General features: G+C 38.4%; 2 protein-coding genes and 1 pseudogene across 2 annotated transcripts; all 3 read left to right on the top strand.

Annotated features, from left to right (window-relative positions):
• Nucleotides 1–39428: 39428 nt before the first annotated feature.
• Nucleotides 39429–128953, top strand: PSMD14 (proteasome 26S subunit, non-ATPase 14). Its single transcript, XM_070422872.1, has 12 exons — nucleotides 39429–39600; nucleotides 50439–50565; nucleotides 53979–54030; nucleotides 86457–86528; nucleotides 86736–86855; nucleotides 89936–90006; nucleotides 91018–91168; nucleotides 106029–106136; nucleotides 111276–111350; nucleotides 117469–117594; nucleotides 125721–125783; nucleotides 128538–128953. The coding sequence occupies exons 3-12, from the start codon at nucleotides 53983–53985 to the stop codon at nucleotides 128634–128636; spliced, it is 933 nt and encodes a 310-aa protein (XP_070278973.1). The 5' UTR covers nucleotides 39429–39600; nucleotides 50439–50565; nucleotides 53979–53982; the 3' UTR covers nucleotides 128637–128953.
• On the top strand, nucleotides 56623–56766 carry LOC139015902 (small nucleolar RNA SNORA48; annotated as a pseudogene).
• Nucleotides 128954–133652: 4699 nt separating the features above from the next.
• On the top strand, nucleotides 133653–142988 carry TBR1 (T-box brain transcription factor 1). The gene is made up of 6 exons (XM_070423440.1): nucleotides 133653–134499; nucleotides 135095–135249; nucleotides 135620–135741; nucleotides 136300–136458; nucleotides 137445–137506; nucleotides 140488–142988. Exons 1-6 carry the CDS (start codon nucleotides 133808–133810, stop codon nucleotides 141344–141346), a joined length of 2049 nt encoding a protein of 682 aa, XP_070279541.1. The 5' UTR covers nucleotides 133653–133807; the 3' UTR covers nucleotides 141347–142988.
• The last annotated feature ends 1191 nt before the right edge of the window (nucleotides 142989–144179 follow it).

Raw genomic sequence — 144179 nt, 5'->3', positions numbered from 1 at the left:
ACAGCCAGTCGGCCTGGTGGTCAAATCCCTCTAGTGTTAACTACAACAATTAAGGCTTGGCTAGAACAAGACTGCGCACAGAGACCACAAGGGGGGGCACCAAGAAAGCATATAAGATGCGGAGACAAAAAAACATGACAGAAATGGAAGATATGGAGCTAAGAATCGCAATTTTGAGGGCTTGCCATAAATTTGTGCAGAGCCTCACGAAAACTAATGAGACCCTCGATGCTACGATAAAGAAATTAGAAAGTAAGCATACACGGACTGAAATAAAGAATATTATACCCAATAGCAGACCAGAGGAGCACAAGAATCAAACCAAAGATTCGACAAAAAACACCCAATTGGAAAGCAAAATGAAAAAAGAATCCGAAAGTGTGAAGATAGTGTAAGGAGCCTCTGGGACAGCTTTAAGCGGTCTAATATCAGAATTATCGGAGTGCCAGAAGATGAGAGACAGCAAGATACTGAAAACCTATTTCAAGAAATAATGGCAGAAAACTTCCCCCACCTAGTGAAAGAAATGGACTTACAGGTCCAAGAAGCGCAGAGAACCCCAAACAAAAGGAATCCAAAGAGGACCACACCAAGACACATCATCATTAAAATGCCAAGAGCAAAAGACAAAGAGAAAATCTTAAAAGCAGCAAGAGAAAGAGGCTCAATTACCTACAAGGGAATACCCATACGACTGTCAGCTGATTTCTCAACAGAAACTTTGCAGGCCAGAAGGGAATGGCAAGGAATTTTCAAAGTGCTGAATACCAAGAACCTACAACCAAGATTACTTTATCCAGCAAAGCTATAATTCAGAATTGAAGGTCAGATAAAGAGCTTCACAGATAAGGAAAAACTAAAGGAGTTCATCACCGCCAAACCAGTATTATATGAAATGCTGAAAGGTATCCTTTAAGAAGAGGAAGAAGAAGAAAAAGGTAAAGATACAAATTAGGAACAACAAATATGCATCTATCAACAAATGAATCTAAGAATCAAGTGAATAAATAACCTGATGTACAGAATGAACTGGTGATTATAATGAATCAGGGACATAGAAAGGGAATGGACTGACTATTCTTAGGGGAAAAGGGGTGTGGGAGATGCGGGAAGTGACTGGACAAAAATCATGCACCTATGGATGAACCCAGCGGGTGGGGAGTGAGGGTGGAGGGTGGGGTGGGAGCTGGAAGGAGGGGAGTTATGGGGGAAAAAAAGAGGAACAAATGTAATAATCTGAACAATAAAGATTTAAAAAAAAAAAAAAAAGAAAGAAAACGACAACCGCGCCCTCAGCCACCAGCCCGCTTTGAGCGCGCACCTCCGCACCTTTAAATTTTCCACACTGCGCCTCCTCTGAACCACGGTATGCTGTTGTCTTTCCTTCTAGTTGAAGAGTCTCTCCTCAGCCAGCCTTCCTGTGGTTCTGGGTGATATCCGTTCCATCTTTTAGTTGTATTTTTGAAGTGGTTGTTTGCAGCAGCAGTCTCCGGTGTTTACCTATGCCGCCATCTTGGTCTCTCCTTCTTCCTCTTCTTAAAGGATACCTTTCAGCATTTCATATAATACTGGTTTGGTGGTGATGAACTCCTTTAGCTTTTCCTTATCTGTGAAGCTCTTTATCTGACCTTCAATTCTGAATGATAGCTTTGCTGGATAAAGTAATCTTGGTTGTAGGTTCTTGGTATTCATCACTTTGAATATTTCTTGCCACTCCCTTCTGGCCTGCAAAGTTTCTGTTGAGAAATCAGCTGACAGTCGTATGGGTATTCCCTTGTAGGTAATTGAGTCTCTTTCTCTTGCTGCTTTTAAGATTCTCTCTTTGTCTTTTGCTCTTGGCATTTTAATTATGATGTGTCTTGGTGTGGTCCTCTTTGGATTCCTTTTGTTTGGGGTTCTCTGCGCTTCCTGGACTTGTAAGTCTAGTTCTTTCACCAGGTAGGGGAAGTTTTCTGTCATTATTTCTTGAAATAGGTTTTCAATATCTTGCTGTCTCTCATCTTCTGGCACCCCTATAATTCTGATGTTGGTACAGATTACTCTCTTTTTTAAGGCTTTTTAAAAAGTTTATTGGACTGACATTGATTAATAAAATTATGTAGGTTTCAGGTGTATAATTCTACTAGAGGCCTGGTGCATGAAATTTGTGCATGGGGGGGGTCCCCTCAGCCCAGCTGCACCCTCTCCAATCCAGGACCCCTTGGGGGATGTCCGACTGCCGATGTCTAAACCGGCAGTCAGACATCCCTCTCATAATCCTGGATTGCAGGATCCTAATCACTCACCTGCCTGCCTGCCTGGTTGCCCCTAACTGCCCCCCTGCCGGCCTGATCGCCCCTCACTGCCTTTGCATGCCAGTTTGATTGCCCCCTAACTGCCCCCCTACCAGCCTGGTCACTCCTTACTTTCCCCCGCTGCTAGCCAGGTCACCCCCAACTGCCCCCTCCTGCCATCCTGGTCTCCCCCAACTGTCCCCCTGCTGGCCTGGTTGCCCCAACTGCCCCCTCCACCAGCCTGATCACCCCACGCAGCCTGCTGTTCAGTCGTTTGGTTGTCCCTCACTAACCCCCCTGCCAGTCTGGTCATAGGCAGCCATCTTGTGAGGGCATGAGGATTAGTTTGCGTATTACCTCTTTATTATATAGGATAATATATCATCTATATGTTGTATTGTATGTTCACCACCCTAACTCAAGTCTCCTTCCATCACCGTTTATGCCCCCTTTCCCTCTTCTACCATCCCTCTGGTAATCAACAGCATGGTGATTACTGTGGAAAGCAGTATGGAGTTACCTCTAAAAATTAAAAATGGAACTGCCCTATGACCCAATGAATTCACTTTTGGGAATATATCTGAAGTAACCTGTAACACTAATTTGAAAAAATATATGCACTCCTTTGTTCATTGCAGCATTATTTACAACTAAAGGCCCAGCGCACGAAATTCTTGAATGGGTACAGTCAGTCCCTAGGCCTAGCCTGTGATCGGGGTCATCTTCCCCGTCTTCTGGCAAGGCCCTGCCCCTTGCTGCCACCCACCCAGGTTCCCAATCTGCCATTGGGCGATTGGAGCCTGACGGCCAGGGGGAAGGGACCAAGAGGTCAGCCATTCGGCCTGCTTGCCTGTCCCCTCTCCCACTGCCATCCACCCCAGTTCCCCATTGGCCATCGGGCGATCGGAGCCTGAGAACCATGGGAGGAACGGAGAGGTCGGCCGTTCCCACACGCTCACTGGCTCCACCCCCACCACAGGTCGCCCTCTGTGTGTGGGGTGACCAGCGGGGCAAGGGCCTTGGCCTGGTTCCACCTGCATCCCCCACCACCCACCCCTGGGTCCCTATTCGCCATGGGGCAATGGGAACCTGCCGGCTGGGAAAAGGGATCAAGAGGTGGTCAGTGCACCTCATAGTGACTGGTCAAGTGGTCATTCTGGTCATTCTGCCATTATGGTTGCTGGGCTTTTATTATATAGGATAGTCAAGATTTGGACTCAGCCCAGTGTACATCAGTAGAAGAGTAGATAAAAAAGCTGTGGTACATTTACGCAATGGGCTACTACTCAGCTATAAAAAAGAAAGAAATCGTACCCTTTGCAACAGTATGGATGGATCTGGAGAGCATTATGTTAAGTGAAATAATCCAGCCAGAGAAAGACAAGTACCATAAGATTTCACTCATATGTGGAATCTAATGAACAAAATAAGGGATTACTCTTGGGACCCATAATAATCAACATATTTTCTATTTATTCAAAAAAGTCAAAACTAGAAGTGAAATTTCTCTTTCCATTGAAAATTGAATCTCTCTGGCTCAGCTGAAGCACTGAAGATGTCTGGCTAGAGCAGAGCGAGCAGACCATCGAGGAGTGGAGCAGAGCTGTCTAGCCAGAGAGGGGCCTAGTCCAGGGCTGCCTCACAGCTGTGCCATGCTGATGTCACAATTGACCTGTTTTGCATTGAATAAAGTTTCCTTCTTCACCACACACAAAATTGGAGATTCCAAATTGGGGATTCCTGTTGGCATTGAATTGGCACCAACACCATTGGTTGATAGGTTTCCTCTCATTTGCTGGTAGCAAAAGGGGCTCCAAGAATATTTGAAGAATATTTGGGGTGACCATATCATTCATTGTCCAAATTGGCATAGTTTTGGAAGTAAAAGAGAACATTATTAATAGTTATACTAGGGCAACAGGCATAAACGAAGTCACCTGGTATTAGGTCAAGTGATTTTCATGCATAAACTATCTCTCAACACGGGTAAGGACATGGGTCTTTCTCCAGTCTGTTCCTGTCTGGGCAAATCATCACCATACCTATAGATATCCTATATGATCACTGGCATCCTTCTCAATTTTTTTACTCAAAAAATCTTTTGTATTGTGTCCAATTTTTTTAAAAACTTCTGTTCTCTAAGAATTGCTCAAATGTTTGGTTAGTGGTGCATTTAGAAGACAGGAAAGGGGACTAAAATTAGGTATAAATTGAAGTAATGTCTAGGGAAGGATTTCAGGATGGAGCAGGTTGGGTCCAGTTTGATCAGTAGAACTTGAGTGTGTCTTAGTTGCAACAGGGAATTTTGGCCCCTCAGTAATTCAGAACATTTAGAGGCAAGTGGAGAGCACAGTAAGGGAAGAGCAATGTCCAGCGAATTTCACACACACACAAAAACAGAAAGAAAAGGTCAAAACTGTACTGCACAAATTGTTTCTCCTTGTACCATGTATTAATTATACTTTTGTTTGAAAATTACTTCCTGTTGGATCACACTTTTTAAAGATTTGTAGATATTGATGAAAGTTCAAAGGACAGAAAAATAATCAAAGAGATCTCATTTAGATTTTAGAGGAAAGCTAAAGGAATTGGCATTATTTAATCTTAAAGTCTGGGTGTGACTTAAGTAGTATTTAATTGTAAGATGTATTTTAAGAGAAAAGCTGCTGAACAGGGATTCTCTGTGTCTAAATAAGAACAAAAAATGTATTAAAATAGATGTGACTTTTATAAGGATGCATTGATTGTTAGGTCAAGGAAATAAATAATTTATATGTTCTATTTATAACATAGAAATTCCGGGCTTAAATGTATTTTTAAGCATTACTTTGAGGCTTAATTTTAGAGCCATGTATTTTGTCCTTCAAAGACCCAAGTTTTGGAACTGAAGTGCCCTGTATTTTGTTAGTCCTAAAAACCTGATTTAAAATCAATGCATTTTAAAAGGGGTCTTTAATACAAAAACACCCAAGAAATTCTCAGTGCAAAGGCGGCTGGGAGGAGCTGAGACCTCCTTTGCTTTCAGTGTTATGAGGCACTGGCTGTTTCTTGTGAATATATATACAACGAGAAGTTTTAAGAAAGAATAAATGTCAGCTTTCAAAAATATAACACAAACCTGTTCATTAATTTAGATTCAATCGCAAGAAATGTGTTTTGGACAATTGTTAAGAAATTCTGTACCTATCCATTTTATAATGTATATGTATATCAAATCATCACGCTGTACACTTTATTTTTTTTAATATATTTTTATTGATTTCAGAGAGGAAGGGAGAGAGAGAGATAGAAACATCAATGATGAGAGGGAATCATTGATTGGCTGCCTCCTGCATGCCCCACACTGGGGACTGAGTCCGCAACCCAGGCATGTGCCCTTGAATGGAATCGAACCTGGAACCCTTCAGTTCGCAGGCCGATGCTCTATCCACTGAGCCAAACCAAATATATTTGTCAATTATTCTTCAATAACATTTTTAAAAAGACGTGTTTTTGGTAAAAAGCAAGAATGAAGTAACGATGGTTTTGTTTTTATTTAGTCATCTGCCACTGGTGCCGAGAAATGTGTGCATGGATGTAGAAAGCACATTGTTTATTCCCAGCTCTTGGCTCAGTAGTGTAACCTTATACAAGAAAGCAGTGCATTTGCATATTATAAATGGGTAGATTAATCCTGCCCAATTTTTTTTTTATGATGATGAAAAATACATTTATATTTTAATGTATACATGCACACTGATAGTCCGACAGAAAACTTTATGACTCTGTTTGATATTATCAGTGGAACTTTTGCTGCTGCATCACTGATGACAGAGATTTTACATCAGGTTTATATTTCGTGACCTTCAGAGATATGCACGAGCTACTACTTTCATCCGTCAGGCTACTCCTATTACGAGACTTAACAAAATTCATCACTGAGAACAAAGATTCACAAGCGTATGTGGATGAAACCAAAACACTGGTCGGATCTAGGAAGGCAGGGAGAGTTAAGGCAGAGGCATAGAAATTGCTCTTCTCCTCTCCCATCAATCCATGTCTATGGTCTTTAAGATAACTTGTTATGTAAAATTATTTATTTATCTAAGATGCACCTACACTGAATTTATCTGAAAAATAAAAAAGTCGATATTAAGAAAAAAATTGTAAATGGAAGATTATAAGAGAGGGTTTCACGTGCCAGCAAAAGTTACTGGCGTGCCATGTTTGGCACGTGTGCCAGGGGTTGCCCACCCCTGGTCTAAGGGGACCAGGCACATTTAGGGGCCAACAAAACTGTTATGGCCAGATTCCAAGATCCCCAAAATACCACACTGGGAGCCAGTTCGATGCAAAAGCAGAAGGTCCTTTTATTTTGGGCTAGCTAGACCGACTCCGTTCCCGGCCGGCCCGACCCTGCTCCCTGCCGGCCCTGGCGACAAGAACAGAATCCCCTCCCATGGGAAAAACCGGCTTTAATAGGGCGGTGGCGCAAGGGGATTGTGGGCCCTGCCGATTGGCCAGGCGTGAGCCGGGTCTTGTTACACAGGATGTGGTCATATCTATGGCACGCACTTCCCTTGATTGTCATTGGTTAGTTTAAAATCCCGGGCGTGGCCAGCAGAGGCCTGAGCTTCCGGGAAGAAGGCTACACATGGCCCCAACATGGAGGATACAGGCAAGATGGAGGGGAGGGCATAGCCCTCACCCTTTCAAAAACCACTTAATTTCTTTTGAAATAAGAACAAAAATTGGTTATAATCATAATAAATCTATAATAACAAATCCATTCTGGATCATATTAATCTTTATACCCATACTGCCATAAGGTTTAATTTTTAATATTATTTAAAGGCAGCCCCACAGGCAAAAGTGCCCATGCCCACAGAAGTCATAATGCAGCCCTGAGCAACTTTACTGACTTTATAACCTAGTCTTGCCTCTGACATTCATTTGTGGTGAATTAGGTCACCCCCCTTTCTTCTCTCAGCCTCTGGCTCTCCTACACTTCCTGGGTTGACCTGATGGGAGACAACCATAGCCTCTGATATTGAGGGGACTGTGGTCCAGAAAGTCTTATCAGAGGCTCCTGACAAGGCCAAAGGTAAAATTATTTTTCAACAAATATTTATTTATTTACAAGGTATCCCCAAAAAATGCATACACAGTGTCTGTAGATTCTATCACATTTTGAAAATGAAATGTATTTTAATGAACACTGCCTTTATAATTACTTAAATTGCATATACATTTTTTGGGGACACCCTGCATACTGGTTCAGCATTTGAGCATATCTGTTTGGACCCAATCAAACTGCCAACACAGCACAGTATCTGGAAATAAGAAGTGCTGGCTGTGTAGTGAAGCAATTAGCAACTACCGTAAATGACTGGGTGGATGAAGTAGCCGGGAAAATAAAAGGGGGCTCTGAGTAAGGATTCTTTCCCTCCGAAGGCCACTAAGAGGAGCAAAGGAAGCTTATCAGAAAACATTTGGACTTGCAGAATCCTTTCCCAACAACGTAGCCTTTGTTCTAAGTAGAGGTCTAATTTGCTCTAGATAATGCAGAGCATCAAACTGGAGAATTTATCAACTTCACAAGAATCTCAGCATTTTAAAGGAGGTGAAGTTTCTCTGAAGCCCTTGATATACAAGGGGTGGCAATGGGGGTTGCAGGCAGAGGTGAAAACAAGGACTTTGTATCCCCAGGGTTTCCTTTTGGAAACCATTTGCAACCAACACACAACAAGGCCCCAGTTTGCAGGAGGTAGAACTGAAAGCATGCATGTCGCCACCCCACTCTATTAGAACAAATGTTCTATTTAATCAGAATCTGCAGATAGAGTTTATCATATTAAGTCATTAGTCCATTCATAGAGTCCTCTCAAGTTCTTTGGAAGCTCCAGATGCTGTGATGTAAATGTGAATGAAACCCCATCGCTGCCTGCTTTGCTGACACCTTTCTTCATTGCTATTTTTTATTATTATTATTTTTTTTATTTTAATAATTTTTATTTCTTAAAGTATTACAAAGAGTATTACATATGTCTCCTTTTTTCCCCCCTTGACATTCCCCCGGCCCTTACCCCCCGCCCCCCCGCCCCGTGTCTTGTGTCCATTGGTTAATCTTATATGCATGCATATAAGTCCTTCAGTTGGTCTCTTAATGCCCCCCCCCAACCCTCCCCAGGCTTCCCACTGTAGTTTAACATTCTGTTCGATGTTGCTCTGCTTCTGTATCTACCCCTGTTCATCAGTCCATACTGGTCCCCTTTATTTGTCCCAACCTCACTGGAGTAGTCTCAACCTCACCAGGGCCGTCTGAGCCTCACCAGGGCCGTTTCAACCTCACCGGGGCCGTCCCTACCTCACGGGGGCCGTTTCAACCTCACCGGGGTCGTCCCTACCTCACGGGGGCCGTTTCAACCTCACCGGGGCCGTCCCGACCTCACCAGGGCCGTTTCAACCTCACCGGGGTTGTCCCTACCACACCGGGGCCGTTTCAACCTGACCGGGGTTGTCCCTACCACACCGGGGCCGTTTCGACCTGACCGGGGTTGTCCCTACCTCACGGGGGCCGTTTCAACCTCACCGGGGTCGTCCCTACCACACCGGGGCCGTTTCAACCTGACTGGGGTTGTCCCTACCACACCGGGGCTGTTTCGACCTGGCCGGGGAATCCTGCCCAATTTTTAAAAAGCATTTTTCCCAAACCACTGATATTACCAGCACTGATTTCATTTCGGCCCAAGTGAAGGCCTGTTCTCACTTTGCTTTACTTATCTTTACCTGGTTAAATGGCCTTCATTGCTTGAAAGCCTTCCAATGGGTTCCACATTCTTGTTGTTTTAATGGAATTATTCCAATTATTGGTAACTTCACATTTGCATGACTAGTAGGCTGTCAAAGTGTGTTGATGTCTGTGTTAGTTTTAAATTAGTTAATTTGAATATCCCTTAAAGTTTTCTTTGCCTTGGAGCTAACGAGATCAATCTATTTGGAAGATAGTGTGATCAAAGGTGATAGCCTTGCTATCTTGGTCATAGAATCACCAATGCATGCACATAGGTGCACAGCTAGGAAATAATGTAAGCTGTTTATTTCAGTTTTAAAAATCAATCTAGTTTTATATTCTTTTGCATTTTATTCAAACATTTTTTCCTTTCCTCCCCTCCCCCCATAAAACAAAGGAGAAATTGCATCCTAGGATTCTGCTGTCAGAACTACAATCTTAAGAGTAAAAAAGTATTTACTTTGCCTTGTAACTTACTGTCCCACCACTAAACAGCACATGAGGCATGGCAGCAGTCAAAACTTATTTGTTGGTTGGATGAACTAGTAATGTAATATAATAGTATCAGAACTGGCCCTTTGGTTCTTTGAACTTCTACATAGTTTTGCTGTTTTTATAGCTGCATTTTAAAAGTTCTTAACAGACATTTCATTCATTGTGGTTGGCAATTTGGCAATGTTCATTGAAATTTAATACACAGGCGTTTGACCTAGCAATTCCAATTCTTTGACCATATCCTATAAAATACTCAAACACAACCACAAAGATAGGTGTAAAAGGCAGCTCGTTGCATCATTGTTTTCAATGGAAACTATTTGAAAGAAACTAAATGTTCTCCATTGGCAGCAAGTTAAATAAATTGAGGTACATCTGTACTTGGACCACTATGCAGAAATCTTATAAGGAAGTGGATCTATATATATGTACATAGAAAGAGCTCCAAGATGGATTGTTTAGAGTTTAAAAAAACAAAACAAAACTCTCCAAACAACATATGTGATGTAAATGCATAAGAATATGTTTTGAAATGATAGACACCATGTTTTTTATTTTGTTTACCTCTGGGATAGAAAGATATATTGATGATAAAATTCAGTGTTTTAAGGTGCTGATAAGGGCTTTCACTTTTTACTAATAATGAGCATGCATTTATATATTAAATAATTACGTAAACTCTGATTTAAAAAAGCAATACTTGCCCAGCTGGTGTGGGCTCAGTGGTTGAGTGTTGACCCAGGAACCAGCAGGTCTTCGGTTCAATTCCCAGTCAGGACACATGCCCCGGTTGTGGTTGCGGGCTCAATCCCCAGTGGGGGGCATGCAGGAGGCAGTGATCAATGATTCTCTCATCATTGATGTTTATATTTCTCTCACTCCTTCTCCCTTTCTCTCTCTCTAAAAATCAATAAGAAATATATAAAAAAACAATACTTATTTACACAGAGAAAAATTTACCTGGGAAACAATTATCTATATATATAAAAGGCTAATATGCAAAGTGTCCCCTCAGGAATTGGACCAAGAGAACTGGGGTTCGATCACTCACTATGATGTGTGCTTACCACCAGGGGATGACGTGGAACATGGTGGGTGACCAGTGGTGGCAGTGGCAGAGTGCTGAGGGAGTGAGGGAAGGAGGAGGCGGGGAGGCAGAGAGGCAAAGAACTTGATCAGCCCTGATCGCCGGTCAGGCCTAGGGACCCTACCTGTGCACAAATTTTGTGCACCGGGCCTCTAGTTAAAATATAACATGAAATGTTTATTCTCTACATCTCTGTCTTTCTGCCATTCCTCTCTTCACACATCCCACACATTAAAAAGCTACAAAAAGCAAAGAAAAGTCTCTTTAAAAACAGAAAAAGGTAAATAGAGATATGCCTAGAAAATGCCTCATTCAGATTATGTCCCTCTCTTTGTTCAATGGCAAATAATAAATTTCTATTTAACCCAAATGACACTATTCAGACACATAGTACTGACACCACTGGAGAACCTGAAGTGTTAGTCCCTCTTAGTAAATATCCAGGAAGATGCAGCTGATCATTTCTACCGAGGGTTAAAGATGAGTTCTTAATTGCTTGCGAATGAGAATACTAGTATACATCCCATGTTAGCATTTTATCTGATTGTGTGACAGTGACTAATATCCTACTGGGTTAATATTTTTCTTAAGTACATATCACATTCCTTTAATTTCACTAGGCATTAATATTTATTAATGCTTGTTCTGTTATAATATATTATTTTCATTAATCTACCTACATTACACATGACACTATTTATTGCTGAGACCAAAATTTGTCCATGTCTTTTAATTCAAATATAAGAACTACAAAAGCATTACTTATCTCTCTTACATATACTTGTATACAATCTAATAGCTAATAAAATTATTTCCTGTTTTTATGTTATATGAGAAATATTTTAAATGGTAAATAAGAAAGAGAAATATTGATATGTAATGGAAAATTGCCCTCCAAAAAAAGTAAATTTTTTACATGTTACAAATGCTTAAACTTACTTACTCTATGTAAAATCTCACTTAGATTTCAGCTACAGGTTTTGCTCTCCACTTTTCAAAACTCTGAATATCTAAACCAAGCCCTTCGTTATTTTCTCTGAAGCCTAATTTAACCTGAGCATATTTCTTTCTTGAAAAAAAAATTATGATTGAGGCCCAAGGAGATCTCATTCAATGCCAAGAAAATATAGGCATCACCTTTCCCATTGGTCTCCACAGAATCTGATCTGGTCAGTAGAATTACAAACCAAATAATCATTTCATAAAACTTATCACGATTCTAAGTGAAAAGGCATTATGCTAATAAGATTAAACAAAAATTTATAATTGTTACCCTTTTCTGCTCTAACTACTAAAATTCAGAAATAGTCATCCATTTTTCCCAAAGGAAATTTTTTACTAAGTAAGTAGACAATAAATTTTCTTTCACACATTTATCTATTAGAGCATTCCAAGGAAGAAAGAGGCAGGTAAAAACCGTAAAACAGGAAAATACAGCAAAAAAAAAAATGATGTGGCTTTTTGTATTTAATCATTCATATTATTTTCTTTATTCTTTAAATATACTTCCCTTTTCTTTCTAAAAAAGTTGTACTTCTAAAGTCAATGGAAAATAAATGCATTTTGTAGACTAAGTAATAAATAAAAGATATGTTAATGATGCATAAAAATGTGGAAAATCCCACTGAGGTGAACAGTAATCAGGCCATTGGCCTCTCCTTACGTTCTATTATTTTCTCACTTCCCTACACCTCCATTTTTAATCAGTACTGCCATCATTACTGAGATGAGCAGAATAAATGATGCTGTGAGAGCTACAACTTTCATATCAATATGGTTCAAATTTTTAAATAGTTGAAGGAGAGAAAAAATAAGCCCAAAATGAATTCACTTAAAATAGGCTAATAAGGATTATTTATTCTAGTTATTTATGTGTAGCTTTACTTATTGTGTAGATATTTGTATGCACCCATTACATATGATTACATATGAACACATGCAAATGAAAGGGAAATAGTGGTCAATTGCTCTGTATTAATCAGAGATGGCTTCTAAGGGGAGACTCCAAATACCCCAACCTGTGGATGGCTTATTATTCCATGCTTATTGAAAGCTTTAAGATTATAATAGTCCAAAAGACTACCTGAACTTTTTACTTCTAGAAATTGCAGTGCTGTCACAGGTATGATGGCTCTCTGTGGGACAGCTGCATATATATAATTATTATTGACCTGTTTGCTTAAGATGAAAAACTTTGTTTCTTTGTTTCAAATTAAGTTCTGATGGATAGAAAATAACTTCATATACGAAGAAGAAAATTTTCTTTCTATTTTTAAAAATATATTTTTATTTATTTCAGAGAGGAAGGGAGAGAGAGAGAAAAAAAACATCAATGTTGAGAAACATTGATCGCTGCCTCCTGCACGCTCCCCTTTTGGGAATCCAGCTCATAACCCCAGCATGTGCCATGACTGGAATCAAACCGTGACCTCCTGGTTCATAGGTTGACGTTCAACCACTGAACCACACCGGCTGGGTTTCTTTCTATTTTTTATTTCTGTACATAGAACAATAAGCACAACAAACAAAAAACATTTTTGATAACTGCACTCTACTTTAGGACTATTTTTCACACAGATCTAAAGAGTACACATTAGAAGAAAAGCCTAGAAATATAAGCAGTCCTCATGTAACTGTCACTCAAAAAGGGCCAAGCGCAAGGTAAATGCATCTCATTTACTGAAACCACCATTTATCTTTCTAACGTTGATGATCTTATTAAGATTATACTTTTTAAAAGTTAACAGACTAAAAGGATTCTATTTACCTGAGCCTGTGTGAAGGAATGAATGAGACTCTAAGACTAATTTTATCTATTTATTGGCTAGCCTATGTTCCGATAGGAATCAAGCTCCAACAAACCTGCTTCTAATGACCTTTGTCTTGTCCTTGTTGGTGAGCTGGGCACCATCTTAGATATTTTGGTGCTGAGAATACTTCCATAATACTTCCAAATCCAAATAATCTTGAGGATCCCAACTAGCACAAGTTTGGTTAAAGACATATTACCAACCTGGAATTAAACAGCAAGTGTCAACTTTGATTCAACAACAAAGTAGAAAAAGTATTCTGTGGTAACGTCTCAAGTGTGTGGCGCTGCTCTTTAGGGCACAATGAACCATTCATCACTTTTCCTTCCCAATTTTCTAGGTCGAACGGACTTTTCATAGTAAAACAGGTCACCTGAAGGCTTTTCCTTTGAGGTTAGAGGTTGGGACGTTGGGTTGTCTCACCCAACCCCGTGGCTGTGGCTAACACATGGTTATGTCTGAACTAGATGGTGACCGTGCCTCTTGAGATCTAATGTTATAAGACCTGAGGGGTGCAGCTTCCACTACTTTGCCTGGAGGACAATGCTCCCGAGTGTCAGATTTTCAGGTAGGTCTTCCTTCCGTTAAACCAGCTGGGTTATTCGCGTTTGAAAAGCAGCGCCTGCGAAAGCAGCCTGACTTAAGCTGACAAAAGCAAGGCAATTCACCTTCCCGCCCTGGACCCCACAACCCGCTATATTAGCGTGATCGCACCCAAATACCAGCTGTGTTTACAGTCTCAGGCCTCCCGACGCGGCCGGCAGGCGCGGGTAGCGGGCACCCGCTCTGTGTGCACTGAGCGGGATCGCGACCCGCAGAGCTGGCAATGTAAACACAAGCTGGCATGATGGTGTGCATGGCGGCTCGTGGTTCTTTGTTTGGTTACTTTAAAAATGGGCACCCTCGCCAGAACGAGAGAGGCAGGAAGCAGAACTGCTCTTACGTGACTTCTCCCGTCTCTGTCCCTGCTCAGGTGGGCCCCAAAGAGCTTACCCGCTGGACCAGGTTTCTCACAATCGTTTGTGTTTTCCTACTTGGCTACAGTTCCACGCAACAGTTTTGTTTTCAAATGCAGGCCGTTCATACTTTGCCTTTGGTAATTTAAAATTATTTTCCGAGTACTTGCAAGCACTGGACTTGTCTAGTTGATATTTGTATCAAAATCTCCCACGTGGCAAATTCGTTGCCATGGTTGGTGTGTTTAAGCAAGAACAGAAAGGCCTTATGGGGTCTTGTTTTAACATTTGCACACTAGCAATGGTTCTTTTACGTCGAAGGGGGATTGGCATCAACATAAGCCTACTAGACAACATATCTACCTACTGTTCCTCCTTATGCTATTTTAATCGTTGATTTTGAAGTGCAGAAGTTGACCTGAAGAGAAATATAAAGGGTAAAAACCCTAAAATTACAAGCTTTAGTTTAGCATAACATCTATTGGCATATTTGCTCCTTTAGTTTTCTCGGTAGTCTTTGTCACTTCTCCATCTCACCTCCAAATAAGTTCAATCATTGGTTCTCCACGGTGAACTTTAATTCTGAAATAGATTTGTTTGTAGGCTGAAGAGAGGATCATATATTTCAGGGAGAAAATTAAGACATACTAGTATAAAGGAGAGAGGTTGGGAAAAAAAAACTCATTGCTTGAAAAGTGTTGACATACCTCATGATATGCTTGACTCCGTGATAAAGTACATCATCTTGCTTCTTAAAAACAAAATTTTCTTTTTTTTAAACTATGTTTTTATTGATTTTAGAGAGAGAAGAAGGGAGAGGGCTAGAGAGACAGAAATATCAAGATGAGAGAGAAACATCAGTCAGCTGCCTCTTACTGGGGAATCGAGCCTTAAACCCAGGCATGTGCCCTGACCGGGAATTGAACTGTGACCTCCTGGTTCATGGGCTGACGCTCAACCACTGAACTACACCAGCCGAGCCAAAATTTTCTCTTTGGAATTAGGTATGCCATCACTACCAAGAATCAGTAACTAAAGGAACAGTGGGTAGTTTGGCAGGTCCCTTTTCTTAAATAAAAGTTACAAATTGATTTTACACCTACTGAGGCAGCCATTCGCCACTGTAAGCTTATTTCTGACAACTGTTTCTTTTAGAATCCAATAAGTAATTGAAAAACAAAAGTTATTTTCTCAATACAATAGAAAAGCAGTTAATGTAAAGACAACTCCTGGTTGTAGACAGTTTTGATGTAGATTGCAGTGCTTCCTAGAGAAATAACAGGGGTTTCAGCGTGGGGGTTTTTAATGACATGCCACTCAAATGGAAGCAAGTGAATTCAGGAGTTGTCAGTCACTTTAGACTGAAAAGAAAAAATTTTTAAGATATCAAATAATTTGCACTAAAATGCTGTAGGCCAACAATTTGCCTGGTTCACTTAAAACCTACTGTACTTGATCACTTCACGAAACTGCACAGCTTGACTGAACTTTGACATCTTGGATCTTGATTTTCTCTCTCCATGTGAAATGCCTCCCAAGACAGCTCGCAAGCATTTCACAAATTATAATAAAGGATCCACCTACGTATACATCAATACTGACACATCTGGACCATCTTATTTTCACCTGATATATTTTCAGGCTCAATTGAAAACTAAATTATGGAATGAATAGATTTCCTGGAAGAGTGAGTATGGCCTTATCTTACACACACATTTTGAGAGCAACTGTAGGAAGCTATTTTGGAGATTCAATACCCATGGTAATATGTTCAGATATACAAATAATTACTGAACAAAGAATTGATATTTTCACAAGTTTTATCCCTAACACCATATAAATTCATATCTTGTGTGCTTGAGTTCATATTCTAAAGAAAAAAATCCCATGCTACAGGATTTCATAGCTTTTAACTTTAGTTTTCAGTTGTTGAGATTTTTAAAAAAATTCTTTACTTCAGCCCAGCCAATGTGGCATAGTGGTTGAGTGTCAACCCATGCACCAAGAGATCTCTGGTTTAGTTCCTGGTTAGGGCACATGCTCAGGTGTGGGCTCAGTTCCCAGTAGGAGGCATACAGGAGGCAGCCAAGCAATGTTCCTGGTCTTTATTGCATCGATGTTTCTATCTCTCTCTAACTCTCCCTTCTTCTCTCTCTAAAAACCAATAAAAACATAATAAAATTCTTTACTTCAAATATATGATTATAACTTTACAGAAAATTTAAAATATCTTTGAGCCTACAGACCTCCTTATCACTTCTCATAATTTGCTCTGGCTCGTCCATTTTCTAATGTCATCACTTTTTTTAGTTACCTTATGCTATTAGTATTTGTGGTTAGCAAAATACAGATAAACATTAGATTAGAAGGCCTTTGGCAAATTTATCTTGTGGAGCCCAGCTAGAAAGGTAAGTGGGGGTTAGAAAAGCTGCAGCTATGGCCCAATTCTACATCTCTATCAATAAGGCTTAAAAAAAAAAAAGATGGATGGAGCTGGATGGTGGTGGTGATTGTAATACAATGTGAATGCACTTAATGTTACTGAACTGTGCACTTAAAAGTGACTTAAAGTGGTAAATTTTATATTATGTATATTTTAAGCAATTTTTTAAAAAGAGAGGTTAAGATTAACTTGAATGAAATTAGGGACAGACTCTAAGAACTTACATGCCCCACAAAAAAAGCAATTGCACTGCAGCAAGGATGCAAACAATATCTGAGAAATTAAGCAGAAAAAAAACAAACTTTCTCCCCAGTTTATTGCAGCAAACATTTAAGAATTTTTTGTCAGTAGAGCTCATTCAAACACAAATACCATGTGAAGTAGCCAAAAGATAATGTTAGAGTAAGACAAAGTTTGTTAAATATTCTTTAGTCCCTCTTCTATATTTTTTCTAACTGGCCATCTCTTCCCCCTACCCCCCCCCCCCCCCCAGTTATTTTTTTTAAAGCTAATACACAGGAGCATGTAACTTTTCTGTGTAACTATGTATGTACATGAAAAAGATTAAAGTAAAAAGAAGTGAAAAATAGTACTGCCTTAAATACTGGTGAACTTAAGTAGTTGAATTTTTGAAAGTAAACTCTGTCATACTGTAGGGCCTACTTTCCCACTTTTTAATAGCTTTCTAAAAAAAACTCAAACCTTGAAGTGCATGCAATTAAAAACATGCAACAGTGAGGCTAGGCTTAGTCACAGTACTATTTCAATGCAAGCTGATTCTATTTTTGGTGTCCTACAGAGAAATAGAATTAGAATGTTCTAACCTCTGCTCATTTTGTAGGTGCGAGCATAAAGCTTACTGCTAAAAAAAAAAAAAAAAAAAAAATGGGGCAGGGACAATCCTTTCTAGCCAATTCTTTCTCATGTATTATGTATTAGGTAATTATTTTACTATGCTGTAGACAATTAAGAACAATTAATTTTGTATACATAATCAGTTCCAAACTCTCCTGGACAGATTGCCATGAATGTAACCTATCTACCTATGAGCATCAGAACATGGTTTCTGCCTCATATTCATAATATCCTAATGGTTTTGTGCCCCAGTTGTATGGTTTTTAAGACTTCTCCATGATCTAAAATAGAGCAGTGTCACATAAATGTATAGAATCTTAGGGTTGGATGAATCTCTTCAAGTACGTACATGGCCTTAGCATTAATATTTTTTTGTGGCAAAGTGATGGTAATGCTTACTTCTGCTGGGGCATATATAATTGACAACAAGAAAATGAATAAGCCAGGAGAAAATTATTATTTCTTCATTGGCAAAATGAAGATTGAGATTACCCCTGTGTTTATAGAGTACATTCATTAGTGTAGGAAAACTGGAATAGGATTAATTGGTGTTGGGCTACCCACTTCAAATTAGAAAATAGCAACAGAAAAAAAAATAAGCACTGAATGTAAAAGATTGAGAATTAAAGGAAATAACCTATATAATTATGCCTAACACAGTGCTAGAAATATAATACATACTAAAAATAGTTACATTTAAATCCAGTTATATCACACTCACTACTCCTTATGTTTCAAGTGTCTAATGCTAGTTAATGTCACATAGATTTTGGGGTACCTGGTTGATCATGATTATGCTAAAGTTAGGCTTACTGAAGTATCATTTTGTCTAATATTATGATATAGAATCAGTTCACAATTTTCCAACATGAAAATAAATAAAGATATTTCTACTACATATTTGATGCTTGTGGTGTTAGGGTTATGGCTGTACCAAGATATATTTGCACAAATATTTACCTGTTCATTAAATTCACTTTCCTGTTTACTCACTAATGCTAACATCTCAGTTACAAACTATAAAAATCACCTCATATTTTGGAATTTTATGATAGCCTCAATAAGTGCTTGTCTTTACAGTGCAAAATTGCTCTTCTACTTCATTAATACTCTTTATTGACTACTTATTGAGTACAAAAACCTACTAACTTCTTCATCTAAAGCAGCAGTTCTCAACCTGTGGGTCGCAACCCCTTCGGTGGTCGAACGACCCTTTCACAGGGGTCGCCTAAGATCATCCTGCATATCAGATATTTACATTAAGATTCATAACAGTAGCAACATTACAGTTATGAAGTAGCAACGAAAATAATTTTATGGTTGGATCACATGAGGAACTGTATTTAAAGGGCCAGGAGGTTGAGAACCACTGAAAGTATCCCATATGTCTATTTCTTTTTAAAAAAATCTTTATTGTTGAAAGTATTACATATGTCCCCCTTTTCCTTCATTAACCCCTTCTAGCCCACCCAGCACCACGCTCCTCCTCCCCCCGCCCCCACCCCAGGCCTTCACCACCCTATTGTCTGTGTTCATGGGTTATGCATATATGCATACAAGTTCTTAGGTTGATCTCTTCCCACTCACCCACCTACCCCTACCTTACCTCTGAGATTTGATAGTCTGTTCCATGCTTCTATACCTCTGGATCTATTAATTTCATATTCAGATATTAAAAACTCCACAAATCTCCCCTCTCATAAAATCACATTGGACTAGGTATTACAGTCTTTGAGCTATGTTTTTAAATGTTCTTAAAGATTTCTAGTTCTGAGGTTATGGTTATTATTAAAGCCACCTGAATATAAGTAGTTTTGTTGAAGATAAACTAAGTAGCATTGTGAGTGTGTGACCTAAAACTTTCTAAAGTAATTAGCAGCTCTGGTTTACCTGAAAGGTGCAGTTATCAGGAGCATGTGGTTTAATATCAGCACATCTCTAATATCAATGCTATTTAAAGCCATACATTAAGAGTCACAAGCATCTGTAGTGACAGAAGAAGCAGGCAGCAAAGCACTGGAAAGCTGGAATAGAATTAATTGGTGTTGGTCTACCCACTTCAAATTAGAAAATAGCAACAGAAAAAAAAATTAAACACTGAATGTATTCGTTAGGCAGGATCAGCAATCATGCTGCCCACACATGATCTGCAATTAATTTGTAAATAAGAAGATCCATTACCTGGTGGGTAATAAACTCTAGTTTTGTGACCCAAAAGACTAGACAAGTAAAAAAACACTAATAATGTACTGTATAAACACAGGAGTAAGGACGTGCATTGGTTGAGTAAGTGAGGATAACAAGGAGACTGTTTTGTTATTAAAGTAAACCAAAGGATACCTGACACATACCTGGAAATTTTCCCTAAGTGTTAACACTTCTCAAAACAGGGTCACTTAAAAGTCACGGAAAAGTGTTACTAACAGGTAAGACGGGCAAAAGTTCATTTTTAGAAAGAGCATTTTTTAAAAATTCATTCTTCAGTTTTTAAAAAATATAAATTCTTTATTGTTGAACGTATTACATATGTCTCCTTTTTCCCCCCATTGACTTCTCCCTAGCCGCTCCCGCCCTCCAGCACATGCCCTCACCCCCCTACTGTCTGTGTCCATTGGTTATGCTTTTATGCATGCATACAAGTCCTTTGGTTGATCTCTTACCTCCTCTCCATCCTCCCTGCGTTCCCTCTGAGGTTTGATGGTCTATTCGGTCTGTTCAATGTTTCTATGTCTCTGGATCGCATAACAAAAAAAGATCCAGATCTAGAAAGAGCATTTTAAAAATAAGCAAGGATCAGTATTTTTTAAAAACCTGTGATAGTTACCTTAATTTTAATTAAATTGTCATAATTGCATATTAGAAATTCCAACTAGTAAATAGTAATCAGATGTGACTTTCGCTTGTCATCTTCAGATATGACTTGGACTATGAAGAGATGTCCTCAAATATTATTTATGAGAAAATAAGTATTAAATTGAATTATCAGTATTGTCTTACTTTGGAAAAGGCTTTGATGCGAAAATTAATTTCCTTCCTGTAAGTTACAATTGTATAACACACCTTAATTTTGAATCCAAAATGAAACACCCAACTTTACATCTGTTCAACTGAGAATTTCTTTTTTAGATTCAGTTAAGAATTCTGACAAACACAGAGAGGTAAAAGAATCAATGAAGGTGCTTATAGAGTCCTGGTCTCTACCTAATAGGAGTCAAAACACAGTCTCTGGAAGTGGGGGCCCTGGCATCTGTATACACGTGTAACAAAATCTCTACTTGATTCTGATGAATACTAAAGTTAAAGAATATTTTTTTGGTTAATATTCATGTTTTCATAAATTTCTACAAATATTTTCTTTGTATAAACAAAATTATTTTTCAATAGAAATGAAAATACATTTGCAAAGGGTAAAAAATAGACCTGAAATTACTTACATGAAACGAGTTCTTAGACCTAGAGTCACCTTAATGAGATGAATAATACTATTTTTGCAGAAATGAAAAGGAGGAAGACGTCAAAGAGAAGTCAATATACTAAATAGCATTCAAATTTGTGAATGCTCTGCATATAATATTTAATTATAAATATAATAACATATTCAAATATGTCACTTATTAAGCAACTTCAGCTATCAAAACATCTCTACTTAAACAGATCATAGAGTGCTCAAATCAGATGCCATAAAAATTATATGTAGTGCATTAATAGGACTTACATTTAACCCAATTTTAATATGTAACTTCATATTTGGGGTTTTTTTAATCAAAATACATACATTGGAAGTAGCAATGATTCAAAACAAAGTTTGGGCAAAGAAGATATTTGCTTCTAAAAGTTGCTTTTAAAAAGTAATATCTGGATGGGTTTTTTTGCTGTGCAAAAGCTTTTTATTTTGATGTAGTCCCATTTATTTTCTCCTTAGTTTCCTTTACCCTAGGAGATGTATTGGTAAACATATTGCTAAGAGAGACATCTGAGACTTTGATGCCTATGGTTTCTTCTAAAATGTTTATGGTTTCATGACTTACATGATTGTCCTTTATCCATTTTGAGTTTATTCTTGTGTATGGTGTAAGTTGGTGGTCTAATTTCACTTTTTGAACATACCTGTCCAATTTTCCCAACACCGTTCATTAAAGACACTGTCTTTACCCCATTGTATGCATTTTTTCCCACTGCATGGGAGAGCATGTTAGCCAATGGTACATCTGATAAGGGGTTAATTTCCAAAATATATAAGGAACTGATAAAACTTAATTAAAGGAAGACAAACAACCCAATTAAAAAATGGGCAGAGGACCTAAATAGACACTTCTCCTAATTAGATATACAGAAGGCCAAGAGTCATATGAAAAATGCTCAGTTACATATCCTCCAAGAGATGGAAAAGAAAACTGACCATGAGGTATCACCTCACCCCTGTCAGAATGGCTATCATCAGCAAATCAACAAATGACAAGTGTTGGTGAGGATGTGGAGAAAAGGGAACCCTAGTACACTGCTGGTGGGGATGCATACTGATGTAGCCACTGTGGAAAACTGTATGGAGTTTCCTCAAAAATTAAAAATGGAACTTCCATTTGACCCAGTGATTCCACTTCTAGGAATATATCCTAAGTAACCCAAAGTACCAATCAGAAAGGATATATGCACCCCTATTTCACAGCAGCACAATTCACCATAGCTAAGATTTGGAAACAGCCCAAGTGCCCATCATCAGATGAGTGGATAAAAAAGCTGTGGTACATTTACACAATGGAATACTGTACAGCAGTAAAAACCAAGGAACTCTTACCATTTGCAACAGCATGGATGGACCTGGAGACTATCATGCTAAGTGAAATAAGCCAGGTGGAGAAAAATAAATATCACATGATCTCACTCATATGTGGAATCTAATGAACAAAATAAACTGATGAACAAAATAGATCCAGAGACATAGAACCATGAAACAGACTGATGAATTTCAGAGGGAAAGTGGGAGGAGGGAGTGGAGGGGGGAAGAGATTAACAGGGGAATTTATATGAACATATGCATAGCCCATGGACACAGACAATAGTGTGATGAAGGCTTGGGAGGGGCAGGTGGGGGTGGAGGTGATCAATGGGAAAAAACAACAACAACAGAAAAAGGGGACAGCTTTAATACTTTCAACAATAAAGATAAATTTAAAAAATAAAAAGTATTATTTGGAAAGAAAAAATGCTTATTAAATATACAAGTCTCAAAATATTAGATTAGACTAAAATACTGTAAAAAGTAAGCTTAAAAAGCATACTTATCTGGGACTGTTTACTGTAGGATCAAACACTAGAATAATCTTGTGTAGTATTATAAGTTGATGTTTATAATGATTACTGAAAATCAGCAGGAGACAGGTTTATTATGCTCTAGTTTAAGGGAGAGAAATGTATAACTAAATTTAGAAAGATTTTAATTCAAATTGTCTAAAATTAACAAATCTTTAAGTCTTAAAGAGATAAATTTTACCCATTATTAAAATTCACTAGCAGGATTTACCTCAAGGGAAGACAAGGTTATTTCCAAATAGTTTAACTTAAAGAGTAAAGATTGTGTTATTTATTTATTTTGTTAATCCTCACTTGAGGATATTTTTTCCATTGATTTTTAGGGAGAGTGGAAGAGAGAGGGAAAAACAGAGAGAAACACATAGGTGGGTTGCCTCCTTCACATGCCCCAACCAGGCCTGGGCCAGAGAGGAGTCTGCAACCAAGGTATGTGTCCTTGACTGGAATCGAACCCGGGACCCATTGGTCCGTAGGCCGATGCTCTATCCATTGAGCCAAACTGGCTAAGGCAAGATTGTGTTATTTAGACATAGGTGCCATCTAGTGGCAAAAGGTGACAGTTTCAGGGCAATTGTTTTGTCATTGGATTAGGACAATATGGAACTGGCTATATCCAAAGGTTTTGTTTAAGGTTTAAAACAAAATTTTAAATTGTACAGATTAAACTGAAAATTATTTATTTAATTCCAAAATAATTGAGACTAATAAATATTACAAAGTGAGGAAGAAGTTGAAGATGGTGAAGGCAGGTCAACATAAAAAAATAGGAGGAATAAAATGAAAAAATAAACACAAATAGAGTTTAAGAAAAACTATATTGAATATTGATTATGGATACCATGTGGATAAGCCTAACATTGAATTGAAAAAATAAGTATAATGATTATGAGAATATTGAATGCAAGATAGAACTGGACAATAATAATATGGAAGATGAAAGAGGAGTTTATTGGAGTTCAAGCGTCTTAAGATACTTGGTGTGGGAGAAATGAGAAAAATATTGACTAACTTTATACATTGGTAAGTTAAAAAGTCATGTTAAGATATAAGGGTAGTAGTGACTTTAAGAAAGGTTAAATGTATAATGTACTAGCTAAATGAATTGATCTGTAGATTATATGCATAATTATAATAATAACTATTTTACAAATATGAAGACAGTTAATCCTCACAACAGCTCCATTGAATAAGTAGCATAATTATCCCCATTCTGGCTTCAGAATTCATGCTCTTAACCACTATGCTGGTGATTTTTATATGTCTTATTTGGTTATCATTGCAATGCATGTCAGTATTTTTTACACAGTTGACAATAAAGGATAGTAAGTGTGGCATGAAAAGATATACAAAATGCTAACAATCAGTATACAGAACTTAAAGTCTTTATAGTTTAAAAAAATAAGGACTATAATATAATATTTGTTCTTGGCAATAGGTAAAGGATATGGAGAGATAGAAGCATCCCTAAAACTAAAGTATCAAAAACTAGAAATCAGTTTGATGATATGTGAGAATTTATTATAGGAGAAGGGTGACATTTCAAATCAATAGGATAAAGAGAAAATAATAAATGGAAGAACAATTGGGTAGTAATCTTGGAAAATGTGAATTTGGAGATCTAAGTTACTCCTTCCATGAAAGTAAAATCCAGATAGATCAAGTTTTACATGTAATAGTCTTTGAAGAAGGAAGCTATGATTGTTTAAAAGAATTTTTCTGCTGTAAAATCCTTTTCCTGAGTATATACAACCCAGAAACAAAAGCAACGTCGTCAGACTTTTTAAAAAAAACTTTTATACAGTGAAAAACAGCAGACACAGATCTGCAGAGACCTCCAGGGTGGCCCGTCCACCACCTCAACAAGCCGTTCTGCATTTATCCGCTTTGTATATTGATGCTCCACGTCAGACACCATTAGACAAAGTGTTCTAACACTAGAATAAGAAAAAGAAGAGGAGGAGGAAGTAGTTGAGAACCACTCTCCAGTTGTGCACCCAGAGCAGTTAAACAATTTAAAGTCACAAAGTTAGTCCCTTTTCTTTCTTTTTGCTACCCTTTGTTAACATTAAATGAAACACTACACTAGCCATTGAACTAAATCCTCTTTTGCCGTAATTAAATAAATAGCCTAATGACTTTTTCAGTTTGTTTAGTTCTTAGTAGTTTTGACTGGTTTTAAATCTTTTGCATGTGTTCCATTATTAGGTATTTAATTACTTATGATAGCACTATAGAGTCTAAAAGTGTGCAAGTTAGAAAAAATTGACTAGACTATGCAAAGAAATATACAGTGTATGTGTTGCTTTTAGTTATTTTTAAATTCCTCTAAACAATGAAAAATTCATTAGAAACATTTTACAAACTAATGAAAATTGGTATAATGCCAAATTTCCAAAGTATTTTATTTTGAGAAGATGTCATCTTTGAGGCAATTCTGTGCCATAGATACCATGGTTAGTACTACAACCCTAGGGAGCCTTTTTGTATACTGGTGTCATAAAGTTACATATATGCTATCATCAATAAAAGATTTGATGTGTTATATGTGAATATTATTTTCAGCTGTTTTTGGTCAGAACAATTAATAGTTCAATTGCTCTGTTAAGCATCATTGGCCCAATTTTGTTTTGAAACATAAAGTAAAAAATTAGTGAAGAAAAATAATCTGCCCTTCATTTAATTCTTATGTTATCTGTTGTCTCAGAATTACCATTTTTGAACCTTTAACTCAGTGGCTGAGATCTATTTAAAATGTGACCATCTCTCTTGTCAAATTGTCAATGAATATTAAATCCTCTCCATGAATGAGCTCATTTTCACCCAAATTGTTAGGAAATTAATTTATTACACTAACATTTGAAAGCATTAAACTTATTGCTTAACGTATTAAATATACAATAATTATAGAAAAAAATCACAAAATGCTAAGAAAACTAATATAAAGATGAAAAGGGTTTTTAGTGAACTAATCTACAAATCAAGTAAGTTCATTATAAAAGTAGTTATACTCTAATAATAATAGGGTTCTTTATAGACCCAATTAATATCACCCAACAAAGATGATCTTGTTTAAGCTACCTCATTAGAGGCCAAGAAAGCTTTTGAAGTTTAACAGGAGCAACATTTTCTGATAGTTGACACATTTTGATCTAATTTTCATATTTGTAAATGGATCAAGTTTTCTTATAAAAGGTTCAGAACTTTGTGTAAGTCCGAACCCATGAGTCACTAATATTTTTACACTTCAAGTAGGAGCTAATTGTCAATTTGATAATATCTAAAGCTTTTTAACTAGCTAGTTAACTGGTTTCTTGTTAACTCTTTGCTTGAGATAGTTGAATCTCAGTTTCCTTCTAAGGCTCCAAGATACAGTGATAAGCAGATACAGTCTCTGTCCTATGGAGCCTGAGGTTGAGTGGATCATAAAAGCTGACATTCTTTTTACAGGTCCAGTACTGTGTTAAATGCATTATATACTATTTCATTTAGTCACCTCATCCTACAAGGGGTTAATATTGTTATTTTACAGATAAAGAAAACTGAAGCTTATAGACTTTAGGTAACTTGCCCAAAATAAGTAAGAAATGGAAATGGGATTTCTTTCTGGAACTGTCAAATACCACAATCTGGATTATTACAGCTGTATAAGTCTTGAAGTCTGCTAGTGTAAGTCCTCCAATTTTGTTCTTCTTTTTCAGAGTTGTTTTGGCTATTTTAAGTCTTTTGCATTTCTGTTTGAATTTTAGAATCAGCTTGGGGAAAATCATAATATTGAATCTGGTTCAGTTATGTAGAAACACTTTGATCTTTTGGAGTCTTGCTTTGATTTTTTAAATCAGGACCAGACTTGCATTTAGTCTAGGGCAGTGGTCGGCAAACTCATTAGTCAACAGAGCCAAATATCAACAGTACAACGATTGAAACTTCTTTTGAGAGCCAAATTTTTTAAACTTAAACTATATAGGTAGGTACATTGTTATTAACTTAATTAGGGTACCCCTAAGGCTTAGGAAGAGCCACACTCAAGGGACCAAAGAGCCGCATGTGGCTCACGAGCCGCAGTTTGCCGACCATGGGTCTAGGGATAATTATTCCCCACTACTGAAGCATACCCTAATGGTACTGGAAACAAATATTATTTCTGATCCCTACCAGCCAGTCACCATTCCCTCTCCTTTCACATGGTTCTTTCTCCAGTCACATTCATTGCACTGATCGCCACTGAACTCAAGGGGTCTCTCTGAAGATCTCTGGCATTCTCCCTCTGCATCTCTCTCCTCTCTAGTTCTCTGTCCTGTGAATTCTAGCAGCACGGCTTCCCCAGACTCCCACCCCTGTCTCCTCAATTCGGATAGACCTCTGGGTTCTCCCTTCCTGTGCTGAGGCTTGGAAACTCTCCAGGCATAAGCCAGGACAACTGGGGGAACTAGAGGACTCTCCTTATTTGTTTTCGATCGCTCCAGATGCTTTTTCCTTTGCTGTTTGATGCACAATGTCTTAAGTTCCATTGTTTTCTTCTTTTCTATTAGATATGACAGTACCTTTTGCAGTTAAGTTAGATTGTAAATAAAAGTGATATGTGTAAGTTCTAGCTCATGCTCTTAGTAGAAAGCTACTTGCCCATACTTCCTCTTTTCCCCTTCCGACGTGCTGTTGTGAGAGAGGATGATGGAGCAGCTAGGTAGGAGGACCCCAGGCTCCTGGACAACTTCATGGAACAGTGCCACCCTGACCCTCTCACCACCTTGAAATTTCATGTGAGATAGAGAAATGTTATAACTTTTTAAAGCAATTATTATTTGGGTCTTTGCTAAAGCAACTAATATACTAACCAATTCAGCCAAGAGAGGTAAATAACTTTCATTGAGTCAATTTATAAATCCAGATTTACCTATGATCAAAATCACAGTCCAGTATTTCCCAAAGTTGGGTCATTTCTGCATTATTTTCACAATTTTCCCTGCCCACATACTATTTGTGTTATTATTTACTTTATATATATTTTTAAATAGATGATTTTTAAAAATTAAGTGTTGTTTTAAGAAATAATATACATTAAATCACCGGTATTTGATATGCTCTTTATGTATTTTACTTTTTAAAAAAAATTTTTTTTTATTGCTTAAAGTATTACAGAGAGTATTACATATGTCTCCTTTCCCCCCACCCTTGACCTTTCCCCGGCCTTCCCTACCCCTCAGTGTCTTGTGTCCATTGGTTATGCTTATATGCATGCATACAAGTCCTTCAGTTGATCTCTTACCCCACTCCCAACCCTCCCCGGCCTTCCCACTGTAGTTTGACAGTCTGTTCGATGCTGCTCTGCCTCTGTATCTATTTTTTTCATCAGTTTATAATGGTCTTAATTATCTATAAATGAGTGAGATCATGTGGTATTTTTCTTTCATTGACTGGCTTATTTCACTTAGCATAATGCTCTCCAGTTCCATCCATGCTGTTGCAAATGGTAAGAATTCCTTCTTTTTTACAGCAGCATAGTATTCCATTGTGTAGATGTACCACAGTTTTCTACTCCATTCATCTGCTGATGGGCACTTAGGTTGTTTCCAAATCTTAGCTATGGTGAATTGTGCTGCTATGAACATAGGGGTGCATATATCCATTCTGATTGGTATTTCTGATTTCTTGGCATATATTCCTAGAAGTGGGATCATTGGGTCAAATGGGAGTTCCATTTTTGACTTTTTGAGGAAACTCCATACTGTCTTCCATAGTGGCTGCACCAGTCTGCATTCCCACAAGCAGTGCACGAGGGTTCCTTTTTCTCCGCATTCTCTCCAGCACTTGTCGTTTGTTGATTTGTTGATGATAGCCAGTCTGACAGGTGTGAGATGGTACCTCATTGTTGTTTTGATTTGCATCTCTCGGATGATCTTGATGTATTTTTCTAGTACACATCGAATAACTATATATCTATTAATGCAAAAAATGTTCATGGACATTTTGCACCACCTGGTTCTCATGATAAACAATGAGAAATACATTGTATGTTGATTTTGCCTCTCAATCATTTTACACAATGACTACATAGTTCGCAATGAGTAGAAAGATGAGTCTCAACTGGGGGACTTCATTATATTATACACTTTCCACACTTCGTCCCCCCAGTTGGAGTTTTCAGGATAGTTGTTAACAGATTTCCTCTGTTATTTGCAAATATAATGAACAGGCCTATGACTTCCCAAGGTTCACCTTGAGGAGTAGCCTCCGTGGAGCAGCATTCCAATCAGCAAGCCACATATCTGCCTGGCTCAGAAAGAAGGTGACCACATGCAATCCAAACTCATAGAAATCTAATATTATACTTGTTTCCATTTTAGAAAAATAAAATTGTAACATAGAAAGAAATGACATTAGATGCACATAAGTTGCTTTTCCACACACAAAATCACTGGCTACTACAAGTTTTGACTTAGCTACTAACCTGCTATATGACCTATCCTATGCTATGTATCCTCTTTGGTTTTCATTTTACTGAAGTACAAAATGAAGAGTTTGAAAGCATGCAAAAAAGGATAAATAACTTCATTGTAAAGAATGTGCCAAAGTCATGAATTGGCATTTCAGAAAAAATAAAAAGTTTAAATGACAGCAAACATAGGAAAGATGTTCAACTTTTTTAGTAGTAAGAAACATTCAAATTAAAGCAAAAATAATGTTATTTTATTCCCACTAGATTGGAAAAAAATTAAGTCTAACAAAATTTAAGGTTAGAGATGATGCAGAGCAATGAGAAAGTTTGAAGAATATATTGGAATATTATTTGATATTATCTAGTAAAATTAACAATATGCATGCCTTAGCAGCAATGTGACTTCTAGGTATACATTCTAGAAACTGTCTTAGTAAGATAGACCAGGGGACACAGAGAATATTTATGGAAGCATTCAAAACAGCAAAAAACTGGGAACAATTCAAGTGTCTATCATCAACTAGAGAATAGATAGTGATATAACCATACAACAATGAAAAACATAGATAATAGGCACAGACAATAGAAATTTGCAAGTCTTGTACATGATATAAACTTTAAGCCTGGATGAAATCATACGTAGAACCCTGTAGTGTGAAGAGAGAAACTGGTTGAGAATGGCAGCGGATAAGGGACCATCAGACTCCCTCTTCAAAAAGGCAGTGGAAACAAAGGCATATATAGTAGTTCCCCCTTAACCATGGGGATACATTCAAGACCCCTCAGTGGATGCCTGAAACTGTAGATAGGATCTAACCCTATATATACTTTACTTTTCCCTAAACATACACAGCTAACTTATAAATTAGGCACATTAAGAGGTTAACAATAATAATTCATAATAAAATAGAGTAATTATAGCAATAAACTGTAATTTTGTGAGTGTGATATCTCTCTCTCTCTCTCTCACTTTCTCTCTTCCTCCCCCCCCTCAAAATATCTTATTGTTTCGTATTTACCTTTCTTCTTCTTGTGATGATGTGAGGTGATACAATGCCACATGATGAGATGAAGTGAGGTGAATGATGTAGGCACTGATGAAGTCCACTAGGCAGGTAGCCTATATAGCACAGATACGCCAGACAAAGGGATGATTCACATCCTGAGCAGGACAGAACAGGATGACAAGAGATTTCATCATGCTACTCAGAATGGCATGCAATTCAAAACTTATGAATTGTTTATTTATGGGATTTTTCATTTAATATTTCACACTGTGGTTGACCATGGGTAACTGAAACAGGGGAGAACAAAACAAATAAGGGAGAACTATTGTAAAATCTTTGTTTTAAGAATCATCTAATATGAATTTCCTTTTTCCTTTTTAGACTAAATGATATTTTCTATCAGGTGTTTTTTTTAGTATACATTTTATTGATTTCAGAGAGGAAGGGAAAGGGGGAGAGAGAGAGATAGAAATGTCAATGATGAGAGAGAATCATTGATCGACTGCCTCCTGCACGCCCCCTACTGGGGATCAAGCCTGCAACCCTGGCATGTGCCCTGACTGGGAATGGAACCATGACCTCCTGGTTCATAGGTTGATGCTCAACCACTGAGCCACATGGGCCGGACTCCATAAGGTTTTTTAAAGTTAGTCCTTATTTGTAGTTGCACATATCTAACATTTTATAATGTGCAAAATTATTTTATAATATAATCATTCACTTTTCAAACCTTAATAATAATATACTGGGTTTCTGAACTTAAGCCACATCAATTTGGAATCATTTGAGTTACTCTGTATATTGTATTTACTTTGCTAGAATACAGTAAATTACATTTTAGAGGCTTCTGGAAAACAGAGGTTATGCTTTTTACCTAGTAGCTAGTGGAATGTATCCTCTAGATTCTGATTTAGCCTCTTTATACTATTGCTTCTTTATAGATGCTAAGAAAACTCTTCGTTAAATTATTTTCTCAAAAGTCAAAGAGAAATAAGAAAATTATTTGAGAAGATTAAATTTTATCGACACCAAGGATACTCAGGCCACATCATCAAACATTTTATGGCAATATCAGTAGTGCCTTTTAAATTAAATGACAAATTGGAAGAATTTAACAACATATGGTCGCTTTTTCTTGACATATATCATTAAGAATATATCTTTTTATCAAAATGTAAAATACCATCTGGCAGAAGTAACAATTATTCTATTGGTCTTATACATTAAATTAATTCACTGTACTTTAAAAAGTAAATATTTTCTTATTTTTCCTTTTTCTTGTGTTAGATCTGTATTTATTTATAATACTCAGAAACTGCATAATTCAAAAACTATAATTAGGTATAACAATTAAAACTGATTTTGAATTTTGAACAGAAAACAATGTGTTTCTTAAATTCTTTCCAAGCATTTCCTAAAAATTCAAATGGCAACAGCCCTCTTCTGAGATTCATAATTGTAAAGCTGGGCTATCTGAAAAATTTACTGTTGCAATATCGTATTAGACACATAGTCAGACTTTGTATATAAAAGAAATTATATGTATATGCATATAATGCCCTTTAAAACTGGGAGGAAATTTTTATAAGGTTGATGCAATTTGAGCGGGTATGTTAGTAATGCTACAAGCTAGAGATAGTCATTCATTGAACAAACCTGTCAGGTTCAGAAGATACCAAATGAACAGAAAAGTTTCTCTGACACAATGTATATATTACATATTCAATAATGTGAACTTTTGGCAATTTATGATTCTAGGAAACATATCAAACATTTCATAATTGCATACAAAGCCACAATGGAGTTACCCAATGAATGCTTTAAGCATTAGCATGTAATATTCATATCAGATAAGTGGTCATTCAAATTCCATAAATTTGCCTATTTGTTTATTTTTAAAGAATTGATTATTGATAAGTAGGAAGATCGCGGCGTAGGTAAACACCGGAGACTGCCGCCGTGGACAACCACTTCAAAAATACAACTAAAAGTCGGAGCGGACATCAACCAGAACCACGGGAAGGCTGGCTGAGGAGAGTCTCTTCAACTAGAAGCAAAAACAACAGAATTCCGACGCTCAGCGGAGACGCAGTGTGGAAAATTTAAAGGCACGGCGGTGCGGTGGTGAGGGTGCACGCGCAAAGCGGGCTGGCGGCTGAGGGCGCGGTTGTCGTTTTCAATCAGGAGCGAGTCTCAGACTCTGGGCTACAGATCCGGGCGAGTCTCTAGGGACCCAGACTCAAACGGGAGAAGCGGGACTGTCTGGCTACGGCCCCTCCGAGGTTTGCAGCGGTTGTTGGGACCGAGAGGCAGAGCCCCTGGGGACGGACTGAGAGCGGCCATAGCAGCTCCCTCCCCCCGCCCTGTTGAGCCCGCCCCGCCCAGGCCCTGCGCACAACCATTTGCCAACCGCCTCAGGCAAAGGCTGGAATAACGCCTCCCCAGAAGACAGACGTTTCCCACAGCTGATTCCTACAGCCAGTCGGCCTGGTGGTCAAATCCCTCTAGTGTTAACTACAACAATTAAGGCTTGGCTAGAACAAGACTGCGCACAGAGACCACAAGGGGGGGCACCAAGAAAGCATATAAGATGCGGAGACAAAAAAACATGACAGAAATGGAAGATATGGAGCTAAGAATCGCAATTTTGAGGGCTTGCCATAAATTTGTGCAGAGCCTCACGAAAACTAATGAGACCCTCGATGCTACGATAAAGAAATTAGAAAGTAAGCATACACGGACTGAAATAAAGAATATTATACCCAATAGCAGACCAGAGGAGCACAAGAATCAAAACAAAGATTCGACAAAAAACACCCAATTGGAAAAGCAAAATGAAAAAAGAATCCGAAAGTGTGAAGATAGTGTAAGGAGCCTCTGGGACAGCTTTAAGCGGTCTAATATCAGAATTATCGGAGTGCCAGAAGATGAGAGACAGCAAGATACTGAAAACCTATTTCAAGAAATAATGGCAGAAAACTTCCTCCACCTGGAGAAAGAAATGGACTTACAGGTCCAAGAAGCGCAGAGAACCCCAAACAAAAGGAATCCAAAGAGGACCACACCAAGACACATCATCATTAAAATGCCAAGAGCAAAAGACAAAGAGAAAATCTTAAAAGCAGCAAGAGAAAGAGGCTCAATTACCTACAAGGGAATACCCATACGACTGTCAGCTGATTTCTCAACAGAAACTTTGCAGGCCAGAAGGGAATGGCAAGAAATTTTCAAAGTGCTGAATACCAAGAACCTACAACCAAGATTACTTTATCCAGCAAAGCTATAATTCAGAATTGAAGGTCAGATAAAGAGCTTCACAGATAAGGAAAAACTAAAGGAGTTCATCACCGCCAAACCAGTATTATATGAAATGCTGAAAGGTATCCTTTAAGAAGAGGAAGAAGAAGAAAAAGGTAAAGATACAAATTAGGAACAACAAATATGCATCTATCAACAAATGAATCTAAGAATCAAGTGAATAAATAACCTGATGTACAGAATGAACTGGTGATTATAATGAATCAGGGACATAGAAAGGGAATGGACTGACTATTCTTAGGGGAAAAGGGGTGTGGGAGATGCGGGAAGTGACTGGACAAAAATCATGCACCTATGGATGAACCCAGCGGGTGGGGAGTGAGGGTGGAGGGTGGGGTGGGAGCTGGAAGGAGGGGAGTTATGGGGGGAAAAAAGAGGAACAAATGTAATAATCTGAACAATAAAGATAAAAAAAAATAAAAAAAAAAAGAGAGAAAAAAAAAAAAAAAGAATTGATTATTTCAAGAGGGGCTCCCGAATGTGCCCCAACTGGGGTGGGAATGAACCCTGCAACCAAGGTACTTGCCCTTGATTGGAAATCAAACCTGCAACCCTTTGGTGAGCAGGTTGATGCTTTATCCACTGAGCAACACCACTCTCTCTAAAAATCAATGAAAAAAAATCCATTCATGAGGTTTAAAAAAATAATAATTAAAACATATTTAAAAAATAAAACAACATTAATTAAAAAAATATTTTATTGATTTTTTTACAGAGAGGAAGGGAGAGGGATAGAGAGTTAGAAACATCGATGAGAGAGAAACATCCATCAGCTGCCTCCTGCACACCCCCTACTGGGGGTGTGCCCGCAACCAAGATACATGCCCTTGATCGGAATCGAACCTGGGACCCTTCAGTCCACAGGCTGATGCTCTATCCACTGAGCCAAACCGGTCAGGGCACAACATTAATTTTTTTTAATGTTGAGATGGGAAGGCAGATAAGTAAAACAGGGATGATAGAGTTTGATTGTAGGGTAATACACATGGCTGGTATTAACTGACCACATTCCAAAAGGGTGAGTGAAATGTAGGCATAGGAGATGGGAGAGGGACATTCATTTATTTTTTGTAAATATATAAAGTGGAGTTGCTAGGTGAAATAATTGTGTTTTTAACTTTATAAAAAATACCAGAACAATTTTCAAAGTTGTTATACCATTATTGTTACTGTTTGTATGGTATATATTTTTGTCATCCTCTTAGTTTCAATATATTTGTGTCATTGAATTTAAATTGTGTCTCTTGTGGACCGCACATAGTTCAATCTTTTCTTTCTTTTTAATATATTTTATTGATTTTTTACAGAGAGGAAGGGAGAGAGATAGTTAGAAACATCGATCAGCTGCCTCCTGCACATCTCCTACTGGGGATGTGCCTGCAACCCAGGTACATGACCTTGACCGGAATCGAACCTGGGACCTTTCAGTCTGCAAGCCGACGCTCTATTCACTGAGCCAAACCGGTTTTGGCAGTTCAATCTTTTCTTTTCTTCTCTCTCTCTCTCTCTCTCTCTCTCTTTTTTTTTTTACCTATTCTGCCAATTGCTGCCTTTTAATTGGAATGTTTAATCTTTACATTTAATGTAATTACTAATAAAATAGTATTTACATTTGCTATTTTGTAATTTATTTTTTAAACTTGTATATTTTTTTCTATTCCTCCATTACTGCTGCCATTTGTGTTGAATACATACTTTGTAGTGTACCATTTTAATTCCCTGTTATTTATTTTATTATATATAATATAAATATTTTCTTAGTGGTTGCTCTGGGGATTAAAAGTACCAAATTATAACAACAGTAGAAGCCCAGTGTACAAAATTCGTGCACTTGAAAGCGGGGGTTCCCTCAGCCCGGCCTGTGCCCTCTTGCAGTCTGGGAGCCCTCGGGGATGTCCGACTGATGGCTTAGGCCCGCTCCCTGGCAGTCAGACATCCTTAGCGCTGCTGCGGAGGCTGGAGAGGCTCCCACCACCACAACTGCGCTTGCCGGCCGTGAGCCTGGCTCCTGCATCAAGCATCTGCCCCCTGGTGGTCAGTGTGTGTCATAGCGATCGGTTGTTCTGCCATTTGGTCTATTTACATATTAACCTTTTATTATATAGGATAGTTCAGATTAATACTTATTTAACTTTAGTAATACAGAAAAATTTTGCTACTATATAGCTTCATTCTCTTTCCCCTCCTGTATGCTGTTATTATAATACAAATGATATCTTTATACATTATATGCCCATCAACATAGATTTATAAATATGCTTTATGCAGTTGTCTTTTAAATCATATAGGAGAAAAAAATGAATTACAAACAAAAACATATTTGTACTGTCTTTTTAAAAAAATATATTTTATTGATTTTTTACAGAGAGGAAGGGAGAGGGATAGAGAGTAAGAAACATTGATGAGAGAGAAACATCAATCAGCTGCCTCCTGCACTCCTCCTACTGGGGATGTGCTTGCAACCAAAGTACATGCCCTTGACCGGAATCAAACCTGGGACCTTTACAGTCCGCAGGCCGACGCTCTATCCACTGAGCCAAACCGGTTAGGGCTGTACTGTCTTTTATATTTACTTATGTAGTACCCTATACAAGTGTCCTTTATTCCTTCATGTGGGTTAGAGTTATTGTCTAGTGTCCTTTCATTTCAGCATGAAGTACTCCCTTTAGTATTTTTTGGAGGGCAAATTTCCTAGTGACAAATTCTAATTTTGTTTATACATACATTTTGGGAATGTGTTAATTTCTTCATTTTTGAAGGATAGTGTTTGGATATAGAATTCTTCATTGAAAGTCTTTTCCTTCAGTATTTGAATGTCATCCCACTGCTTTCTGCCTCCATAGCTTTGGCTGTAAATCTTACTGACAAATATGTGATAAGTGGATTCTCTCTTGACACTTTCAAGATTCTCTCCTTGTCTTTGGCTTTCAGCAGGCTGATTATAATGGATCTAAGTGTGGGTTTCTTTGAGTTTATCCCACTTGGAGTTTTAAGCTTCTTGGATGTGTAGATTATTTTTCATTAAATATGGGAATTTTCTGACCATTATTTTTCAAATATTATTTCTGCCTTATCTCTCTCTCCTCTCCTTCTAAGACTCCCATCATACATATGTTGGTATGCTTGTGTCCCACAGGCTTCTGAGGCTCTGCTTATATTTCTTTATTCTCTTTTCTACAGGCATACCTTGGAGTTTTGTGGGTTCAGTTCCAGATCAGCAAAATAAAGTGAATATCATAATAAGTGAGTCATGTGAATTCTTTGATTTGTCACCAAACCAAAACTTACGTTTACACTGTTCTGTTATTAAAAATAATTTCTATATCTTTATTATCTATTTGGTGAAACACACTTCTCATATTTTCCTCTAGTTTTTTTAGACGTGGTTTCCTTTAGCATTGTGAACATAGTTACAATATCTTATTTAAAGTCTTGTTTTGTTTATTTTTTTTCTTATTTAAAGTCTTTATCTGATAAGTCCAATGTATGAGCTTTCTCAAGGATAGTTCCTACTGATTGCTTTTACTCCTAAGTATGGGCATTATATTCTTGTTTTGTTTTTTATAAGTATCATACTTTTTCAATACTTTTATTTTGAAAACTGGACATTTAAAATAATAAAATATGGCAACTCAGGAAATCAAATTCTACACTCTCCCCAGGATTTTTGTTATTTCTATTTGTTCTAATAGTTGTTGGTTTAGTGACTTTTCTGAATTCATTCCTTAAAGTCTGTGTTCTTTGTTGTGAGCACTGAAGTCTTTGCTTAGTTAGCTTAATGGTCATCTGATGACTGGCCAGAGATCTCCTTAAATATCTTCAACTACTAAGTCTCCCAGTCTCTGCCAGGGATCTTATATGTGTGTTGGGGCATGCCTTCCACACTCAGCCAAGGACTTTACAACTCTACCTTAGTCTTTACTTCTTACTTATATGGAGCCTAAAGGGCAGGCAGAAGTGAAAGCTTAAGGCCTTCTCAGGTCTTTTCCTGAGCAATCAGATGGCCCTAAGCATGTATATTTCCTTCTAAATTCCCAGGAATATGTCAGAGTTTTAAAAAAGTCCCTACGGACATCTCATCCCAGCTAAATACCTTAGAATGGGTGGAGCAATGGTGCTCCAAAAAAAGTTGGAAGATTTTTAATCTTTTATTGAATGTTATGGGTTAGGGTTGCAGCGGTTCTCAACCTATGGGTCGCGATCCCTTTGGCGATCGAACGACCCTTTCACAGGGGTCGCCTAAGACCATCCTGCATATCAGATATCTACATTACGATTCATAACAGTAGTAACATTACAGTTATGAAGTAGCAACAAAAATAATTTTATGGTTGGGTCACAACATGAGGAACTGTATTTAAAGGGCCAGAAGGTTGAGAACCACTGGTTAAGGTTTTAGCCAAGAAGGGGCATGACTGCATTTGCACAGCCAGAAAAAAATCTTTGCCAACCAAGTGGAGAATGAATTGAAGGGGGACAGACTGGAGACAGGGAGACCAATGAGATTATTGCAGCATGATAGGAAAAGAGTGATGAAGGCCTGAGTTAAGGATGAAGTAAAGAGAATGAACAGAGGGGAGTGGTGGGTTGGAAAAGCTATTTTACAGGTTAAACTCTTCATGACTTCCAGGGTGATAAATTGGAAAGCCAGTGGGAACAGGTAAGTAAGAGGGAAGTGTCTGCTCTCAGGTTGGATTAGGAAACGGGTTAAGGATGGGTTCATTCACCAAAAATGTAAACAGAGGAGGAATAGGTTTGGGGGAAAACATAAGGATGAGGATCCAAATATAATTAATATTACCTACGCTTAAATCATCTATGTATTTTTTTAGACAGAGACGGAGCATCTTTGAGAGGGAAATTCTATGTAATTTTACCACTCAAACAGCTTTGAATTCAGATGCCATAACCCCTTCTTCCCCTCCACCCAGTAAATTCATCACCATTCTTGGCTTAGGAATGTTTCAAAGATGCTTATTATTTGCAAGACATTTGACCAAGTGAGTGGGGCTTGGTGAACATTTCTTGGGCGTTTTTGCTCTCTAAAACCTAGCACAGATCAGATAAATGGATAAAACATTCTTGTTCATGCAAATTACACGGAGAAACACGAGTAAATGATTCCTTAAGCCCTGCCAATTCAACTGAGCCTAAAATAAGTGGCTTTAACACTTGGTAAAACGTTGGTCTTCCTTGAAACCCAATCCTTGCAACGCGGTGAAGACAAGGGGGGTAGATGGCACAACGGAAAGGGGCCTCTGACCGATGCCTCTTCTTTTCACACCCTCCTCCTTCTCTCTTGCTTCTCAGCTGACCCAGTGAAGCGTTTAGTTTTCGAGGAGGACCGCGGTGGACGCCGAGCGACGGGGTTCCGATCTCCGCCATCCTGCACTTCCATTCCCCCGCCCGCCCCCTCCGGGCTGGGACCCGGCACCCCAGATCCGGGAGGCTCGGAGGTGGGGGAGAGAGAGGCTGTCGGAGCCGCGGGGGCGGACCCCGCATCGTCCGCCCCCGCACCGTCCGCCCCGCCCTCCCAGCGCGGACCCGGGAAGCTCCGCCGCCCAGGCAGTCCGTCCGGGGCGGTCCTCCGGGGACGCCGCCGGCTCCCGACTCGTCTCCCATTGGCCTTCGGGGGAACGGAAGCCGAAGCGGAGCCGTGAACCCGGAAGTACTTCGCGGCGGAGGCCTGGGCGACTCTTTTGAATGGAATCGGGCTGATTCATCGCCGGTTCGCGGAGCCAGATCCGGGCCGAGTCTGACCCCCCGCCGCCGCCCCGCCGCCGCCGCGTCACCGCCGCGGGAAGACCAGGGTCCAGGCCGCGGACCCCCGCCCGACCCCAGGTAAGACGGGGAGGGCCGGGCCCGGGGGCCGCGGAGACAGCGCGCTAGGCCGCGGCCGCCCCGCGCTTTCCTGAGTCACGTTGCCCGGCCGAGGCGCCGCGGGAGGCCCGGGCCCCGGCGAAGGGCTGCTCGGGCCTGGGGCAGGGTTAGGTCTGGGTGTTCCCTCCTCTCCCGGTGCTGCGGCCCCCGGAGCCGCATCCTGGGACCTTCTTACTGGACAGGGAGGACCGGAGCTCAGGGCCTCATGGGGGCTCCATGGGTAGGTACTCCTGTTGGAAAAGCAGACAGAGCAGACAAAGGAGAGAAGAAAATTGTCTCATAATTACTAATTGAATGCATGCTGGCTTGATCACTTACTTGTCCTTCCCGTAGCCCCGGACTCAGTGTTAGGTTTTTAGCTCCCTTCAAAGAAACAAACAAAAACCCCAGAGATTCACTGGTTTTTCATCTTGAAAATCTGCAAAACAATGTGTGGTTATCCCGGCTTTTTAAAGTACTTTTAACTTAACCTCCAATGAGTAGTTGTTGGGGAATTGGCTACATTTCCCGTTTCTCAGTAAAGTAGAAATCAGCTTCTGTGTGTTACCTCTTAGTTCTGCTGGGGACGTTCACTTCATTTCAGTCAAAAGAAGAAAAATGTAAGCTTTTTGTGAGAATCAGAATCTGAACCTGGTGACCGGATGTAGAAGTTTTGAAATTAAGATGATACCAAAAGTTGAGAAAGGTTTCTTGGGAGAGGCAGGAAAGAAAGAGGCTTTGGAAATTAGCATAGAAATATAATTCTGGGGTGAAAAGAATTTTTTTTTTTCATTGCTCACAAAAGTGTGTTTTTAGGGCTGCTGATTTAAAATGTTTATGAGGACAGCAACAAGACAGCCATTGGTAATGTTGAAATAACAAAAAGGAACTGAATACAATTCTAGTGGAGATGATTGACACAATGGTGACCTTCTGTCAGCCTGCCAACCTTCAAAGTTTACATTACGTGGTTCAAACAAATTGTATGGTGTTTTGTGCATTGGAAGAGATTAAGGCATAGTCGCTCAGAATTAACTAGTTACAACATGTTTAGTGAAGTGGTATTTAATGGAAAGCCTGGATATTGTCTTAAACTTGTCCCAGAACAAAATTACATCTGGCCAATGGGAGAAAGATTTCATGATCGTTCAGTGAAGCCTGACCTGTTGAATTTAGGAGACTTTTTTTTTTTTTTTTTTGCTCTGGGTGTTTAGAAAATACTGTATTGCTGTTCTCATGGAAAAGCTGTATTTTAACTTCGCTGACATGGGTTCATTCTCTTTTTATACTTGTCCTGTAAACTGTGCGTTTAGTTTCCAAGTTCAGAACTCCTGTTTGCAAATCAGTACCAAGAAGCAATGGTGCTTTTATTTTTTCCCCAATTTCAGTAGAAAGCAATGTTCATTTCATAAATCAGTGTCCACCTGTGGAAGCCTTACTTGGATACTCCTGTGGTTTCTTACTCATAAACTTGTCAAATACCTGTTTCTTGTACTTATTTGACATTCATATTCCATTTTGTGACACTTTCATGTCCCCACTTGTAAAATGAGAATTGGATTCAATAATCTTTTTCAGCTCAAAGATAATAATATAGTAAAAACAACAAAAGTTATTGAGTACCTATAATGTTCCAGGTACTATATTAGGTGCTCTGTATTTATTCTTTTTTTAAAATATATTTTATTGATATTTTACAGAGAGGACAGGAGAGGTATAGAGCAGGGGTCCTCAAACTACAGCCCGCGCGCGGGCCACATGCAAATACAAATATTGTATTTGTTCCCGTTTTGTTTTTTTACTTCAAAATAAGATATGTGCAGCATGCATAGGAATTTGTTCATAGTTTTTTTTTAAACTATAGTCCGGCCCTCCAACGGTCTGAGGGACAGTGAACTGGCCCTCTGTTTAAAAAGTTTGAGGACCCCTGGTATAGAGAGCTAGAAACATCGATGAGAGAGAAACATCGATCAGCTGCCTCCTACACACCCCGCACTGGGGATGTGCCCACAACCAAGGTACATGCCCTTGACCGGATTCGAACCCAGAACCCTTCAGACCGCAGGCAGACGCTCTATCCACTGAGCCAGACCGGTCAGGGCTGTATTTATTCTTGCAACAGATTTGCAAGGTAAGTGGTCCCATTTGAATTATAGTCTAGAACAGGGGTGGAGAACCTTTATTCTGCCAAGGGCCATTTGGATATTTATAACATCATTCTCAGGCCATACAAAATTATCAACTTAAAAATTAGCCTGCTATATTTGGTCAAACATTTAATTAACTTAGCCCTAATGCCTTGGCAGGACCAGACCAAATTATTTCGAGAGCCTTATATGGCCCGGGGATTGGACATTCCCTACCTCTGGTCTAGAAGAAGGCACTGTATCTTGTTCCAGATCCTGTAATAAGTAGGTGTTGAAACCGGGATTCAAATCTAGGTTTGATTGGCTGCAGAGCCTTTCAGGCTCTCTCTACTCTGCTGTCCTTTCACTTTAGGTATTTTTCATGTGTTTATATCATGCCTCCCCAGGTAGATTGTAAATTGTTTTCAGTGCAAGTCACTAAGTTTCTTAGTGGCTCTATTTTTGTATTACCTTATAAACATGGTAGTACTTAACTGTTTCACTTGAATGCCGTAATTAGGAGACACCCCAAGAGTTACTTATAATTCTATCCACACTCTGTTCTGAAGGGGGAGAATCTTGCTTTCGAAATCCTGTTTATATAATTAAGTTTAATGTTGACTCTTTGTATTTCTTCCACCGAAGAAAGCCCTTAAGAATGTGAAAGAAGTTCCTAATTACTTTCCACAAATCAGAGTGGAGGAATTAGAAATACAGTGAGATCACAAATGTGGAGTAGTTTTAAAAGCATTTAGCATCAGTCTGAGAAATAATAGTATTTAACTGCACGGGTTGGGAAGTAAAAAAGGAAAATGAGAAACTTAATAGTAAACCCAAACAGCTAAGGGCTTCATGATTTTGTTTGAATTTTATGAATTATTGGGATACCAGAGGCTCTTGTGAAAAGGTTGAAAAGTAAAAAATAAAAAATCACATTCTGCCTGGCTGGCTTGGTTGAGCATCGACTTATGAACCAGGAGGTCATGTTTTGATTCCGGTCAAGGCACATGGCTGGATTGTGGGAATTGATCCCCAGTAAGGGTCAGCCAATCAATGATTCTCTCATATCATTGATGTTTCTATCTCTCTCTTCCTCTCCTTCTCTGAAACCAATCAAAATGTATTTTTCAAAAATTATCACATGCTTAATCAAGATTAAGATAGTTTTGGAGGATCTGTTTTTTTGAAGTCCATTCATGATTCCATAAACTTCCTATAAATATTTGGGAATGATGTATTTTAATTACATACATCATGGACATTATCTAACTATATCAAGTTCTAATCAGATATTAACTCAGAAGATGAAAAAATGGAAAATTAATAACCTTTTGAAAATAATGATACTTTGTACTATTTTTACTAGTTAGTATACATTACTGTATGTGTGGCATAATACATGTAACTAAACACTTCATTCATATTATCTGACCATATTTTAAGTTAATCATATGAATGAGCTCTTGAGTCCACCTTTTGATAGGTGTAAACACTTGGTTTAGAACCATAGACCTTTTATGTTGCTTTTATTTCTAAGAATTGGAAGAATTCTCTTTTATAGTGTAACACTTGAATTTTATGTTTTTATTGTGTAGCACTTGAATTTTATGAATCCCTTTGCTAAATTCTTCAAAATGCAGATCCCTTCTCTCCATTGTGATTCATTTAGTGCCGTGAAATATGTCCAGTAATTTTGTTTGTTTGTTTTTTAAGTATATTTTAAATGATTTCAGAGAGGAAGGGAGAGAGATAGAAATATCAATGATGAGAGAGAACCATTGATTGGCTGCCTCTTGCACACCCCCTACTAAGGATACAGCCTGCAACCCGGGCATGTGCCATGACCAGGAATCAAAACCGTAACCTCTTGGTTCATAGGTTGATGCTCAACCACTGAGCCATGATGGCCAGGCTACCCAGTATCTTAAAACTCCCTATGTGGCACACTATGTGGGAAGTAGAATCTGTGTTGGATAAACGTAGCATGCTCATAGGATAGTAGTGCTGATGATAGCAGTTAGCATTCATGGTTTACTTACTATGTGGCAAACATTATATTAAATGTTATGTCCATTGTCTTCTTTAATCTTCAAAACAACTCTATGAGATGGATGCTATCATTATCTCCATTTTGCAGAGTAGGAAACTGAGACTGAGAGAGGTTACTGACCCAAGGACACAGAGCTAATAAGTGTCAGACCTGGCACTTGGACTACAGAGTCATAGCCTTTAACCTTCATAAACCAATTTTCCATCTGGGTCCAGTGGACCTTCTAAGATTTTTTACACCTTTAAGTCATGAATAAGGTACAGAAGAGAGAGTAAAAAATAAAGAGAGAGTAAAAAAACAACTATTTTAGTAATGTTAAGTTTAAACATAGAAAATACAAATTTTTATTCCATATTTTCCTGGTTTTGAAGGCACATGTATCTGAAATGGACATCGTTTGAATGTAATTAACTGCTCATCATCCACCTGGTCCATATCCATCTTGTAAAGATCAGCTTCACATTTTAAATACCTCTCTAAATGGGCCCTAGCTTATGATTTCTTCAGTTCTTGTACTTGCAGTACTTGGTATGTGTGTTAAATATACATAACATAAAGTTTACCATTTTAACTGTGTTTAGGTGTACAGTTCACATGGTTGTGCAACCATCACTACCATCTATCTCCAAAAATTTTCATCTTCCCAGTTGCAATACTTTTGAAAACAGACATTGAAAGTTCTTAATTTTGTGAAAGAGAGGATGATCATCATCTTTGCTTGCAAAACATTTTTATTTTTAGATATATAAACACCAATTAGAGTTAGTCCAATCATTTATTTCCATTACTACATTATCTGTTTCCTTTTGTGTTACACTTCAGCATTTGTTCACATATGAACTGTATCAACATCATAAAAGGTAAAAGAGCTCAGGAGGTCATAGTTCAATTCCTGATCAGGTCACATGCCCAGATTGCAGGCTCAATCCCCAATAAGGGGGGTGCAGGAGGAGCTGATCAGTGATTATCTCCATCATTGATGTTTCTAACTTCTTTCCTTTCTCTCTGAAATCAATACAAAAATATATTTTTTAAAAAGGTAAAAGGCCGAAACCGGTTTGGCTCAGTGGATAGAGCGTCGGCCTGCAGACTGAAAGGTCCCAGGTTCGATTCCGGTCAAGAGCATGTACCTGGGTTGCGGGCACATCCCCAGTAGGAGATGTGCAGGAGGCAGCTGATCGGTGTTTCTCTCTCATCGATGTTTCTAACTTTATCTCTCTCCCTTCCTCTTTGAAAAAAATCAATAAAATATATTTTTAAAAAAAGAACTGTTAATAAAAAAAAAGGTAAAAGAATATATTATACATTTTGTTAGCAAAACAGGTTCTTGTAAAATAGTATGTGATAAAGTCCTTGTTGAGTACCTAACTGGATGAAAATGTCATATTTCTATTTTTTTCTTAGAAATATTGTTGTTTGTTCATTTATCCTTTTAAGAAATTATTGAGGTGAAATTTACATAATGTAAAATTAACCATTTTAAAGTGAACAGCTAGTTAATTCAGTGTCATCTAGTACGTTCACAATGCTGTGCAACTACCACCTACCTAGTTCCAAAACATTTCCATCATTTTAAAGTAAAATCTGTTACTTTAAACCTGTGCAGTAGTTTCTCCATTTTACTCCTTTCACCAAGCTCCTGGCAATCTCCAATCTCCAATCTCCATATGTCTCTCTGGATTTGTATATTTTGAATATTTCATATAAATGGAATCATATAACATGTGACCTTTTGTACATGGCTTCTTTCGCATAGCATAATGTTTTGAGCTTCATCAACATTGTAACATGTATCAGTATTTCATTTCTTTTTATAGCTGAATAATATTCCATACCATTGCTTGTATATACAGTGCTAGAATTTGTTTATTTTTTTCTTTGATTGACACTTGAGCTGTTTCCACTGTTTGGCTATTGTGAATAGAAATGCTATACATATGCATGTACATGTACTTTTGAATACCTGTCTTCACGCCTTTGGATGTGGAATTGCTGGGTCATATGGTAATTCTATATTGAATTTTTTGAAGAGCTCCCAAACAGTTTCCAACACTCATTGGTTCTTAAGTATGAGAAAATGAATCTAGGGTATTGTCATCTGAAGATGCATGAGCTGAGATTTGGTTTATATCAATGGTTCTTTTGCTTCCTTGTCTTCTAATTCACTAATTCGGTCCTCCGCTTCTCCTAGTCTACTGTTGATACGTTCAATGGTGTTTTTTATTGCAGCTATATCGCTCTTCATTTCTTCTTGGGTCTTACTTAAGTTGTTGATTTTTTTCATCTGTTTCTTCTAGCTTCTTGCATATGGTATTGATTTTTTCCTCCATCCGGTGCATGTACTCTAGGACCCTTATTCTGAATTCTTTTTCCGTCATGTTGCATGCCTCTGTCTCACTTAGCTGCTTTTCTGGCGAGTCCTCCTTTTCTTTCCTTTGGGGGTTTCTTTGTCTACCCATGTTTGATCTCACTGACATATCTAGTTGTTGAGTCGTTCAGTGGCTGCTCCCTGGGTGGCAGTGGCTCCTCGGGCTGTGGTTGCTCCTTGGGCGGTTGTGGTAGCAGCTGCTCCTCCGTTGGTAGCAGGGCCTCTGATGGGTGCTGTTCACAGCTGTGGTGGCTCTTCTGGCTGGTGGAGGGAGGCTTCACACACAGTAACTGTTCCCCAGACAGAGCGTGTGGTGATCAGGAGGCCGCTGTTGTTTGAATCTGCTGCGTTGATTTAAAGGCACAAAATACAACACAACAAGGCACAACGTACTAGGCACTGAACACGAATGTATTTACGATATTAATAACCCCAAATAAAGGTGGCCACCCGAGCTAAGAGAGTTAGGAGATAAGGAAGAAAGAAGAGAAAAAGATAGAAGAGAAAAAAGAAAGAAAAAAAAGGAGTGCAAAAATGAAATTGGAAAAAGGGAGGGGAAAAAAGAAGAAAAGAAAAAGTAAGAGAGAAAAGAGAATGAAGTAGAAGAGGGGAAGAGACTATTTATATGAGGAGAAAACTCCTATAGAACCACCACTAATCCCAACAAATTACAGCAACAGATTCCTGGAGATGAATACAAACTACAAACATCCAATAATATCAAGTGACTCAAGGGAAAACAGAAGCACAGAAATAACCGGGGGGAGGGGGGGGGGGCAGAAAAATAAAAAGAATAAGCAGAATAACCTCACAAACAATCCTAAAAAAAACCCCCAATATACTCGACAGTCAAGCAAACAACAATAAAATAATAGAGAGAGTAAAGAAGAAAAAAAAATTTGGATAGTGAAGAAAGATAAGGGAAAGGTGTATAAGGATTTAGAGCAGGGGATTGGAAATAGGATATATAAGTAGGGTGAAATTTTGACAGGGGGTAAAAAGAATAGGGAAACTCTAAAGCTGGAGTAGGGTAAGAGAAACAGGACAACAAAAGGGAAAAAGTGGGGAAGAGGGTTTTAGCACAGAGGCAAAATTGAGGTAGAGAAAAATGTTGCTAAAGGAACGATGAAAATAGAATGGAGAACATTAGTCCCAAAATAAAATAAAGACAAAATAAAATGACACTTTAAAAAATGGTAAAATGGTAGCAGTAATAATACTAGTTAAAAATAAAAATGTAGTAATTGAAAGGGTAAAATCAGGTGATGGAAAAAAAAAAAAGAAAAGAAATGGTTTCTTAGTTAAAAGGTGAAAAAATAATTTAAAAAAATAAAAATGTGCAGTAATGAAGGTGCTTCAGATCTTCTCTTCTTTTTGGCACGCCCGGAATTCAGGAGAATGTTGAATTTCCCTCTGATACACTGTTCCTCTGTGTTGTAAGCCACAGTCCTGATTTTAAGGCAGGCCGTATTGGTTCCCCATACTGCCTTTATCAGTAGTTACAGAAGAGTCAGTTCGTGGCTCTGCCTCTGGGTGGCAGTGTGTCTGGATTGACCTCCGAGGCTATAAGTCCTCTCTGACCAGGAGTTCTCTATTGTACCTGAACCAGCTCCGCCCAGAGCTGGTTCCCTAGTCGCCACTCCTAGCTCTGTATCCCAGGCTCCCCAAAAACAATCTTCCCCTACAGGCTCTGCTGGTGACCCCAACTGGGTAATCCCATGCACTGGGTTCAACAATCAAACTCACAGATTTAAGAGGAAGTGTGTAAACAAGAGCCTGGGAAGCTGTGCGAACTCGCAGGGCTCCACCTTCCAGATCTGCGCAGAGTCTCTGCGCGCTGTGGCCCCTGGCATCAAGTAGCCGGCCGGCTGGCAAAATCTGAGGCTGCCCCTTTGCATCCAGTCCAACTATGGGCTTATTTATAGTGTTCCCTTCTGCCAGCAGCCCTGCGGGAGCCCTTCCCCACTTGCGGGTCACGCTGGTCCCAACGGCTGCAGACTTTGTGGGCCACAGATCCCCCCCCCCCCCCCCCCCCCCCGCGTGTTCGTTGCTCCAACCTGAATTGCAAACCGCACCTTTGGGGGAAGTCTAACCTTTCCGTGGGGAGAAGCAGGTCTCGTCTGAGTTCATTTAGTCGTGCTGCTTGAGAGCCGTTGCCTCCGGGTTAGTAGCCAATCTCTGGATGCTGGTAACAGCTACTCAAGATGGCTCGGACTGGTGGCTGAGCCCGCGCCCCGGGGGAGGTTTCAGTCTCAATCTCTAACTGTCCCCATTTTCTAGGAGTTCTCTGTCTTTCCTGGCTGCAGACTGTCTCTCAGCTGAATCTCCGCTGCTTATTCGGGCTGTATGTTACCCGTTTCAGCTGCTCACCCTTATCTGCTCCGGGACAAAGCACCAACACGGCCGTCTAAACCTCCGCCATTTTTTCTATATCAGTGGTTCTTAACTGGGAGTGATTTTGCCTTTTCAGAGTGCATTTGGCAATGTCTGGAGTCATTTTTTATTATCACCACCGGATAGGTGCTATTATATCTAGTGGGTTGAGGTCAGGGGTACTGCTAAACATCCTATAATACACAAGACAGCCCCCTACAACAAAATTTTTTGGTTCTGATTATCAAAAGGGCACCCCCCCCCACCAACTCATGGCTTATACCAGTGATGGCGAACCTATGACACGCGTGTCAGAGGTGACACGCGAACTCATTTTTTGGGGTGATTTTTCTTTGTTAAATGGCATTTAAACATATAAAATAAATACCAAAAATATAAGTCTTTGTTTTACTATGGTTGCAAATATCAAAAAATTTCTATATGTGACATGGCACCAGAGTTAAGAGGGTTTTTCAAAATGCTGACACGCCGAGCTCAAAAGGTTCGCCATCACTGGCTTATACCATCAGTTTTATTGTCTTATTACAAAAGAATGCTGTTACTTCTTTCTTTACATTCATCTTGTGATTCCCTAAAAATTGTGAAGCTTTGTTTCTTTGTCAGTTCTCCTTTTGCCATTATGGGTGGGATATGGAAAATTCTAATTGTGTTCAATGAAAACTAAAAAAAGACTACAAAGATAATGTCTCTAGTCTTTTTTTGAAAGATGAAGCAAAGCTTTGTACAGCACAATAAAAACTAAAGGATGATGCAGTAACTGTAACGTGTTTCATGATTGCTTCATTTTGGATGGTGGTTGTCATTCTTACATTTTCATGTTATTTTAGTCTTTTTGGCATAATTGGGAATAATGAATTAAGAAACGAACTTAATTTCTAGGATAATGAACAGCAAATTTCAAGATATAGGACAAATAACATAATGATTCCATAATGTATCATAGATTTGTAATAATGTTGCAGTGGACCTATATGGTAATTACACAATCAAATGAATTTTGTTCTACTTAAAAATATAAGTAAATTTTCTCTTTGTTTGTTGAAACACTTCCCAAAAGACTAAAAGTCATAAAATGTCAATTTTTATGTATAATTAGAACGGTTAAAAAAAACACAACATTCTAGGAGGGGTAAAGAAGGGAGGGATGGGAGATATCTGTAATACTATCAACAATTAAAAAATAAAAATATATTGGGGGGAAAAAAGATGCAGTGGGCCTGGGGTAAGGCCCTGGAATATGCATTTTGAAAAGAAGAAAGAAGAAATTCTTATCTTTTTCAACACTACGGATGGACTTGGAGATTATTATGCTAAGTGAAATAAGCTAGTCAGAGAAAGACAATTACCGTATGATCACATTTATATGTGGAATCTAATGAACAAAATAAACTGATGAACAAAACAAAACCAGAGGCATGGATACATGTAACAGACCAACAGCTTTCAGAGGGGAGGGGAATGGTGGGGGGGAATGGATAAAAGAAGGTGAAGAGATTAGCCAGTGAACATATATGTATAGTCCATGGACACAGACAACAGTGTGGTAATGGCGAGAGGGAAGGGGGAAAGAGGACTGGGTAAAGGTGGGCGAGGCGGGGTGAATGGAGACTTCTGTAATAGTGTCAACAATAAAGTTATAAAAAATACATATAATTTTAAAAAACATCCTTAGAAATAAAATTTTGATATAGGATTAATCACTATGCTCCCTAGCTTCCCAGGATGATATTTCATTCTACACCTTCTGGAAACGGTAATTAAAAATTTAATTTTGATTTCTATTTTGTTTTTAAGTAATTTTGCTTCTTGTAAAGTGCTTGTTATATTTTCCTTTTTAGTTCTCAAAATTATATCATTTCATTTACTTTTTTTTTTTTTTTAGGAGAGAGAAAAAAATACTTCAAAAAAAATCATAACTGCCAGAATTAGCAATAGCTTGGCTTAAGAAGAAACTTGTCAAAGTCAACAAATTGAAGCTTAGCACCACAGGAATTGTAGTTACTGACCAGGTGAGAATTAAGAATGTATTTTACTTACATATTCTTTCAGGAATTAACATAGGATGTTATGAAAATATATCATTTTTAACACATAACAAATTATAAATCAGATAACCAAATTTAAGGGCTCATGAAAGCATTTTTGTTTTTGTTTGCATTCTATAAACTTAAAAATAGTGGTGTGATTTAGAACATTTATCAATATTTTTCATTTCCGAATGTTGGTATTTTGTTAGATCTGATTATCTTATCTTAAATGTTTTGGTTTGTTAAATATTATCTCTTGTTTGCTGAGACATCTACTTTTGCTAAAAACACAAATTTGACCTGCCAGATTTTCTTTCCCTCTGCTCCCCACATTGCTCATGTATATTCACAGCATCTGGAGTCTGTGTAAAGGCATCAGAAACAACATGGGGAATAGATAAACTGAACACAGCTGGGAATCGACTTTGGCCTGGAATTTCTAGAATATACTCTATGTTGTTAGTTTTGTTTTGTTTTGTTTTTTTAAAATCCTCACTCGAGGATACGTTTGAGAGAGGAAAAGGGGGGTGGGGGAGAGAAAGAGATAAATATCCATGTGAGAGAAACATCGCTTGGTTGCCTCCTGGGGATCGAGCCCAAAACCTAGTATGTGCCCTGACTGGGAATCGAACCCACAACCTTTGGGTATATGGGATGACACTCTAACTAACTGAACCACCCAGCCAAGGCGTGTTACTACTTTTTTTTTCCATTTGCATTTAAGTTTGTAAGCTTGAAATAGTCCAAAAAAAGAAAGTTTTTCCTTTGATAATATATTCTAGAGAAATGTCTTTAATATTTTAAAATATATAGGTGTTTTTTTTCCCCTATCTATAGCCTTTTAAAAAATGCTATATATTGAATGCCAGATTTGAGTTGAAGAATTTTAATGAGAATTTGATGGAGAGTTTATTTGTAAATGTTGCCATTAGGAGTATGAGTTAAGGTTGTAAAGCAGAAATTTGTCTGGGCTATCGAGTTCTCATATGTGCCTTTTCATTTTTTTAAAGGAGTTTATTTGTTGTGAATCTCACAAACTTGTGCAGTGAAAGCTGGATACTAAAGTATATGATTTAATTTCTATAGAATTCAAAAATAGTAGAACTAATCTATGCTTTTAGAAGTTGGAATTCTAATTTGTGGGGTGGTAGAGACTGGGAAGGGAGTATGAGAGGTGTTCTTAGATGCTGATAATGATCTGTTCCTTCGTCTAGGTCAGGAGTGGGGAACCTTTTTTCTGCCAAGGGCCATTTGGATACTTGTAACATCATACGAGGGCCATACAAAATTATCAACTTAAAAATTAGCCTGCTAAACGTTTAATTAACTTACCCCTAATGCCTTGGCAGGACCAGACCAAATGATTTCTCGGGCCTTATATGGCCCTCGGGTCAGATGTTCCCCACACCTGATCTAGGTGGTAGTTATGCGAATGTGGTCACTTTGTGAAAATTCCATGGTTTACTCATTTGTGTGCTCTTCTATATGTGGACTTGAGTAAAGTTTTCAGTGTTCTTTATGTGGACTTGAATAAAGTTTGCAGTGTTAACATTATTAAATACTAGAGACCAAGTGCACGAAATTGGTGCACAGGTAGGTCCCTAGGCCTGGCTGGCAATCAGGGCCGATAGGGGCCTTCTGGCTGTCGGCCCTGATTCCCAGAATCAACCAGCAACCTCTCGGTTCATGGAACCAACTGAGCCACAGGGCCATAAGTACATTACTGCATTTCAATTTGTGTAGCACTTTTAACTAGAAAATGATATGGACAAATGACTAAATGAATTTCCTGGCTGCCGGCTGCTGGCTGGGGCTTTCCCTCCCTGGCTGCCGGCTGCTAGCTGGGGCTTCCCTTACTTGGTTGCTGGCTGCCGGCTGGGGCCTTCCTTCATTCCGCACCACCCCCTGGTGGTCAGTGTATGTCTGTGTAAAGGCATCAGAAACAACATGGGGAATAGATAAACTGAACACAGCTGGGAATTGACTTTGGCCTGGAATTTCTAGAATATACTCTATGTCATAGCAAGTGATAGAACTCCTGGTCTCCCGGTCAAACTCCCGTGGGGACACTTTGCATATTAGCCTTTTATATATATAGATCCTCATGATTACATTGTTAGGATTCAACAAACGTGATTAAGCAAAAAGTAATGATCATTAGTACATTATTTTATTTTATTGATTTTAGAGAGAGAAGAAGGAGAGGGAGAGAAACATGAATTGACTGTCTTCTGCAGCCCTCCTACTGGGGATCAAGCCCCCAACCTGGGCATGTGCCCTGACCCAGAATCAACCAGCAACCTCTCGGTTCATGGAACCAACTGAGCCACAGGGCCATAAGTACATTACTGCATTTCAATTTGTGTAGCACTTTTAACTAGAAAATGATATGGACAAATGACTAAATGAATCTGTTAGCATTTTACTTATATTTGTAGTAATACCATTTTCTAAAGCATAGGAAGAAGAGAAATTGTAAGGCATATTAGCAAGTAGAAAAAAATGCTTTATTCTCATCTTTAAGTATTTAGTGGTACTGGATATGAATTTGTATAACTTGATTACTCCTTTTTGTATATTTGAGGCCTTGCTATTTTTTTCCTTTCAGTTTTTTGTGTGAAATTTCTAGGCTTATCAGAATGTCTTCTGTAGTTATTCCAGACATAAAAAAACAAATCAGATTGATATTTCAAAGTTAATCCTATTAGAGTTAAGAACAGCAGCTGAATATCCTTAGCAAAAAGACATATCTCCACAATATCTGAAATAACACAAAACGTCTATGTAGGTTGTAAAACACTATCTTAATGCATTAATGTTTACTTTTAATATTCCTTTTAGTATAATGAGTTCATTTTTCAAAAGCCTTTGATGCTAATTCAGAGATCCATAATCTGCTCACAATGTCTTTCACATGTAGTTTTGATGATAACTGACAAGCTGTAAGTTAATTAGCACAGAACTTACTAATGAGGATGTTAAAATTTAATTTTAAGAGTGAGGATTTTTATTTGTACACTCTGGACAAATGGGAGGAAATTCAGTCATACATATAAGCATTTCAGGCACTTTTTCCTTATTCAGGTACTTTATTAGATAACAATAAAATATATAATTAACTTAATGATAGCAAAGTTTTGAAATTATGCTAGGATTGCTTGTCTTTAAAACTGGGGATAACCCAAAACCAAAGCAGTAAAATAAGGTCTGTTAATTAGCATGGAAGACAGTTTCTTGAATTAATATGTGGTGTTAATTAACAGGAAGTCTGATGTTGTGTTGTAATTACCACCAATATTTTTGACATACTGAGTGACTGAAGGTGAATTATATAGATAGTAATTGCGTAAACACTTTTGTGCTTAGAAACGTTTTCCTTTGTTTCTGTTTTCTAGAAATATGGACAGACTTCTTAGACTTGGAGGAGGTATGCCTGGACTGGGCCAGGTTAGTATACAGACTCGCAGTATTTCTTTGTGTGTAAACTGCAAGCTTTTTTCTAGTTATCCAGAGAAAGAAATCACTCCCAAGAAAATCACCTCATAGGTAACATTATGGTAAGAAGCTTACCTTTTATGGTTGCTGTATTTCAACACTAAGTAACATGTGGAGAACATTTTCTATTATCTTAATTTAATTTTTGCCTAGTAATAAGAATTTTCTCTCTTTGCTTTGATTTAAAATTTGGGAATATGTGAGATTATCAAACTTGCCTTTTAGTAAAAAAGGGACTCAAAATATCTAGTTTGCGGGTTTGCAATGTAGACATTAGAAGTAACACATGAAAAAGTAAACATGGCATACTCTAGGTAAGATCCAGAAAACTGATCTCTAGAACATTTGTATAATCTTAAGACTGATAAATTCTTGTTAGTGATTATGATACATGGATGAATTGATAAGTAATATCTCTTTTTTCTTTAAATCTGGTACAGATTTTTTTTTTACATTCTTATTAAAATTAAGTGCATTTTCAGTTGTTTTACTATTATCATTTGTCTTGTTCCATGCTGTTGGACAAATGACCTCTTCATAGATTTCTATCTCAGGGTATTCTATATACTTGCAGTTAAAGAAGAAATTTCTGCCTCTTTTGAGTTCTACACTAATTATCTTTTCAGTCCTCTATTAGCAAGAGAGATGACTATGTGTTGTTCCTTCCTTTTAAGTAATGGATTGTTTTATTTTGGGGAAATATTTTTATAACCCACCTTTAGTATCCCTTTACCTCATTTCCATATCACTATCAGTGACTTTGTCTTCCTTCATACAAAGCAGTCTATTTTGTGTAAGAAACACTTGTGTTTGAAATTTCGTGAAATTTTCAGTGTTTTAGAGGCAATTTTTCAACAATGATTTGATTAGATCTATCATGGTTTATGACTCTTTTAGACAATTGAAATCATTTTGCGATTCTATATTGCATCTTTGCATAGACTTCAGTTATTTCTTTGTTTACTTTTGTTAGTTTTAAATATTCTCATGTTTCTGTAGTATCAGCCTGTTTCTTCACGATTCTTCCAATTTTGTAAGACGTAATTCATTTTCTTAACAGGCCTAAGCATCTCTGAAGTTGACCCTTCCAAAGCTGCTTCTATACTTTTGTAAACATTCTATATAGCTTCTAGAATTTCCCTAACTTAATTCTGCAATTAACAATAACAATGTTGAGATACACAATTGTCAGAAATGAGCTGAGGTGGTGTGTAGGTACTATAAATTCACCTGCAAATTATAGGTAAGAATGTTGCCTTAGTAGAATTCTTAAGGGAAGTTGTATCAAATTTAAATGCCAAAGTAACTTTCCTTGAGCAGTAAATGCAATAAATTATGTATCTGTGCTGTGAAATTATTGGATGTGAAATAATGGTTTTACTGACCACAAATTGAGCTATATTATATCTCAGCGACCACTGCAAACCTTTGCCTTAAGTGGAAAACTAAGTTGTGGTTCAGTAACCTCTCTTTGCTTTGTGATAATTTAATTACCCCTTGGGTCCTCAGTTTTTTCGTATTTGAACTTAAAAATACATTACTTAAGAATCTGTCATTTCATGTATGTTTTTCATCTGGCCAATTAGATGACAAACTCTCAAGGGAATAACTTGTGGGGGTTCTTAACTTCTGTGATATCTCTTTTATCAAATACTAGGTATTAAAGGATGAAAACTTTTCCATAAAATTTTATTTTACTCTTGTTCTAGACCAGTAATTCTCAACCTTCTGGCCCTTTAAATACAGTTCCTCATGTTGTGACCCAACCATAAAATTATTTTCGTTGCTACTTCATAACTGTAATGTTGCTACTGTTATGAATCATAATGTAAATATCTGATATGCAGGATGGTCTTAGGCAACCCCTGTGAAAGGGTCGTTCAACCACCAAAGGAGTCGCGACCCACAGGTTGAGAACCGCTGTTCTAGACCAAGCATGTCAAACTTGCAGCCCCTGGGCCACATGCCTCATTTATTTGGCCCATGTTAGCCTTTGAGTTTGACATGCTTGTTCCAGACTGATTTGTCATATACTTACGATGTTACTTCTACAACATGAAATGTTAAGTGCACTGTCTTTTAATGAACAGGAATGAAACATTAAATGTATTGTTTATTTTTAATAAGAAGTCAAAGATCTTGAGATTGATAATAGCCACTCTTGCCATTTGCTAATGCATAACAGCCAATAAAAATAGAAAAGGAGACATAAGTTGTTTTATCCTCCAGAAATCAGTAGAGAATGTTACTATCTTACCATTTAATTGAAAAGGCAAAATTTCCTCATAATAGTTTTCCACAAAACTTGCTGATAAGTTTGCAGATGCCCCCTTTAAAACATGGGAATGAGCAGAATAGAGTTCTTCATCTATTCTAAGAATTCTTACTTATCTCTGAATAGAAGTATCCTTTCTCTTCCATGCCTGATCCTTTAGCTTATTCTCTGATTCTACACTGTCTTGAAACCTTGCTCCATTGACCATCCCCCCTTCTCTGCCTACAAAGATATTTAAGTCTCCTGTATTCTTTAAACAAAACTTCACAACCCCCTGCAATGGGCAAGGAGACACCTGATTGGTAATGTTGCTCTTATATCAATCAGGGGCAAAGCATATGTACAGTCCTTAGTTCATCCTAGCTTGATGCCTGTGTTGGTGGCCAGAGTTGTTTCATGCCTGAGGCACATTAAAAAACAAAAAGAAACAACAGAACTTCACTGCACCCTGCCATTAAACCTTTTCTTCCATTTATTTCTAGAATTTCTGAGAATAATAGCTTATAGTCACATATTTTACTTCCTTACCTCCATTGACTCTTCCTGAGATTATATTCTGGCCTCCTCCATTACTGTACTGTAATTGTTTAAATTGCCAAGTCTATTTGCCTACTTTTAGTTCTCTTTTAACTAGACTTCAGTATTCCACACTGTTCACAATGTCTTAAAACTTTCTCTTTGTTTGCTTTATTATGGTACTTTTTTCCTAGTTCTTCATTATGGTGTCCATACCTACAAAACAAGTTCATTTGAAGTTTTATTTTTTTTTTAATATTACATTTTGAAATGCTAATATTTGGACAGTAGTAGGTTAAAATGACTAAATATGTCCACAGTCTCCTACTTCAGTATAACTTAGTTTGAAGCAGAAGCAAACAGGTATTTTATTAGAACTATTAGAATTTGTAAACTAATCGCTTTAAATTTCAAATGTGTTTTTAAATTTACTTTGCTAGAGTGCTTACAAACTTGAAATTACTAAAAGAAGTGAGATTGTATTAAAAGCATTTACTGCTCTAATTTGGCTACCTGATTGTCTTTATAACTACCCCAACTTAGGTCTTGGTAAGTAAACTATTTCCAAAAGCAGTGAAGACAAAACCCAAGAGCCGTGCATAACTAAAGCATAGTCTCCAGTCTCAAAAAGCGATAGTTTAGGTCTGGGTCCGTTTAGCTTTAGAAACAGTCAAAGTACGCTTAAAAGTAAATGAAACGTAAGTAAAATGTCGTGGCATTACATCTCGTCTTATTTGAATTTGTTAGGAGGCTAATGTTTTGAGAATCTGTGTGTCGGGTGTTATGCTATAGGGAATTACCAGGGCAAGTAGGATCTTTACTTAATCTAAGCACCTTACATTCTAGTAGATACATGGCAGTTATGTTTTAAGTGCCTGGCACATATAAACTACTTTGAATGAGTGAGTACTACTGCTTATTATAAATAATGTGGTTTGTAAATATAGTGGATGTAGGGTTTATTTTTTTCCAGAAAAAGGGAAAAATGAGCCTGAGATGATGTTTGAGCTAAATTTTGGAATATATGCTAAAACATACTCAGAAAGGCTAGAGAATAGGTAATGTGAGGGGATATAATGGGAAAGAAGGTGGTAAAAGACTTTGGAGAAGATTATGAAAGTTGAATTTTACTTTTTATCCCTTAAACATTGTAGTTTCATGTTTTTTAAGCAGTGTTGTGAAATAATTCAGTCTGTGCTTCTAGTGGTAGTTTGGAGAATAGGTAGAAGGGAAGAAACTGAAGTCAATGTCATTAATTATAGGAAATATTTCTGACTTTTTACCTTCCAGGCACGTTGTAGGATTATACCTTTTTAAATCATTTCTGAAGTTAGCCTGACCATGATTTTACTTTGACCAGTGGAATATGAGTTGGAAATTAACAGGTCACTTTTAGGTGGAAGCTTTAAGAATCAGTGTGAGATTTGCCTACACTGGTAATCAAGGAAGCATGGAGATGGAACCTCTCATCGCTTGGTCCCTAAGGGAAAATGACATATAACCTGCAAGTCAGAAATCCTGTGATTTTTGTGTGAAATGTCCTAAATTTTTTGGTGTCCAGTTTTTGTTTTGAGCAACCTGGTGTAGGTCAAGTTAAGCACATATGCAGGCCCATGTTGCCTATAAGTGATTGGTTTGTAGCTCTCTGAAACTGACTGCAATAATTTCCAGATGCAAAAGTAAGGGGAAATACTGTAGATGAGTGATCAGAGAAGGCTTTCTGAAAGTGGTGAGGTATAAACTACATTTTGAAGGATTATTTCAGGTGGCTAGATTTAAAAAAGTAACTTCATCAATTGGATATGATCTATTTTATTTGTTATAACTCACAAATCCATACAGTATATGGATTTTGTGTATATAATAACCATATTTTTGGTTTCCTGTTATGGGTCTTGGATGAGAAATCGTCTTTCAGTTATTTGTCTTTTAGAATTTGGTCTAGTGTTTTATAGAAAGGATTAATTGGCTAGAATAAATAAAGAAATATCACTTTTATGTATGAGGAATCTTAATATCACATTCTAATTCCCTCCAATTAATCATAAATTCAATGGAGCTCCAATAAAAATGCCAACTAGAATTTTCTTGGAATTATAAAACTGATTCTAAAATCCATATAGGATAAAACAATCCAAGAATAGTAAAGAAATTCTTAGAAATGAAAATTAAACTTGCTATACCAAATATCAAAAGATATGTTAATGCTTTATGACTCAAAGAGTGTTATATTGATATAGTGATAGCCAAGTAGATCAGTATAATTACTAGTAAATAGAAAGCCCAGAAATAGGTGTCTGCATATAGGGGAAATTAATTTGTGTTAGAAATGGTATTAAAAATTAGTGGGGAAGGAGAGGCCTGTTCATTAAATGATGCTGAAGCAAGGGGCTTTCTTTGTAGGGGGTAATATTAGATTCTTACCTTATTCTGTATACAAAAATGTATACCAAATGAATACGTAACTATGAAAATCAAACTTTGTAATTTTGGAAGACATACCCATCAGGATGGCTATTATCCACAAATAATCCAAAAACAACTATTGGTGAGGATAGAATCCGTGTGTATTTCCTGGTAGGAATGTAAAATTGTGTGACCTCTGTAGAAAACATAGAATTACCATATGATCCAGCAATTCCATTACTGAATCTGTGCCCCAGGGAATTGAAAACAGGGACTCAATTAGATGTGTGTACATCAGTGTTCATAGTAGCATTATTCACAGTAGCCAAAAGGTGGAAACAGCTTGTGTCTGATGATGGGTGAATGAATAAAACAAAATGTGCTATATACATACTATAAAATATTATTCATCCTTTAAAAGGAAGGGAATTCTGACATATGGTACAATGTGGATGAACCTTGAAGACATTATACTAAGTGGAATAAGCTCATCACAAAAGGACAAGATATTGTATGATTACACTTATACAAGTTACTAGAGTAGTCATATTTGTAGAGACAGAATGTAGAATGGTGGCTGCCAGGGGATGGAGCTCCTAGTGTTGTGAAGAGTGAGTGTTTAATGGGTACAGAGTTTAAATTTGGGAAATGAAAAGTTTCTGGAGCTGGATAGGGGTTCTGGTTTCATGACAATTGTGGATGTACTTAATGCCACTGAACTGTACATAAAAATGGCTAAATGGTAACTCTTATGTATATTCTACCACAATAAAAATTAAATTACCATATCCTTAAAGTGAAATTAATAATATATACCTTAGCTGTTTTTATGAGGATAACATAAACTCAGAGTAAGTGAACATGTCAAATACACAGAGTAGATAGCCCTCCCCCCGCAATTTGTTTTGAAAAAAATTTTATGTCCTTGTGACCTCAAATTAGGAAAGCATAACTCGAAAGAGAAGATTGGGAATTGACTACCTCAGTACATTACTAACTCTTGTCCTAACAAAGACAAGAGAAACAAACTTTAAAGACAAGCCATAGAAGGAGAGGAGTTATTTGTAACACATTTATCTGCAACACATTTAGCAGAACCATAAATCAGGAAGACAATAAAGAAAACCTCATAGAAAAAAGAACATGAAATGGTAATTTGTAGAGCAAAAATTGCCAAGCATATGAAAAGATACTCAACTTCACCGTATATCAGGGAAATGAAAATTAAAACAAGTATTTGATTTTTTAAAGACAAAAGTCTGTTGTATTAAGTGTTAATGAAGACTTGGGGAAGCAAAAATTTTCATGTAGCGGAGGTACGGCTAATTACTATGTTTCTCTTTTATTAGATAGGATATGTATATATATTTTTTAATGAACATATTATATGTGGAGTATAAATGGTTAAAGTTACTTTGGAAACCTATTTGTCAGTCTCTAGTAAACTTGAAAATACCCTAATTTCTGTGGCTCAGCAATTAAATTTATTCATTTTAGAGAAACTTTTACACATGTGTAGACATGTTTAAGGATATTTATTATGACATTATTATTATTGCAAAAGTGTAAAATACTTAAATATTTGTGGCAAGATGTGTTATGATGGAATATTATTCAAGAATTAAAATTAACTAGATTGTATATATCAATAAGTATAATAGACATTATAAACATACTAGAGGCCTGGTGCATGAAATTTGTGCATGGGTGGGTCCCTAGGCCTGGCCAGTGATCAGGGCTGATCGGGGCCTTCTGGCTGCTGGCCGGGGCATTCCTTCCCGGCTGCCAGCTGCCAGCTGCCAGCCGGGGCCTTCCTTTGTTCTGCGCCACCCCCTGGTGGTCAGTGCACGTCATAGCGAGCAGTCGAACTCCTGGTCGGTCGAACTCCTGAGGGGACAATTTGCATATTAGCCTTTTATTATATAGGATTAAGAGGAAAAATTGAGGTTTTAGAGCTATCTATACTAATAATAGCCTAGGTGGTCGTCACGCCCTCACGCCGTGGTGCCCTCACACCATCACAATCCCACAATTCATCCCCAGGAGGCTGAGTGCACAGCGGGTGCATGCAGGTGGGTGGGGACTTGACGCTGCATGTGTGGCGCGGAGGCAGGGCCCAGCGGCCACTCCGCATGGCCAGGCCTGGGGGTTCCGCAGCCCCGCACGGCACAGAGGTGGGACCCCTGGCTCCGGCCTACCTCTTTGGGGCAATCCATTGAGGAGCCCCGGATGGGTGGGCGGGGCCTACCTCTTTGGGGCGATCGATCACAGGGCTCCCGCACTGTGGGAGGGCACAGGCCAGGCTGGGGGAACTCCCTCCCACCCCCATGCACGAATTTTGTGCACCGGGCCTCTAGTATAAACAACATGAAAGCAATAACAATTAAAAAACATAAAATAACACCTTTTGTAAGTGTACATAACTCTTGAGTGAGAGGATTATAAAGTTTATAGTAGCACTGTGTAGTAGAACTTTCTACAAGCATGGAAATGTTCTGTATCTGCACTGTTTAATACTGTAGGCCAAGCATGCCTAACTCATGGCCCACGGGCTGCATGCCTCGTTTATTTGGCCCATGTTAGCCTTTGAGTTTGACGTGCTTATTGTAAGCACTAGCCACACATGGCTGTTAAGCCCTTGAAATGTGCCTGGAGCACCTGGCTGGTGTTGCTTAGGGGTTAAGTGTCGACCTGTGAACCAGGAGGACACAGTTCTGAGTCAGGGCACATGCCCACGTTGTGGGCTCAATCCCCAGTAGCGGGCATGCAGGAGGCAGCCAATCAATGATTCTTTCTCATTGATGTTTCTATCTCTCCCTCTCCCTTTCTGAAATCAATAAAAATATATTTTAAATAAAAGAAATGTGCCTGGAACAATTGAAGAACTAAGCTTTAAGTTTTATTCAATTTTAATTAAGTTTAATAGCCACATGTAGCTATTGAGTCCATGTGATGTGCTCAGTGTGACTGAACAACTGAATTTGTAGTTTTATGTAAATTTGTGTAGTCATATGTAGCTGTGGCTACCATATTGTACAGCACAGGCCTAGATAACCCACACCAAATTTATGAGAAAGGAGGGAGGCTAAAGGAACTTCCACTTCATATGTATCATTCTCTATTTTTAATAAACTAAAGCAAAAACATTATGAGTAACATTAAATGATCTCAAATAACATTTTCCTTTAGTACTTTTTACAAAAGCCACCAAGTAAAACAAAATCAGAAATTCCTTTTATTGTTCATTACTTTTCCTCATACATTACTTAGGCATTCCATATTTTCCTTCAGTCTTGGAGTTGAAGAGGATAACACTAAAGAGGTTGGCAGAGACTAGATCATGCAGGGCCTTTTAGAGGTTCTCTTCTGAGTGAGTTGAGGAGTCAGTGGAGATTTTTAAGCCAAGGAGTAATGCTTATCAGACTTATATTTTTAAAGAACTTGCATACTCTGGATACTATGTAGGAAGGCAAGAATGGAAGCATAGACAAGAAACCACTACAATGCTGTCTTAAAATCACTGATTATGGTGTCTGCTTTTATTGTACATTTATTTGATAGAGAGATTCTGATATGATTTAATGTGTACAATTAGTCTTTAGACTTGTCACATTTGAAATAAAATTATTTATTTACTGTTGGTACAGTAGAATGAAAATGAACAGGCTTTTTATGAGTTCTTTGAGCTCTGTAGCCAATCTGTATTGACAATTTTATATGGATGCTTTGGTTACCATTTTTTCCTTTTGATTCTTTGAGTAGCTATTCTGATGTGATCCTCTGAACATTTACAAACATTGGTAGATTAATTTGGCCATTTTCTTTTTAAGGAGTAGAGAAGGGTCAAGAAATTTTAATAGTTTTATTTCTTTGCTTAACTACAAATAGTTAACAAAGAAATAGAAACAAAGCAGAAATACAAGATATTTCAGTTTTTTTCATTTGTTGCTTTTGTAATGTGACAATTTAAAAAACAATAGTTATTATTTTAAAAAGTATAGTTCCTAATCATTCTATTAATGTAATTCAAGTTATGTTTCTACTACATAAAATTAAGAAAGAGGTCAGGTCAAAAGCAAGCTAATTAGAGCATACTCTTTCTAGTTGTCATTGCAGCATTATTCTTTTAGATAGATATTAAACCCCATGAAATCAACTGTTGGTCTCAAATCAACTCTTGAGAGTTCTCAATTAAGTAAAAGGGGAACAAATTTATAGTGGGTGTATTCTAGTTAATCTGTGTCATTTTGTTTGAACATTCTAGTTGTGAGTGGTCTTTCAAGGGGAAAGGTGTTTGACATGGTCAATGTTAAATTTCTATTTTGATATGAAATTACCCTAAATGATTTTGTTTGACTTCTTTAGCACATAAGGAGAGCAGTCATGTATTTTCAATTACAGTGAAATTGTCTTCCAAAATTAATCCCAGTCTGATGAAATAGAAAATCAAAATTATGAGGAAAAATGAAAAGTTTAAAGAATGTAAAAATTATAAATTTGAAATCAAGGATATGATGGAGCTATGATATTTGATACCATTTTTCGATAGAAAGGGTATATGAGATGAGAAACGGGAAGATACCTCTAATATAGGATGCAAAGGTATTGCAATAGAATCTCAATATCCCAAATGTATGGGGATGTTATGATCATAAAAATTCAATCTGTATCTTTTCTTTTCCTGTCCTCAACATTGTTTTACATCTTTGATTTACTGATTACATTGCTCATTTGGTACATTGATCTTTGGTTTCCTGTCTTAAACTTGTGTAATATAACTTGAATTTTTCAGTTCATATTGTCATTTGGACAGTTCTCTAGATATCATACTTATTTAAAATCTGGGCAGACATGACCAGTGTTCTCTCCCACAAGACACATTCAAAGTGGTCTTTTGTGGGTTGTTATCTGGGTTGGGTGCACTGGAAGTATGCCACCAGAGAGAGCAATGGTCTCCACGGGACAGGCTCCCAGTACTGCTTTTCAAATGTTCCCAGTGATTTCATAGGCTCTTCCCTCCAGGAGACTAAATACCACGTGTTGGGCACAATGGGAAGGCTTAGGGACAATAAAGAGTAAATTAATAATTATGATAGCTATACTTTGTCCTTATTCATTTTGTATACATGTCCCTCTTTTTATTCAATTACATTCTTACCTACCTGTGGTAGCCTGTGTTAATTAGTTCTTTATTTCCTAGTGTTGTAAACACTAGAGCCTGAGTAATTGAAAGCAAGATGCTTATCAAAAGTAGATAAACCTAGTTTTAGAAAAGCACCCCTTTCTGTTTTATAGAAAAGGTGCTTTTTTTTGTAGTTATTAATCCTCATCTGAGGATATTTTTCCACTGATTTTTAGGGTGAATGGAGGGAGGGAAAGAAAGAGAGAAATATCAGTGTGAGAGAAACACACCGATTGGTTCCCTCCTGCACAAGCCCTGACCTACGGTCTGGGCCAGGAAGGAACTTGCGACCAAGATATATGCCCTTGACTAGAATCGAACCCGGGACCCTTTGGTTTGCAGGCCAACACTCTATCCACTGAGCCAAACTGGCTAAGGCAAAAAGGTGCTTTTTTGTTTGTTTGTTTTAATTTCGCAGGAAAATACTTATTTCATTACCTAATAGAATAAATTTTTTGTTACCTTTATCTAGCTTTGTAACTGTGAGGAAATGATTTTGATTTTACATTAGTTTACACCTGGTTGCACAGTTTCTGGCTATTATTTCCTTCCCATTTGTAGGTATTGCATTGAGCGTCTGCCCCCTGGTGGCCAGTGCGCATCATAGCAACCGGTCATTCTGCTTTTCAGTCAATTTGCATATTAGCCTTTTATTATTATACTAGAGGCCTGGTGCACAAAAATTTGTGCACTCGGGGGAGGGGGGAAGGGTCCCCCAGCCCGGCCTGTGCCCTCTCGCAGTCTGGGACCCCTTGGGAGATAACGACCTGCTGGCTTAGGCCTGCTCCCGGGTGGCAGAGGGCAGGCCCAATCCCTAAGTGCAGCCCCTGGTCAGGCTCAGAGCAGGGCCGATTGGGGAGTTGGGGCGCCGCCCCGTCATGCACAAAGCAGGGCGGATCGGGAGGTTGTGATGCCACCCACAGTCACGCTCAGGGTAGGACCGATTGGGGGGTTGGGGCACCGCCCCCTGTCACACTCAAGGCAGGGTCGATGGGGAGGTTGCGGCGCCACCCCCTGTCACACAGAGCAGGGCCGATCAGGGGGTTGGGACGCTGCCACCTGTCACTCACAGAGCAGGGCCCAACAGGGGGGTTGGGGCTCCATACCCTGTCACACACAGAGCAGGGTCGATCAGGGGGTTGGGGAGCTCCCCCCTGTCACGCACAGAGCAGGGCCGATCAGGGGGTTGAGGAGCTCCCCCCTGTCACTCACAGAGTAGGGCCGATAGGGGTGTTGGGGTACTTCCCGCTGTCACACACAGAGCAGGGCGGATCAGGGGGTTGGGGCGCTGCACCCTGTCACACTCAGGGCAGGGCCAATGGGGAGGTTATGGCTCTACCCTGTCACACACAGAGCAAGGCCCGTGGAGGGGGGTTGGGGCGCCGCCCTCTATCACCCACAGAGCAGGGCCGATCAGGGGGTTGGGGCGCCGCCACTGTCACACTCGGGCAGGGCCGATGGAGAGGTTAGGGCTCTACCCTGTCACATACAGAGCAGGGCCCGTGGGGGTGGGGGGGTGTTGGGGCGCCGCACCCTGTCACACACAGAGCAGGGCCTATCAGGGGGTTGGTGCGCTGCACCCTGTCAAACACAGAGCCGCAGGGCAATCAGGGGATTGGGGAGCTCCCCCCTATCAGGCACAGAGCAGGGCTGATCAGGGGGTTGGGGCGCCTTCCCCTGTCACGAACAGAGCAGGGCAGATAGGGAGGTTGTGGCCCCGCCCCCTGTCACACACAGAGCCGCAGAGCGATCAGGGGGTTGGGGAGCTCCCCCCGTCACGCTGATCCCGGTGCCGAGAGTCATATTACCCTTTTACTATATAGAATAGAGGCCTGGTGCATGGGTGAGGGCTGGCTGGTTTGCCCTGAAGGGTGTCCTGGATCAGGGTGGGGGTCCCCACTGGGGTGCCTGGCCAGTCTGGGTGAGAGGCTGAGGGCTGTTTTCTGGCTGGCGAGTGACTGAAGCTTCCAACCGCTCCTTGTTTTCTTTTCTTTTTTTTTAATTCTGGGTCAGCTTTAGCTCTGAGGCCTCGCTGCTGAAAACATCGATACAATGTTGCGGTCCGAGCCCCGCTGAATGGAAGCCGGTTTCTGGGGTTTTGTTTAGCTTCTTATTTGCAACATGGTACATAGTTGCTTAGAGTTGCGGCTGAGAGGCCGGCAAGTTAGGCAGGGAACGTTGGAGTCCGCAGTCACTGGAGCAAGCAAGCCTCCCTGCTCGCTTCAGTGCATGGCTGCCGGCCGCCATCTTGGTTGTCAGTTAATTTGCATATACTCACTGATTAGCCAATGAAAAGGGTAGCGGTCGTACGCTAATTACCATGTTTCTCTTTTATTAGTGTAGATAGGATGTCCCTCTTTCCCCCTTTTGCCCCCTCTACCCAGCTCTTGCCCCCCACTTCTCTCTGGCCATCACCATACTGTTGTCTGTGTTCATGGGTTGTGCATATATTTTCTTTGGCTAATCCTTTCTTTGAATTCACTTCTTTAAATTTTTATTTTCAGATAAGTGCTTATAACTGCACTATTATATATTTTCTATTATATCATTTAGAATTAAGATATCTTTTAATTGAACCCTTGTAAATTTTAGCACAATTTAATAAATTACGCTAGAAGCAATTAGGAGATTTTTCATGTAATGCAGATACATTTCAATTAATATTTTATTAATTTTTAATTTTTTAATATTTTAATTTGAAATAATCTCATACATGTAAAAAAAATATAAAATACTACAGCATATTATATGTACCCTTCACCCAATTTCTTAGGTGTTAATAATTTAAACATAGCCATTATACAACTAACAAAATTTGGAATATATTTTTCTTATAATCTCTTTAATGTTACTTAATCCATTTACTTTGTTTTTGTTAATCTTCACCCAAGGATATTTTTCCATTGAATTTTAGAGAGAGTGAAGGGAAAGGGAGAGACACATTGATTGGTTGCCTCCTGCACATGCTCTGATAGGGACTGGGGATCAAGCCAGCAACTGAGGTACATGCCCTTGACTGGAATTGAACCTGGGACCCTTCAGTCCACGGGCTAATGCTCTATCCACTGAGCAAAACAGGCTGCAGCTTAATTCATTTACTTTTAATCTATATGTGTCTTTATATTTAAAGTGGGTTTTGTTTTTGATCCACCCTCATAGTGTGTCTTTTAATTGGTGCATTTATACCATTGACTTTCAGAGTGCTTACTGATAGAGTTACTGCCATATCAGGCGGCTTCTGGGGCTTCTGGGGCTGGCCAGCAGCCTGGGATTGGATCCATCACGGGTGGAAAGCAGGTGGCTTCTGGGGCTTCTGGGGCCCGCCTGCGGCCTGGGATCGGATCCGATCACTGGTGGCAGGCAGGCGGCTTCTGGAGCTTCTGGGGCTGGCCTGCGACCCGGGATCAGATCCATCACGGGCGGCACGCAGGCGGCTTCTGGGGTTGCACACGGGGGCCTGGATGGTGGCTTGCACCCACGCTGTCCCACCCTGCCTGTAGTATGCAAATTAGCTGCCATCTTTGTTGGCGGTTAATTTGCATATCGTGCTGATTAGCCAATGGGAGGCATAGCGAAGGTATGGTCAATTACCATGTTTGTCTATTATTAGATAGGATAGGGAGATAACCAGATCATTTGAATATGGAGTGTAATTGTTAGTGGGATTGGGAGCAAATGTATGGATCCATAAAGAGAACCCACATATTTTGACAGTTGTATCAGGATTCCCTTCTAGAATTTATAGAAATGAGGTGGGGAAGGGGATGGACTAATGCTGAGTGCCTCCCATGTTTTGATGTGAGGTGTTCTCTGTATTTAATCTTCTCATTTGGTCCTCACAACAATCCTATGTGGGTAGGGATAATTACTTCCATACTAGTGGCCCGGTGCACGGATTTGTGCACATTAAAAGGAAGATAATTAGAAGAAATATTTTAATATTGCTATTTGCCCTTTCTCTGTAATGGAAGTGTCAGCGCCACCCCCTCACCTCCACCATCCCACCTATGGGGTGATCAATCGGGGCTGGGCCCCCCGTCTGGCTGCCTCAGCACCTGGGAGTTGGGCGGCAGCCCCACCCCCGCTGCTGCTGCTGGTCGCTGTCTGTGGGGTGATTGGTTCCCCGCTTGCACCCACATTGGCCTGGCACCACCCGCTCACCTGCTCCACCATCCTGCTGCAGTCCCACTCTCATTGGGGCCCATCGGGGCCGGCAGCGCCTTCACTGCCACCCGTTGCCAGCACTGCGTCACCAACACCTGCCATGTTCCGCGCCACCCCCTGGTGGTCAGTGCACGTCATAGCGAGGAGTCAAACTCTGTCGAACTCCTGGTTGAGACAATTTGCTTATTAGGCTTTCATTATATAGGATTATAGGGTCAAGTCACAGAACTAACAAGAAGTGGAGCTTGAGTTGGAATACAGGTCTTTTGGATGCCAATTTTTTACATCAACAATATTTCTTTAGGTGGATAAATCTATAGTGTTGTCCCTGGCTACTTGCTTCATAAAGTAAAAAACCTTAAATAGTCCAGAAATTTTTATTACATGTAGGTGAAGAGTAAGATACTTGCTTTTTAAATTTTAGAAAACCTATAATATTTGACATGGTTTTTTTTTATTCTGACATGTACTACTTGGTCATATTTTAAGAATATTTAAGGAATGAGTGAATATTTCATTTTATTCCCTATGATAATGTATATCTTGACGTACTGATAAAGGTAGAGGATACAAATAGTACAGCTTTTTAATGAAGGGTTACATTTCTTACTCTTTTTAATTTTTAAAACATTTTTCTTACTATTCAGAAGCTCATGAGCGCTCTAAACTAATTGTCAAATTATGGTGTGTTTTATTTTTCATTAAAAAATTATTTTGGGAAAGAGGCTTCTCATATTAAGCTAATTTGAATGACCAATCTTGTTGTACCTTGACTTGTTATAATGAAAGAAGAGGTACAGAGAGCTGTTTTATTTGAATAATAGACTTGCCAATTAGCCATCAAGTGCTTCCATCTGTGAAATTGTTGATCAGATGGGTTAGCTGGGATGTTTCCAGACTAGGGCATCATAAATGGCACTTGAAAACTGTCACTTTGATGATGAGGTTTCAAGTATTACACTGCTTGATGCTGTGGAGCCTTTATTTCCTTTTGCAGTACCATGTTTTTTTAGAACATACTGATCCCACTTATGAATTCTGTGGCATCAAGAGAACTTGGGAGACCTGCCACTGATGTAAAGTTCTGCTTAGTCTGCTGCTCTGGCCTGTACTGAATCAAACCAGAGTGTTAACAGCTTCTTTCATGGCCTTCATGGTAATGTTGTTTGGTGATGTGACTGGCACAGACAGGTGATGCTCATTGCTCATGGGTCATAGAGCTGGCACACATTGGCAAGTTTCTTTGCACTTTCTCATTAATATAAACTCACTTTCAAATGTCTCCTTTAAATAAATGTAGTCTAAGGCCACATAAGTGTTGAGATTTCTACTTGTAGCATTTGTGTGAAATGAACTTAGTATCTGTCCTATAAATTTTAAAGGATTTAAGTTACTTATTGGCAAATGATTGTACTTTAACATTTGTTAATAACTGGAAAATAAAAATTTCTGGAAATAATTGTCTTCTGTTCTTTCTCACTGTGCCACATCTTCCTTATGTGGTCTTATATTTTGTAGGACATTTTCTTTAGTAAGTTGGCTTCTTTGAAGGATTGTGGATATGATTAGATATTGGAGTCCCCGAATGACATTCCTACCTGAAAGGACTATACCCATGCTTTTGTTTTCTCACAAACCCAGATTCCTGGAATTTGGGCAGGCTTTCTGGTCACCAGTCTGTGTGGGACAAATTTGTGCCCTTATCACTTTGTGGACACCAGCTTGACCTTGTGGCTGCCCTGGCACAGATCTCTGACCTGCCCACACTCTGTGAAAGGCAGTATGTATTGGGGAACAATGAAAGGCAAAACTCTAGAGCAGCGGTTCTCAACCTGTGGGTCGCGACCCCTTTGGCAGTCGAACGACCCTTTCACAGGGGTCACCTACGACCATCCTGCATATCAGATATTTACATTACGATTCATAACAGTAGCACTATTACAGTTATGAAGTAGCAACGAAAATAATTTTACAGTTGGGTCACAACATGAGGAACTGTATTTAAAGGGCCAGAAGGTTGAGAACCACTGCTCTAGAGCTAGACTGGATTCAAACAATGGTTGAGATCCATGGTGCAAAAAGAGTGCATGGAAATGTGGTGTTAATGTACAAGAAAGAGAATGGTTTGGGATCCTGTCCTATTCATTTTTCTTCCAGAATAGATTTCCATATATTAGCCTCATCCCCAGGCTCTTTTACCTCCCGGGGCTGACCATCTCCTAAGGAGAGAACACCTTCTATTTAAATGTTTTGTTATTTGTTATTTGTAATACCTGACCATTGTGCCTTTTTTGTTCTCACAGGTTTGGCTGTTTCCTTTCCTAAGGCAATAATGTCCAGTAGTTAGTAAATATTATTGGTTAAGCAACAAGTTTGTATTTTACAGGTGGGGAAATTGAGGCATATAGCCATTAATTAACTTGTTCAGTGTATTATGATTTTAGAAGAAATACATTTGGAAAAAAATGTGACTTCAGAGCAGAACTGAAAGATTTTTCATTGCTCTTCTGTGGAGCATTAAATGGAAGTATAAGAAGAGAAATAGTTGTATGACCTTTGCCTTCCTTCCCTAAAGAACATAACTTTCCCCTGTGCCTTTTGACCACGTTTATTCTTTCAGTGCTTTGTAAGCATTTTTCTTCTATTATTTTCTGTCCTTGTTCTCTTAGTTCCTCAGAAATAGCAATTCTGTAATATTTTGGGTGATATCCCAAATACTATTGTGAATAGATGAATGCTTAATAAAGTTAGGGCAGTGGTCAGGAGTATTTCTAGGAAGTCGTGAAGAGATGATTTCTATCCTTTATTCTCTGTTATGCCTCAGAACTTCTAAGCCTTTTTTTTTTTTTTGCTTCTAATTAGCATAAATCAAGGAGTTTTTGGAGAACTAAACAAGGTATTTTTAAAGAGGTAAATAGTTATTAAAAATGAGTAGTATATGACAAGTTACAGAGTTCAAAAATTATAACTTTGTGCATGTTGAATAATTGTCCTGCCTGTCCCCTTCGTAGAAATACCATTATAAAATAAATACATTTGTGGAGCACTCAGATGTGCTAGGCACTGTTCTAAGTATTTTAAAGATATTAACTCATGATCTGCAACAGCTGTATGAATTTGGGTTGTTGTTATAATCCTCATTTTTCAGATGCACCCGAGACATGGAGAAATGTAGAAAACAGTGAGCCACAGATGGGGGAAAATATATCTAATATGTAATAGAGAAAGCATTCGTGTTTTACATATATATATATATATATATATATATATATATATATATATATATTTAACTTCTACAAATCAGTAAGAAAAAAATTTTTTTAGGGCAACAGATATGAACATTGGAAGAAATACAAATGGTCTAAATGCATGTAAGCTAATGGTAGTATTACAACCATTTTGGAAAACATTTTGGTGAAATTTAGAAATGATAAAGATTTTCCTACCCTATAACCTACCAGTTTTTTTTCCCAATTATGTATCCCACATGGATACAAGGTCATTCATAATAGCATTGTTTATAACAAGGGTTGGTATTCTTTTCTTAAAGGGCCAGATAGTAAATCTGTAGTGTTAATGCAGCCATACATAATACAAAAATGAATAGGCCTGGCTGTGTTCCAATAAAATTTTATTTGCAAAAAAAAAAAATCAGCTGGCTTGCCCACAGGTTATAGTTCGCTGATCTCTATATATAATAATTAAAAACTACCTAATTATCCATTAGTGGGTAAATGTGTACATAATAGTGCATTAGTGGGAAAATGTGTACATAATTACACTTAACAATGGCCTTTTATAAAGTAAGTGATCTTTACATATCAACGTGATTAATCCATCCTGAATAAAAGGGTAATATCCAAATTCACCCTAATGGCAGAACGACCAGAACAATCGCTGGACCAGTCACTATGAAGCGCACTGACTACCTCTTGGTCCCTTTCCCCGGCCAGCAGGCTCCAATCGCCTGATGGCCACCCACTGTGGGGGTGGAGACGATGAGCGGGCAGGAACAGCCGACCTCTCAGTCCCTTCCCCCTGCAGTCAGGCACCAATCACCCGATGGTGAACAGGGAACCAGGGGTGGGTGGTGGCGGGGGGCGGGGCCACCTGTGGGCAGCTGGGGAAGATGGCCCTGATCGCAGGCCAGGCCTAGGGACCATACCCGTGCACAAATTTCGTGCACCAAGCCTCTAGTACTAACATAATGATGGGTAAAAGCAAGTGGAAGAATAATACGTTCTATATGAAGTTTTTATATACAATTTAAAAACATGCAGTATATTACCTACGTATACTTATTTAGTGAAAGTATAAACAAATGTATGATAACCACCAAAATTAGACCAGTGGCTACATCTGGGGGTAGGGAAAGATGCAGTCAATCAAGGAGGATGACAAATGAGCTTCAAACCAACTGTTTTAGTGACATTTTATAGCATAAGCTGGATGGTATGTTTATTATTTATTAAATCTTTTTGTATCTTAAATATTTTACAAGTTTTGCAAGAAAAACTAACAATGGTTAGAACTTTTTCTAACTAACTCTGGATAGTGGTCACTTGGTTCTCTCGTCCCCTCATCTACTCACATACCTGCCTCAATGGCCTCTCCTCCCAGGAAGGCAACTTTCTACTCTTAGGCCTAAGACAGATCAGCTCTTGAAGTGAATAATCCCTGTGCCCCGTCTGGTGCCTAATTGATTTATTATCTCAGTTTCTTGTTCCTTTCTAAGTATACTTCAAGTATATTAGTTTACTTTTCTCTAGGCTCTCATTTATTCTGCCTTTTGAATTTATAAAGAGATTAAAAAGTTATTTATTTAGCATCTTGTGTGTGGAATTCTTTCTATTATATCAGTAGCTTTCTCTTAACTTTTTTTTTTATATATATTTTATTGATTCCCTACAGAGAGGAAGGGAGAGAGACAGAGAGTTAGAAACGTCGATGAGAGAGAAACATCGACCAGCTGCCTCCTGCACATCTCCCACTGGGGATGTGCCCGCAACCCAGGTACATGCCCTTGACCAGAATCGAACCTGGGACCCTTCAGTCCGCAGGCCGACGCTCTATCCACTGAGCCAAACTGGTTTCGGCCTTCTTAACTTTTTGACTTTTCTATTAAGATAATCTATCAGGGAGCGATAGTAGTATGCAGAGCATTGACCCAGATGCCATGTGAAGTGACAAACCAGTAAATGAGTCCTTACAGAGTGTTTTACTTACTGGGGACTTTAATGACATGATGAGGAGAAAAGTGCATAGCAGAGAAAATCCAGTGTGTCTGAAGAGCGCTACTCAAGGCATGCCTGGTGAGTCCACTGTTGGTTATACTAGGGACAGGTTGGAGAGACCAGCAGGTCTTATGCACAGTGTGTTCTGAACTGTGAATGGTGTCTTGTATAAAGTAAATGACATTTTTTGATGAATGAATGATTAGTTAAGCATTTGGAGAGAGAAACTATTTCAAAGTAGATTCTGATTTCCAACAAAAATAAAACTATGTATATTATTAAGATGTAACTTTCATTTGTGCTCTTTTTATAAGAGGAAATTGAGTGACCATTTGGCAAGGGTGCTTTATTCTTAAAAATAATAAAAGAATCGCTTATTACAAAGAATCACTTGGGGTACTAAAAAATAAAAAAGAGGTTTTTGGGCCTCACCCCAGAGCAGTTTAAATTAGCATTTCTGGGGTGGGTCCACAAATCAGAATTTTTTAGGTTCTCCAGGTGATTCTGAGGGATAAACAGGGTTAAGAACCACTGGCTTACATGTTCATTGTTTATTTGCTTTCTGGAGAGGCTTTTTGAAAGTAAAACTTTGTTTTTATTATGTTCCTTAGGCTTATTTATTCTTTTGTTATTTTGGTTCCAAACCCAAGTTACAATTATATATTTATTTTTCTATTTACTTGTATTATTCATCTCCTACCCACATTTAAGGACTACCGCCACATCTAATTAATTCATTATATACCTGACGCATGTCCTTATGTGTGGCACACCGAGCTTTCTTGAGTCTTTCTTTTTCTTTTTTTCTCCCAGCCAAGCCCATATTCACCCATTTTGGGGGTTTCTTCTCCTCTGTATGGTGCTCTTTTTCTTATATATTGTTCCTTGGTCTTCTTTCATCAGGTTTGATAAATCCCAAATTTGTAAAAATAAAGCAAGATGTAAATATAATTTATGTGAAAAGTATAAAGTAAGGTACACCCAAACAGACAAGGTTATTAGTATTTGTTAATACCTCTAGGGCCTGGTTTTATGGCTGTTTAGTGTCTCTAACAGCCGATCACAGTAGCATCCACTTAACCTTCAGTTCCTTTGGTCAGTGATTTAGCTAATCCCAGCCTTGAACTGTCTTCTCTTCCAGTGGTACCCATTACTTGGATGTCAGATAATCAGGTTTTTATAATATTACTAGAGGCCCGGTGCACGAAATTTGTGCATGGGGGTTGGGGGGAGATCCCTCAGCCTGGCCTGCGCCCTGCATCCGGGACCCCTTGGGGGATGTCCGCCGGCCGGCTTAGGCCCAATCCCCCTGAGGATTGGGCCTAAGCTGGCAGTTGGGCATCCCTCTCACAGTCCGGAGCTCTCGCAGTCTTGGACCCCTCGTTCCTTACCGCCTGCCTACAGCGGAGGCAGGAGAGGCTCCCGCCACCGTCGCTGCACTCACCAGCCATGCCATGAGCCCAGCTTCTGGCTGAGTAGCACTCCCCCTGTGGGAGTGCACTGACCACCAGGGGGCAGCTCCTGCATTGAGCATCTGCTCCCTGGTGGTCAGTGCATGTCATAGCAACTGGTTGTTCCACCGTTTGGTCGATTTGCATATTGGGGTTTTGTTATATAGGATTTTTTGAAAGAATATTTTGTTCTGAGAACTATATGTTAAAGAGAAATAGCCCCTGGCCTCAAGACTGTAAGTCAGATATAATATTTGTACAAATTCTGTAAACCAAAGAGACACTACATATTACTGTAAGTAATATGGAACTGTTGTGATACCTTAATGTTCTGTTGTAGGGCATTCAAGGTTCTGTTTCATTCTGGGACTCTATTTCCAATTATAAAAGATAGTGTGTTTTAGCCACTCCGAAACATTTGTTACCCTTTGGTTTCTGAAGTTTGATTGACTGATCCTTGTGAATGATTGTGCTTTATATAGCAAAGGTAACCAAACATTGTGCCTGCTCCTTCCTCATTGCTGTGGGGCAGAATGAAAATCACCCAGTGGGGGGGATAGTCCCTATTCTGGTGAGACAGATTTCAAAGATGTCTAAAGTGATCGGTGCTTAAGGCATATTTCACACACTCATTTTTAAGGAGGTGAAAATTGTTTTAAAGTGAGTATCAAGGGTGGTCTTAAAGACAAAGAAATGTCACAGTTGGGCATTGTGCACTAGGCCATCAGCCCCTATGTTACTTTGATCTGATGTCTTTATAAGATGATGGTGCCATATTCCACATTGCTTCACCCCAGTGCCTGTTTCCCACTGAAATTTTTATATTCTTTTTTCAAATGTGTTTTTATTGATTTTTAGAGAGAGGAAGGGACAGGGATAGAGAGAGAGAAACATTGATTGGCTGCCTCCTGCACACCCTCTACTGGGGATTGAGCCCACAACCCAGGCATGTGCCCTGACTGGGAATCAAACCAGTGACTTCTAATAAGTATGTTATTGGTTATATTTACTCCAGAGCCCAGCTATTTTATAACAGTGGGTGAAATTATGTCTCCATTGTCATGTTGGTAATTTCTAATTGATTTTTCACAAGCTACATAGTGTTAGGTATTACAGGTTTTTTAATTTTTTGTTCTTAGTCTGATATTTTTATTAAATCCTTCCAATATTACTCAGAGATGAAAGATGCATTATATGTATGCTAACTTTTAATCATACTATTTAGAATATTTATATAATTGAGTTTTATTTTAAATGCCTATAATGTTTAAAAATATATGGGAATATTAGCAATTATAAATATAGCATTTCAAAGCAATGTATCATTATTTTGACATTTCCCTTCTTATTTTTCTTTCCTTCTTTTTGTCCTTTTTTTTTTTTAAAGAATTAATGTGCCATCTGGAAACCTCTAAGATCATGCCATAAAAGGAATTTTGGCTTTTTTGGCTACCAGTCATCAGGATATGTTGTGACTATTCACCTTACCAGAATAAAGAAACATAATTAGGAAAGTGTTTAACATATATGTTTCAAAACATTTTTATATTGGGAATTCTTGTATGAACATTATGGGAATAAAAAAAAAAATTAGTACTGCTCTATCCCAAGGTTAAGGTGATTAAGTTTTCATTGTGGGATAGTTGTTGGATCCTGAAAAAGAAATGTAAATCAAAACTCTATGTGACTAAATGGTTCCAAGCTACTTCTAAACACTATATCCTGTATCTTCTTTTCAGTGTTAAAATAAGCAAATACACTTAGTTTATATGTTTTTCAGAGGGGAGAGTTGCAATAATACATTGCAATTAACTTGTTCTATTCTTCTCTTTTGAATAATATAGTCATTGGAACTGTCAGCCAAAGGATTTTTTTTTTTTGGAACATTTTTTTAACTCTAAAAAGTAACAAGTTTTAAAAATTAATTGAGAGGAAACAGCTGAAATCATGCATTGAAAGGGTTAAGTCGACATGAAAGAATTCATTTCCACTTTAATGACCTAGCCTTGCTGGGTTAGGACGATGGGGAACATGCTTCTGACTTGTACTCCTATTGCCAATTAACACCTCCTATAACAGGTTGCCTCAGCTAGTCATTGAAGCTCAGGCAGTAGAAATAGTTTACATGCAGCTTGTTTTTCACACTAGTTGTTTAATACTCACAAAATTAAAGTATTAAAAGGTTGCTTCTTAGCTTTCTGGTAAGAAATAAACAATACAGTGGTGGTTACTTGTATATGTTTGAATTTGCTTATTTTGTGTGTGCTTTTCTTTTTTTTCTCTTTTTGAATTTTTTCATTGAGGAAATTGAAGGTGCTGGTTTCATCAAAATTTTAAATTTTTGACAGAATTTGTTGAGGGTTATATTGGCTACCATAGATTAAAATTATTTTCTGCACAGACCACAGTGAGGTGGTACCCAGAGGGAAAGGGGTGGGGGTGGGAAAGGGGGGAAAAGGCATCATCTTTAATAGTGTCAACAATAAAAGTTAAAAAAAAAATTATTTTTTGTTAACTATTCAGTATATTATATGTTTAGCTTTCACTTTGTTTTAAAGTAGTCACCTTTATTTGTTGATATAGTTTATTTTTTCCTTTGTTGAAAAATACATATTTTAATAGACCTTTAAACATAATTCTATAATGCAGGACCAAATACACACCTTTAAATAGCTAGTATAAAAATAAGTCCTATGTAATATTTACTCCCACAGCAACATTTTTTATAAATTTTGAAATGTCATTTCCCAAGATAACTTTATAATTTCAGTTATATTTGAAGTGTTGAAGTTCAGTGATACTCTTTATTTTACATTTCTTTCAGCTGACACTTTGGTTCATGTTTAATCAGCAGGTATTTTAATAACATAATAAAATTGGCTAAGTAATTGATACCAGTTCACACTAAGAGAAAGGTGGAGTAATATAACTAATAGTGTTAACAAATTTGTTAAAAGGCCTGAGTAGGTAACACTTTGAGTCGTTAGTTTTTATCCTGTTATAATGGCAAATACCTTTTTTTTTTTTTAACACTTAGTCAACAAGGGCTACCCAAGTAAAAGTCACACCTTTTAATATTGGATCAAATTTTAACCTTCTAAATAGAAAAAAAAAAAAGACAAAAAACTCAACTCATGTCTCATTTAATTTACCCACACTTAAAATTTGTGGACTTGGAAAATAATTTCTGTTTTACTAAATATGACAGATTAAAACTTATTGTACAGAGGTAGGCTTGATGCCTCTGTGGAGTCCATCATAGGTATTACATCTCACTGGTTGGGTAGATTTTCACGTTTATATAAAGGTCGATCTCACTCCTTCTGCCTATGGCTCACTTATTTACCCCACAGTTCCGTTAGATGGCTGACTTATAATTTTAGTCAGTTTAAAGGAATAGGGTTCCCCCCCTTTTAAAACAAACTTACTATAAAGAGTCAGACTTAAGTCATTTCAAAGTTGCCTATAAGAATTAAGTACTAAGAATGAGAAATACATAACGAAAGTAATTATTTCTATTTCTTATTTATATGAGGGGGTATGTGCATTTAGTTTCATGTTTTTTACAGCAGTATAGAACTAAATCATATTCCAATTTTCAATTTGAAACATTCAGATGTTTCTTATTTATCTGTTGTCAGTGATGTGTGTTTCTGTTTTATAGTGGCATTGTGTGAAATACAGATCAATTCTCTTTAGTTTTTTCTTTTGCTTAATACTGCTTTAGTTATACCAGTGCCTTCAGTTATTCTACCATTTGTTAGTAAAGGACCTTGAAGTTTAAGTTATATCATGTTCAGTCTTCAAAAACATGACTTTCTGTACTTGTTTATTATGATGGTAAAATAGTTGTTATAAGGCCAGCAGAGTTAACTTGAATAGTTCACACACTGTATAAGCTGAAATTTTTAGAGATACGCTGTTGATTAAGCACCAGGGGGGAAAAAACATTTTCTCTATAATTTATTTTTTATAATAGTAATTGTCTAAGCTAATTTTTAAAATTCAAAAATATTTGGGCCCAGGTTTTCATTTGATTTATATCATACAATTTTCACCTTAGTTTACCCAGCATTTAGCTTAGTTTCTTGAGCATAAATTCTTAATGAATGAAAGATAATTGAATGGTGGTAGGAGAGGATATAGGGGGCATAAATGGTGATGGAAAAATGATAAAATAAAGAGAAGTAAATAAAAGAAAGATGATTGCAGTAATTAAAATTCTCTACATTTATTCAGATTAAAAATTTTTTTTATTGATTTCAAAGAGGAAGGGTGAAGGAGAGAGAGAGATAGAAACATCAGTGATGAAAGTCATTGATTGGCTGCCTCATGCACGCCCACACTGGGGATCGAGCTCGCAACCCAGGCATGTGCCCTTGATCAGAATCGAACCTGGGACCCTTCAGTCCGCAGGTCGACGCTCTGTCCATTGAGCCAAACTGACTAGGGCCAGATTTTTTTTATCTTATGCATGGGATGTGTAGAATATGTCATTACATGTGATTTTAAAAAACAGCCCCACATTTTGTGTGACTTAAATTTCCTACAGTGTGTTTTAATAAAGAGGCATTTTTTGTTTTTCATAGTAGAGTATGAACTGTTTTATAAGTAAATACAGTAGTGTGTTTCACTCTGCAAAGCCCAATGTGCCCATCCAGATTTCAGAAAATATATGGAGACTCTTCAAGTGTCCCTTGTTCTCAGTGGGCATAGTAACTGCTTTTGGGGAGGAACAGCATCCTATGTCTTTGATAGGAAATGGCTCCAGGTAGCAGAGGATTCTAAAATTGTAAACAAAGGAAAGGAACTAAGTCTCCAGAATAAAAGTACATTTGGGCATCTGAAAATGGGATGGCATGCTATAGTGGAAAGAGCACACTGCTGGAAGTCAGAAATTGCATTTTAGTCCTGATAACCTATGCCAGTGTGTCTGCCTTTCTAACTACATCATAAGCTTCTTGAAGCCTTCATTTAACCATGCAGCCTAAGTGCTAGGCACAATGGTAAATACTTACGTATTATTTGGAGCCTGGGATTGATCTCTGCCTTCACATTTGAAAAAAATGATAAATTTCTTCAGAGCCTGAGGAAGAAACTCTGGATTTGTTCTGAGAGGACCATGTGGCCCATGGAATGATTCAGAAAACTTTAGGTTAAATAAAGATAAACAGATTTTTTTCCGAGTATTTAATATTCTAACATACAGTATAACTTTGGGGGGTAGGGTATATATGCAAAAATATTCTACACTTGACTAGGAATGAACTCTTTGGATGGTATTTTTTAACTCTTTTTTCAAAAAATGAATATTCTGTCACTCAGAATAACAAAGAATTGATAAAACTTCGTGATATATTCCATATGAGGACTGAAGGAGAGTCAACAAAATTTTGTGCAGATTTCTAGTTTGAGACTACTCAAGATAATTAATTAGAATTATAAGTCGGGAAAGTTAGTTTGTAGAGAAACTTGGTAAGTTTGATTTTGAAGACGTTGGATTTGTTTGTCTCCCTTGGGAAACAATTGTAATGATTGCTGAGTTGGGAGAGAACCCAAAAACATCATCTGACATAAGCAGTTATCAAATGTTTGAGACCCTTCTATAACGTGTTCATAAATTTGAACACTTATGTTTTAATAACTCCTATTACAAGGAACTCATTAACTTCAACTCTTCTTTAGATAGCTTGGACCAATATAAGCTTTTTCCATTAGCTGTAGTTCTATAAACTATGTAGTCTAAAATCAGTGGTTCTCATAATTTAGTGAGCATTAGAATCACCTAGAGGGCTTTTTCAAAATCCATATTTCTGGGCTTTGCCCCCAGAATTCCCGTTTTAGCAAGAATGTGCATTTCTAACAGATGATGCTGATGCTGGGTCTGGTTCAAGCACTGTACTTTGAGAACTATTAGTATGAACTTTGTCTGAAACTTTTCTTATATTTGAAGATCATTGTTCTGTACCTTGAATCTTTTCCAAGCTACATCAAGTTCTTTTGAACCTTTACTATATATATCATGATTTTAAGTCACTTTCCCACACTAAGAGCTCAGATTTTGAGACTGAAGAAATTTCTGAAGTGGAATCTTTTGCATACAGTCAAGAATTGGCCAAAAAAGGCTGCATCCTTAAGTGCTATAAAATCTTTTCTCTGGCAAACATTGAAGCCTGTGTGGTTGTCTTATGGGTTAATTGCTAATTTATCTTTCTTGCTATCATAGCCTCCAAGAATGGAGAGAAATCTTCCTCCATGTAAATGTATTTAGCAATGATGTTCCACTGTCTTAGTTTTCTTTTTAAATTAGGAGAGAATTCCTTCAAGATTGTAAGTTCAAAATATTCAGTATAGCAGCAGCTGGCATACCTTTAACTTAAGGTAATATTGCTGATTAAGATGGCTACAGACAGCAGAGATTTTAGAGAAAGGAACTTTCAACAGTATTCTTCAATTATTGGTTGTTATTTTGTTCTTAGGTTTTTTTGCATTATTTTAAGAAGAAGTATGAATGTTCTGGTTATGCACATATTTCTGCTTATTTACTTAAATAATTTCTAGGAGTGCAAAAGTAGGTCAGAAAGTATGTGCAATTGTAAAGCTCTCAATATACATCGCTTAATTGCTTTTATGATAGATTATACTAATTCACAATCCCACCACAGTGCTGAGAGTGTCTCTTTTATTATACCCTCTCCAAAATTAGGCATTGTAAGGCTTGTTGATAGGAAAACAAAAACAACAACAATGTCTTACTGTGTTAATTGGCATGTCTTAAAGAAGGTTGCCTATTGAGGTTGGACATTTTTCATATTTGATCATGTGTTTGTTATGTAATAATTGCTTAATATTATTTGCACATGTTTTCCATTAAGATTTTAGTATTTTGGTAACTTTTATATTGACTTTTGTTGTGAACGGGACAATTCGTTTTTAGGGTTTGTTTGTTTTTTTCCTTTTTAAGTTTTTTAGTATTTTGTAATTTTAGAGTATGTTGTCAGCTTTATATTGTTTTATTTGTTCAGTTAGGTTTATACATAGAATGTGTTTTCTGATCCAGATAATTCTCTCTCTCACACACACACACACACACGCACACACACACACACACACTAGAGGCCTGGCACACAAAATTCGTGTTCAGTAAGGTCCCTCAGCCTGGCCTGCGATCAGAGCCATGTTCCCTGGTTCCCCGTTCGCCATTGGGCGGTCGGAGCCTGTCGCCCGGGCAAAGCATATTGCAGAATTTACTTTCTTTTCAAGGCTCAATATTCTTTTGTATGTATATTCCACATTCTGCTTACCAATTCATTCATCAATGGACACTTGGATTGCTTCCATGTTTTAACTGTTGTGAATATTGTTGCTGTGAACATTGCTATACAAATATCTCTTTTAAGATCCTGCTTTCAATACTTTTGGGTATATATTCAGAAGTAGAATTGCTCAATGCTATGGTATTCTATTTTTAATTTTTTGAGGAGCTGCCATACTGTTTTCCACAGTGGTTGTACCATTTTATATTCCCCATGGTGCACGGGGGTTCCATTTTCTTCACATCCTTGTTTTGTGTGTGTGTGTGTTTATAGTTGCCATTTTAATGGGTACAATTCATTGTAGTTTTGACTGACATTTCCCTAATGACTCGTGATGTTGAGCATCTTCTTTATGTCCTAGTTGGCTATTTGTGTATCTTTGGAGAAATGTCTATTCAAGTTCTTTGCCCATTTTTGAATCAAGTTGTTTGGGGGTTTTTTGGGTTTTTTTTAAAAAAAATATATTTTATTTTTTACAGAGAGGAAGGGAGCGGAATAGAGAGTTAGAAACATCGATGAGAGAGAAACACCAATCAGCTGCCTCCTGCACACCCCCTACTGGGGATGTGCCCACAACCGAGGTACATGCCCTTGACTGGAATTGAACCTGGGACCCTTCAGTCCGCAGGCCGACGCTTTGTCCACTGAGCCAAACCGGTTAGGGCAAGTTGTTTGGTTTTGTTTTTTTGAGATTCAAGAGTTCTCTATGATATATTCTGGATATTAATCCCTTGTCAGATATATAATTTACAGATATTTTCTCCTATTCTGTGGGTTGCCTTTTTGCTCTGTTGATAGTATCTTGATGCACAAAAATTTTTTTTAATCCTGAACAAGGATCGAACCCACAACCTGAATATGTGCCCCAAATGGGAGTCGAACCCATGAGTCTTCAGAGCACAACACAGTGCTCTAACCAACTGAGCCACATCGGCCATGGACATGCACAAAATTTTTTAATTTTTATAAAGTCCAATGTATATATTTTTTTGTTACCTGTGCCTTTAATACCATATCCAGGAAATCATTGCCAAACCAATCTTAAGAACCTTTTGTTCTATATTTTCTTTTGTTATTGTTTTAGGTCTTACTTAGCGTTTTTATGTCCTTGGTCAGTTTTGAGTTAATTTCTGTATGGTATTAGATAAGGTTCTAGCTTTATTTTTTTGCATGTGGATATCCATTTGTTGAAAAGAGTATCCTTTCCTTATTGAATGGTATTGGCACCCTTGTTAAAAATCACCTGTATTAATAACTGTAGTATAGACACCAGTTTAAAATTCTTTCTCCATATGCGTATTTTAAGTTGCTCTGGATCCTGGAAATACTTTTTATGAATACAGTGTTCACTGTCCTGACTTTAAAGTATTACTTCCCTAAAACCTCTCATCACAATTTACTACTGTCCTTACCTTCTTAAATTTTCTTAACTTTTTTAGATGAATAAAATTATTTTATCAAAATTATGTTTTATATGATGACTAGAGGCCCAGTGCATGAATTCATGCACCAGTGGGGCCCCTCGGCCTGGCCTGTGGGATCAGGGTGAAACAGGCTGCCGAGGGACCCCACCAGTGCATGATCGGGGCCAGGTAGAGACGCGGGAGGTTGGCCAACGAGGAAGGGACCAAGGGAGGGCTCCAGGGCGTGTCTGGCCATTTCGCTCAGTCCCAATCGGCTGGACCCCAGCAGCAAGCTAACCTACTTGTTGGAGTGTCTGCCCCCTGGTGGCCAGTGCACATCATAGCGAGCAGTTGAGCGGCTTTAGCATATCATTAGCATATTATGCTTTGATTGGTTGAACGGACGACCAGACACTTAACATATTAGGCTTTTATTATATAGGATGATCTCAGCAAATGTTTTGGCATGGTAGCACTTTAACTTACCTTATGTTTTCATTCTGAGATTCATATATATTTGAAATGCAAGCGATAAAGCTGTATTGGGTGAGAATAGATGAAGATCTCAGTCAGTTTTTAAGTTATTATGTGGCATTTATTATTAAAAATTTTAAGGGATTTGATTTTTCTTACCACATTGCACATATGGAAACAGGTGATTTTTGTATGATTCTTGTATTTAGAGAAAACTTATTGTAGGGCCTTTTATTCTTAACTAGAAGCCCAGTGCCACGAGATTCCCTCAGCCCAGCCTGTGCCCTCTCGCAGTCCGGAACCCGGTCCTCTTTACCGCCAACCTCCAGCGGAGGTGGGATAGGCTCCCGCAACTGGTCATTCCGCCGTTCAGTCAATTTGCATATTACACTTTTATTATATTGGATGCTTCAATAAATATTAATGAGCTTTTAAACAAAACAAATCACAGAATTTAGCATATAAATAGACAAGAAGCACAAAGCATACATAGACCTATAAGTGTGAAATGTAATGAGTAAAGCAGTTGTTTAATTTTAGTGAGCAAACCTGTTAGAGCAAGATAGAGTGTTGACATAATTTGGAAAGTATCGTGTTTTTTATATAGTTTGTAACAGTTAGATGTCAAGGAAAGGGAACTTTAAGCAAAACTGCACCTAACAATTATAAGTCACATTTAATTTTAATTTCCCAGACTGCCCAGTATTAAAGGGAAAAAAGTTTTCTGTGTGCGGAATTACATTTATAAGATTGTAGTCATCTTGTAGGTAAAATTTACACAGTGCAATACTATGCAGCTGTAAAAAAGGAGGATCTCTTACCCTTTGAGATAGCATGGAAGGACCGGGAGAGTATTATGCTAAGGGAAATAAACCAGAGAAAGACAAGAATCACACGATCTTATTCATATGTGGAATCTAATGAACAGAATAAACTGATGAACAAAATAGATCCTAAGACATAGAAGCATGGAACAGACTGAAGAATTTCACAGGGAAGGGGAGGAGAGGGGAGGGAAGAGATTAACCAAAGAATTTATATGCATATATGCATAACCCGTGGACACACCATAGTTGGGGGGGGGGGGGTAGAGAGGGTCAATGGGGGGAAAAGGGGAACATCTATAATACTTTCAACAATAAAAATAAATTTTAAAAAATTTCTATGTGCGGAATTATATTTATAAGATTGTAGTCATCTTGAGGGTAAGGACTATATATAAATTACTTTGTGCCACAGAATGTTATAGTAAAAGAGGTTTGTTGCTTTTGATGAAGATAGAATCCTTAGGGAGAAACAGTACCTTCCTTAGCCTGTAATACTAAGATTAATATTTGTTTTAAAGGTAGTGGTCAGGATTTGAAAGTATTTTCTTGTTAGCTACACCAGGCTCCATTTGTTCACACCTGGGGTTTACTGTGTTAAATTTGTTGTATGGGAGGAGGGGAACAGCTTCATCAGGTGAAGTATAGAGTATGTTGTTCACAGCTCTTTCAACTAGGGATTAGAAGTCTTTTGCCCCCCCCCCCCCCCCCCCCCGCACTGTATCTACTATTTTCAAAGAAATCCCATAGCCCTAATCTACATGCTGAAAATCAAGCTCAGAGAATTTGCTGTTCACATTGATCCTTCAGTTAATCATGCTAGTCTGACAGCATTTTGTATTCACATTGGTGAGAAACATGACTAATTGGTGCATTACAGTTATTTTGGAGTGGAGATAGATTAGCATTGCTGAAAGATTTAAGCTTTATGTCCATTAGACCTTTGCCTTAGTACTAAGTTTGATCTGTTTTCTACAGGTTTGATATCCCAAACTTGTTTTGATTATTTGTGTTGTACCTGAATAAAAGGATACTTGACATATTTTCCCAAAACTCTTAAAACCAATCAAATTGTAACTTTACTTTTAAACTCATAAAGTCTGTGTGTTTATAATTGATATGCTTGTTTCTAGGGGCCACCTACAGATGCTCCTGCAGTGGACACAGCAGAACAAGTCTATATCTCTTCCCTGGCACTGTTAAAAGTAAGTGCTGAATGGAGTAATTTGCTTTAAGAGAGCTCTGTATCTTTTACTTTGGAATACTTGTCATCTTAATCCTCTCAGACAAACTATTGTTTTAGCTACATCAATAAAATAGAGTGTTTTATTTCCACTGAAACTAAATTAGGTTCTTAATTTAAAAAGAATAAAGATCTCAAAGCTTTGTGTCCACATATCTTTCTCTTACAGATGTTAAAACATGGTCGTGCTGGAGTTCCAATGGAAGTTATGGGTCTGATGCTTGGAGAATTTGTTGACGATTACACCGTCAGAGTGATTGATGTGTTTGCTATGCCACAGTCAGGAACAGTGAGTACTTTTATGGTTGCCTGCTGCAAGTAAATGTGTTCCTTTTCTCTTTACTTTTCCTATGCAAAATAATATTCATCATATTATATTTTCCTGATAGGAAAAATTCATCATAAGATTGAAAATTCATCATAAGATTTTCCTATGCCAAATAACATTCATCATATTCTATTTTCTCTTCCTGATGGGAAAAATTCATAAGATTAAAATTCATCATAAATTAATACTTTGTTGAATTAAATGATTGTATTGAACTAAATGATTTATATTTTAAGTGCATCCGTAAACTGAATGATGCTAACATTAAATCCCTTTACTCACACCTTCAGCTTAAACTAGCATAGCATACTGGGTTTATTATAAATTAGTCATTCTCAAATAGTAGGATATCAGTTTGATTAGTTTGAACACTTGTTTCAAAAGATTTCAGACTCTTAATTAGATTTTCATTTACATACATTATCTAGTCCTCATGTTTTGTTCCCATTGTTTTTGAAATATGACCCTTTTTTAAATGTTTCATATATGGTGATAAATGACTCTTAAACTTTTCCTATTCAAAATGTTAAGTTAAAAAACAGTTTATGGTAAACTTTGGTCTTTTTGCCTATCATGGTAATTTGTTTATATAAGAAACAGAATTCATACAGATTTGAAAGTCATCTACTATTTAGAATTTGTACTCTCTCTGGAACAATTTTTTTGTTTTGTTTTTTATTTTGTTTAGTGCATTGAACTTGTGTAGATAGGTGTGTATTTTGATTTAAAGAAATTGGCCAAAAGACAATAACTGTTCTACCTACCTTTCAAAAACAACAACATACATATCCTTCTCATCTGTTTGCCTAAAAAAATATGTGTATTTTTTATGATGGATGTTTTTCTTATTGGACCTTATAAAATATCCAGGTTAAAGAAATTGTTTTCATAAAGCTGTTTGCTCTGTTTGAGGCTCTTTACTGTTAGTATGTTTTGATAAAATAGATGCTAGAGAAAAACAATTTTCATTTTTAAATATTGCAATATGCGTGTGTGTGTGTGTGTGTGTGTGTGTGTGTTGTGTGTGTTGTGTGTGTTTAATAAGTATTTTAAATGGAGTAGTTGCTACAGAATGCAGTTTATTTGTAAACAAAGCAAAATATAGAAAAACATGAAATGAGGTAAACCAGGGGTCCTCAAACTTTTTAAACAGGGGGCCAGTTCACTGTCCCTCAGACGGTTGGAGGGCCGGACTATAGTTTAAAAAAAAACTATGAACAAATTTCTATGCACACTGCACATATCTTATTTTGAAGTAAAAAAACAAAACGGGAACAAATACAATATTTGTATTTGCATGTGGCCCGTGGGCCGTAGTTTGAGGACCCCTGAGGTAAACTAATTTGGATCTGCCGATTTTCCATTATATTTATTTTGTACATTGGACATAGAGAAATACACTACATATTGACTAAAGATTTAGATTTGAATATTAGACTATTATTTATATCTATCTTTTCATGTCAGAATATATGAGACACATAAAATTAACTGTTTTTATCTGTAACATGTGATTCTTATATGCTTATTCATTATAAAGGGATCTTAAGCTTTAATATTCTGTATAAGTGTTTGTTTGGCAATATAAAAATAGAAGATTTTGATTCCCATGTGTAATCTGTGCTGAATTTGAAAGTTTTTCTTCTGGACCAAGAGTTAGCTAACTTCTGTAAAGACATGTGTCTCTGCCTCCTATTCATATGTGTGTGTGTGTGTGTGTGTGTGTGTGTGTGTGTGCGTGTGTGTGTATTTCTTGTGTTTTGTTTTTTTAACAATCTTTTAAAAATGTAAAAAAAAAACCACCCTTTTTTATTCTGTAGGTAGTAGCAGATTGGATACCCCTGTTCTTGAGTATGCACTCTCAATTAGATTCAAAATACTGTTTGGTTGGAAGGAAGTGTTTATGTTAACTGGTTTGTTTAAGTAGATCAGACTTAAATTCCTGAAGTTAGAAGAAAGCCTTTGGCGAGCTATAATGGCAGTGATCTATCACTGAAGAGATAATATAAATGCCTGTGATAGTTTAGGTTGTGAAATTTTCTTTTGGTTGAACTAGCAATATAATGCAGCTTTTTAAAGACTTGGTTATAGATTGTCTCTAGTGGGAAATTTTTGTGTGAATACTTTTATACTTTAGGTAATATTCAAAAGTATATTAATTCCCTCCAACTACCTAATCTACCAAGTTGTCCTAACTGAAGCACTAAACTTCCTCTTTTTCCAACCCACCCACCCCAAAAACAACTCTGTGAAATGAAAAAATTACTTTCTTTCTTCAAAGTGTTTACATTGCTGGGAATATAATTGAAACTTGATTATTATAATAGCTGAATAATTGTAGAACTTTGAATGCGATGCTTAAAAGTTATCAAAGGATGGCAGCATTAGGAAGTATGCTTTCTAATAGGTCTCACCAAAAAATAGTTAATTCAATTATTTGGTGTTTCTCACACACACACCCAGTCAGAGAGAGAGAGAGAGAGAGAGAGAGAGAGAGAGAGAGAGAGAGAGAGAGGACACGCCATGGCCATAAACTCTTAAAGGTTCCTGAAAAAGATGGTCTCTACTATAATTGAAAATTACCTTAATTAAGTCTTAACTAAGAAGTTTGGTGCCGAAACCGGTTTGGCTCAGTGGATAGAGCGTCGGCCTGCAGACTGAAAGGTCCCAGGTTCGATTCCAGTCAAGGGCATGTACCTGGGTTGCGGGCACATCCCCAGTAGGAGATGTACAAGAGGCAGCTGATCGATGTTTCTAACTCTCTATCTCTCTCCCTTCCTCTCTGTATAAAATCAATAAAATATATTAAAAAAAAAAAGAAGTTTGGTAGTTGGTGATTTTAGGAGCTTTATTGGTGTAAGATTTATAATTGAATGAGCAGGTATCAAATATGGGTTTCAAAACTTATAAAATTATTTTGATATCAAAATAATATATCTAGGTTTTCTTGGGTCGCTTTTTGTTAATTTACATTGTAATATGTGGGGTTTTTTCCCCCTGTAATTATAAAAGCTATTTATTTTTCTTCCTTTTTAAACCAGGGTGTTAGTGTGGAGGCAGTTGATCCAGTATTCCAAGCCAAAATGCTGGATATGCTGAAGCAGACAGGAAGGTAAGTATTTTAAATGATCATATAAAGGAATAATGGCAAATATTTTCAGGAACATATCTCAGAATTTTTGATGTTTATGAATATCATTCCTGGGGGGTGGGGGGAGAAGCCATGTAGTTAATGTAAAAGCATCACTGTCAGTGCTAGGCACCACCCATCTAGTCTCTCATTCATCTAGAATCAAAGAAATTCGCCAATCAGAAAACTGCTTCATGATAAAATTCTCAACCATCACATAGTAAGCTTGTGTTGTAGCTTCCCTCTGGTTAGCATATGGAGTTACTTTCTAGTCACTGATAATTGAAAGAGAGTTTATGTTCCATTGTATTTGAGAGTTGCAACCAAATAATATTCTGAATACTTAATTATATTTGTAGGCATATGAGTTTTAAAGACAGGGCAAATAGAATCTAAATATTCTTCGAGTTATTCCCCGCCCCCCTCCAGATTAAACCTCTCAATAGTTGTCATTCTCTTGCTCAAATTCTTCTACTGTGTGGAGAAAACTTCAAAATTAATGTTAGCAAAAGGCTCAGCAGCTGAGCAGATCAGTGCAAATTGGTTTTTGACTGAGTTCCTAGTTCTACTGCTGGTTTAATTGATATTTAATCCTTTCACAACAGTGGATCCTGGTGTCCATTGTTAAAAATATACTGTGCCTGAAAAATCCAACTCCCAGAGCTAAGGAGTTAAAGAGTAGATATTTACTTAAATGCTGAAAGGGTACAAACTGGCTCTGAGAAAGTGTGGTAACAAGGTGAAAAGCTGAAAGCCTTATCTACCACTGCTAATGTGCATCTCTTAATGATAGCGCTCCTCTATCACACTCACTCATTTCCATGTTTTCTGGGTAATGTGGTGTATGATACCAGTGTTTCTAATGGTGCTTTTTCACACCTGTGTGTTTATCATCTCTTCTTAATTTATACCCTGTTAGTGTGCTGTTTCTTTTCATATCATAAATGTATTCCTTGTTCTGTTCTGAACAGCTGAATGCCCTCTTTGTTTCAGACCGGAGATGGTTGTTGGTTGGTATCACAGTCACCCTGGCTTTGGTTGTTGGCTTTCTGGTGTGGATATCAACACGCAGCAGAGCTTTGAAGCCTTGTCGGAGAGAGCTGTGGCAGTGGTTGTGGATCCCATTCAGAGTGTAAAAGGAAAGGTAGAGTAGATTCTGTCTTTATTAGCATCTACTGCCACATTTTGTTTGCAGCCACATTAAATAAAAATCTGTATTTTTTAAAGCAGAATTCTTAATTACACAAAACCCCCGACTGGTTACTTAAAAAAGAAAAACAAAGGACTGTACAAGTTTATATGTGTGTCTTGGTATTATTTAGAGATTTGTTTCTACTTTAATCAGCTATTGTCTAATCATGAATGTTTATCTTTAAATTTTTTTATTTCATAGGTTTAGGAATGTTAAACCATGCTAAAAGCCTGCTATACACACTTCATGAATATTTTAATAAACAGTACTCTTCCTTTCTTTATTTAAAAATGGAGAATTTGGGATTGGCACATTTAAAAAATCTAGTTAAAGAGCTCTGTTTTACAGATATTGTGCAGGACATATTCTGGAGTTGTATGTTCCAAATATTTTAGACAATGAAAACTTGCCCCAAAGACTTGGTAACAATCATTCCCATTTTTGGAGTGAGGACCCAGATGAATAATTAAATATGCTAAATGATTCTGAAAAGAGATTAACTTGCAAAGCATATTGGGTTATAGTTGTTCTTTGTTGAAATCTTTTGTTCTTGTTTAGTTCTTTTTTTTCTTTTTTGTTCGTTTGTTCTTTCTTTCTTTTTTTTTTTTTTTTCTTTCTTTCTAGCCCCATATGCCATTTTCCTATTTCCTGCCTCATGACAGCAGGGAGTAGCTCTATTATCACCTTCACAGAGCTGTCTGCAAATGTGAGAGGCAATTCGATTTTGCTCAACCACAGGGAGAGTGGATTAGAAAAACTACAGAACATACAGAAATTGGCTAGGTGGTTACTGCTTTAAAATACTGCTGAGGTGTCTTGTTTGAGCATGTACTTCCATTGTAGTGTAGAATAATTGTTATAATAAAATCATAATACATTTATGGGATCCTTTTTATGCAGCTTTTACAAATTATTTTTAGAGCACTTAAGAGTAAATATTAGCTTGCTATCTATTAGACCTGGAGTTTGATAGTACTGCAGATTACATTAACATCTGCTCACCAGCCCAAACAAACTAAATCTGGCTGTTAAAATGTGGAGTTTTTATCATGAATTTGAAGTTAAGCACTTGCTGACATCATATTATTATGATGAATAAAATTGAGGTCTTCTCTAAATCATGATCCTATTAGATGTGATTTAGCTTTTCAGAAGCAAAAACTAGCCATAAAACCAATAATAATAGCTGATATACTAGGCAATTCAGTATAGGTAACCTCAGATGCTTGCTATGTACCAGTATTTCAATTTATTTACTTTTTTTTTTTTTTTACTAAGTATGTTGTTACTTAAATAATATATCTGTATCTAAAAGGAATTAAAAATCCTTGATTTTTGTTTTCAGTTTTTTGAATTAAAGTACAGTATAATACTATTTAAGTTTAATTTTCTGATAACATACCTTTTTGGCAACTCATTTAAGTAATGATTCTTATTTTAGAAATGTAACAACAGAATTATCAGATTAAGTTTCTCTACCACAATATTTAAAAATAATTATTGAAGCTTTAATTTTAAATATAATTAGAGTTTTATTTTGTATTATTGTGACAGATTTTTTTATGATACTGGTTTATGTGATGGTGGCCACTTTGAAAAGGAAAATATAAGCTTAAATACAATAAAAGAAAGCATTCTCAAAATAGATTGTAAATAAATGAATATGTATTTTATTTTTGGTTATCTTGCATATAGTTTTTTTAAATGGCAGTTTTAGGTTCTAAACCAGTTTTAAGTATCATACAATGTTGGAATTTGCATTGCTTGTTTATAATTAATCATAATTCATATTAGAAGAATGTGTTGCATTTAAAAATACTGGTATCACATGACTGCTGTCATGTGGTAAAATGTAGTAGTTAAAAATATCTAAAATTATGAAATAACAAGTATTACTGTCTAATTTTGTCATAAAATAGTTTTGAAAAATTTTTGTATTAGTATAAGTATGTATCATTGATGATTCACATCACTTGTTATACCTAACATAGATTTTCATAATTTTATTACCTGAAATAAAGATTTAGTTCTTTGTTAAGAACTGAAGTAACTTCATCTATAACAGTGGTTTTCAACCTGTGGGCCGTGACCCCTTTGGGGGTCGAATAACCTTTTCCCAGGGGTCGCCTAAATACATCCTGCATATCACATATTTACATTACGATTCATAACAGTAGCGAAATTACAGTTATGAAGTAGCAACGAAATTAATTTTATGGTTGGGAGTCACCACAACATGAGGAACTGTATTAAAGGGTCACGGCATTAGGAAGGTTGAGAACCACTGATCTATAAGGTTCTGAATATGGTTATAATGTATGATTCTCAGTGTCAAGACCTCTCTAAACTATGAACCAAATTAAATGCTAGTACATCCATGGCCAGTGTTCCTAGTTGAAGCATTAAACTTAAGAATATAAACTTGTAAAAACTGAATAACATAAGACTCTGCCTTCCTCTTCCTTGCACTTGCTTTCTCAAAGCTGTCAAAATATTTAATAAGGCAATGAGTAGATCAAGAGTTAAAAATGGCAGTCTATATGTAAACGATTTAAATTCGGTTTCTGTTCACTAAATACCTCTTTCCTATATATTTTTATATTTCTATTTTTATAAATCCCAATATTATCTGTTTTTGAGTGATAAGCATGGATTCTTTCTTTGTAATCACAATTTATAATTATTACTACTTTTGAGAACTCATTTTCTTATCAGGATTCCTGTCAGTAAAATGTTCATATGTTACCTGCTAACTCCTGTTTGTGTCTGTTCTTTATCTTAAAAACATGAAAAAGGACACAAAACACTAATAACCTTTTAGTCCAAATACATCTCTATTTCCTTGAAAAAATTTTATTTAATATAATCAGAAATACTCAATGGACTTTTAAAAATAAATGTTTCTATTGACTTTCAGAGAGAGAGAGAGAGAGAGAGAGAGAGAGAGAGAAGACAGAAGAGAGAAGAGAGAAGAGAGAAGAGAAGAGAGATTGGCTGCCTCCTGCATGCTCCCTACCAGGGATAGAGTCCACAAACTCAGACATGTACCCTGACCAGGAATTGAACCAGCAACCTTTTGGTGCACAGGACAACGTCAACCAACTGAGCCACACCAGCCATGTCTCAATAGACTTTTAAAAATGTAATATTTATCTAGTTGCAGATCAGCTCATCTGTAGGTATTTCTTAAGTAAATTTGATATACCTGTATGCTAATGATTCTGGGGTACCACATAAAGAAAAAATGGTCTTTGTCTCTGAGAAAATTAGTCATATGCTTTTGGTATTATTTGTGAGCCAGATAATATGCCATTTATATGCTGATAATCCTACATTGCGTACTGATAGAATACAAATTATACTGATACTGCTTTGTTTCTGTAAATTAAGTATTAAATTGGTTACTAGGGACAGATATAATTCAATAAATACTTACTTGGAACCCTGTATGTACCAGTATATAAAAAAAGTATTTATATAGCAAGCATAGTAAATACAGATTAAATTAAAAGAAGGAAGAAATGGGTATAAGATGCACAAAGTAGATGAAATTTGGACTGAGCTTTGGGGGATGGACAGGACATCACTCAGAAAAGAAGAGTTTGTACCTTTGGGGAAGAATGTAGGAACAATACCATTCTAGGTGGTACTTACCTTTGTTAATTCTGCTTTCACAGATGCATTAGAATATAAAGTAAATAGTTTATAGTTTTTGTTGTTCTTTTTTAAATTAATGTTTTACAAAAAAATAATGGGGCTCTGAAAAGTAAATACAAATATAGGAGAAAAGAATTAGGGGATGAATGTTATAAGACCTTAACTTTTATCTGCAGATATTTAGAAGGTTATGCCTTTTTCAGGACAAGGGGGCAAATATTTACCAAGACATTTTGTATTGGAAAGTTTTAAGATGGTGGAGATTTTAAACTACTCAACTAATAGTTTTGTTTTAGCTTGTTATTATTTAAAAAAATGTCATAGAGGCAGGGAGGACATAGAGTAATGAAGAACACAGGCTCTGGGATCAGACCTACATTAGAATTCCATTTTTATATCTTCTTTACAGCATGACCTTGAGCAAGTTACCTAATTTTCTTGAGCTTCAGATTTTTTCGTCTATAAAATAGGGATTTTAGTGACTATCATAATATTGTGAATATTATGAAATGACATATGCATGATTAGTGTACACATGCCATACATAATAGGAGGTGTGCAATAAATGGTACTTTATTATTCTGAAGATTAAAGTAATTGTTACTTAAAAGAATTAACAACAAGCATATTTAAAAATGTGAATATCTCTGAAAGTTTTGTTAAGAATAAGTCTATAAATTAATTACTAACTTGCTCACTTTAGGAAGATGAAGGTAATGAAAACTTTCCATTCCATAAAAGAAATGCAAACTTTCCCTTGTATTTTCTATATCCTGATGAATTTAGGAATGCTCTTCTGATTCAGCTACTTTTTATTGAGCAATTACTATTTTCCAGCATATTTCTCTGGGGCATGCTGATGAAGAGGAAAATGAATACATTACATTAAAATTCTGGCCTTTAAAGTAATTAAATGTATTATACTTAAAACCATTTTGTGTTTTGGAGCCTCTTTTGGGATAAAAATGTTTTCATGTCTTGGAATTTATATATTGTCTGGCAAAAGTAGTTTTTTTGTTTTGTTATTTTTTAAGTAGTTTTTATTTTATTTTATTTTTTTAAATTAATTTTTATTATTATTATTTTAAAAATCTTTATTGTTTTTTTTTTTTTTATTATTGCTTAAAGCATTACAAAGGGTATTACATATGTGTCCTTTTTTCCCCCCCACCCTTGACAAGCCCCTGCCCTCCCTTACCCCCCAGTGTCTTATATCCATTAGTTATGGTTATATGGATGCATACAAGTCCTTCGGTTGATCTCTTACTCCCCTCCCTCCTGTCCCCCAACCCTCCCTGGCCTTACCACTGAAGTCTGACAATCGGTTTGAGGCAGCTCTGCCACTGTATTTATTATTGTTCAAAAGTTTGTAATGGTCTTAATTATCCATGAAAGAATGCAATCATGTGGTATTTTTCCTTCATTGACTGGCTTGTTTCACTTAGCATAATGCTCTCCAGTTCCATCCATGCTGTTGCAAATGGTAAGAGTTCCTTCTTTTTAACAGCAGCATAGTATTCCATCGTGTAGATGTACCACAGTTTTCTAATCCATTCATCTACTGATGGGCACTTAGGCTGTTTCCAGATCTTAGCTATGGTGAATTGTGCTGCTATGAACATCTGGGTGCATATATCCTTTCTGATTGGTGTTTCTGGTTTCTTGGGATATATTCTTAGAAGTGGGATCACAGGGTCAAATGGGAGTTCCATTTCCAATTTTTTGAGGAACCTCCATACTGCCTTCCATAGTGGCTGCACCAGTCTGCATTCCCACCAGCAGTGCACAAGTGTTCCTTTTTCTCCACATCCTCTCCAGCACTTGTCGTTTGTTGATTTGTTGATGATGGCCATTCTGACAGGTGTGAGATGGTACCTCATTGTTGTTTTGATTTGCATCTCTCGGATGATTAGTGACTTTGAGCATGTTTTCATATGTCTCTTGGCTTTCTGAATGTCCTATTTTGAAAGGTGTCTATTTAGATCCTTTGCCCATTTTTTGATTGGATTGTTTATCTTCTTTTTGTTAAGTTGTATGAGTTCCCTATAAATTTTGGAGATTAAGCCCTTATCAGATATGACGTTGGCAAATATGTTTTCCCACGAGGTGGGTTTTCTTGTTGTTTTGTTGATGGTTTCTTTTGTTGTGCAGAAGCTTTTTATTTTGATGTAGTCCCATTTGTTCATTTCTCTTTAGTTTCAACTGCCCTAGGAGCTGTATCAGTGAAGAAATTGTGTTGGCGTATGTCTGAGATTTTGTTGCCTTTGTATTCTTCTAGAATTTTTATGGTTTCCTGTCGTACATTTAAGTCCTTTATCCATTTTGAGTTTATTCTTGTGTATGGTGTAAGTTGGTGGTCTAGTTTCATTTTCTTGCATATGTCTGTGCAATTTTCCCAACACCATTTATTGAAGAGACTATCTTGGCTCCATTGTATGTTCATGCCTCCTTTGTCAAAAATTAATTGAGCATATTGGTTCGGGCTTTAAGTAGTTTTTAAAATAAATTTTTATAAAATAAAATCAAGGAATGGATGTGTCATTGGTCACTGTTATCAGTTTGGCTTTCAGCATATAAAAAACTGCAGTTTTATGAGTTTTAGTAAGTAATTTTTATATGTTAGAGGAGTCATAGAGTCATTTATTAAATGTGTGAATTGACAAGCTCAGTGAGGCAACTTGTTCACAAACCTTAGCCTTGATGAATTTGTGTGTAATCAGAGCTGGAGTTCAAGTTTACCATGTCATTTGTCTTTTAAAGGTAGTGCAAGATATTTAGAATAGTTGTTATTCATAAGACTTTCTTTTACTCTCTTTTGATTATTATCCCTTAAGGATCAGTGAGAGCTAGATAATCCTAATCTCAAATTGTACATACACACCTTTTCTTTATCTCATTTTCCAGATTGAAAGAGAAAAATAGAAAATAGGACACATAAAAATTCTATTTCCACTTTTAATATAGCTCTGAGCATGCCCACCCAACTCTTGGGACAAATTTATTTACTATTATATCTTTTGTTTGCTTTCTGTTTTGCACTTTTGTTATCAAATTGAAGGGTTTTTTTTTGTTTTTTTGTTTTGTTTTGTTTTTAAATATATTTTATTGATTTTTTAGAGAAGAAGGGAGAGAGATAGAGAGTTAGAAACATCGATGAGAGAGAAACATCGATCAGCTGCCTCCTGCACATCTCCTACTGGGGATGTGCCCACATCCCAGGTACATGCCCTTGACCGGAATCGAACCTGGGACCTTTCAGTCCGCAGGCCGACGCTCTATCCACTGAGCCAAACCAGTTTTGGCCAAATTGAAGTTTTTTAATAGTATTAGATTTAGTCTGTGACGATAGCTAAGAAAATACTATAGGTACTAATGTACCTATACTATACCTGACAGACAAATGTAATGGTTTATAACATTTAGCTAATATAATCAGAAATTGTCTATTGGAATGTTAAAGCAATTTTTTGTTTAAAATTCTAACAAGCATAAATCTTATATAAATCTAACAGTTCTTAGTGTTCCGTTATCTATAAGAATATTATCTACTCACTCTTTTGCTTCTGTAATGCTTTTCATTCTCCAGTCTAATCCCTGGTCATTCATTCAACAGACACTTATTGACTACTACTGTATACCAGTTATACACTGGAGACAAGAGTAACATCTATTCCCTGTACCAGTTTGTTTGTACCAGCAAATGGAAACATGACTTGGTTTAAAAGGCCTTTTCATAACCTATATATATTATTTGTTTAAGATATTCAAACGATTTGACATTAGCTCTTATTAAGTACGAGAGGCCTGGTGCACGAATTCATGCACGAGTGGGGTCCAGCCGGCTCACCTGATCAGGTCGGGGGGGAGGGGCCGTGCGCAGTTGGCCGGCCAGCCCCACCCCCTGGTCAAACTCCTGGTAGAGGGGACAATTTGCATATTAGCCTTTTATTATATAGGATGAGGATATTTCTGGACCTGGGACTTAGTTTTGGCAGTTTTAATGTTGTTATTGTAATTTCCTGAAGAGGGTAGAATTGATTGTAGTGGTAAATTTTCTTCCTAGTCATAGTTGATTCTTCAGTGATTATTCTTAGCTGCTAGTAAGCTAATTAATAGATGTTTACTGTCACTTTTTTACATTTAAAATACCTTTATTCTCTGCAGTTTTTATTTCAAATTAAACACAGGTCAGTGCTTGAGTGATGTTTGAGCTTTTCAGTTCAGCATGCCATAAAACAGTTTTTATGGATTCAAAACTGAGGAAATGGTAAAGTGTATTTTTTGTCAAGCTTGTGATCAGATTTTTTATAGATAATGAATGTTATCTATATAAAATAAACCTGAATAGTAAAACTATGTATACAATAATATCCAAAAATGCTTTCTTGAAGCGTTTCACATTTCAATAGATATTTATTCTGTACCATATTATGTGTGCCAGAGAGTCACTGGGAAATGGATATTCAATGGTGATTAAGACTCAAACCTTGCTGTCAAGTAATTGAATCTAATAGTAGTTTTTTTTGTTTGTTTTTTGCTTTTGTGTTAGGATAACTGTTATATCAAATAGCTTGTTGATGAAGAGTACTGGCTTTGGCATGCTGTGTCTGAAACAAATCGTAGTGGCATCATCAAGTCCCCTGATTTTCGCTTTCCTCATCCATAAATTGAGAATATTAATACCTCTTAGTTGAGAACATTAGACAAGATAATTTCTGTATAATCAATAAGCCCAATAAAAATATGAAAAGTGATACATAGAAAAGTAATTGACCTTTACATATTTTTTCTGTGAAAATGACCTTGCCTTTTGAGAGATGGCAGTTTAAAGGCTATATTTGCATTTGTCTTTGAAGGTGATGTTAAAGCACAACAAATGTATGTAAGTCCTTTATTCCCCTCATTCACCCTCCATACCTCCTTGCTAACGTAGTCAAGCCCCAGCCTTTAGTCGAGCCTCTTATTCCTTTACTTTATGTGCAACTGTCGATAAGCATGCCAGTTGTCTTGCTTTAGTTTGTTTACTAGAGAGGAATGTGGACTTCATTCATTTTATGTAGGCTGACAGAGTAGCCGCCAATTAGAATTGGTACTCCATGTTGGGATCAGACCAGTGACCAGAGATGATCGGGTCTCTTGTAGCTCATTAATAGTCTCCTGCAGAGTTCAGTTTTTAAGTTCACTGTGCATTTGTCACGTAAAGTCTAGAAATATCTATCTTGCAAGAACATTGAGATTCTAGACATATTGTCATTTTAAAAAAAATAATTTCAGTATAACTATGCCATTTTTATTTTAATTAGGAATTTTCCTAAGGAAATATATGCCCTAAGTGTCTCTCCCTGGTTTCCTTTTGATGTTTTCGTATTCCAGGTGTTTGTGGATGCCAAATTCATAGTTCTGATTTGGTTTGGAGAATAGCTTTTTTCTAACTTTAACACTGTCCTCTGCTTTGTTTACTGTGTCAGTTTGGGTGCTCCAAGAAGCAGATGCCAAAATGGGATTAGATGTGCAAGAGATCACTAGGGGAAACACCTTCAGACAGCAGTACAGGTTTAATCCTGAGGAAGACAAAGGAAAAGTAGGACTGGGTAGAAGAGCATCAGATTGCAGCGTATTTCTAAGTTTCAGCCAGACTAAAGGGAGTCCTTGAGGCAACGTTTCCCTTTAGAGGAATCCCTTATTTGACAGGAGTGGCTAGGGTCTAGTACCCCTGTTGCTCAGTCATTGGCTGGGAGCAGCCCAAGGGAAGCATGACCCGGGGTGAACCCTCAGAGGACCTGAAGGTGCAGCATCTGGAGGCTGTGAGTCAGCTATGTTCTCCACAGCAGGTTCTCTTAAAAGGAAATCTGAGATGGGCAATTCCATGACTGCCACAGCTAGTAACACTAGTAACTATGGGACAGGTACATATGCATTATTTTATTTAATCTTACCACCAACTCTGTGAGGTGTCATTCATGCACAAACGGAGACAGTGAGAGCTTAAATAACTTACATTAGATCACTTACTTAGTAAGTGATAGAGCTAGAATTCTAACTTGGGCAGGATTCTGACACCAAAGTATCTCAAGCATTTAAACACCTATACCAGACTGACTACATGTGTACACTAAAAAATCATGCCAAACTTTAAGACTTAATTATATGTTTGTTAAGAAAGTTTCATGACTCTAAAAATGGCTAATTACCTTTTGCCATGCTAGTTTCTAAAGATCAGTTTTTTTTCATTAAGGCATATATGTTCAAAACTTGTGTTTTTTCTGTTTAAATTTTGATGCATGTCTTCACTTGTCAGAAAAAGTACATTATGCTTGTTACACCCCATCCCGCTTTCCTCCAAATATATTGAAGTTGTACTACAGATCTCTAGCTACAGTAAGCAATTCTCCAAGGATGAAGAAAGAAAATGTACACACACATAGGAATTTCTTTTTCAAAGTTAAAATTGACATTTTATAAATAATTTGCATGTTGCAAACTTGAGACTAAGAAATCACAGCAATTCAGTGATATGCATTTGGCATGAGTCAGTTTTAGTTCTTAGTGCTTTTCATTGGAAATGACATAAAAAGTAAGATTTCTTTGAATTTTTTATGCTGTGGGCTTACAAGAGACATAGATGTTTTTCTCTTGTAGATGTCTGGCAGTGCATGGCAGCAGAAATAACGAAATGGTCACAAACCCCAGCAGTACTTCCCAGGTCACATGCACCCTTAATTTTTAAAGAATCTGGAAACAGCCTAAGCAGTTGATAACAGGTCATTTCTAAGTGATAAAGGATATTTGATATGGGTGCTGCTTTTCTTTCCACACCTAGTGTTTTTATAGTCATTCAGAGACTTTATATGGTGGTAGGCTTATATAAATTTAAATATGTAACTTAACTGGTTACTGAATTGTAACACTTTCTCCTTTTTCTGATGTTTGACATTGATTTTGAGGTTTAAAACTTTTTTTCAAGCTTCAAAAAAATTATTCTAGTTCATTTTCTGTATAAACACTTCCAATAGTCATTGACTTCAATGTAAGTACAATTGTAAATGCCAAAGGCAGCAGCTACTATTAAAAAAGAGAAGGGGGTATTATGAATTATATAACTACTGCCAGAAATGCTATGCATTTTTCTTTCAAACACCTTTTCCTTTGTATTAACTAATTTTAAGAGTTACTTAAAAATATAAGTTCCTTTGAATGTAAAAATTGGGAAATATAGACTGGTGTTTTAGAAATTTAATTTAGTCTTTCAGTGACTTAGCAGTTGATATGAAAACACAAATTTAAAAATAAATAGCATATTTGATAAACTGTACTATACTCATGAAAAAAGCCAAAAATATGAATTAAGCGGGATTAAAAAACAATTAGTTTTGAGTCCTAAACCATATTCGTTATTAAATTGAAATGATAGGTTCTTGACCCTTGGGTGGGCTTGGAATAAATATGGAACACAGTATTGTTTTTAAAACTATTTTGCTTTTATAAGCTAAGACAGATGTACAAAAAAGATGTAGTTTTTATTTTGTATTGGCAGCTTCCAAATATTTAGTGTCTATTTCCAAGAGTTGCAATTAGTAAAGCAACCATGATACTGAAATCTGCACATCCCACAAGCTAATTATATTTGCAAGGTCAGAATGAATACATATTTTCAGAAAAATAAAGGGTTATATAAATATGTGTCTTCTACTTGGCTGTTATATCACAGTTTGTTGATCTGGAATATAATGTGTACAATTCACAAATTTGTCTGATAACAGAAAGTGGTGTGTGATTGTGTTTATTTTACTAACCAGTATATTCACAGCAATCACTTCCAAATATCTCTCCAGTAAAGATGTGTTAATTACAAAACAGACAAGGTCTTCTATTATATTAAAGCTACTAACAAGAAGACAGCAGGAATCACACATGTAAATAGCATCATCAACCCCTATTTTAGTCCTCTGTTTTGATCTGTGAGTTGCGCATAGACCAAAGGTGCTATTAAAGACTGAGTGTATGAAATAGGCAGCATTATATGAACAAAATTTATTCAACAAGAAAACAGACCTTTAACATGAATTTAACAAGCCTGAGAAATTATAAACTATCATATGCTGCAGATTCATGCAGTGATAATAAACAAAAAAGGAAAGTAAGAGGTTTCCCTAAGCTAGCCAAACTGCTAATGGTTTTGTTATAAGCTGTCTACTGTTGCAGTGACCTCTGAAAAGTCTCAAGGCACTTGTACCAGAAAAAATTAAATGATCAGGCTGGTGAATAGAGATTCGGTATGGTGTGTAGGACTACAGCATGGAAGGGAATTAAAAAAGTGTAGCATCATATTCCTGAAAATATTCTTCATGCTTTAGCTTACAAGGTTTTATTACTTATTAAGTAGGTAGTTTTTGTGTTGTTTTGTTTTGTTTTTTGCTAAATTCCTATTTGGATTTATAAGGCATAAACTGAACTGGTTTGATGTATATATACTTTAAAACAAACTCCTTAGAAAATTCATATAGCTCCAAAAAGTGGATTATTTGCCTTGTTCCCCCCTCTAATGCCTTAATTAATCATTGGGGGTTCTTTGTTCAGTATATTGTATCCAAGCTTTTCATTCTTACCCATGGAGTGACCACTTTGCTGTCATTCTATTGCATCATGCTGTAAATACATAAACATGGAGAAACGCCTTCAGCTTGTACACACCTCCAAGTGCTCACTGGGGCTTTTTCTTGAATCGTACAGTGGCATAATTAACACCTTCTTTACCCATTGCTCATTAGTGCACTGGACATTAATGAGTCTATTTTGATAGGTTGCTCTAAAGGAGAAACCCACTTATTCTCACAGCGCAAAAAGCAATTATAAAATTGTACAGAAATTAAAATGTAGACTTTATTGCCATATTTATGTTTTTATTGCATACTAAGTCTAATTTTGGTCTGCAGGTTGTTGAACATGTTAGTTTCCTTAGACAGTTGCTATAGTGATGGCAGCAAATTCCTTTAATCTTAGTGTAAAGTATTTATTTTCTATTGGCTATCATATTGCTACTCAGGAATTGTACACCTAAGCATGTTGTTTCACATAGGCCATCATTTATTAGCTGAACAGTATATTAAATTGTTGAATTTTTCTCTTAATTTGTAATAGAATTTAAAATTTTTATTCACATTTGTTTTTAACTGATCATGATATCTACTTAGGTGGTATTTTAATTTCCTTTTTTATGAAGTTTCACACCTGCTTATAATATTCCAGAGAAATATTACAGATATTTTTGCATGTAAAGTAGCTCTATTCTGTTTTTGTTTGAAAGAGTTCAATATAAAAAAGTATATAGGCATTTTATATATATGGAATTTTCATGGTTTTGTAGAGTGTATTTTCCTACAAATCATTTTACTGAAATCTAAAAATGGAAACCAGTATTCTAAAAACATTTGGATCAAAATGATGCTTTGCTCTTATGTATTTACCACTAATAGTAAGAGTGGCACTTCTTAATTCTGTATTTAAGTTGCACATCTATCAAAATGGTCACTTTTCTTTGGACTACATTTTAATTTTATCTCATTTTATGTGCTTTTTAATAGAAAATGTTAGACAACTGTTTTAAAGTATTATAATGTCTGATATTAGTACCTATTTTTATTGCTATATGGAAAAACATGATTAGAAAAATTTTTAAGTATACAGATGGACATATACATTTATATATAAATGTGAAAGTTAAACCTGGATTGTAGTTTTTGTATAAAAAGAAAATAGTTTCACAAACTATTAAATCATACATTTTGGGGATACTTGGTTTTATTTTGAGGCAAGAAGAACCTTTGAGGAATTTCAAACTGTTAGAATAAGAGCAAAATTCAAAGTTGATTTTGTGGGTTTTTTGTTTTGTTTTGTTTTTTTGTTTGTTTTTGCCTTAGAGTGGATAGAGGCCTGAGATTGACTCACTTTTCCTAGTGCTGTGGTTTAAGTTAGTACTCTGATACTCTTGACCTTTTGTGGCAGCCTTTTAGAAAGGGAGATTTTTGTTTTCTCTCTTTCTTTAAATCTTGTTCTTTAGCAGACAACATGTACAAATGAGAACCCACTAAATAGCAATAGCTTTTAAAATGTTGATAAATCCCAGTTGTTTAACACTATGTAAGACAAGTTTAGAAATATTATATTATCCTGCTTTAAGATTGTTTTTATGTGATAAATAAATGTATTGAGTTTATTCTCTCGGTAATTGATTTCAATTCCCTGAAAGAGGCAAAGTTCCAGTGCTTTACTTAAAACTTTACAACATTTAAAAGCTTTAATGAGTTCTTTCAAATCCATGGTAATGAACAGAGAAAAGCTATGAGACAGTATGTGATTCTTGTTAAATCTCTTAATATATAAGAGCTAATAACAGATGACATTGTATCATGTAAGAATTTGAAGTCTTTCTATACAGAAATATTGAATGCACTTAGCACAAAGAGGATTCCTATTGTTATTTCTTTACTGTGAACTGCGTGCCATGTCATTCTATACCATGTTCCTGGCTTAAAGCATAGATGACCTTGGTTTTCTTGTGTTGTGCTGCCTGTTCTTGACAGTGGCTTCACAGATGACACTTAAGGCCATCACACAAGATACAGAGTCTTTTATAGTCACAAGAAGTAAAAGGTATCTGACTAGAAGAGAATACATGGAGCAAGTGCCTTGCTGGTTGTAATTTTGTTGTCATTTCAAGTACTGTGGTGGTATAATTGATGTGACAGGGCTGGGCTTTAGATGTGGTCCCTTAGCTTGTGCTCACTTTCAGTTTTAGTTTCTCTTTGTCATTCATTTTGATTAGGTAAACGTTAGGTGACAAACATATGCACACCACTGAAGGCTGTTTAGTGTAAGTTTAGTAATGAAGCACTTCAATAATAAAGATGCAAAGTTAATATTTTTCTTTACTGCCTTATGAAAATTGCAATAATTGGTGTCACCTTACATTACAAGATTGAGGGTGGTGTGCTGATGGCACAGTCAGCAGGAGGCTCTTTTTTATTAATATTATAATTAAATGATTTCCTGGAAATAGGCCAGAAACAGATGCAAGTTGATCATGCCTTGTCCACTGTTGCTTGGCATCATCACTTGCTTTTTAAAAGAGAATTGACCTGACACCTTGTTTTTACAGGTTGTTATTGATGCCTTCAGATTGATCAATGCTAATATGATGGTCCTAGGACATGAACCAAGACAAACAACCTCAAATCTGGGTCATTTAAACAAGCCATCTATCCAGGTAATGCCCCTACTTGATAATGTGTTAAAAACTATGTTTTACATTTTAAAAGCTGTTAAAAATGGCCATTCTGAGATCTAACACTTAGCATTTTAACTTGTATATGATTACTTTTTTTGTGCTTTAAAAGATTATGAAAAATTGTTGAAAAGTTAGATTTGCTTATGTGAGTCAGTTTTTAGTATAGTCTTTAAACTTTCCTAATAGTTTGAGGACACCCTTTTGGGGAGCATAGTATAATCTTTATCTTGAAATAACCTTATGGCTTTGCATGGTTAACATTGGTAAGGATCAGTAGGAGTTCCAGGTGGAGTGCATTAGGGGTCATTCATAATTGATGTAAATTTTAAGAGGTGCCCAGAAATAATTCCCAAACAGTATTTAAATTTTTTTCTTTTTCTGTTTAATCCTCACCTTTAAATCAAGTCCTATAAAACATATTTATATATTACCTTTTATTAGCATTTATATCTTGTTTGAAGTGATGTCAGCCGTTACAGTTTTCAACACTTAATATCCTCCTGAGTGATTAATGTTTTCTTTGTATCATTCACATGCCTCATTGTTTTTATACAAGTCTTTATAATCTGCAAAAATTATTTTAAATGTGTTTTTAAATGCACCACAACCTGTGTCTATACAGTTAATTGCTTCTCTGAAGATTAATTAAAAGGACAGAAATACCATGTTTGGTTAAATAGAACACGTAGGACAGAGTCTTCATAGTAGCTATTGCTGTTCCACCTCTGAAACCTTACGCTGCGATACCATTGTCTTTGGGGAGTTGTGGCTTTAGTAGTTATCCACGGTTAAGCCTTTGTTATACTTTGATAACTGTACTTTTAGTAGTTATTTATGGTTAAGCCTTTGTTATATTTTGATACTTTGCTAACTGTACTTTTAGAAGTTTACTTCTGCAGCAGTCAAAAGTAATCTGAAATCTTCCAACAGAGTGAAATGTTTTGTTTCAAAGGATTTGAGGTGTGTCACTTTGGGGGGAAAATTTTTTCATAAGTCAGGGAAAACTGCAAAGTATAATGAGTATGAAATAAGCTACCAGTGTTTTTGATTGGGTACAGACAAGCCCATGCTTGCATGTTCCAAGAGAGTATATTATTGGACCTGTTTAGCCTGTGATAATGACCTTTCTTATAAACCCCCATAGCATCATACTACTTCATTATTTTTTGCAAAAGGTTAAGTAGCATCTCACAATCCAAGATCATTGTGATTACTTCATGGTATGTTTCTGCCAGAAGTTTTCACTAATTGCAAGTCAATAGCCACCTGTTGCAGATTTCATCTTTTAAATTTAAACACCGCGTTTTAACCTGAAAAATTGAGTATAATCAACATGAAAAAATCTGCTTCTTTCTATTCTACCCTGTCCACTTTGTATTTTTTGGTCCTAATTTATAGTCTGTAACTTGAGATGAACTTTATAAAGCATCATTGGTTTTTTCTTATTTTAGTTTGTTTTGCCTTCCAATTAAAATCTGTAAGTATATTTATTTCACAGTTTATATAGCGCCCATCAGAATGACATATATCTGGGTGTTTTACAGTATTAAGACAGTTTCAGTACTAAAACACTCAAATGGAATCAAGCTAAAAAGTGGCAGAAAAAAGCTACACCTTAAAACAATTAGTTTTCTAAAACAAGCTACAAAGAAAGCAACCCAGAAGAATGTGGTGCTATGTTAACAGAATTTTTAGCTCGGGGATCAGAAGCTCTTCAGAAAGGACATGCTTTTTATTTTGAAGGAAAACTAGTTCGTGTTGAGATAGATCTTGCTTTTAAACCAACTGTCAAGTAGTGGGGATAGAAAACTGACAGCAGCCATCACTCATGCTGGTGGTCACTATGCTTTTCTAATGCTGATTTTTTTTTTACTATTCTTATAGTAATGCTGAAAAAAATCTGATTCTATTGGACAGTAGTATTTAATAATTTGGGAAAGTTTGTTAAGTAAGAAAAAGATTATAAAGTAAGATAAACAAGTTGCAAATATATATTATAAACTGTGCCTCTGTATTTATACCAAAATTTTAGTATTACTTATCTTTGGATGGAAGGATTTTTTTTTCCTTATTTTTCCTTCTCCAAATATTTCTTTAACTGTCTACAATGAAACATACTGCTTTTAGAAAATGTTATTTTAAAAGCACTAACAATGTTGAATTATCTACCATAAGACAAAGCTAATAGACAAAGTTTATATGAACTTTAACGTTTTAAATAAGGGAAGCCGTTAATAATCCTGGTAGAGAGGGGAAAGTATAATGCCTACACTATAGACTTTTTTGTTAATGTATGAGACTGCGTTATTTTGTGAATACGGAAATATAAATAATTTAGATGGTGATTGATTTTGAAGTTTATTTCACTGTGATGATTATTTGTGTACTTGTTTTAAATTTGTCATACCAACAAAATTATAAGCTCTGCTCTAAATATTAACTAGAGAAGCATAGAAATAACCTGAAAGTTGATCAGCAGGAAGGGTCTCCAAACTCCCCTTTGTCTAGTTCCTCCTCTAAACCATTCTTCCTCTAGAATAGATAACATCTTAGATTGGTACTGAGTTCCAACCTAGGCAGAACTTTCTTCTTGAAAGGGTGGCAGGCTTTGAGCAAAGAAATAAAGGGTCAGGATATCCAAGAGCCAAGTAAGCTAAGCTCTGTAAATAAATGAAAATATATTGTCCTACAAGTGGTGCTGTAAAAATTGGTCAGACACCAGACGCTTATTTAGCCCACAGTATATATTATAGAATAGAACTGTGCTTTAGAGTGCTCTTCTGTGAGAAACTGTTGCAGATTTCAAATAGCCAAGTAATGAATGAGCTTCTGGAACATAATCCTGTTTTAATGAAGAATTGCTTAAATTTTCCTAACTCTGCCATATCTTTGTTAATTGTAACTTAAAAAGTAAGTGTTGATGTTTTAAGAAACTTTCTGGCTACATACCTTTCTCCTTTCTCTGCCTAACATACTATGGCATTTGCTGGTATATTGTGTTTAATTTACAGTTTGACCCTTTCAAAAGTTTAGTCTCTTTCTTGATAAAACTAATCATATATTTGGCATATGCAACCACAACTTGTAATTCAATTCAACTAGATTGGTTAATTTGAGAGAATTTATTATCTTCTGAACTGAACAATAAGCTGTGCTTTTTGGGCTCATGCGGAAGGAGGACTGCACATGGCTAATTATGATTTGTGCTAAATTCACTGGGGGGTACACAGCAGATGAGGAAAAATTTGAAGACGGCTTGAGGATATCATTTGATTTAAACTTATGTTTGCTTTGTTATACCTGCTAATCTTTCACACTGCCTCTGTTAGTTTTAATACTTTTATCTAAATAATGTAATTGAAAATCAAGTAGGTAGTGCCTTCAAATACCAAACTATATATTTCAGCAGTACAGTTAATCTCCAGAATATGGACCTGTCTGTGGGCACATTGGCTGACTTCTAGAACTATTGACCATAGCTGTTACTAACTGTATGGCCAATATGTAGAATTATGTAGTTAGGATATTGCACAAAGGTACTTGGATGAGGGGGCAGTTGGCATCTGAAATCTAAGCTCCACTCTCCAGCCAGTCTGTGTCTGGTTGGAGGACTGGGCACCTTTTTCTAATTCTTCTACCCAACAGATACTTTTCCTAATTTGCATAAAGATGAGTATTTGAGAAAGGCCCTCATTAGTTCTACTTTTTTTTAATCTCTACACTACAGCATTTCTATACACTGAAATTTAATTCACTGCTCCTGATGATTATTAAAATGGATAAGGATTTAATAAGTGCTCTTAAGTACTTTAATTTTGTATATCAACTATTTTATTATAGCAAATGTTAAGAATATAAGTGGCTTATTACAGTATGTATTAAAATATTTTAGTATTTATGGAGTGGTTTTTGCTAGCAAACTAAGCTCTGCTTTGTTTTTATCCTGATAACTTAAAATTCAAAGACTTAATCCAAGAATTTCCCAAGGCACATTATAGCATTGTATGGCAGAAAAAACATGGATTTTGGAATCAGAAACACTTGGATTCAAATCCCAGCTTTACCTTTTACTAGCTATAAACTGGGACAAATTAAGATTATTGTCTTATTTTCCTATCTGGCAAAATACAAATGGAACCATCCTACTTACTAGATTGTTGTGATGATTAGAAGACCTATGTATAAAGCGGATACTAGGTGCTTATTAAATAGTTCCTTTCCACCCCTTCTACCTCAATACCGTAACACCTACACTCTAAAATCTAATAATTAGAGAGCATGGCGGTTGTTTTGGTTTGCTTTATCTTTCGTTTCCTGAGAGTTAACCCCAAAACCCTCTTTATTTTTATACTTGTTGAAAATATGTCCGAGGTATATAGCAGGCTGATAAGGGTCCCTCAGAATGCCATTCTGACCCTCTGAACTTCCTTGGCTGGAGTTAGATATTTGAGCAGTTGTGAATGGATTCCAGCACATGCAGGGTTATTCTTTCTTAATAAAGCCATACCATTAATTAAATTTTTATTATGATTTGCCTGTTTGTCTTGGAGATCAAGTGCAGTTAGGGAGTGGGAGGGATATCTGGTTAGTGAGATTGAGCATGAGCTAAATAGACCCAGTAAGACAAACTACTTTGTTCATTGGGAGACATGTGGGGACACAATTATTTGAATCTGTTAGAACTGAATTAAGAAGGGAGATCCCACATTAATGTTGTGTGTGAAGAAATAAAAGCCTTTTTAGGCTTTAATTTTGAAATAACAAAGATTCCCCAAAGCTATCATAAAATTAGGCTTAATAAGTTATGAATAATTAATGTCTAATTTGGATTATGATGAGGTCAAACCCCGTCTCTGATTGAGCAAGGCTACTGAAACTGTTGGATTTGTGCTGCTCTAGATCATGCTTTGAAGAATGTGTGACCCACACCTATAAACCTCATTCTAAACTTGTAGCTCAGAGAAGAACTAATTTAATCTTTATTAGGATAAAATGCCTTTTTTAGAAGATAATGAAGGTATTGTCTACAGGATATGTTAAGAGTTTCAGACAGTTGTATTTATTTTAATAAAGTGAAAAATATTAATTTGTCCTTTTTCAAATCATTTGTCTATATAGGCATTAATTCATGGACTAAACAGACATTATTACTCTATTACTATTAACTACCGGAAAAATGAACTAGAACAGAAGGTAAGTTTAAATTTTTATGTTATAGAGGGGAAGAAAATGTCTTTTTCATACCATTTAAACTATGACCTGGTATACTTGAATTTTAATTGTTGACCTATTTCATGGAAGTGTTCCAAATATTTTTTTATTCCTGATGAATTGCAGCATAAAAGAAAGAAATATTTTATTGGATATATTGGAAGATATTTTACCTTATTGGTAGGTGCTAAAGTGGGAGGAGAAAGTCGGAAATACACATTTCAGTTTGGTTTTATGATAAATTATAAAAGCCCCTCGTTCTGTGATTTTTCTGGTTAATTTGTCTTCTCCAATAAAATGACCTTTTATAACTAAAAACTGAATAGTTTTCCACATTGGAAAGGAATAAATTAGATTGTAATTGTGTACTACTTTTTAAAAAGTACCATGTTTACCTAGGGTAAATTAAAGGTGAGTCAGAAGGGAAATGCAATTTGAGGTTTTCAGATACTTAAAGATAGATTTTAATTTAATTTAATTTTTTATTCTTTAATTTTTTAAATTTAGAAGGAAGAAGGGACTGGAGTGGGGGGGTGGGGCATTGATGTAGGAGGAAAACATCGCTCAGTTGCCTCCAGTACACATCCCGACTGGGGATCGAACCTGAAACCTAGGTATGTGCCCTGACAGGGAGTAGTACTGGCAATCTTTTGGTATATAGCACGACACTCTTAACAACTGAGCCACACCAGCCAGGGCTGCTGTGGTAGATGTAGTTAATAGCTTGAAGTACATTCTTATCACTTTTTTTTTTTTTTTTTTTTACATTTAAAGAGGTTATCATTTTTTAGAAAATAGAGAAATATAAAACATTTGCAATTTTAAAAGTTAAAGGGTTCTAAGATTGGTTACATTTAACATTTTCCTTCTTATGTATTTCTCTAAGATTTAACAGACCAAAATCAGAGCTCATATTAAACTTTCTCGATATTGCACACACAGAGGATTAATTCCATGAGAAAACAGTTGAACAGATCATATAATCACTGTTCCCAGCATACACCCCAGTATGACAAGCCTTGGAGTCAGGCTGCATCCACAGGTTCATCAATTATTTTTAATTTTACATAGAATAGCTACCGGCTGTGAAAAGGGGCACTACTTAGACACAAACTGGAAAATACATTCATATATATAAGTAGTTTATCAATCTGCTATCTTACATCCAACCTTTATAAATATTCAATGAATTACATTTAAGAATTATTTATTTATTTATTTTCCCTACTACATACACTCTAGCCACCATCCTTGGCTTAAAAAAACATACATACAAATATATAAATTAATTAATGTTACAGTTATGCTTCTAGTAGCTCAGTTCAGGTGCTTTCTCATTACCAAAAGCTTTGCCTTTACTCTTATCCTACCAACCTGTATACTTAACCCCCAGCCTTCCCTGAGGGCCACAATGGAATCCCCATGGCAGGGATATCCTGTTCCTCTGCTTTTGAAGTGGCAGGAAAATCCAGTTCTCAACACTTAGTTACAGATAGCTTTATAGCACATGTAGTTGCAGCTGCATTTAAACTTCCTACGGATATATTTTCTAGAACATTATCAGTGCCAAAGATAGGAAGAAATCAAAGAAATTGGGGTTCCTTGTGCAGGAATTTTCCAGATCCCTCCCCTCCCCCCAAACTTCTCTTCTTGCTCCCTTGGACCCTTGGAGGTACATGGAGGAATTTGGAAATTTCTTTAAAAGTCTCAGATGATTTTGACATGTGGTTTCTTCTCCAGCATAAAAAGAACTTTGTGCCATGTGTAGTTGCAAACCTCTAAATGGGTAGAGTAGTTTTTCTAACTATGTCTTCAAATCTTCATGGCTCAGGGATCTCACCTAAATATACTGGTTCAGAATCATTTTGTAGTCACCATTTTTTTTTCTTTCACATTGGGTAATGGTATTAATCATTTAAAAAACTCTTATTCAATGGTAGTCAGCAACTGAAGAACAACTTTAGAGTAAGACATTAAGAAAAACTATCTTAAGACTGTAAACTTGAAAATTTATGAACTTCCAAGAATATATACTCAGAACTAGGAGTCCAGTTTGGAAAACAATGAACTACGGTGTTTAATTTCATGATCACCCATAGGGTCTGATCCCAGTTTGCTAATGTGATTGCAAACTAGATGAATTTGTCATTTCCTTCCCAGTGTCATGACTTTCCATTCTGAACTTTTAGTTGTCAGAATTAAAAGTTTAATTTGTTTATTTTTTTAAATTATAAATGGAATGTTTTAATTTGAAAGAGATTTAGAGATTATCTAATACAAGCCCTCAATTAATAGATTATATAAACTGAAACTCAGAAAGTTTGACACAGTCATTCAGGAAATGGGTATTTCACCTTCTTGACATTTGAAAGCCGATCTATGCTGTTGAAGATCTAGTGTGTGACATATTTTCATTCATTCAGTGTCTGTTATGATTAGCTACTGTTCTAGAATCTAGATCCTGGTAATCTTGAAATAAATAGGGCAAAGTCCTTTCTCTGTTGATTTTTCTTGAGTTAGAAGGAAGTGCATTAACAAGAAAAAAATTATATGGTGAACACAATACAGTTTACAAATTATCTTCTATACTAATAAAAGGGTAATATGCTAATTAGACCAGATATCTTCCAGACGACTGTCCAGGCATCCTTCTGGACAAAGCCACAGTGGTGAAGCAGAGGCAGTTAGGGGCGATGAGGCTGACAGAGGAGAGCAGTTAGGGAGATCAGGCTGACAGGGGAGAGCGGTTAGGGGCAATCAGGCAGGCAGGCAGGCAGGTGAGCAGTTAGCCAGCGGTCCCGGATTGCAAGAGGGATCCCTGTGGGATCAGGCCTAAACCGGCAGTTGGCTATCCTCCGAGGGGTCCTGGATTGGAGAGGATGCATGCCGGCCTGAGGGACACCTCACCACCACCCCCCACCCCATGCAAGAATTTCATGCACCAGGCCTCTAGTCTACACTAATAAAAGAGAAACATGGTAATTGGCGTACAACCGCTACCCTTTTCATTGGCTAATCAGTGAGTATATGCAAATTAACTGTCAGCCAAGATGGCGGCCGGCAGCCAGGCAGCTGGAAGCGAACATGAGGCTTGCTTGCTGCAGTGAAGGAGGATTCCAACTTCCCCGCCTCACTTTCCGGCCTCTGAGCTACAACTCTAAAACTATGTACTATGTTGCAAATAAGAAAATAAACAAAACCCTAGAAACTGGCTTTCATTCAGCCGGGCTTTAGCAACATTGTATCGATGTTTTCAGCTGCGAGGCCTCAGAGCTAAAGCTGGCCCAGAATAAAAAAAAAAAAAGAAAACAAGGAGCGGTTAGAAGCTTCAGTCACTCGCTTCCGGAAAACAGCCCTCAGCCCCTCACCCAGACTGGCCAAGCACCCCAGTGGGGACCCCCACCCTGATCCAGGACACCCTTCAGGGCAAACCAGCCGGCCCCCACCCGTGCACCAGGCCTCTATTCTATATAGTAAAAGGGTAATATGCCTCCCGGCACCGGGATCAGCAGAGCAGTGAGGCTCCCGGCACCGGGATCAGCATGACAGGGGGCAGCGCCCAAACCCCCTGATCGCCCTGCGGCTCTGTGTGTGACAGGGGGCGGGGCCACAACCTCCCTATCTGCCCTGCTCTGTGCCTGATAGGGGGGAGCTCCCCAATCCCGATTGCCCTGCGGCTCTGTGTGTGACAGGGTGCAGCGCACCAACCCCCTGATCAGCCCTGCTCTGTGGGTGATAGAGGGTGGCGCCCCAACCCCCCTCCACAGGCCTTGCTCTGTGTGTGACAGGGTAGAGCCATAACCTCCCCATTGGCCCTGCCCTGAGTGTGACAGGGTGCAGCGCCCCAACCCCCTGATCCGCCCTGCTCTGTGTGTGACAGGGGGCGGTGCCCCAACCCCCTGATAGGCCCTGCTCTGTGGGTGACAGGGTGCAGTGCCCCAACCCCCGGATCTGCCCTGCTCTGTGTGTGACAGGGGGCGGTGCCCCAACTCCCCTATCGGCCCTACTCTGTGAGTGACAGGGGGGAGCTCCTCAACCCCCTGATCGGCCCTGCTCTGTGCGTGACAGGGGGTGGCACCGCAACCTCCCCATCGACCCTGCCTTGAGTGTGACAGGGGGCAGTGCCCCAACCCCCCAATCGGCCCTACCCTGAGCGTGACTGAGGGTGGCATGGCAACCTCCCGATCTGCCCTGTTCTGTGCATGACGGGGCGGCGCCCCAACTCCCCAATCGGCCCTGCTCTGAGCCTGACCAGGGGCTGCGCCTAGGTATTGGGCCTGCCCTCTGCCACCCGGAAGCAGGTCTAAGCCAGCAGGTCGTTATCTCCCGAGGGGTCCCAGACTGCGAGAGGGCACAGGCCGGGCTGGGGGACCCCCCTCCCCCGAGTGCACAAATTTTTGTGCACTGGGCCTCTAGTATATATATAAAAGGCTAATATGCTAAGTGTCCAACTGGTCACTATGATGCACATTGACCACCAGAGGGCAGATGCTCAGTGCAGGAGCTGCCGTGACATGCACTAGCTGTTTACAGAGAAACGGCACCAGGGACCTGGGACAAAGCAACACTTGGCTTCCCCCATGGGTCACAGGCCCCGCCACCACCCCAGAGCGACAGCCCACCAAATCACAGCCAATGCTGCCGAGACCCCATGGTGCAAAATGTGGCCCACAGCCCAGCCCAGCCCAGCAACGGTGGCTGTGGGCACTGGGTAATGACGTCACGTAGCAACGTCCAGCTTTCGCTCCCTAGCAACGACTAGCCTCCTTGCAGTTTCTTCAGCCCAGGAACATGACTTGCTTTATAGCCAGGTGCAAACATTTCACACTTTAACTAAATGTCTGTGAAGCATTTTCCCGTGCCTCATCTCATTTGATCCTCACAGAAGTCCTGAAGTAGATAGATGGGAGACTCGATGGAATCCTATTTTCTTTTCATTAGCCAGAAAATGGAGATTTAGAAAGCTTAGAAACTTGACCCAACTGCAAAGAAGTAAATGGTGGACCTTGAAAATGACTTCACATTTTCTCACTGTGCAGAATATAGTCAAACACTGCTACAGTTAAATATTTTACCCTTTGTTTTCCCTGTGTGATCTACAATAATAATCTGCTTCGTGTTGATATTTACTGCTGTGTTCTGACAATTACCTGAAAGAGAAGTTGGGGTGCTTCACTGGGCTGGAGAAAGTTTAGCTAAATCAGAAAGCAGGTGTAATTAAGCAAGTTTGTTCTATATCAGCCGTGGGCAAACTACGGCCCGTTTGAAATGAATAAAACTAAAAAAAAAAAAGACCATACCCTTTTATGTAATGATGTTTACTTTGAATTTATATTAGTTCACACAAACACTCCATCCATGCTTTTGTTCCGGCCCTCCGGTCCAGTTTAAGAACCCATTGTGGCCCTCGAGTCAAAAAGTTTGCCCACCCCTGTTCTATATCTACTAGTATAAAAGGCTAAGTTGACTCGTGCACGTGTGATACATATAAAGCTCTCACTGGCGCCAGTCGCACAAGTGTGTTTCAATCTCATTGTCAATCGTGTATTTGGTTGACACTTCTATTTATAGAGAAAGGGCGAATAGTGATATTAAAATATTCTAATTAATTTCCTTTTAATGTGCATGAATTCGTGCACCGGGCCATTAATGTATTATAAAATTTTACTTGAAACCTATATAATTGACCAATGTAACCCCAATAAATTCAACTAAAATAAATATAGAAAAAAATGAAAGAAAAAATTTCAGATGTTGATGGTGTTATAAAAGTAATAAAGCAGGTTAAAGCAAGAAAGTTGTTTAAGATAGGGTGAGTGGGTTTTTTTATATTGAGTTGTTGGTGAAGGCACCTATCTCTAAGAAATTGAGGAAGATAAGGAAAATAGTCTTTGAGGCAGAAAAACAGCAAATACAAAGGCCATGGGGTTGGAGTATTCCTTGGGTTATATAAATTTAGTAGAATTCTTATTAGAGTTTATTTAGGCAAGTTAAAATTAAATTCATTAATTCCAAACATTTTTGTGAAATTGTTCTCAAGATAAATGAAGGACATATTCTCCATATAAGAAAATTATTACTTTTTCTTTATGTTTTTTAGATGTTACTAAATTTGCATAAGAAGAGTTGGATGGAAGGTTTGACACTTCAAGACTACAGTGAACACTGTAAACATAATGAATCAGTGGTAAAAGAGATGTTGGAATTAGCCAAGAATTACAATAAGGTAAAAGTTACTGCCAACATTTATTTCTTATAGTCTTTGGAATATGTATGTTTAGATGCCAAGCATTGTATAAATATAATTAGTTAAAATAGAGTGGCTTCATTTGTAGATCAGATAGTAAATATTTTAAGCTTTGCAGCCATCAGATCTGTCACAACTACTAGTACTTTGCTCTTGTAGCATAAGAGTTCGTAAAGGAAGAAGTGAGGCTGTGTTCTAGTAAAACTTTACGTACCAAACCAGGCAGCTGGCTAGATTTGGCCCCTGGGCTATAGTTTGCCATTGCTTCTGTAAACTTGTTAAAATAATTTTACATTTGAAGTCTCTTAATTTTCAGAGGACTTTTTGCTGGAAGGAAAGGGCAACAATGAGATGTTATATTTTAATACTTGCCATATAAAATTTATTTTATGAACGTTTTTAAATTGTGTGTTAATATATGTGGCCAGGATAATGTTTTTGTTTTATGTTCTGTTATAATTTTGAAATTAAGAAAATACTTGAGCTATGACTAAAATGTATCTTCTGCATTGTATTAGTTTCCTAGTGCTGTCCTAATAAACTACTATCTACTCGTGTCTTAAAAAAAATTTATTCCCTCACAGTTCTGGAGGTTAGAAGTCCAAAATCAAGGTCTTGGCTGGGCCATCCTCCCTCTGAATTCTATAGGGGAGGATCCTGCTTTCTTTTTCAGCTTCTGTTAGTCCCAGTCTTTGGCTTGGGGCAGCATAACTTTAACCTCTATCTAGGGTTAGGATTTCAGCATATCTTTTGGGGGATGTGATTCAATATATAACATGTATTTTCAGCTTTTTTACCAAAGCCACATAAAGAATAGGTTTTACATTTTGATCTAGTACAATGCAAATGTGTGTGTGTATTGCATTTATATAATTGCAAAAAAGTTTTATGAAACAATATTTACCCTTATGTGATACATTCTATTTTCTTTTTCATTTGACTCAATTTCATTCTATTTCAATTATACACATAAGTATTACACACAAATACATATAGCTTACAACCCATTAATGGGTTGAAAATCTAGAATTTGTAAAATATATACACACTCACATATTTACAATGTTATGTTTATAAATATTTATTGCATATCTCCTATATAAGTTGCAATGGAAAACAATTTCCTTCATTTATAGGAAAACAGGGGCTGCAAGAAAAGCTGATAACCAGAATACCAGGTCAAAATTGGTGTATTCCGTAACACCTTAGTATTCAAGTTGTCCACAGACCAGCTGCATCAGTATCACCTGGGCTCTTCTTAGAAAGGCAGACTCTCAGAGCTACTGAATCACAATCCACATTTTAACAAGATTTCTAGGAGATTTGTAGACTCTCAGGCTGGAAGTTAGAGAGCACTGCCATAGAGAAGTCCATGTAAAGCATGGCAGGAGGTCAGAGGCTCATGCTTTTAGCTATGGACAACCCAGGAGGCTGTCTTCGATGATAACCACATTTGAACTAGATGTTAAAGCATAAATAAGATTTAGACATACAGAGAAATGTTACCCTAGGCAAAATGAACATCACAGGCGAAGATTAGGAGAGACAGAAAAGGCAAGGACATGTTTTAGAACCTGTTTGGCTAGAGTACATAATGCATGATGGTGATAATGCAGACTAAAGTGTTTTTTAAGTTATTGAAGTCAAGTAGCAGGGTATCAGGATACAGTATATATATAATTTGATTTCAGAGAGGAAGGGTGAGGGGGAGAGAGATTAAAACATCAATGATGAGAGAATCATTGATCGGCTGCCTCCTGTATGCCCCACACTGGGGATCCAGCCCACAAACCTGGGCATGTGCCCTGACTGGGAATCAAACCATGATCTCCTGGTTCATAGGTCAACACCCAACCACTGAGCCACTCCAGCTGGGCAGAATAAAGTTATTTTTGATCATGGGCATGATATATCCAGAACCTGGCTCTAGAAACATAAGAACCAGACTTCAGAAGCACAATTTGAAAATGGATTAGAAAAAGGAGTGCTGTAAATGGATATTCTATTTAGGAGGAGCTTGCTGTTACCCAGACAAAAGGGAGTGAGTACCTGAATTATTGCAGTGGCAGTGGGAATGAAGGCTTCAGTCGACAAATAAAACATGGCACCCATTGGGTAGATGAAATGAAAGGAGGAGGAGGAATCGAAGTTGAATTCAAGGTTTCCCGCCTAGATGACTAGAAGTGTGATGGTACTAGTAACAGTTCCAATTTGGATAGAAGTGGAAGGATTGTGAAAGGAGATAGTTGCATTTTAAATAAGCAGAAATGTAGGACTACAAATTAATGGTAGGGGCTAGCGCTTATGATTTGGAGACAGTTAAATTTGATACTGGTTATCACACCAAAAAATAAATTAATAAACACATCTTATCAAACTAAATATTAACCAGGTGACAGTATATAAAATTTGCCAAGTGTAGCAATGTCTTTTGAGAGATTTGAGCTTTGAAAAAAAGTTGCTGGGCCCATACAAATTAAATTTCAGCAGACTTAGGTTTGGCTTTGAAGAGCATGCCCTGATATATATGTAGTGTTCAAGCTGGAATTCCCTTATGGTTCTAGATTACAAGGAAAATGTTTTTATCTTTCTAGTATATATTTTTATGCTGTGAAGAGTAAAGAGAATCATTTATCATATTTTAAACAGTTAACCTATTATAAATTAAAAAGTTATGACAAGTTATTATTCAGCAGACTGTAGGAATGGTTTTCATTTCTCTGTAACATTATAAGTTTAAGTAAATTCATATTGGTACCACTGCCAGGAAATAACCTATTTATGGTTACTGCTGCCCATCCGCAGAAGTTTTTTTTTTTTTGCTATTTTACAGTTTTTAAAAATCTCTGTAGTACTCAAAAACTTGTAAGGTTTAGTTTTAAAATGAAAACAATGTGTAAGCTGTGATATGAAGCAATCCAAATTTGGAAATGTAATTCCCTCTGTGATTGAAAGAGAATGTGGTGGAGTTTTTAGTAACACTTAAAATATAAAAAGAAAAGCCCATGCTACCAATTTTTCTTAGTATTCTTTTTAATTGGTTGGTATTTTAAATTAAGTTAATTATTGTTAGGTGCCAGTTAATCCTAAAGTAAACAGAGGTTAGAAAATAATTAAATTCCTTTGTTCCAACTTTTCAGTTTTAAGTCTGAATTCCACACTCAGATTCTGCTTGGTTATTAGTCATTGATTTCTCTAATTATTGAACTTTAACACCCACTACTCTTAGTTCAAATTTCCTAATTCATGCCAGGTGCATCAATTTTTTAAGATGTTGATATTTTATTGAATACTTATCAATGAATGATAAAAGAGCATTTTAAGGATAGCATAGGCACATAAAAATTTACCAACTTTTCAAACATGTAGCCCTGTAAATTCTGAATTCTGACAGTTTGCTTTTCAGGTGAAATTTGCCTACTTAAAACCTTAAATAAACTTCAGATATATCTTTATGTGTTTACATATAAATATGTAATTATATAATTATATTTTGTTTACTACAGTAGCTGTGTTAAATATGAAAATGTTTGTGCTAGTGCAGTAAGATTAGAAAAACAAAATAGATATAAGTATTGGGAAAATCAGGTCAGATTATCATGATTTAAGTATGATAGGGTATGTTTGCAAGCAGACATAGAAATCCAACAGACTAAATTAAAGTACTGTTAGAATTCACTGGCTGGGTAGCTCACTTGGTTAGAGCATCGTACCAAGGTGGGATCAGTCTCCAGTCAGGGCACATACAAGAATGAACCAATGAATACATAAATAAGTGAAACACCAAATTGATGTGTGTTTTTTTTCTCTCTCTCTCTTTTCCGTCCTTTCTCAAATCAATCAGTTTTTTTTAAAAAATATATGATTATTGCCCTAGCTGGCTTGACTCAGTGGATAGAGCGTTGGCCTGCGGACTGAAGGGTCGCAGGTTCGATTCCGGTCAAGGGCATATGCCTGGGTTGTGGGCTCAATCCCCTAGCACGGGGTGTGCAGGAGGCAGCTGATCAATGATTTTCTCTCATCATTGATGTTTCTGTCTCTCTCTCTCTCCCTCTCCCTTCCTCTCTGAAATCAATAAAAATATTTAAAAAAAAATTTTTAAGTAAAAAAATATATCCTATATAATAAAAGCCTAATATGCAAATTATCCCCCTTGACCTTGAGTTCAACCAGGAGTAGGGGGTAGCTGGAGGCCCCAGCCGGCGGTGGTGGCAGGCAGCTGGGGGAAGAGAGACCCTAGCTGGGAGCCGGCAGCCACTAGGGACCCTACCTGTGCACGAATTTCGTGCACTGGGCCTCTAGTAATTATTATAATCTAGAATTATGTAGTTGCTAACCATGCAAATGCTGGTATTCAAAAATTGCATATTATCTAAAGAATTCTTATAAAACAGTTATTAAAAACAATAATAAATTGGACAAAAGAGCTAGGAAACTGAAGACAATGGCATATGAGCATGAAAAAAAGTTCAACCTTATTAAGTAATCAAAATTAAAATTGTACATAGAAAATTTCCTTTCAAATTAAATAATTTTTTTGGGAAAATGCACCATTAGTGGGGAAAGTAATGTGATATAACATTTTTGGAGACCACCTTCCAATTTTGGCTTTCAATTTAAAATAGATATAACTAGAGGCCTGGTGCACAAATTTGTGCACGGATGAGGTCCAGCTGGCCGGAGGGGGCAGCGGGGGCATGGGAGGTTGGCTGGCTGGCTCCACCCCCTGGTTGAACTCTGGTAGAGGGGACAATTTGCATACTACCCTTTTATTATATAGGATATATTCCTTTAAACCAGCATGTTCTCTTTTAAGGGTTAATTATGAAGAATAAAAACTACAAATACCAACTAAAAGAAATATTTGCAAACTGCTGTTATATGTGAAAAATTAACCTGTATAACAATAATAAAAATCCCTACTATGTTACCTTCCCTCCCTTTTTCAAAGACACCTATCTCACATAGATCTCAACAAATTATGGTAAGTGTCACCTCTTAGGTGCAAGGAAGGGGAATGATACACTTTATGTAAATCCTGAATTGTTTTCAGTTTTTGCACTAAGCAAGTGATATTTATACCTAAGATTGTGTTACCTCAAAGTAACAATAGCTTAAACAAAATAGAAATGTATGTCTCTTGCAATTCAAGACCAGTATGAAAGTTTGAAGTCATCACAGACCTAGAACCCTTCTGTCTTTTGCTCCACTTCCCTTATGTTGGCTTCCATCCTTTAAATCGCCTCATGATTTCATGGTGATTGCTGCAGCTTTAGCAATCCCATCTGAGTTCTTGGCAACAGGGGGGAAAGGGGAAGGGCAAAGCGGGATACCTCCCAGCTAAATCACTTCCCTTTCAGAATCCCTTCTGCAAGTCTTACCCAGCACTTCTGATTATATCTCAGTGGCAGAAAATTGAACAACCCTTGTTTTGAGGAAAGCTTTCTAATGTAGTCTTCACCTGGGAGCATTTCTGCCTTTATAAAATCAGGGTTGCATTACAAAAGAAGAAAGGGAAGATGTATATTGAGTAGGCAACTAGTAAGCTCTGCCATAGTAATTTTTTTCAACAAGCTGGACTCTAACTTCTCTCTCTCTCTCTCTCTCTCTCTCTCTCTCTCTCTCTCTCACACACACACACACCTTTATTTTATATCCCTATTTCATGTGATTACATTTTAAAATTGTGACTTTAGAAAGCATGTACTTTAAATAGGATTATGACATGTTAGAGAGTAAACAAACTTAACATGTCAAAGGAGAAAAAAGAAGCCCAGGGAATAGTTACATGAATTGGAATAACAGACATGGTGTCATAAAAGCAGAGGTTTAAAAGAGTAGAAGAGAAAACACGTGTTGGAATAGCTCTAAGGTGTTCAGAAAATTCAAGAAAACTGAGTCCATGGAACTCACTTGGTGGAGATTCTTAAAAGACTGTTAATGAGGTACCAAAGATACAATCCATATTTGTTAAAGGATAAATAAATGGTAGAATTTGAGGTACAGGTTTTCCACTTGAGAAATGTGACCATAACCAGAAAAAAAGAGGACAAGGTTAATGAGTTTTGTAAAAGCCTCTTTGAGATCAGGGGTACGTCTGAGGGGTTTGTGATAACATAACAGACCAAATTCCAGGAATTTCTTAGAACTGTGCAGACCGTGCATGATGGGATAGCCATCTGGGGGTCTTTGTTGATAAACTGTTAAAAACGTTTCTAGTGTGAATAGCCACAAACATTTTCAGTGCTTTTTTGTTGGTTGAGTAAACCGAAGAGCACAAATGCAAAAGCAAAATTTGATGCCAAATCACAGAAGTTGCCATAAACACAGAAGTTCCCCTAGTGAGGACACTGCCTGTGCCTGAATTTCATTTGTTTCTGCTGCTACCATTTCTTAATTTTTCCTGGTGACTTGCCAGATTAGAATTATGAATGAAGACCAACTGGCCTTGCCCAAATGGTAGATGAAATGTAGGTAATGTAGGTAGATGGAGAAAATATTTTCGGGGGTTGATATGGTGATCTGGTCTATCTTAGAGTGTAAGAGATGTGCTTAATCTTTTGTCATGGAGGTTTGCAACCTTAGTATATGCCTAAATCTACAGCTGCTCCTCATTTTCCAGATGGCATCTATGGCTGGGAGTACTTTTTACCATCTGCACTTCTCAAAGAGTTTGTGAACTCTCTATTTTAATTATTGGAAATGGAAAAAACTAATTGGTAAAGTTGTTACATGTTGTAGAAGATTTTTAAAATTGAGTTTTTGCATTCTACTTAAGTTTTCATATAGGGTCAATGCTTTAAATGACATTTGACTTTCATCTTTACATATCTGCCATGTTCAATATTTGCAATACCCCAAAATACTCCATAATAACTATTTTGTACAGGGATTGGTATTTTGAGCCAAGTTCCAAAACTCTTGCCTCCTTCCAATACTGTAAAGTACTGTTGTTGGCAGAGCATAGAGCAGCTAACATTGAATGGATATAGAGTACAAACTTATGTCACTTGTTCCATTCATCTAATATGTTTTCAAGTCAGTCGGTAAGGTATAGTGTCATAATTGTAGAAGTAAATGAGGACAAACTTTATGTGTTGCAGTGTATTCATATATGAAAAACATTAAGATAGAGAGAAGCAATTTCCTAGTTAGGAAATAATTTTTTAAATAGCCGAGAATAATATGAATGGCATCTGACTCTGAAAATGAACATATTCTCTATCTAGGGAATTCTGGATTTGCAGTGTTAACTTTATTTTTCCTTTTTGCAGTTTTATCAGTCATAAGTGTATTTTCCTAATGATGTGTTGTAAATAAGTATACTGTAATAAGCAGTGAATACAATACTTATTTGCCATCTTTTCTTTTAGGCAGGTTCTACCAGGGAAATTCTCTAGATAGTTTGTCCATTTATAAAATTAGACACTTGCCATCTTTGCTCATTTTCAAGTTCTCTGTTTACAAAACTATTAAGAAGGTGTGAAATGCAGCCAAACTTCCCAGTTTATGGGAAATGTCTGATGATTGCATTTCCTACATGTTCATTGTTCACACATGAAGAAATTTGGCAGCTGCAAGATTATTAAGTTAGAGTATCCAAATCTAAACCTCACTGGGATTTTTTGGTTTCCTGCTTTCTGCCACAACCATCTCATCTGCTTTTGTAACCATATTTGTAGTACGTGCTATAGTGTTCTTTCTAAAGGTGGGTGATCCTTAAATTTGCTTTGTTTTCCATTTATCAAATACTACGAATAAGTCATAGACCAGGAGTTTATCTGATGTACTTCTTATCCTCCAGTTTAGCCATCCCTCAAAAAATTCCAGAACAGTTTCCAAATAGTTAACTGGTAGTCCAGTTTGATATTTTCAGTGCCTTTTACATATTTCCTAAAATCTGTTGTCAAAATGATGGTGATAATGGTTTTCATTACCCTGAAGCATATTCTTAAGATTAGTAAAATTGCATTTGTGTTCAGTAAATTTCTTTAATAAAAGATTCTAGAATGAAAATTATGATAGCCATTATCTTTGGTGATTATTCTGCAATGGGAAAACTAAACTTAGGATTTGAAACTCTGTCCTTTGTGTTTCATTCACAGGCTGTAGAAGAAGAAGATAAGATGACACCTGAACAGCTGGCAATAAAGAATGTTGGCAAGCAGGTGAGGTGTACTGTAATAGGTTATACAGTCGCATAATAACACACTCTTGTAAAGTTAAAACTATTTTAGGGCCTGTCGTGTCCCGTCGTTCCCCCCCCCCCCCCCGTCTATTCAATCTACTAGGAAACTTGTGTCCTGAGTTAAATTTTTAAGTATTATTTTTACTTGAAATAATAACATTGGAGATAATAGAATGGTAAATTAATTTCATATGTAACAGTTTTTAATTATATAGTTTAGCAATATGTAGGTACTGTTCCTGAGAAAGCTCAGAGCCCTATTGGATTATACTGCATGATGAGAAAGGGTTTTAATTTTAAGTATTTGCTCTTTCACTTTTCTAAGATGAAGTATATATTTTAGTTCCTCCTTCCTAAGGATTGGGGAGAGCACACCAACCAATTAAAAGAATCTACAGATTAATTAGACTGTTTTTTAAAGAATGTTGATTACATTTTTTCATTTCATGGAACATGGTTATCATATTGCTGATGTTGGCAGAATCTTGATATTTCAGATGCAAGACACTAAGCTGTCTTTGCTTGCAGCCATCCTACCATATGCTCTGATCCCATCACATCTCACAAGCTATGTAGGTTTGGGCCAGGACCATTCTTGGATGGGAAATCTCTAAGAATCACCCAGCTGCCACAAGAAGTAATGTAGATAACTGCGGGAAGTGTGTTACCAATTCACTACAAAACCAGTTACTCCAATAGAGCAGTAGAGGCAAAGGTCTGACTTAAAAATACCACAGTGATGAAGTTAAATCCCACTACATTCTGAATATTATAATTTAAAAACAACAGGAACCTTCCAAAACAAAAATGAAATATAGTTCATCTTATTCTTTCATCCTATGGGACATGGTCATCCCTGTTGTCTTTTCCCACTACTTATTTTCATCTAATATATATTAAATCACCAACTTGGAGTGTGCACTGTATAAAATTCAGTAACTGGTTTTTTGTGTTTTTTTTTTTAAATTACTCTGAAACTGTAGTTTCTTGATGTGTAGGTTTTATATAATAATTAGCAATAAATAAAAGGACTACATTAAATATATAATTGGCAAAGTGTAATAATCATCGGAATCATTTTTTAAAACAGAGTACTTCACTGGTTTGGCCTATTGCACAGCAAAAGCAAAACTGTCTGTATTGGAATTAGACCAATAATCATCTTCTCCTGCCAGTCTTTTTTTAGTCTCTTTCACCTAACACGCTCTAGGTCTTATTTCTGAAGTAAAGAAAATTTAATATTGTAGCCTAGTTACTTGAAATTACTTGTAGCATGTTGTATCTCTGGATTGTTTAAAGAAATCAAATACATTGAAATTGTAGTTTAGAAGAGAACAGCCAAGAAATAATTCCAGTGGTGAACATTTGTTTAAAGTTAGGAGTCTTGGGTATTTTAGCAATACTCAAAAGAAAATAATGCTTTAATTGGAATATTTTTATTGTGTGCAATATTCTTTATTTCAAAGCTTTCATATTTAGCTGAAATACTTCGTTCAGCTCAGCATTAAACATAAATATAAATTAAGATTTTAATTTATCTTCCTTTACTAAAATGCAATTTTTAGGCTGTTTTTAAAAATATATATTTTTATTGCTTTTTAGAGAGGAAGGGAGAGAGAGAGAGGAACATCGATATGAGAGTGAAACATTGATTGGCTTCCTCCTGCATGGCCCCCATCAGGGATCGATCCCACAACCCAGGCGTGTGTCCTGACAGGGAATTGATCTGGCAATCCTTTGGTGCATGGGATGATGGAGCCATACTGGGCAGGGCTACTACAATGCAATTTTAAGCTTTTTTTTTTTAACTCAGACATTTCAAATATAGATTTGATCAGGGTTAAGTTAAAGGATTGTACCTATACACTTTCCTCTGATAATTTTTTTTTTCCAAAACAGCTTCATGAAAGATTTATTCTTGACATTTTATAATTGATCCAAATTGTATTTAAAATTTTAAATTACTAACAGTGACTTTTGACCCAAGAATATTTCCTGAATCACTTAAAGCACTGTTCCCTAAATATTAAAATTATACAAGAATTAAACTTATACTTTAGAGGACATGAGAATTCACATTGAACTCCTGAATTTGATATGTCTGCTTTGAGTAAAGTACCACTCAGACATTCAGTATATGTGAATGGCAGAAAATATACACACACACTCAGATTTGATACACACACATATAAATGCTTATATCTTTTAATTGAATATTGCAGGCTGTATAGAATTTTGTTACTCTTTATAATCTTTGGTACAGAGTTATAGCATTGAGTGTGTAAGTCAGTCTTTCATTGTGTAATCTGTTATTTTATCACTTAAATTTTTAACAGATATAGAAATCCTAAAAAGGTAATAGTGGTTCTCAACCTTCCTAATGCCACGACCCTTTAATACAGTTCCTCATGTTGTGGTGACCCCCAATTTCATTGTTACAAATTGAACATAATTAAAGCATAGTGATTAATCACAAAAGCAATATGTAATTATATATGTGTTTTCCAATGGTCTTAGGCGACCCCTGTGAAAGGGTCGTTCGACCCCCAAAGGGGTTGCGACCCACAGGTTGAGAACCACTGGGTAATAGTATATTAGGAATATTAAATTGTAAAATATATATCAATTTAGTTTGGCTTTCTTGACTGAATTTCATTAGCTACTGAAAAAAATCTAATTTGTCTACCAGTAATATGGTTCTTTTTTCTTTCTTTCCTTATATTTTTTCTTTCAGGACCCCAAACGTCATTTGGAGGAACATGTGGATGTACTTATGACTTCAAATATTGTCCAGTGTTTAGCAGCTATGTTGGATACTGTCGTATTTAAATAAAGCAGTGCAGAAAGCTTTTCGTGATACTTTCAGTGTACATTACTCTATTGTTCCTAATACTCCAAATCAAGGGACCGCTGAAGGTGTATTTGGTTAAATGTAAGACATCTGGCATCATTTGCAGCACTGTAACACCTTCAGTCTCAGTTGTGCAATTACTTCTGTTTCTTTAGTCAGGGTCTTTGCAGATTCCAAAGTTATATAAGAATACATCAAAGTGGACAAATTTTGTTAAGATCTCATTTAATATTTGAAGAAATCAGTAACACAAATATATTTTGATTGTTGCTTACAAAATAAAGTACATTTACAATCTATGTCTCCTGAGGTCTTTTTGGCACTGGGTGGAATTGACAGAATAACATTTGACAGTGCTTTAGAAATATCATACTAAGATATGCTTCCCTGTGCGTTTTAAGATTTTATAACACATAAAACATCAATGTGATAACAAAACATCTGAGTGGCTACCTCATTAGTGGGTAATGCAGAAAAATGCTGACATCTTTCATTTAAAGGATTTGTCACAAGTTAATTTTGTATAAACAATATATCTTGTTAACATACAGTCAGATCTCAGAAGAGTGCAATTGAAGAAGGGGCAATTTTGATGTAAACTATCATTTTTTTTTAAAAAAAGAGTACAATCCACCAATCATGTTGAGATTGTGTGGGAATTGCCTGCTGCAAATTCCACTGGACATAGAAAGTGTACTGTATAATGTCTTCAGAAATGAGAAAAGTAGCCCAGCCAGTGTTTCTCAGTGGTAAGCATCACCCTATGAACCAGTAGGTCACATTTCGATTCCCCATCAGGGCACATGCCTGGGTTGCGGGTTTGATTCCCACTGTAGGGCATGCAGGAGGCAGCTGATCAGTGATTCTCTCTCATCGTTGATGTTTCTATCTCTCCCTTTCCCTTCCTCTCTGAAATCAATAAAAATATTTAAAAAAGAGAAAACTAGCCATAATGTGAATTTAATATAATGAGCACATAAGCAATAATTTTGTTACTGTTTTCTCTCTTCTTTCTGTAACTTAGAAGTACTCAGTTTTCTGTTAAAGACAAAAATTTGACTAATGGCAGTTTTTGTAGATGACCCTATCCCACAACCTGCTTCTAACCTGATGATGTTCATAAGTTCAGCCCCAAATACTCATGGTACAGCACCATACTGGGTATCCCAAAGGGTGTTGGCAAAACATATGGAGACAAAGATTTAAGTCTTATCTGTACCCTTCATGAAAATATGGCAAAAATGTTTAAAGGAGGTTTTACTTTGGCACTTAGGAGTTAGACTTAGCCTCTACTAGGGGTGGCATGAACGAAGACGTAGGTAGAATTCTTGTCCTGTTTGAACAATTCCAGGCTCTTACTGCTTGCCTAATGAAAAGTTAGCAGAAACTAAAAGTGGAAATGTCTTAAATTTCCATTATATTTTGCAGTCTCTTTTTGGTGGAATAAGAGATATTCTGAACATTTCTTGCTTTTCCTGTAGTTTCTTCTTTTAAATATGATGGTAGTATATTTTATGTAGGACATGTAATATGTATTAATTTGTTGGCATACAACTAATCATTTGTAATTAAAATATAAATGGAAGTTTTCCTTTTGCCTAATGTAAACTTATGTGTGGCCTATTTTTTTGAATACATGATTTTTTCCTTTACATAAATAAGGTTCTATGACTTATTTCACAATACTGTTCATTAGAGCTAGTCAGATTATTATTATTATTATTTTTGTACAGTATGCCCTCAGAAGAAGGCCTCAGTAATGCAACGGCTATTCTCAACATTCTGTTTGGATATATTTTTTTGTTTTTGTTTTTTTTTTTTGGTTCCACTTAACCCCCCTGAAAATACCTCCTGAGTGAGTGTGGTGACAGAAAGCTTACACGAGTCTCGTCTCTTTCCCTCTTATGTGATCACCTCATCTTCCTGGGCTCTCCACAGCCACATACCACTTTCTCTCACTTGGTTCATGTTGGAGACATTCCCAATTTCAAAACAACATCAGAATCCCTTCCCTATCCCAAACCTACATTTTCTTTTGTAGATTAGGATGCCCGAAAAAGAAGCTCATTGAATACACCTTTGTCTCTGAATGTATTGCTATTTTAGCAGCATTCTGATGGCACAGGCCCTTAGGCATTGAAGTGACTTATTGAATCACAAGTTCAACGAGCCACTTTCCAGGTGTGCGTGTGCTTGTGTGACCTTTACACGCGTACTAAACATTAACGTAGCACCAGAACAAAAAGTCTTGCTTTACCCTTAGACTAGTATGGGGGGCATTGAAAGTTCCAGCCTCACTGTTCAGTGTGATCTGCCTGGAACAGGAATACCTGGGCCCCACTCCAGACCTGAATCTTGGCATGGTTCATATGCAATTTAAAGTTGGCACTGCTCTGCATAAATATGGCTCAAAAGCAGGTGTGCTGATCCTGGGGCAAGCCTTAGTTTTCCTTCTTGAGTGTATATAAATTCAAGGCATAGCCTGTATGTGAGGAATCACTGAATTTCGTACTGATAAAGTGAGTGTACATTATCTCCTAATTCTGAGGGACGTGCACTTTAACCTTTTCAATACTTTAACCTTTCTTTTAGCATTCTTCATTTAAAAAATACACACAAAACAATTTTGGGTGCTAGGAATGATAGCCTCAAGAAGGAGCCCAGGTGGAAGAATCTCACCTTTTTGCTACACATTGAAGGCTCTGTGTCCTGCTGAGGAAGGAGGGGTAACGAAGCAATGCAGAGGGCAGACACTCAGGGACAAAGAGTTTCATGGTCAAAGAAAAGGGAATACAAGAGGAGCTAAAATAGAGCCAACGCCTCTCAGAAACTGTGGTGGAAGGTAATTAGCAGAATAAACAAGTGTCAAATAGTCTCATAGCCACCGACTCCAATCCCGCAGCCCAACGCCTGCATAGCCAAGGCCCTGCTCGTTTATTAAGCTTGCAGGCAAGGAGCTGAGATATGCTTCTGAATGGAAAATTGGGTCTGGCTGTATTTTCTCCCAGAAAACTGTCTCGGCTTGAGTCTAGGACATCTGGTCCATCAACTTGTCCTGCCCAGGGCCTTGCTCGCGGCGCCCTGCTGGAGCCGCAGCTGGTGCCCTCTGCGGCGAAGGCGGCCCGCCCGCCTCGGCGCGCAGTCTGAGTTCAGCACAGCCCGATCTGAAAATGCGCCCGCCTAGGTTAACCCCTCTCGCCCCTGCCCAGGACCCACCTATGTCCCCAGCACAGCCGTCCCTCCGGGAGCTGCTGGGGAAGAGAGACGCGCTCTTTCAAAGGCGCAGGCCACACGGGGCGGAGGTACCCAGCCGTTCCTTCGGCGCGGGAAAGGGTGTGTGCCCCGGGCTCTGCGCCTTATGCCACCCGCTCGCGCTCCCTCAGTTTACCCGGAGGCTCCCTCTCAGGATCGCCAGGGTCCTGGGAGCCTCCTCTCGGGCCGCTCGGGGACCCCACACTATGAGCCCCAGTCCCAGCAGCGCCCCGCGCGGAGCCGCCGCCTGCCGGCCAGCTCGCAGGGCGGAGTGAGCTCGGGTGCGAGGCTGCTCCATACTCGCGCGGCTCCGCGTCCCGGGGGAAGCGGCAGGAGGGCAGGTCCGCGGGTGCCGTGCCAGGGGGAGCCGATTTGAGCGCATAAAGCGTCTGCTGCTCTTGGCCCTCCGGTCCGGCGCGGTCCGGGCAGGGGCTGACTCCTCTGCAGAGCGAGTACTAGATTTCTTCTACACCTGGGGTTGCGTTGGGCCTCGTGCTAGCAATCCTTTAAATTGCTTCTTTTCTCAATTTCTCCTCCGATTCTTCGCATTTTAAAATTATTGGCATGGGTTCTTTTCCTCTCCAGATTATATAAACACTGCGCGCACGCGCGCGTGCACATACACCACACACACACACACACACACACACACACACACACGAGTCTTCAGCAGCGATCGCTGTGTTGACACCACTTCCACTCTGTCTCCACAGATCAGTGCTTCTAACGAACCCATTTGCAGGAGGACGCGGCCCTTTCTTTTTCTGGTGAGGCTTTTGAACCTGTCGCCGAGGCAGTACCTTGGAGAGAATGTCGTGCAGTGAGACGCGAGGGATGCGGGGCGCCTGCCCCCAGTTAGATGCTCTTCAGATAACATGCAACCAAGCTCGCTGATAAAATATTTAGTGAAGACCTCTTAAACGTCACTGCGAGTACATTAAGGCACTTCAATCCGACAGCTTATGATTATTTCAAAACTTAAAAAGATCATAGGTTCTCACTGTTCTGTGCTCACCCAAGAAACCGAACCTTCCGGAGGTCGGTGGATGCGTGAGTGAGTTGCTGCTTTTCGCCCCCACTTCTCCCTCTTCCCGCCCACTTTCATCGCTGTGACTCTCAGCAGCAGTGATTTATTTACTTAGGAATTTAAAAGGTGTATGTTGGGGTGGGGGTCGCCGAGGACACACAGGACCTGCTCACAAAGGACTGGCTCAGGTGTTGTGTGCTTCTGTATTAACTGGAAAAGAGACTCTGGAACTTTTACAGGGCGAGAAGAGGCCACCAGCTCGCGCTTTGTATACTTTGCACTTGAAATCGTTACATTCAACTGAATATTTGGCTCATTCAGATCCGAAGTCTCCTAGCATCGTCAAATTCCCTCCTCCGCCCCTCAGCTCGAAAGGAGGAAGGGGGGGGGGGGTAGGAAAATGGTTAGTAAATTGCACGTCTTTGAATCTTCCTAAAGCAGTGGTCACAAAGCTTAAAGGTGACACAACAGTGCTCACGTAAAACCAACACACATTCCCCACCCCCCACCCCAAGTCAACAATAAAACCATCCCCTTCAATTTGCCATGATCATCGCGACCAGGAGCCAGGTGATTATCCTAATTAATGTCTATCTAATTAAATTACTGTCAGCAGTTAACCAATGGCAGGAGCCGTTTCATCGGCTGCACAAGCAGCAAGATCAAAAGTGAGCGAGCCTTTTCTGATTGCTGCATAGTGTCAATTGGCCAATCTCTTCTCCCAGGAGAAAAAAAAAAGTAAATCAAACCTTTGGGAAGCATTCGCTGGATGAAGTGCTTTCTGCCTAGTGAGGGGGTCTGTGGATTTCTAGTTTATGATAAATAGGACTTTAAAAATCAGGGACAGGAGGGCGAGTGTTCAGGTTCTAGAGCTATGCAGCTGGAGCACTGCCTTTCTCCTTCTATCATGCTCTCCAAGAAATTTCTCAATGTGAGCAGCAGCTACCCACATTCAGGCGGATCTGAGCTTGTCTTGCACGATCATCCCATTATCTCGACGACTGACAACCTGGAGAGAAGTTCACCTTTGAAAAAAATTACCAGGGGGATGACGAATCAGTCAGATACAGACAATTTTCCTGACTCCAAGGACTCACCAGGGGACGTCCAGAGAAGTAAACTCTCTCCTGTCTTGGAGGGGGTCTCTGAGCTTCGTCACAGTTTCGATGGCTCTGCTGCAGATCGCTACCTCCTCTCTCAGTCTAGCCAGCCACAGTCTGCGGCCACTGCTCCCAGTGCCATGTTCCCGTACCCCGGCCAGCACGGACCCGCGCACCCCGCCTTCTCCATTGGCAGCCCCAGCCGCTACATGGCCCACCACCCAGTCATCACCAACGGAGCCTACAACAGCCTCCTGTCCAACTCCTCACCGCAGGGCTACCCCGCGGCCGGCTACCCCTACCCACAGCAGTACGGCCACTCCTACCAAGGAGCCCCGTTCTACCAGTTCTCCTCCACGCAGCCCGGGCTCGTGCCCGGCAAAGCGCAGGTGTACCTGTGCAACAGGCCCCTTTGGCTGAAATTTCACCGGCACCAAACGGAGATGATCATCACCAAACAGGGAAGGTAAATGCTACGTCCTCGGCTGCCGCTACTCCTGGGGCGGCCGGGGGCAAGTTGTGACCGCCGCGGCTGCGAGGATTCGGGATCGGGAGCCGAGTGGAAGGCGCTCTGGTGCTCCCTAGAGTTGGCTGGTTTGGGAGAAGGGGGATGTGGAAGGTAGAACCACGGCGGTGATGTTGGGTGTGTGTGGGGGGTGTCCCTCTCCAGAAAGGTGGTCGGAAAGGCAGTCAGTGGGCAGAGAAAGGCAAAAGCGAGGGAGAGACAGGACCAGCGGCCGCGAGTGGGGAGGGACGCCGGGGTGCACGACAGGTGGAAATGCGGGTCGCCAGCCTTGCTCTCCACCTAGGCGGCCGTACCTGCCGGCTCCCCCACGCCGGCGCACCGGCCGGACCCCCACCCCGGGCTTCGGCCGCGCTTCTGTCCCTTCCCCACCACCCCCTTTCTAACCCTTTTTCTAACCCCGCAAACATTCGCTACCGACGCTGAGGGAACAAGTTTTGCTTTGCTATCTGGCGCCGCGCTTCTTGCTTTTAATCTTTAACATTTATGTTTTCCTCCTTGCTTTCTTTCTCCCCCCCCCCTCCTTTAATTTAAATAGGCGCATGTTTCCTTTTTTAAGTTTTAACATTTCTGGTCTCGATCCCACGGCTCATTACAATATTTTTGTGGATGTGATTTTGGCGGATCCCAATCACTGGAGGTTTCAAGGAGGCAAATGGGTTCCTTGCGGCAAAGCGGACACCAATGTGCAAGGCAAGTCCTTCCAATTAACACGTTTTCCTGACACTTACTTAGGTGAGAATGATTAATTAAAGCCTTTGTGGACTGGCTCGGGCGACTTTTAAAACGATCGGCCAATGACTTCTAAAAGGAAACGAGGGGGGACAAGGGGACAGACAGAAGGGGGAGGATTATCCAAAAGCTATTCTAATAGGATGCCCAGTTAATCGGAAGAAAGCTCGGCCTAAAAAGCCCCCGCTAATGGGCCTCTACGTGGAATGGAATAAGGTGTGTGTGTGTGTGAGTGTGTGTGTGTGTGTGTGTGTGTGTGTGTCCTACGCATCGAGGAGTTGGGACTGGGCAGTGCCCGGGGCATATGTAAACAACATATTTCTTTCTCTAGGAAATCGGGTCTATATGCATCCGGATTCCCCCAACACGGGGGCTCACTGGATGCGCCAAGAAATCTCTTTTGGAAAATTAAAACTTACAAACAACAAAGGAGCTTCAAACAACAACGGGCAGGTCAGTGGCTCAAGCGCTATTCTCTCTCTCTCTCTCTCTCTCTCTCTCACACACACACACACACACACACACACACATTCGCCCCCTCAACATTCAGTTCATTAGTTAAATCAGCATGAAAAACTGGGTACATGTTTCTTTGCTTCATTAAAAAGACTTTTACAATTATATTTTCACCCTCCAAAATGATATTAAATCATCTATAAAGTTGTTCTCCTCGCCCCCCTGCCCAGTTCGGAGTTCATGACCTAACCAAGTACAAACACTTGATTTCGAGAAGGAAACCCCCAGGATCTGCAGATTTGAAAATCTTTGTTTCTCGCTCTGGAGGAAGGACTAGGAGAAGGCCCCGAGGCTCGGGCGGTCGGGTGGGTTCTCCTCCGGCGCTCGGCGGTCCCCGCTCCCAGAGGAGCGCGGCTGGTCCGCTCCGGCTCGCGGGTCACCAGCCGGCGAGACCCGAGGCCCTGGAGCCCCGGGCGGGCCCCTGGCGGCCTCCGCAGCCCCGCGCACACCGCGTTAACGCGCCGCCCGGCGCTTCCCTCTCTCTCGGCGGGACAGATGGTGGTTCTGCAGTCCCTGCACAAGTACCAGCCCCGCCTGCATGTGGTGGAAGTGAACGAGGACGGCACGGAGGACACCAGCCAGCCCGGCCGCGTGCAGACGTTCACTTTCCCAGAAACGCAGTTCATCGCGGTCACCGCCTACCAGAACACGGACGTAAGGAGTGCGGGCTGGGGGCTGGGGGCTGGGGGCTGGGCGCGGGGCGGTGGCACCTCTTCCTCCGGCACCAACATCAGCAACAGCTGGCTCTGCTGAGCCTGTTAGACGAAGGCGTGGGGGCCTGCTGCGCACCTCCCCTAGGTACCTGGCCGGTGGAATCTACGTCTCTGTTGCGGGTCATGCTGCGGGTCATGCGGGCCACCTTTGAGGTGCTCAGGAGTTCTAGGGCCCCTTTTCTTTGGAATATTTTATTTAGTTCTCAAACTAGAACAACTTTAGATATGCTTTTTTTAAAAAAAAAAAATGCTCTCTTTCCTTTGGAAAACAAGCAGATTTTACCCTGCATTTTATTCTTGGCAATCTGTGGCATTACCTAATATATATATATATATTAAAGTCTCAGAACTGATGGCTGACTCAAACATCACTTTTGGGGAAGCAAAAGAACATACGAATTCATATATGTAAAACTACAATAAATTAAATTACTGTGGGCTATGGAATGAATTTTCTAGCTCTTGACCTCTTGAGCATTTGCAAGTTTGCAGAAACCAAAACTGATTTTAAGATGCAACTTGTCTGTTTGGTTGTGACTCAGAAGCAACCAACTTTTAAAAATATGGTGAAACGTTTAAAATAGGCAATTTTGGTGATTTAATTCAAGTACCCCTTAGAGATTTTTGTCTGAGTAAGTGTATTCATTATGTGTAACAAGCATTTTAAAAAATGTGCATTTGAACCAATTTAGAGCACATAGGAGAGCTCATTGAAAGCAGTGCTTTAGTTTTGGGCATCATTAATTTAAAGATGTTCCTCATAACTTTCATGATAATCCCCCCCCCTTTCCACCCATGCCCCCAACTTTTTGATGAAATCGTAAGCCTTAAGCCCCTATAAAAAGTGGCAGATGATATATCCTCAAACACCCAATCCTCTTGTATGGAAGGTGAGATCATATTAATCTTTTTTTTTCTCTTCCCCAGATTACACAACTGAAGATAGACCACAACCCCTTTGCAAAAGGATTTCGGGATAATTATGACACGTAAGTAATTTTACTCCTTTCTTCTCAAATAGTTGTGGAATTGGGCTTTAGGTCAAAGGTGGATTGTTCTGTGCAAGGTTTTTGGAAGCTAGAATGTGTGAAGACAAGGTTGTTTTCCAGGTTTCCCCTCTCCCTTTTGTCGACTCCCTTTCTCTCTGGCTTCGTTCTTCAGCAGTTTTGGTCAAAGGTTTCCTCCACCTATTTTTAGCCTCCTTATAAATTACAGAGTTGTTGGGGGCCTCTGAGACTGACTGGCTGGCAGGGGAAGCTGCCCTGGTTCCCGGGTGCGGGTGGAGTTGTATGTGGTGCTGCAGATGCTCAGCTCAGACTGTCTGTGTCTGAAACCTCCTGATTCTGTCTGAAAGTGCATGTGGCTCTGGCAGTTGTTACAGCCTCCTTGGCATATGTGACTTTTATTTACCCATTTTCAAGTTTTGTGTAATAGCGTTTCCTGTGCGAGTTTACTATGGACTGAATAAAAATGTGCACCCACCATAGGCAAATTCATGAGCAGAGCCACTCCAAAGTCATTTCAGGCTTTGGGAAGGATCTGGGTGCTGTTGCTGTGTGTTATTTATAAGCGTTGAGAGAAAAATATTTCCTCTTACATGTGTTTTAATGAAAAGTGTTGGTTCCCCTTTCTCCAAGCCTCCCTTACCTGTCTCCATTTCTTTTCTGCCAACATGCTGTCCTCTGGGGCAACAGCAGGTGTATACAGTGCTTTCTGTGCATGTTCTAGCATTCTTGCTCAGAGACCTGGTATAGTGCCTAAGAGTTCAGATAGTGTTACACAGCAAAATCTGATCTAGATTGTGGGGATTCCCATACCTTTTCCTGACCATAAAAGGGAAGGGTACGTACATTTTAATTTCACGGCTTGCATTAAATGCCTGGGATAGAGCTACAAAATTGAAGATGTGTTTGACTAAAAATAGATTAAATTTATAGAGAAAGAGACAAGTAGCTGCTTCTATTCCATCTCCAGGTAGATACCAACCTTCTTTTCTGTTTTTTAAAACTAACAAATTGTGCATCCTTCAAAATTAGTTCAAAGGAAGCAAGCTTCACCTATGATTACCCAGAATAAAAACTTGGCTACTCTAGTCCTCCCAGTCTAAAAAGGTGGACCCGGCACAGTGGAAAGTGTGTGGCCCAGGAGACCAGAGATATTGGAGTCTGTACTAGGGGGGTCTTGCAGATTTTGAGCTTTTAATTCTGTTGTGAACATCTGTTCCGAAGCATTTTATTTTGCACAAATCAATTCAGTGGTGGGTCGGGACCTGGATGGGCATCTAAACTGTGTCTTTTGCAGACTGTTTTTCTTTTTCTTTTAAAATATCGTGGTGGTAAACAGAAAAGACATTTGCACCTTGCTGGTTATGTTCCCTTTCTGACTCCTTCTACTTCTCTTATTTGAAACTGGACTGAAATTTCAGGAGGGAAATTCTGTGCAGTAAACAAAATGGACCTGAGCAGCTGCAGAGTAGGCTCACCTGCCCCTCCTCTGGCTGACTTCAGTCAGAAAAACCAGTTCCCTTTGATTGGTAAATCACTGTGTGCTTTTCATAAAAGGCTTCTTTACCTATACGAATGGACACTTTAGCTTTTTAGGGGTTCATGACATCTCCCTTTCCACTGTTCTGTTGGTTATTTGGGCATCGCCAACTCCTGGAGAAACAGGGAGAGCAGTAAGAGTTTAGGGGGACCAGCGGGATGCTTGGCCACTCACCAGGGAATCTCCTCCCCAAGGGCTTAAGGTCTGACAAATATGAGGCTCTCTTTCAAAACAGTCTGCTGATTAAATATTAAAACATTTAAGTGTGAGCTAAATAAAAAGAGAGGCATGTGTGTCTGTGTCTGAGAAAACACTTTTACCAATCTTGATCCAATCTCTGGTTCCCTCTCAATTCTAATGGGATTTTCTAGGCCTAGGGCCTAGAGTTAGTTTTTTATTATTTTATCTAAGGTGATTCCCAGTAACACAATTACTGTCTGGGCAGTTAGCTATAGGGCAAGTTATTCAACTTCCCCTGGCCTCACTGTTTTCATCTGTAGAGTGGGGGTAATGATGGTACCTAACTCCAAGGATTATTGTGATAGTTAAGTAAATCACCATTTGTACAGTCCTAGACAACAATGCCTGGCACATGGTCAAGTTGCATAAGGGTTAGCCATTATTAGTGGAAGATTGCTTGGAGGAAGTGGACAACTGTCCTCTAAGAGTTTGCCCCAAAGTACTTAAAAAAACAAAACAAAACAAAACAAAACAAACCAACAAGGGAATCCAAAACTGGGCAGAGAAGGCCAGAGTAAAGAATACTTTTTCTTTGTAAAAGAATTTATTTGTTGTTGACTTTGTTTCCAAATAGTCATTCTTGTTTGTACCGGTAGAGGTGGGGACTAAAGGGTCACACACGAGAAACAAGACAGTCAGTACTCTGGACGCTTCCAGCAGCCACCCTCGGGTCTCAGGCGGCTGGTGGAGGCCAGATTTTAATGGTTGCTACTGGGACGGCCAGCAGGTGTGTCAATAGGAAGAAAGCGGTTTTAAAAGGGCGGAGGCGTGGGTCTCCTGGATAGAAATTTGGTTCAGGAACTCTCTCCGCAGAGGAAAGGCCCACTGGGCAAATAACACCTTAGTCCCCCGGGTAACCTGCCGTAATGTGTACACGGATTGGAGATGCGGGATGGGAGTCCGCTGCTGTGCTCCTCTCTTGGTTCCCTGTACACTTGGCGAGTGTGAGAGCCGGGGACAAGGAAAGCCTTCCTCTAGATCTGCATCATTTCGGGGCAAATGGCTCCCTTTTTAATTCCATGATTTATTTGGGAGAGCCTACAGGTCTGTGGCCTTTTGCCTCCATCCTGGACGGCCAGTTTCAGATGGAGTGTGCGGGGCTGGGCGAAACGTGGCGTCCTTTCCTTCCGTCCCCCGCAGGGACCTCCGCGCCACCCCGGGTTCTCTCTCTCTCCTTCCCTCGCAGGATCTACACGGGCTGCGACATGGACCGCCTGACCCCCTCGCCCAACGACTCCCCGCGCTCGCAGATCGTGCCCGGGGCGCGCTACGCCATGGCCGGCTCCTTCCTGCAGGACCAGTTCGTCAGCAACTACGCCAAGGCCCGCTTCCACCCGGGCGCGGGCGCGGGCCCCGGGCCGGGCACGGACCGCAGCGTGCCGCACACCAACGGGCTGCTGTCGCCCCAGCAGGCCGAGGACCCGGGCGCGCCGTCGCCGCAGCGCTGGTTCGTGACGCCGGCCAACAACCGGCTGGACTTCGCCGCCTCGGCCTACGACACGGCCACGGACTTCGCGGGCAACGCGGCCACGCTGCTCTCGTACGCGGCGGCCGGCGTGAAGGCGCTGCCCCTGCAGGCGGCCGGCTGCACGGGCCGCCCGCTCGGCTACTACGCCGACCCGTCGGGCTGGGGCGCGCGCAGCCCCCCGCAGTACTGCGGCGCCAAGTCGGGCTCGGTGCTGCCCTGCTGGCCCAACAGCGCCGCGGCCGCCGCGCGCATGGCCGGCGCCAACCCCTACCTGGGCGAGGAGGCCGAGGGCCTGGCGGCCGAGCGCTCGCCGCTGCCGCCCGGCGCCGCCGAGGACGCCAAACCCAAGGACCTGTCCGACTCCAGCTGGATCGAGACGCCCTCCTCCATCAAATCCATCGACTCGAGCGACTCGGGGATTTACGAGCAGGCCAAGCGCAGGCGGATCTCGCCCGCCGACACGCCGGCGTCCGAGAGCTCGTCGCCGCTCAAGAGCGAGGTGCTGGCCCAGCGGGACTGCGAGAAGAACTGCGCCAAGGACCTGGGCAGCTACTACGGCTTCTACTCGCACAGCTAGGCCGGCCCTGCCCGCCCGGCCCCGCGCCCCCGGCGGCCCGGGCGCCGCCAGCCCCTCCCGGCTCGGCCCAGCGCCTCCTCCCCGCCCCCACCCTGCGCACCCCCTCGTGTCAGTGGACCCGCGATGACCGCCCGCAGCGGATGTGACTGTAACCCGTGTTGGCACAGCAGTCTCTGCAGTTACCGCACCGACCTTCCACTTTGCTGTAAACCGTTTGGTTTTCCTACTTCCTCTCCTTCTGTGAAGTTATACTCCACACACACTTCTCTCCCAACCCCCCCCCCTTGTCTTTTCCTCGCCCCCTCCTTCTAGTTCTTGTCATGCAACTCTTCACCTTTGGGAGACCTGGGGCAGCCTGTCAGGCAGCAGCGATGCCGACCCGGCGGTCTCGGCCTCCCCATGAACCCTAGGATGTTGACTCTGAACCTGGATCCACCCAGCGCGTCCTTTCTTATCCCCGAATGGATGGATGGATGGATGGTAGGGATGTTAATACTTTCAGTGGAACAAAGCCTGTGAAATGACTGTATATAGTGTTAATTTACTGTAATGAATGGCTAGTTTTTATTCTCATCGTCAAGGCACAAAACCAGTTCCTGCTTAACCTTTTCATTCATTTCTTTGCCTTTTTCTCCACCCACCTCCCCCCTTTTATTTATTTTTTTTCTCGAGAGATAATTAACAATATCCTAAGAGGCTCTGGAAACCTGAAATACTTGATAGACAGAATGACGAGTTTCTCACTTCTCCTCAATCCATTGCATGAAGTAATTGCTCCATGCCCTCATGCACACCAGTAGCTACGGAGAACCTGAGCAGACACCTGAGAAGGACAGGTGTCTGTTCCTAGGCAAGTCCGTTAAGCGGCATGAAGCCTGCAAAGCAAAGTTCACTGGAATTGTATGTTTCCCCCTCCTTCCTTCTAAATAGAATAGCTCAACATAGCAATATTATTTTGCCTTATTTGTTTTTCCCCAAAGTGCCAAATTCATGACTGGTCTGTGCAGGTGCCAAATATGCTGACAAACTGTTTCTGAATATCTTTTCAGCACCCCCCTCCACCTTTATATGCTGTAAATCTTTGTAATGACGATTCCCCTAATCATATAGATGACTGAATTGTTGGTAACTATAGTGTAGTCTAGTGAAGATGAATTGTGAGTTGTATATTTTACTGCATTTTAGTTTTGAAAATGATTCCCCCACTACCTAGAAACAGCTGCAATTTGACTTTCTTGGGAAAACTCTAGCATTAATGCAAGTAAGACTGATTCTCTCCCCTCTAAGTCTTGTTATATTTGATAAGAAACATTTATCTCCCTGGAAATAGATTAGTAGGATTTCTAATGTTGTGTAGCAAGCCTATACTTTTTTTTGTATTTTAAAATTAATGTGAAATATGCATCATACACAATATTCAATCTAGATTCCAGTCCATGGGGGGATTTTTCCTAATAGGAATTCAGGGTCTAAACGTGTGTATACTTTGGCTCTCCTGTAAATCCAATGTTGTGATTTTTATATTTGTTTCGTTTTGTCTGTGAACTGAATAATTTATACAAGTACACACTCCATTGAGAAATGTTTTGTTTTTTGCTCGTTTGTATCGTCTGTGTACAACAAGTAAAATAAATCTGGTAAAACACTATGGTGTTTGAAAGCAGTTTACAGTTTGAGAATAATTTAATTATTATAGGCAGTAACTTTTAAGGGTTAAGGAAGAATGACCTGTCCCCACCCCAGTATGGGGCAGTCTGTTCGATGGGAACCACCTCCCATTCCCCTCTTAAATTTGTTGTATAGCATTGCCAGTGAATCCCTTTTCCTTCTTATTTACAGTTACTTGGCTCCCTGAGTCATTTCACTTCGTTGCACTCATTTCCCGCCCCCCCCCCCCCCGGAAAATGTATTCACTTCATCATATGTCTGATCCTAGAAGTTGGAAATAATTCAAGCAGGAAAACGGAGGGTCTTTAATAAGGAGTTAAAAATTTCTTTAAATTTTACAAAGTAAGGTGTGAGGCTTTGAGTAAGAGCAGGGTGTAATTTAAATGCATGTCAAATTAGGCTGTTGACCGAAGCATTAGGCAGAAGTCGAAAATTGTCTTTAAATACGAGGCCTTGGACACCAGTGTCGAATCTGTACATGCAAACACAGAATGAATGGCCTACATTCCTTTAATGGATGGCTTGGGGGTTGGGAGGTGTTTGGGGTTGGAGCGGGGGTGACCAACTTGTGAAAGGTCAAGTTTTTTTAACCACGGAACTTAAAACTTGATTTGGGACGTATTGGGGAGCACTGCTCCATCCTTTCTCCAGTGGAATCCATGCCTAAGCCAGATCCCCATCCCTGGAGAACAAATGCAGAAGTGTGGATATTCCAGCTTGGGGAGAGGGTCGCTGCGTCTTAGTCTAGGGGTCCGCACAGCTCTGCCTTTACCTCGTGGAGAAGCGGTTTTTGTATTTGCCTCCAGAGGAAGGAGATCCAGGAAAGAGGTGGAAAATGGCTCAACATTCTTGCTTAGTCGGGGCCAGTTTCAGGTTACAGGACTACGTTTACCTTCACCTAGAGATCGTCCTGTCTCATTTTCACTATTTGTCATGCAAAGAAGGCTTCAAAGTTCCAGTGGAAATGAAAATTAGAGTGGGGAGCGAAACCGATTTGCCTTCCCTGGACAGTTTCGCCACTAGACGGCGTTCCGCGGAGTGCTGTCTGCTATCTAGAAACGCGACGACTGATTTTCCTTTGTGCTTTTCTCCCTTCCCACACCTAAGAACCAAACAGGAGGACGGAAAGTATAAAGCGTGGCTAGTGGGTGAAGCCGGGCAGTGT

The sequence above is a fragment of the Myotis yumanensis genome, unplaced genomic scaffold, assembly GCF_028538775.1.
Source record: "Myotis yumanensis isolate MYYU_CA2020_CCGP unplaced genomic scaffold, mMyoYum1.0.hap1 SCAF_8, whole genome shotgun sequence".
NCBI classification, from domain to species: domain Eukaryota; kingdom Metazoa; phylum Chordata; class Mammalia; order Chiroptera; family Vespertilionidae; genus Myotis; species Myotis yumanensis.
The sequence above is the reverse complement of the archived record's forward strand: the minus strand, read 5'-3'. Positions and strand labels throughout refer to the sequence as shown.

Excerpts from the sequence above, each read along its gene's own strand:
- PSMD14 (XM_070422872.1), top strand. The coding sequence starts at position 53,983 with ATGGACAGACTTCTTAGACTTGGAGGAGGTATGCCTGGACTGGGCCAG. Across the intron at positions 86,529-86,735 it reads CTTCCCTGGCACTGTTAAAA|ATGTTAAAACATGGTCGTGC; the intron begins GTAAGTGCTGAA and ends TTTCTCTTACAG. Across the intron at positions 86,856-89,935 it reads CTATGCCACAGTCAGGAACA|GGTGTTAGTGTGGAGGCAGT; the intron begins GTGAGTACTTTT and ends TTTTTAAACCAG.
- TBR1 (XM_070423440.1), top strand. The coding sequence starts at position 133,808 with ATGCAGCTGGAGCACTGCCTTTCTCCTTCTATCATGCTCTCCAAGAAA. Across the intron at positions 134,500-135,094 it reads ATCATCACCAAACAGGGAAG|GCGCATGTTTCCTTTTTTAA; the intron begins GTAAATGCTACG and ends TAATTTAAATAG. Across the intron at positions 137,507-140,487 it reads TTTCGGGATAATTATGACAC|GATCTACACGGGCTGCGACA; the intron begins GTAAGTAATTTT and ends CTTCCCTCGCAG.